Genomic DNA, 105,026 nt, shown 5'->3' on the forward strand with positions numbered 1-105,026 from the left:
TCTGGGTAGCTACGCTGTGGCGGCGTTTTATTTCTTTTAGTTTTCGGAGTCCACTGACAAGTTTCAGTGAGTGGAGGGAGTGATTATTTGGCTCTATTATTTGGTATTTCCCCTGTCCCTTTCTATTGCTCGGCGGTTTTGTGGTTACCCCTCGGGGTTAACTTTTAGATCCCCTCGGTCCGCAATTGCGTCCCACCCTCCGCAACCGTGACACCTGATGTTTAATGTGCAGTACCTGTAAGAGGTAACATTAGCTATCTCTGTGCAACATGTGAACTTAATGCAAGCTTCCGATCAGGAGAGATGGCTTGAATTAGAAAAAATGTGTAATCACCAAATGTAAGATGACCTGCAATGTTTGACCATACCCATGGAAATTCATAATGGTGAGTTTTGGGCATGGCCAGCAGGGTGCACATGCCAGTGGTTATTCCTTTGCAATGGCTGTTGCCTCTGTTTGCTAAAAGCAAAAAAAGTTTGAAGTTTCTGCAAGACGTGCTGAGAGTCGGCCACATGCAGCAGCGAGCACTGTTTTCTTTTTTTCACAGTACAGCATATATTTGTGGGCGTGTCCAGAATACCGTACAAAATGCACACTTTGTTCATATTTCTGGTAGTCCCTGACAAAAGACACATGTACAAAAAGTTATAAGCTCCTCTAATTTATATTGTAGGATATAGAGAGGATTGTGAAAAATTCATGGTAAAATAAGCCTGTTTATAGATGGCAAACTTTAGGGGGTGTGGCCAGTAAAGCAGAGGTGGTAAAGCTTATTCCTTCACAATTCTGAAGCCTCTCTATCGAAAGTTTATGCCTGAGGTATTTAGAAAGTTCTGTGATGTATGCTGCAGGAGTCTTGTATTTTTAGAAAAGATAGAAAAACCATACCTTGAAGCATGCTTAAAAGCAAATGATGTACACTGAGGGGTGTGGCTTGAAGACTGTGGAAGATACCAATGAATGCTTTCCAATTAAAGTTGGCCCATATATCTAGTTTAAGCATGCAAAAACAGAAAAGCCTGACAAGTTCACTGGCAAACCTATGGAAAAACATTTAATTTGTTGCAGTTGAGCAAAGTGGCAATATATAAATTCACAACAGATTAAGAAGGTACGAAAAATTAATTTGGCACAAACAATTATAATAATAATAGCTCTCATTCCTATTTTATTTTTACTTAGCATTTCTCATTTTTAGTTTTATCTAATGTGAAAAAAGGCATAAACTCATTCATTTCTTGTAGCACAAAGAAAATATTTTGTTCACAGTTGAATTAAACTGCAAAAATTGCCCATTCTGTTAATCTGTAGCTCTTTACATACAGTAAGAATTCTGTGTACTAAGTTAGTGTTATATTTTGGAGTAGCTGTGTGCAGGCTACGTGATTTCAACAAAGAATCATTTTTATTCAACTTTGAATCTGCATTCTCTGTATCTTTACTGCATTCAGGACATAAAACCTTTGAAGAAAAAAACAAAAACAGTACAAATGTCATGTATTGAAGTTCCACTCAGTTTTAAAAAAATGTGTTGGATTTCCTCAAATTTCACAATTAAACTACACATTGAAATACCACTTCCACATTTGCAAAATCTGGATTTCCTGGGACTGAAAATATTACACCCTAGTTCTTACCCTTAGTAAAATAGCATTAAATTGCATCTGTTTAGCTTACAGTTTGTATGTTAAGCACACTGTAACTCCATGCTGAGTTGGCCTCATGTATAGTCACAGGAGGCAGTATAACAAGCATTATTTGCTCATCTTGATTTTGCCGCTTGGTATTATAATGTTCTGAATTGGTATGCACCTATAAGTGGTTTTATTTTCCCATTGCATTCCACCAGTCCCTACAGAAAACATATACTTCCTGTAAAAGCGTGGATGGGCTGGTTCAGTGGAGCAAAAGTCAGGATTATCAGACCCATGGTGTAGCACAGAGAAAAGGAAACAGATGTAATCCCACTCTCATGCCCCTCCTTCCCTTGCTCCGAAAGTATTTCTTCTTTAGAGTGAGGAAGACTGCTGTCGTTGTGTGTTTGAACACAATACTGAGGCATAATTATTACTTTAAAACATTCAACTCTGTATAAATATGTGAAAATGTAAACTATGTAGGGTTAGAGTTTATCCATAATTAAGCAGTGTGTTAAATTTACAAAATAACTAAATATAACACATTAAATAATTCCAGTAATTTGGGTGTGGTTGACTGTGCTTTTGAGATGCAATAACAGGGTAATGTAGGTTACTGTCAGAAATGACTTTTTGGCCAACACACAATAGGATTTAGTATCCTCCTGTGATGGGAGGGTTTAATTCAGCTGAGATTGCACCACCACTCACTAGTAACCCCTTGTCGATCAGTGCTTCTTGGGAAGGGTGGGTGGAAGCGAGTGGAGAGGAGGTGGGGGGTTAGATAACCGTAGTGGACTGTAGGGATGCATGAGATAGCAATAGTGGTGACACCAATGATTATGGAGGCAACACGTCCATTTTTATTATAATTTTCCCCTTTGCTAGATGCCCCCCCTCCCCCCCATGTGGATGGTACCCAAGATGACTGCCCTTCTTGCCTATGCCTAGAACCAATCCAGCGATTGGGCCTTCCAATTTTGGGAAAGAAGGGGGAAAGCATAGAATTAAAAAAGAAATGGCCCCTTGCTGGCTTTTTGAAAGAAGCATTCACTTCCGTGGGAAAGTCTTCCATTCAAACAGTCTATCTGTCCTCGAAAGACTGTCTTTCAGGCCATTGCTTATTCTTCCTCTTTTTGGTTTAGATGGTGCAGGGGTGCATACAGAGAGACAAGCTGGCATTTCTGCTCATTTAGAACTTTCATGGTATGAGTTGAGCTGCTTACACTGGGTCAAAAATGTGTGAGAAAGTTTTGAAAGTTCTGAATGTTTTTCGGATGTGATTATGTCAAGGAGTCGTGCAAGAGCTTTAGGAGAGGTGTTGAGCATGTTGTTTTATTTTATGTATAAATACTAGCTCATTAAATTGCTCATATTTACAGCACAGTTCCACCCAATAATGGACCGAGATCCATTCACCAAGATCCATTTGTCAACGGAACAACAATAAGCACTGAAATGTGGTGACATTTTTTGGCTGGACCGCAACAGCAGGGTCCACCCGACAAATGTGAATGTCTGTGGCTGACTGACTGACTGAGTGAGTGATAAAGTTACACCGCACATGTCTGTGATGTCGGCCATTTCGGTCCAGCCACATATTAGGTTTTAACCTGGTTTAGTTTTAGCTACCATTTAAACTGACTATGATGGGAAGATATCTAAATGAAGAAGAATAAACTAGGAGTTTAAATTGATTCGAGAAACGCATGAAAGAAGCTCATTGTAAGTCGTTTGGTACTACCCCTATAAACAGATTTTCTTTTCTTTTGTGAGAAATAAAGTTAGCCAGCTAACCGAATTTAACAACAAACATGTTATCGCCTTTATTGAGATCACACATTGTTAGATTTCAGGTAAAAGTAGAATGGGTAATTTACAGACTTTTTGTCCCGCGAACGTTTGTTTATCTTTTTTCCCATTGTGACTGATTCATTTTCGTGGCTTGCTAGCAAACTCTGCTCCGACTGCTACTGATGGGTGTGAAGCCAGGGTTACATAAAGTTAACGTTAGTCTATAGGTCCCAAAGTACCGTTTAATTATTGCGAAATATTTCGAACTCAAATTTTGTGTTTTCTAAAGTTTTCTTTTGTGTTTTCTTGGCTAGGTGGTGTAGTTAGTTGTCTGATGCTATTGTTAAGAGGGCAAGCGGTCTAATTTACTGTTGAGATTAGCCCTGTTTAATTTAGCAGACGTTAACCTAATAGTTACAAGCTTTGCTGTTTGCTTTGTATTAGTCATGATTTAGCTGTGTACTTAAACCCGAAGTTAGTCTACAATAGATGAGTTTATGAATTAAGTTGGCAAGAATTCCGCAATCTGCTTTACTCGAGTGTATAGATTGGATGGCTGATCTATTTATTTATGTAGACTATTTATTATATTGGAAAAGTATTTGCACTGAACTTTTTTTTTTTGCCTGGACCGCAACAGCGGGCCCCGCAAACGCGAATGTCTGTGATGAAGTTACACCATTGGTCAGCCGGTCCAGCCACATACTAGGATTTGACCTGGTCTTGTTTCCAAATATTTGATATGAAATTTCAGCAGATTGGAATGGGTCCATTTCTGAAAGTGACAATAATTTCATGCACACAAAAATTTAGTTTTCCTCACATTATATGTGTTTGTTGTTGTTACAACTTGTCACAACAAAGTTGAAGTGGGCAGGTGTGAAACTTGAATATAACTATTTAAAATGAATACTTATTTTGCACCAAACAGAATTGCTGAGCTGATCCATAAAATGGCACATTTATTTTTTCTTTTACAGATGAGGATGTCTGCTTGAAGACCAAGACAATTGTCAAGACACTGCAGCAGAGGCCATTTTCACAATCCCATGGAAAAGAGGACAGCGCAGACATTTTTGTCCATCTCAGCTCAAGAGATTGGGTGTGGAGACACAGATGTGCAATGACCTCACTCGCATAGAATTCAGGGCCATGCTGGAAGTACAGTATATCTTGGCAGGGGCTATGTGACCTTTGACATCTTTCTTTGCTGTGTCTAATTCATTCTGCTGAGTTTGGGCTTACTCCCAGAATCTCTATTCTTTGGAGAGAAACAGCAACACATTGTTTCTTTAAAACGTGATATCCTGTGAAATCTTACTAATGAGACAGTAACATTAGTCATAGATAATGATGTTTGATATGAATTCTGTCACATTTTTACAAGTGAACTTAAATTAAAAACAGACGACAAAACATTTGGGTTGGTTGGGTGTGGCACATTTTGTTGAGCACTTTATAGAGACTTTGTCATTGTGCAGTTTTTATTTATAACACTTCCTTCTTTGTTGGGGTATGTTTTTGGTTGTTGTTCTGCATACATTGTGTATGGAAGTTTGTAGAGGCCATGCAATGTGTGTCATGCAGTTATTTTTTTGGTTCCATCATCCCAAAGATTGTTTTCTTATGATCATGAAATAACCTCTGACATCTGGATGCTTTGTGTGACGAACTGGGGACAGCATACGCTACAGTGAGCTCCATAATGTTTGGGACAACATTCATCAGTTCATGTGTGGTCACAGTGCACATTCTCAGCTTTTATATTTAAACAATTTAAACAGCTTTTATTTGTATTTTATCAATTTGGTTACACCATGTAGAAATGACAGCACTTTTTTATAAATTGTACCCTTTTTATACATACATAAAATAATGTTTGGGACATATTAATGTCACATAAATAAAAATAGTCATGTTTAGTACTTTGTTGCATATATTTGCAAGCAATAACTGCTTGAAGTCATAGCCATCCATAGACATCACCAGGTGCTAAATATCTTCTCTGGAGATGCTCTGCCAGCCCTGTATTACAGCCATCTTCAGCTCCTGCTTGTTTCGAGAACTAGTTTTCTCTTCAGCATATGAAACACATTCCAATTGGATTCAGATCAGGTGAATGACTTAGCCAGTGAAGAATTTTCCACTTTTTGGCTTTGAAAAACTCCTTTGTTGCTTTAGCAGTTTGTTGGGGATCGTTGTATTGATGTAGGATTAAAAGCCCTCCAATGAGTTTGGAGGCATTTGCTTGAACTTGAGCAGGTGAGTTGCTTCTGTATGCTTCAGAATGAATTCTGCTGCTGATGGGGGGGGGGGGGGGGGGGGTTGTTTTGGATCTTGGGCAGTTCCTTTTGGCCTCCACAATCTTCTGTTGCCATCCCTCTGATTCATATGAATATTGGCCTCATTTGTCCACAAGACTTTTTTCCACAACTCTGCAGGCAGTTTTAGGTACATCTTAGCAAACTGTAACTACATCTTGCAGTGCAGCCTCTGTAGTATGATTGGTGAAGTCTTCTGTTGATAGTAGTCACTGACACATCCACACTTGCCTCCAGAAGAGTGTTTGTGGGTTTTTCTTCATTATGCTGAGAATGCTTTGGTCATCAACTGTAGAGGTCTTCCTTAGCTTACCAGGCCCTTTGCAATTACTGAGCTCACTAGTGCTCCCTTTCTTCTTACTGATGCTCAGTTGATTTTAATAAGCCAAAAGTTTGTTCATATGTCTCTGACTGTTTTTGTCTTATTTGTCAGTCTCATAATGGGTTCTTTGACTTTCACTGGTACACTCTGGTCCTTATGCTGACAAAAGGCTGATTGCCTTTTAACAGGCTCAAAAGGCAATCAAAAGCTTGGAAGGCAAGACAAGATAATGAAACCTCTAATACCTGCACTAAGGAAGCATAGTTATCTAATCAGAAAAAGTCTGTGAAGCCATTTGTCCCAAACAATAACGTGCCCTGAAATGGGGGGACTGTATAAAAATTGCTTGAGTACAGAGCCAAATCAAGACAAAGATGTGTATTTTGTCTCAAATATCATGGAGCTCATTGTATAATCTTACATAAAATGTATACCTATACCGCAACTAAGCTATATCTCTGTGATACTGAAATTCATATGAGTAGTATCTTTACTGTTTTTTTATTTCATTTTACTGAGGTTGAAGTTCAAATGCAATATTGTGGGTCCCACGTAATTTCACACCTAATATATATTAAAGGTGAAAATAGGTAAAACATTCAGTTTGTTAAAATTAAAATACATATACAACAACAATGGTTATCGCAACCAACTCACTTACTAGGAGACCTCCACTGGACCTGCCATGTGAGCTGGGTGGCAATTGTTCACTGCCCCATCTTTGACTCTCTTCTGGCGTGAGAGTGCTGCGTGGGATCCATTGGCTTTTCAAGTGGGCCTCCTCCTTCAGTGGTGCTTCATTAATTAGCCCATGACTCTTCCAGAGGGCTCAAGTTTTCCCAACGTCCCGACACCACTCCCGGATCACATCTCAGTCTCTGCCGCCGCTCATATCTCTTTAATGTGATGCATCCTCCACTTCCTCGCCAACCAACCAGCTTCTTCCTCATGTTACCGATGATGCTGAGTAGCCTCAGTGGTCTCCACAGTGACTGTGCTGCGAGGCCCCTGCAACCAACCACCAGGATCTCCAGCCCCTTTCCTGGCTTTCACACACAAGGGGCTCATGCAACTACTTAGTCCTTTCCTCTCATGGTATAGTCAGCTCGATGAGCACCACCTGCCTAGTGCTTATTGACCCCAGGATGATGTCTGGCCTGAGGCTACACAGGAAATCTGACCCATTTTTTAAGATCTGCTTGCAGCTCCTTCTACAGTGGTGAGGATCCCTTTATCTCTGAACTTATCCAAGCTGGCCTTCATGTCCTTCCATTATCGTCAAAAGTGGTCTGCATATCTTTCCTATGATTAGTCCTACCATACCTGAAGTTCCCTTTGGGAAAAGTTAAGTTCTATTCTATTCTATCTTATAGGAAAAGGGCAATTGTGACTGCAACTGGAGAGTCCCGGTCAATTGTGATAGGTTCCCTGTTTTAGGTACATGTATTACTATATATATATTAGACTGTATGTAGTGTATTGTGTTTCCCTCTCTGCCATCACTGTGTCTGTAGTTTGTATGCCTGTATGTCTAGCACCTCTGTAGTGTGTCTCCGTATAACACCTCTAGTGTCTGCGGCAAGGAGGTCACATTCCTATGCTAAATGGCTGCGAGGGTCCACAGGAAGGGACAAGACCATTTGTCTCCGGTCCGCCACTTAACTCAACCTTTTGATGTGTATGAAGGAAAACTGTATATCTAGACACCACACAGTGTGATGGGCAGAGATTCTCTCAGCGCTGCGCCCGAGTGTGCTGGGTCTGTCTCTCCCTTGCGCATTGAATTAAACCACAAATCCTCTGAGGAAACTTTGTCAGCATGTTCTTCATCGTCCTGCATTTGACTCCACGAATAAGGGCAAAATATCCTAACAGTTTTGGCGACCACGAAGGGACAGGAAATATCTTCCACTTGAAACAACGAGAATCAACAAGAAGGTGAGTATCTTTTATTAAACACAACTTACCACCTTCATTAGGCGTTGATTTTCCTTGGTGCAATTGGGAAGTGACTCCTGTTCTGTATTTTAAGAAATAGTTACGTGGACGGGACTTTGATGTAACAACTGATAATGAGTTTGTCTTTTAATGTTGACGTCATTTTAATGTGGTAGTGCTAGCAGTATTAACAGAGTACGCGGGAGCGTCAATCTGTTCAGTAACGTCTGCGTGCTGAAGTAGAGCACGGCAGCGTTCCGGACCACGTCGGGTCCTCGACGCTGAGTAACGCGTCAGTTTAGTAACGTGTGTCATATTGGACAGAAGGACACGTTCCGAGCCACGTCGGGCTCACGGGCGAAATAGCGCCCACTTTCCTTAGTAACGTCTGCGTGCTGGGTGAAGTCACGTAACGTTCCGGACCACGTCGGGTCCACTACGCCAAGAAGAGCGTCTGTTTAGTAACGTGTGTCGGTATTTGGCAGAAGGACACGTTTCGAGCCACGTCGGGCTCACGGGCGAAGTAGCGTCCACCTTCCTTAAAACAGTAACGTGTGTCGGTATTTGGCAGAAGGACACGTTTCGAGCCACGTCGGGCTCACGGGCGAAGTAGCGTCCACCTTCCTTAAAACGGTAACGTGTGTCGGTATTTGGCAGAAGGACACGTTTCGAGCCACGTCGGGCTCACGGGCGAAGTAGCGTCCACCTTCCTTAAAACAGTAACGTGTGTCGGTATTTGGCAAAAGGACACGTTTCGAGCCACGTCGGGCTCACGGGCGAAGTAGCGTCCACCTTCCTTAAAACAGTAACGTGTGATATTTCCTGTGTGTGTCGTTTTGGGTCAGAACACATCAGACGAGGGAGCGTCTGTGTAATAATTTGTTGGACAAGTTTTGGTGTTGCTGATTGCTGTTAGTAGCCTAAGTGTTTCGGAGTAACACTGCGAATTGTGAAAAAACTTGGGCTGCGTGCCAAAGTGTGTGCAAGAAGAGAACCTTGGTTGTTTACCAATGCGAGTGAATGCGAGAAAGTGCACTCAATGTTGTTTTGTTCGGAGCTCCATCAGTGTTGTCATGTCTACAGAATAACGTATTGTTGTGTTAGGCCTACGTGATATGTTTGTTATATGTGTACACAATATAGTATATATAACCCATATAATATAAGAGTAAAAGCGCATATTTTCCTTTCGTGTAGTTAATACTTTCGGCTCATGATAGCTAATCCGCGTAATTCTGAAGGGCTACCAACTACGGGAATGATGACGGAGAAAGAGGTTTTATGCGGGGATCTAATGGCAGCGGCATTAAAAGCTATGGTTAAAAGATATGGGAAAGCAATTAGAACTAACCCCCCATTCCCTAGCAAAAATGATTCCGGGGTAATTTCAAAGAAGGCATTGAACGTATGGTGGTCCCAACAGAAAAATAATAAACAGAAAGGTAAATATGCAGCAATGTGCGTAGTGATGGCATATAAAAGCGCAGCACACAAACTCAAACAATATGAGGGAGAGCTGGAGCGCTGTCGTAGCGAAATAGACGAGCTGCAAAGGTGTCGTAGCGAACTAGACAGCAAAAACAAACTGTTAGCTAAGGTACAGGAGGATTTGTACAAGGCTCCCCCATATTCACAGGTTATGGATGATATATCTGTAGAGCCTAGTGCCCCAATGGCCCCCATAGCAGTAGACTCGATTCCGAATCCGGATCGGAGTGAGGGACAGCCAAGTATTATAACACAAATCAAACATACACCACTAAGTCAGTCTGATTTGCGTAGCATGGTTCGGGAATTACCCGATCTCAAAAGAGATGACCCGAACATGGCGTTTTGGGAGAAAATAGCACAGTACATGACGGTGGGGGGATTACATGCTTTCGACGTTTATGTGTTAACAAAGGCAAAATGTCCAAGTGCTGTATGGAGCGAGTTAGGGGAATTTAATAACTCTGCATGGGCATCTGTCCGCTTCACATCCACGCTTGAGATGGAAGAAGCAGTGGAAAAGTTCAGGAAGACCGCTTATAAAGCTCTAGGTACAGGTTCCAATCTGTATTCATTATATCTTACCCGCCAACAACGCGAAGATGAACCTTTTGATAGGTATATTGACGAGAAATACAGTTTGTACTCCACATATGGTAATGCAGGTGACAATCCAAGTAAAGATAACCCCGATTTCCTGATGAATGTACTCGAGGGAAGTGTAGCTTTATACCGAGACACAGCGGGTAAGGCTGGTTTTCGACCGAAGGATTGTAGCGACTTAATTTCGTGGGCTGCATGTTTAAATAAATACCATAGTGGTGTAAACAAGGGGGGCGCAAGATCAGGTCTGAGGTCACATTCTCACAATAAAGCACCCCTCCACATGGCTCCGGTACAGGAGATAGCTCCTTGCAGCAACTGTGGGAGATCAGGGCATAGCCAGGCGGACTGTCACAGAGGGAGAAGGACCCAATGTAAGATCTGTCACAAATATGGACACGTTGCCCAGGCATGCAGATCTGGGAATAACCAGTCAGAACGAGGTAGCCAGCTCCAAGACATGTCAAAAGACGAACTCGTTAGATTAATTAAATCGCTTGAAACCTCAGAATAGGATACGTCGGCCCCCATTGCATCAGGTGTTGAGGTTTCGTTCTAATAGCATAAGGACGTGGACACCATAAGTCCCTAAATATTCTTAATTTATGAGCCCAAGATAAGGGAGTAACAGTAAATAAATAAATAAATAAATAAATAAAAATGGTTATGAGCCCAAGATAAGGGAGTAACAGTAAATAAATAAATAAATAAATAAATAAATAAGGTAGCACACATATGATTGACCCCTAGTGGCACATCCTAACACCATCCTTTCCACAGTTTCTCATGTAAAATACACGCTGAGCAATGTTGGCTTCAAGCTGACACTGAGGTAATGGATCGTTTTTACTTCTCAAAGTAGCATCTTGCATGAGACCTTTGTTAATTACTCAGGATTTTAAAATGGTGTGTGACTTTTGAACTTGTAGGAGACTCCTGACTAGTGCAGTAGCCCCCAATACAAAATGGGGGACTGGTACAAGAAAATAACATTGGTTAAAAAAAAAAAAAAAAAAAAACAACAACTAACTAATCAATTCCAACTAACTAATCATTTGTTCTCCATTTTAGGATGAGACTGGGTGACGCAGCCACCAGCCGTGCTCCTCTCCATGAAAGCGGGACTGAGTAATTAACACTGAGTAATTAACATTTGCTTTCACCCTTTGAAATTCCTACAGGTTGACCCATGAGGACTCCTGGTGGTTAGTGTATTGGTGGGAAATTGCACGTAATGGGTGACCGTTTAGGTAAATATTGCAGGCTTTTGTCCTAAGTGTGTTTCACAGGATCACAGAACTGGACTTGACCCGGCTGAGGACAAAGAAATGCCTGGTTGAACCTGGAGACAAGGTCCTGGTGAAAAACATAATCGGCAAAATTTGGTCTGGACCACACAGGCTCACGATTCCATCAGCTGTTTCCAGTGACTGGAACTCCGGTGTGGTTCCACTACATTACATTACATTACAGGCATTTCCGCATTCAATAGTTAAGGAAATACAAGGGTGAGACCCAACATGGGGCACAATAATCCCCGTCTACCCTTATAGCCCCTGGGGGCTATCTCTCTTTCCGTGTCTCCAATCAGACACGTTTCCAGGACAAGAATGTGCACCAACCTTGCAAGCTGCAGTTGGATTTGGGATGACTTCACAGCGACATCTTCATCATTATGTTGTCATGTTGGATATTTTTGTCATTATATTGTAATGTTGTATATAGTCTGAGAGTGTGGGTTGATACAGGAATAGGTTGGGAGGAGGCAATTAAAATATTGGAAAAGTTTTATATTAATTAGGATAAAAAGGTTGCAGGACTGGAGGAAGATGGTTGTCCCACTCGGAAGGCCATGTACGGATATGCCCTTCAGCTAAGAGGTGAGGTACATGCAGCCCTCCAGAGAAGCCTGGCACATGCCCTAAATTGTATAAAGCCTGGCACATGCCCTAAAATGTATAGTGGACCTAAATTTTGAATTCCTCTGAAAGAGAGCCTCTGCCTGCCCGAGTGGCTGTATTAATCAGACACTCTCACATAATCATTCATCACTGGTGTAAAATGCTTCAGGTTAGGTTAGGTTTTCTGTGTAACAAAATTATATATATTAGATATAATTAGGAAACATAAGGATATCGCATGATGGGAGGGAGCCACTGGGTCCACAGCAAATGCCATTTTTTGGTTATAAAATAAATGTTAATAATTGGGATTGGGCTAATACCTGTTAGCAACAGGCACAATATTGGTGACAAAAGGAGGACTACTTTCTAACCAAACTACTGCCTAACACTTCCAACTGCACTAATCCAACTGACACTCCTACCACTATCAGCTCTATTCTGGTCACTCCTGATGTCACCACTAACATCTCTGTCCTAGCACTTGATAGCTGGGTGTAGAACCCTAACACCACAATGCAGATAAAAGGTAACAACTGTGACCCAATGGCTTAAAAATAGTAATTACTGTCCCTTGGGGTGGGGTTGTTTGTATGTATTGTATGGGTCATTTTTTCCAATGTGTGTGGGTATTCAACATTTTTACCCTTTTCCTGGTAATTGCCATGTATCGTAAATTAAAGACAGTTCTACAGAATGTATGGCATGCAGACATGTTAGAGAACATGAATTATTCTGTAATTGTGAGAAATTGATTTTCTCACCAGAACTGTACACAGGCCAACCCGAGGAGGATGGGTCCCCCCTGCTGAGCCTTGGTTCCTCCCAAGGTTTCTCCCCTTTACTCTAGGGGAGTTTTTCCTTGCCACTGTTGCCATGTGCTTGCTCACTGGGGGTAAAGGCCTGAATAGGTTATGGGGAATATGGCATTTAGCACCATATTCCCAAATACAAAATGGGGGACTGATAGGTTCCCTGTTTTAGGTACATGTATTACTATATATATATTAGACTGTATGTAGTGTATTGTGTTTCCCTCTCTGCCATCACTGTGTCTGTAGTTTGTATGCCTGTATGTCTAGCACCTCTGTAGTGTGTCTCCGTATAACACCTCTAGTGTCTGCGGCAAGGAGGTCACATTCCTATGCTAAATGGCTGCGAGGGTCCACAGGAAGGGACAAGACCATTTGTCTCCGGTCCGCCACTTAACTCAACCTTTTGATGTGTATGAAGGAAAACTGTATATCTAGACACCACACAGTGTGATGGGCAGAGATTCTCTCAGCGCTGCGCCCGAGTGTGCTGGGTCTGTCTCTCCCTTGCGCATTGAATTAAACCACAAATCCTCTGAGGAAACTTTGTCAGCATGTTCTTCATCGTCCTGCATTTGACTCCACGAATAAGGGCAAAATATCCTAACAATTGACATGTAATTTTACGTCACATGTTTATTTCATTTTTTATTAAATGAAAATTAAACGGTATGCAATTTGCAACATGTACTACTATCTGCCAACAAATATGGCAAATATATGGCATTAAAATTTACAAAATACTCTGTGTAAAATAAATACACAGTACTGAGCTACATTTTCATTCTTAGATATATGAAAAATATAAAACTTTAATAATGTTTAGTAACCATAATTATGTCATGAAATAATTAAATAAAATAACACTTTAATATAACAGAAAATTATTAAAATATTTCTGAAAGGAATACATCACAAATATTCACACACTTGTTTTCAGTACTTTATACACCCTGCAAAGACAATACCACTAAATTGTGTTTTGAGATTGGTGAACACATTTGGAGAAATCTTTGATCATTCCTCCATACAGATCCTTTGATCAGCACTTTTGAACAGCTTGCCCTCTTCAGTACAACTCACAAATTTAGGATCAGCTTGAGGTTTTGAGTTATCCATTGCAAAACACTACCTTTGTGGTCATTTAACCATGTATTTGCTGATGTCAAGGTATGCTTGGAACCAGTGTCTTGCTGAAACATTCATTTGAACTTCAAGCTTCCCCCAGAAGGAACCAAGTTTTTGTCCAAAACGACATGGTATTAGCTTTAGCAAGAGCCGCATGACAGTGAGATGCAAAACGTAACGTGTTATTGTAGATGTGTTCATTCATTCATTCATTTTGGGATTTTATTTCAAAGAAGTATTTGGGGTGTGAAAAATTTGTTTGACATATCTTTCTTGAGGAAACTAAATGAATAAAGCTCCACCATCATATTATAATGACAAAATTCATTTTCCCATTTGTTTGATCATAAAATATAGCTCATTACCTGTATTGTCCATCTTATACAGCTCATTTTTATCTTTTTCTGTATTTTCAGTTTTACCAAAAATACATAAATGCCAAGAACATCGGAGAGATAATGTTCAAGTTGAACCCTTTCAAGACACCTCCCATCATTTGCTGGTACCACGCAATCATCATTAGCACACTGAATGATCATGCAGAGTAAATCAGCATAAGATGTAAGAGTAATTCAGTGAACACACATGAGAAGTATCAAAACAAGACATCAACACTAGAAACATAAATTGGCTTCCAGTGAAATCGAACAGCTCAGAGAGTCTCTGATATATGCAACACATTACATAAATATTTTTTAGCAGTGTCCATGTTGACATAGTTTGGACTGCATTTTCCATGTGCCTGGTGGATAATAGTTCTCCTGGAACATCATCAAGAGGTGCTGTCCCAGATGTAGACAACCCAGCAATGTACAACCCCGCCCCTCACCTCCACTCCCACCAAACCCCAGTCAGGAAGTCTGTTCCCTCAGCCCCAACATTCCACCAACAGATGTTTGACAGAGCAAATATTTTCACAGCTGGGAGAAGAGGAATTGCATGAACATAACGTAATACAAATATTAAAAAAGCTCAATGTATAGCTCCCTCATTAAAATCTGCTAAATTGTATGCTGTGCATGTGGCTTTGTGTTGAATGTTCTGCTTTTCCTATTCTTTCCCATTGACCTGTCTCCTTGGAACATCTTCAGTAAGAGTTCATATTCACCTCTTCAATGCACATTGCTAGACCACAGATCATACCAGAAATGCAGAAATTATCTACAGTATAATAATTCACACAGACTTCTTGTTGAAAGATTTAAATTCAACCCCATTGGATATGATTTGCCAAAAAATAAGCATCTAATTAATAATGAAAAATCAGGGATGCATTTAACAAACATAGAGGTCTATGCATGAAATCTCCTGTTTTGAATTGACATTTGTAAATCATGTATAGACGGCAGGCCTTTTGAGGCTCTTTGGACCAACACGAAAGGAAAATATTGCTTCTGCAAAAGGTCTCTTTCCCATCTTTTGCCTCCTCACTTAGATATGGTTACCATGGAGACAGAGACCCAGAGACAGCAGAGATGATGCATAAACTTCATTCTTTCTTTAAAGGAAAAAAAGACAACAAAATATGTTATTGTTTAAAAAACAAAATCCTCACAGAGGTAAAAATAAAAACAAAAACAAATTGTCTTCTTTATTTCATAGTTTCACGCCCACATGGTTCTGTTGAATGGTCGACCGAACCGAAGCAAGTGATGCTCAGGCAGGATTCTTTCTCTATCTCTCTCTCTCTCTCTCTAGATCTCTTGCCTATCTCTCTGTCTCTCTGTCTCTCTCTCTCTCTATCATCCAGTCAGAGAGCTCCAAGGATTGCTTTTTGGTAAGCTCAATATGTTCACAGCTCCGTCTACCCACACAGCTGCCATGGCAACCACAGACCCTCTCTGGCTTGTGCTTTGATAACCAGTCTTAACATGACAGGCCCTCACAATAAATTAATAATTCTATGTATTAATTAGACCACAACAATGACATGAACATTTACAGTGGATAGCAACAACCTTGTTTTTTTATGCCTGGCCTAAATGATTTTCAGTGCATATAATGTTATGCAGATGCAATAGATTTACAGTCACAGATGGCTCAGGATATGTCACTTGGATGCAAACAGGAGCTAAGGTCAAAAGAGGTTACACCAAATTTGTTTACTTCTGCAGCTGGAAAATACTTACATTACTATGTCTGTTTTTGCAATCACTCCATGAAAAAGATGTGTATGCTCTAGAAAAAAAAGAGAGAATTACAACAGATGAGACTTGAAGCAATTAATCTGTTTAGTCCCAGTGAAAGCTATGGATTTAAGGGGATACTTATGGGTCTTTTAAAAACTAATAAGGAATTGAAGGTGGACTGTGGAAACTGTTTCAAGTTGTCTGTGTTGGTCAGGGAAGGGGAATTATTGTATTTCGCACAGACATCCTTCATATACATAATATTAAAAGCAAGAAATGAGTAATTTTCTAGTGTTTTCTCTTAAATCCTGCAACACTAAACTCAGCATGACAAAATATTCACTGCAGGCTACAGGAAAACACAGTGGATGAGACATAAACCTTAAAAGTTATAGACTGACTGGTTAACTGAACAGGTATGGAGCTGAAATTATAATTGCATAAGTTATGTTTTATTTTAAGTGCAGTTTTATCATTATTGAAAAAATATGGATGTGAAATTAAAGAATGACACTTTTCATTGATAAGAAACAGTATATCGGAGGTAGGTCTTCGCATTATTGTGCTTAATAATGTGATGTGCAAACTCAACAGAGTCTAATATGAAGGGAGGAGGAGGGGGTGCAACAACTTCAAACATTGTACATATGACACCAAAGCTAGGTGGTCATTGAAAAATAAATGTATTGTTTTGTAAGCTGCCGTCAAAAAAATGTATGCATGCAAACTTTTCCCCAAAATTTCCGGGAGCTAAGTCACTGTTCACTCTCAATAATTTTCAAAGGTGCCTCAAGATGTCTTCACAGGGGCCCTCTGTTACGCTAAACTTCTGCTTTACGTGCTTGCTCTCTAGGTAAGATGAATTATTGGCGCTAAATAGTTGATAATTTGAACTCTGTAGTTACCCCACTAATCTAGTCTAATGGACTCCCAAATTTTTCATAATGGCTTGTTTTCCAAAGAAGGTGGGTTCTCGAAGGACACACATGCTAATCAGCAGAATTGGCAGGGAGGACCTGCAATACCATTCAGTGTGATGATCTTGATAATGTGGAATGATGATCACAATCTTGTGGAATTTTTGGTAGAAGGAAGACCTCATGGACGGAAAAATCTTTGAAAGGTTAAATTTGATTGAAACTGTCATTTTTTCATTAGCAGTGTCTAAATTAGTGCTATGTTTGCCATGCTTCATGACATAGATTTCCCAGTTTGTGTGTGTGTGTGTGTGTGTGTGTGTGTGTTTGTGTATCCGTGTGTGTATGTGTGCGTGCATGTTCATGTGTGTGTGTTTCTGCATGTGTATGTTTGTGTATGTGTTAGCTATGATGCTGGAGGAGAAAAGCAACTTGATGAACTTCAAAGATAAATGGGAAACTGATTGGGGGGTAAAAAGCAGACACCTCTCTCCAGGGCAGTCTGTATTGATTATTATTGAATACAGTGAGATTTTCACTATAGAAGAGGCACAAAAGAAGCTTTTCCCAAGGATGTAATTAATTAACCACAGCATGAATGTTAGATAGGGTAACTGTCTATAATTTCAACAAAGCTTTCTCAGGCAGAAATTTTCAACAGAATATTTCTAGGGCAGGCCCTGTGACGCAAATGAGCCTTCCTGACAACATCCACCCCACCACCTCCACACACACACAAATAAAGTGACTGTCATCAAGAAAAAGCCTGAACAGTCTAAAAAGCCTTTTGTCACAGTTGCTCTTTGCATTGCTATGGAAACCTTGCCAAAAGGCTGTCTTTTTACCGTAAGTGGCTGTGCTTTCATTTTCTAGGGTAATCCACTGAAATAGTAGTATGAGCAATGAAGACATCACAATACCTTCCCCATCTTTTCATAGTAGGAAAATTAAGCTCAGGAAAAGGTCAAACTGTTATGCAGCGGATAAAAGCATTCAATTAGGTACAGTCACTCTCGGGGATGTTTAAAATCATCTCAGAAGGGGTGCCCAAAATTCTGAGCCCATGAAAGGCTTTTTTGAAGAAAAAATCCAAAATGGCCCAAAAAGCAATACGATTCCCAAAAGGTGACATTCCTCTTAAATCTCTTACATGCAGAGAAAAATATGTTCATTTTAACATTCAGATTTATGGACAGTAGACATATATGAAACAATATTCGCAGAATTGCCTATTAAAATATTTTAAAATACTTTTTACACTGTTTAAAAAACAAGAAATTGGCCAAAAAAAGATAATTTTGAATAGGGTGACCTGTTAAATATTCAGGGGCACTATTCCTGCTTCCAAGGCGAAAACAGTCCTGACGTATTATTTTCTGTACAAGAGTACATTCCATTGTGCGACTCAAGTGCCATGGAGCACTTTCATTGTATCAACTGGTCTTTCAGCGTTTCTCCTCTTTGCATCGATTCTTGATTTGGAGTGCTTTTGCCTTTATCTATGTGTCTTTGTTTCTGAAGCACATAAGAAAGCATCGATAGGTAACAAAGACCTTGGATACATTCCAACCACTTATTTTTTTACCTCCTTGCTCACTTTCCTTGCCTCCTTTCCTTGTATGGATGGTCAAAGAAATATGAAAAATTGACATCTGGAATCACACGTTGTCAATATGGGTGCATTCCAATCACTTATTTTAGTCATCCTTTGTCTCTGAGGTCCTTGACTGACCCGGAAATCAACTGAGGTGCACCATCTCAGAACATTTAACCATAAGGTTAAATCCTCCTTCAAGGAGCTAGAGGGCTCCCAAAGAATTCTTGAGCAAGAAAGCATGAGTGGATCCTGTAATTGGTGTGGCTTCAAACTGAAGCTTGAAAGAGCAAGGACGCTCCTTTTTCATGTTTCCTTCCAGCAAGGAGATAAAATAAGCCAATGGAATGAACCAACTTTGACAATGCGTGATTGCAGAGGTCAATTTTGAATATTTTTTTTACCAGTTTGGCCTTCTATACTAAAAAAGGAGACAAGAAAAGGACACAAATAGATTTGCTCGTGCATATGATTTAAGCATGTGAGCAAAGAATATATTAAAATATAAAAGATTTTTGTTATAGTTCCTTAGAATTCTCAGAATTAAGTGTACAATGACAGAGTGACAGAATGACACAGCTGGCTAATATGCATGGGTCATGGCTTGACCCAGGATTATTTTTGAATGCATGTGTGACCTCACATAGCATTGCAAATCACCTGCATGTTGATGGAGTGGGGTCCCTTATGGGTCACATAATAAGAGCGTTCTCTGCTGAGGCACTCAGTTGCATATGCATGGAATTAATGTCACGGAGAACCCCAGGGAATCGCCATGAACTTCTGTTTAACACGTTCTTGGCTGGCAGGTGGCATGGGGAAATGAATGCACTCATTGGCCTGTCAGTCTTTATGTACAGTAACTGCACTTATGGCTGAACTTACTTTTATGTTAGGGTGGGATATAGCTCCAATTGAACTTAGAGGATTCTGGAACGGCCCATTCGCAAAACATGTAGCACAGCCACGACTCTCCCTGTTACTCTAACAGTAACAGGGAGTGCGTAGTGACAGCAGGCATTTGTCTCCACCTAATTTGGCAGGAGGTTGACGAAAGTTTGTTACAGCCCGTCAGGATAAGCGCAACTTACAGCGGCATTTTCCTTCGCTGAGGGATAGGTATGGGGTCTTTGGCCGATGGACCCTCTCCTCCGCCATCTCCCAGTACTTCAGGTCCCATCAGGTACTTCATGTGCCTGTCAAAATCAAGAATATATGAGCAAATGCACCAGCATTTAACAACGGAAAAGCTTAACGAGTGACGTTTTGTTCAATTTTCAACTTTAAATTTTTGCTGGATCTTGGCAGATACACTCAACCAGACAAACCTGTTTAAATACTGATGTGCATTTCCATGATTGATCAAATATTAACTTGTCATTTTTACGATTGTCTAATTCGGATCAATATTATGACTAACCATTGTGACATGTTGTATGGTGTGTTGTTTAATATACACAATAATAATCTTTCAGACTGTAATCTCGATATTTTGTATGCATGTATGTGCACATCTCTGTATGCAACAGACAGGAGGATGTACACACACTGTGCACTGACCTATGTAGGCACATTTCTATACCCTTAAAATAACAACAGCGACGTGACTTAAAGGAGTACCATGGTGATTTTCACACTTTCTCGGTTTTATGTGCTATTTGCACAAGAGGCATTGAAGAAACACAATGAGCAAGTATTAAATATGTCCGTTCTGTATTTTTTGAGAAATATGCGTTTTAAATTCATCGTCCTATTTTCAACCGGTTGAGAAAGTTGTCATTTTGCTACGTCACGAATACAGTAACCACTCCCATTTCCACGCCCCGTAAAGAAATCTGACAGGACACACCGTCCTGCTGTTCAGACAATGCAAATATTTGACTAACGTTAGGTTCACTTATATTAGAGTGCCTTTAGATTATTTCTGGTTATATTCATTTAGCTAGCTAGCTAACGTTAGCTAGCTAGGAGGTTTGCTTTCATAAGGCAATGTTATCGATAACGTTAGCTTGCTAGTTTGCTTTTATGAGGACGTTATAGTTGTGCTTTTATCTTAACTTGGCTAGGTAGATAGCAAAAATTATAATTGGATATAAGTCAACGTCCTTACCATAGCTATCTATCGATACTTGATATACTACTAAGCTAGCTAGCTTGTGAAAATTCAGTCTCCCAAAGAGAAAGCGTATCATGGGGGTAGCTATGGTAACGGGGCACGGTCTGTCAATCATAGCTAACTGACGGTTCTCATTACCACGCCCAGACGGTTCAGGTGAATTTTTGTAGTGGGAAATTTAGGCTTAGAAAAATACGTTTTAAAGTACATTGAAATGACTGAAGAATAAAAAAATTATGCACATTTGTTTTGTTGTTGCCTGAAGACAACTGGGAAGTGTCACGTTCAACCACCATGGTACTCCTTTAAGACCAGGTTTTTGTTGGTCTTAGCGCAAACGCTTTCAGCTGCAGCAAAATAGCATATGCACCAACAATGCGCCTGGCCATGCCTCATGTAAAAACCAACCCAGATGAGTGCAAGTTCATTTGCCGTTTAAACAATGCGGGTGCTAGATGGAAAAATGACAACTATGTCAGTGTTAATCCAACGAAGACACTTGCACTTGGGTTACAATAGCTTAGCGCTGAGTGCAAGATGCATTGCATAATGTTTTGACCTAATTAGTATACACATATAAATTAGCATATACCTACACTTAATGGTAATTCATGCTAAATGAATTGAACATCTCAATGTTCATGTGATTCAGCTCCATCTGAAAATATTGCTAAATTTGTGGCTAGTTGCTTTTGTAAATAAAATTTCCAGAGAGGCTAGCAAAAGGCCCGAGGTGGCACTACTGTATGAATTGGGGCTTCAAGAGCACTATTGTAAAAACGGTCAAAATCATGCTATTTGCTGTACCAGGCAGTAATACTGTATATACATATTATCTGTATAATATTATAATTATAATTAACTGAATTTCTAATAAAATAAATCATTAGACTATTTGCAGTAGGCCAACCAGTAATATCAATATAACATAAGTTTGCATAGCTATATTCAATCAACAAGTCAATCGATCACCAATTAGACAGCCAATTTTGAATTTGTTCAATAATTTCATTCTTGTTTACAATGTTTTTGGGAACCCTTTCAATGGTGTATCAGGATCACCCAAGGGACAGGTATGGCAGATTTTATGCTTTTTTGAGGTCATTTAAGTGCCTTTTAGGCCAATCGGTAACCAATTAGGTGACCATTTTGAATTTGTTGAGTAACTTACATTCGTTTTAAATTTTAAGTTTTTGGGAACCCGTTCTAGAATGTCTTAGGATCCCCCAAGGGACATCTGTACTGATGTGGTGACTGGTACTCCAGGAACAGACTCAGGAACCTCATGGATGAGGCGGCCATGACCGGTTCAATAAGTGACATTTATTGACCACAGAGAGAGAGAGAGAGCTTCTCATAGGAAGTCCAAGAAAACTCTTGAGAACTGTCTGATACATCCATTTTTTATTGGCAACATTTCAGAATCCCCACACGTTGGGTATGCCCATAGAATGTGTCCACCAATTACTTTGCACCTCTGTAATCTTAAAACACAACTTTCTGCTGATTTCCTCATCTGGCCTTGAAGTGGCTGTGCCTGTCTGCACAATTGGTCATAGGACAGAGAGAAAAGAATGATAGCAAAAACCAGGTCATGTCTCCTTCAGCCACCAGACCAGAGGTCAGGTCAGTCTAAGGCTACCAGATGAGCAGAATACACAGGGGAATGCATAGGATTACATATTGATGTACCTGTTTACCACTCCGGGCATCTACAAAGCATTCCCTAGGCTGACATCGGCATACCTCTCTCCTCCTAGGAATACTCAGCCTGCTGCAGCTGTGAGTCCCCCACTTCTACCGGTAGGCCTAACCCATCCTTTCAGTATGAGAGTGAGCCCCAACTGTGCCACATCAGGTACCATTTCTCATGCTGCCGCATAACTCTTTTTTCACTTAATTCTCCCTACCATTAACAGATCCTTCAGTTTTGCTTGCTCAATTTTAAATGTGATTAAACTCTCTATCAAATTGTGGTCATAAAAAAATCTTTCCTTGCAAAAATAGAGGCCAACACATCTACTCCATTCAGTGACCTTTTAATTTGAAGAATTAATGCTGACTAAAATCAGCATTTCAGATATAATTGAGTTAGAGATTCATATGTGATATGCATTGCTCTTTTAGCCCTGAAATCAGGAAAATCTAATGAGGTAATCACACTTTGTGTGTTCTGAAATCTGTCAAAAAAAATTAATTACTACAGCACACGTTGCTGGGGGAGGTACTGGATCAGCACCTTTTTATGTTGATTGAAAATGCTTCAGAAACAGATTTGTTCTTAATATGTAGGCTAAGTGCGCAGCACATCTTTTAGCACTGTCTCTGTGACTCAGTTTGCTTTGCTGGAATTGCTTGCCTGATATCTTGTAGTGTATCTCCTCAGCTCATTTCAGTGTTAAGATCACCGGTCTTTATTCTGCATTTCAATGCTGTAAAGGGGCACAGTATTTCAGTGGGGCGCAGTATAACAACATCGGAGAACGTTTCCCACTGTTGATTTGCACATTTATATGTGGTAAAATGGTCGCTCAGTTATACATCATCTTTTCTTCTGGCACTGTGACATTATGTTTGAGGGTCACGTGTGATTAGTGGCAACCAATCACCTCTCACTAGGAATAGGAGGGAACAAAATTGGGTAGGTGTGTATATATATATGTGTATGATTTATATGCTGCTCTTGTTACAGAGCAACAGGTTGCCATGGCAACCATGTCCTCCACCAACTGTTTCTTTGGCAGCAGGTGACCTTTACTACAGAAGAAATTGTAAGAAGCTTTTATTAAGGATTAAGATAAATACAAAGCAAAAGCAATCTTTTGATGGTACACGTAAAGACAGATGACCCAATACCTCTGTAATACTGCAATCCTTCCATAAACTTCCATACGACACTCACTACAGGCTGTACTATGTAAATACGCAATAAAAAAATAAAAAAATCTGTATTATCTAGAACATGCAACCTAGGCATGGTTTGATTTATCTGAAAGTCTAAAATATGTGATTTATGAAATTTGAATAAAAAATAATTCTTAAAAGGGACATTTTTTCCATTTTGCTGAAAATCCTCAAGGAATCCTTTGTGGGCCACCAGGGGTGTCTGGACCTCGGTTTTTGGACGCCCAGCTATAGTGGGCAGAGTTAAGGTATCATACTGTAAGTGAGGCATTTGTGGGGGCTAGCACAGACACGTATATGCACATCAACCCTTGTTTTTTTTTTTTACATTTTTTTGCACATCCTAGACAGCCAGCGAGTCGGCAGTGCCAACTTTGGGCCAAAATCGGCGCAGATCCAGGCCAGAGTTGCTGGAAATCTGGGAATAATATGTGTTTTCTTTTTGCAAACAAGAGGGAGGGCCCATGCAACAGGATGCAGAAATCAATAAAACAGAGATTGCCTCAAAGCCTTTTTTCCACATTAGAAAATCTGTGATCAACACTGCCATCTGGATGGCCAGCTGAGGAATTACACTGTGGTGGAACTGTGGGACAAACTGTGCTATTATTTTGCCACTTCAGCTTTTCCAGTTCTCCACACTTCGCTAGGTGCACTTGGGTACTTACACACTTGTAAGTTTATATATAGTGTGCAAGTATGTATTAAGTGCCCAAGTGCACAAGGATTTTTAAAACAATTGGGACACAGTTTATTATGTGGTCCCTACTTCAATTAATTTATTGTAGTCACACTGCTATTAATAGAATAGCTGTGCAATGCTTGATGTGGGTTTGCTAACTACAGATAATACAGATACAGATTAACCCAAACTTACTATTGACATTAACAATACCATCATTAAGCTGCCATATGAACGAAATATAAAGTTATAACACTTGCTTCTTTGCAAGCGTCTTAGGTTTTTTTGGCGGCATTTTTCTCCAATAAACACACAAGCCAGAAACTTTGTGACAGGGGTCAAAAATAATCGTCACCAATGTGGTGCTTTGTGGGTCTGTGCACTGTGGAGCACAGAGCGTACATAAGAACTGGAGAGGGTAGAGTTAGGATTATGGTTAGGACCCAGGCAGCGAAGCCTAGCAAGTAATGGGCCTCTACTGCACTTGTTGAGGGCAAAAGAGCTTTCTGCCTATTGAATTCAATGTGCAAACCCAAGGTGATTCAACAAGCAAAATTCATTATGTGTAGCATGTCATTCAGACTTGCTTCAAGGCCACAGAAAGGATCTAGTCTGTTACATCTCATAAATTGTCGATTCAGCATTCAACACACAGCAATGTCCATATAGAAATGGTGTTGTTGAGAACGGTGTGGAAGAACTTGACTGGCTTGCGCAGAGCCCCGACTTCAACCCCATCCAACACCTTTGGGATCATTTGGAAAGCCAACTGCGAGTCAAAGCTAATCGCCCAATCATGCCCACCCTCACTAATGCTCTTCTGGCTGAATGGAAGCAATGGGGTCCAATGTGAAAACATGGATTCCAAAATTCCTGGTGGTGTACTGAAAGAATTTGTCAAGAATTGTGTCTTTTCTCCAAATAATCCAAATCAGAAAAATCTAATCTATTGTCAATTTAGCACCCTCTAGTGGTGAATGTCCTGTCTCTTCACTCAGCCCTTTTTCTCCCCAGTTTGTAATCAATATTTATGCCTCTCAATTTATCATTGTGCCACCGGCACCAACATTCTGGGGGCACTATAGCTGCCCTCCTCTGATTCATTTATCTGCAAACCAGGGACTATTCTTACCCTACAAGCCACACGGTACTCTAGAAGCTAGCTGCAATTGGAAGAGAGGTGTATCTGGCTGATAATAACAGGTAGATACCATGCATTTTGTGAGCAAGAACTAATTTATTGGTAACCACAGTACCGGTAGTTTGTGGATATCTTGCATTTTGTGAACAAGAACTAATTTATTGGTAACCACAAGATGGCTGTGAATTCACAATGAATGCCTGCACTGGAGTAAATATAAAGTAAAGATTGAGTCATATGACAAACTGCAAAATTGTGCCTTCGTATTTCTAACAATATTACCACCTTATAATCCATTTGGAATTATCTGTCATCTATTTGGCCTTTACTGTCAGTGGCACTTTCAATTGCGTTCAACATGCCAACAAGGCTTTAGCCAAAAAATTAGCTTTAGTTTATAGTTAAGGCTAGGAATCCTATTTTCATATTTTCTAGGTTATTTTTTTTTAAAAGGTATGTTTCATCACTGCATCTTGCAAAATGTATGAAGGTATGCTGTACTGATTCCTAAAAGATGTGAACAAATAATGAACAGCAATAATGCTTTAGAGTGAGGGGGGATGCATGTAAGCCATTTTCTCCCAGAATGGTCACCACACTTTAGATGGATGAATTATTGAACCAATTGTACATAAACAGTGGGAGCACATTGTTGCATATTTTCTTCACAATGAATGAAAATCCAGGCAACATCGAACAATCACTTGTGTGTAAAACTACATATCTGTTTATAGTAGGGGAGTTAGCAAGAACAGTTTGTGTGTGAAGAAAAGAGGAAAAGGTACAACAAACAAAAAGCAAAAATAATCACTTGTGTTTTTAATTACCAGAATTTATAATTATATTACTGGTTTGAAAAATCTCTGATTAAAATTTTCTGTACTGAAAAACAGAGTAGTTATACAAAGTCTAATTTTGAAAAAACAATTAATTGTAAATCACTATTTATTTATATGCAAATTCCTTATATAGAAGAATTTAGCCTTCTCAAGAAAATGGGCTATGGAGCCTCAAGCTCAGCTAAAATAGTTGTCGTTCGCAGTCCTTTTTCAGCGCCATTCCTCTTTTGTTCCCATACATCTTTCTCAGCAGTCCTACACTTTTCAGGTGTGACTGTTTTTTTTTTTTGTTTTTGTTTTTTGAATTATTTTTTGAATTATTATTTTTTTTTGTCAGAATCTAAATGATTATGTAAATCCCCATGTAGGTTTGTTTGCCACCGGCTCATACACGCCGGAGAAAGTTCCTCATTCAATTCGACTACACTGAAAACATTGTAATTTGTTTTCTTAATTCCTCAGAGAATTTATACTTTCGTTCTGACATTGTGCCTTTTCTTTAGTGGCGAGTGTCTAAGGAGTTTACAAAGTCGAATAAGTGACTGTTTACTGGTTTGCCCTCGCTGGCCACACAGCGTGCTGTCCTTTAGATTCTTACTTGCACAGTTGCATAGCAACAATGTGTCTTACCCATACTGAATTGTAGTTCAAGCACACTGGGAATTGTAGTTTATCGATTGAAAAAGAATGAGCAATGTGAAATCCCAAACAATTTTACACATTTAACTTCAGGAAGAATTTCGGGCTATGGTAGCCCTTCATTTGTGTTAATCTGTGAATTTACTTATTTACTTAATTCAGTCTCCAGAGAAGTCTTCACTGGCTGTGTTTATGCTGGTTTGTAGAAGCAACTGAAGAAAAGATCTTGCTTCATTGGCTTTGAAGATCTTGGCAGTAAACTTTCAGTCGTACCCTAATGCACTTCAGTATGGGATGTGAGGGTATGTATTAAATCTTTTCATCTGTGTAATAGCAGTGCTGTTGCTGCCTTTCATTCTTTTGTAGTTCCTTGTTGGTGTACTCAGGCTCAAAATGAAATGATAGAAACTACCTTTTTAAAAATCATAGGTTAGATTACATTCATTTTGAAAGTCATCAAATGTTTCAGCAGCAAAGTTATCTTGTTTGAATCCCTTTTCCCATTGGCAAAGAGCAGGGGAATGTGCCTGAAAACAAAAATTGAAATTTCCCTCCTGTTCCATACTTTAAGAAATATCTGTTGTAGATTTTTTCAAGAAGAGGTGGATATTAATGTCTCAAATGTTTCTATTTTTTGAAAGTACTAATTACAGTAGACAGACCAGTTAAACATCAAAATTATTTGGATGCAACAAACAAATTATGTTGATGTTGTAAATACAAGAGTTACTGAGTTAGATATTCTGTGAAAAAAACAAACAACCTAAAACCTTCTCAATGCAACCGAGTAGGCTACTTGAAGTGAGATTTAATTTGTTTCTAGACATCATTTAGATCAATTTTACAGCTGCAATGGTGAAATCTTTTAAGCTCTGGAAAAAACATGTAGACAGTAAAAGACACGGTGGGCTCTATTTTCGCAGTCAAGTCACAATGATCAATCTCTATAGCAGGATCTCAGGGTGGTGGTAGATTAAACCAAGTCTTACTCCGTAATAAGTTTCCGTAATAACGTGACTAGACTGTAGTGTGCCTGCAGTGCAGTGCAGTTGTTGTAAAAGAAGTTGAGTTAAAAACAATAAATTACCTGTGGTGAATGTTTGGTTTCATTTTAGACAATCAAATCTGCTGTCTTCTTTCCCATTAATACCTGCATCAAGGCCATAGTTATCTGCAATTTCTTCACGTCTGATATACTTGTCAGGGACAGAGTTGCCATATGTGCATTTGTGGCACCTCAAATAATGGGAATAGTGAATAATGGGTAAATAAAGAGCAATAAGGGTAAATAATGGTGTCAAGATAACCTGTGAAAAAGATGTAAGGAAGATGTGGACTTAGCTGGATATAAGTGTTAAGTACTGATTTATTACAATTGAATACACTGGATTTATTGTCAGCTTTCCACCATTCAACCATCACAGTCAGTCTGTGGAGGGGGTTCAGAGGGGAAGCTCCCAAACACGGGGCACAGTTTGACCATCCTCATCACTGTGTTTATTACATGAGGTCTTTCATTTTTAATAGGAAATTACCAATAATATTTATCTCTCACACTATCCTTGAAAACTTAATTTATTCTTTCTAGTTCATGGCAAAACTGGTTATTACTGTATTTTACAGAGGTAGGACAAGGGAAAGTGCTAAAAAGTGATTTTTCTCCTGAATTCTTCTTGCTCATACTTCCAACCACAATAGCACCATAAATGGCAGTGCTACCTGTTTTTAATCTAAAAAGATGGGGTTTTTTTCCACAGCAGGTTTTGAATTTTACTTTATGAGTCAATGCATATCAGGTTGACATGAAGCGTGGGCCAGGATTCCATCATCTGCTGAAAATTATATGGCAAAAAATGAATAATCTACTGCCTGGAATATTGTGCACAGAGCACTACACCTGTATAGTGGAACAAGGTGTCAGGAAGAAGCTGGACAGGGTCTCCAGGTCTTCTAGAGTCTCCAAGTCTCTAGTACACTTAGTGGGCAATAGAGTATCATAATATGAAATTTGTAAGAAATGGTAATAGTGACATTAAATTCAAAAGTGGAGAATTGAGAAAAAAGGGATGCAATATAAAAGGTCCTTGACAGGGAAATAAGCAGACTGGTGCCCCCACCAGTGACTGACTGACTGGCTGACTGCAGGGGCGTGAGAAAGACATAGGCTGAGGAGAGGGCAGCTGGAGTGGGTGTATCTGGTGTGATTCACTGCCAAAAAGTGGAGGGAGAGCAAGTAGGCCTGGACTGAGATGAAGTCTCTTCTTCTCTACTGCTGACTGGCAGTTCCTGGAGACATCTTGCATCATCAATATATGCAACAGGTTGGGGAGGTCATGGTTATGAGGTGCTGCACCCCACCTTCTACCCATGGAGGAAGGACAAGGATAGGATGATAACTCACATTGTGAGATGTGATGTGTCTACTGTTGATTAAAATTAGGAGATAAGAATATAGGAGAAGATGACAACAAATGAAAGATGAAAAAAATATCAATGTAACTCATGATGACAGGGATGAGAAGGAAGTTAAATAGATAAAAAAATAAGATTAGATCAAATAAAAAGAGACTCTGGGCTGCATAATGTTGCCTTCCTTGGTGCACTCCCAGAGGTAGACTTTTCGCTTTTTGAGCAAGTCTACATCTGGTGAGGCTTGGAATGTGAAGCTTATAACGCCTGCCGATAAACTGTCATTAACTACCCAGTGTTTTTAAATATGCCTACTGCTTCATCTACATGCTACTGCATCTAAAATGCACACAGATATAATCCCTGCCAGAAAACTGCATACACCACCTGAAGAAAGCTTATAATCTGATTTTAAAGAACCACTCAAATATTCCACCCTGTGCGGAAGCTAAAATGCACATGGACAGTCTTGTTTTGCTTCGAAATTCAAAATCAACTACTCACAAACAATCAAAACACAGTGGCTTAGACTAACGCAGAAGAATGGCTACCTCAAAACACAGTAAAACACAAAACAGAGCAGGTACCGAACAGAAACATAAAATAGATTTGCAAACTTTTTCTTTATTTTTTTCCACAAATTGTATTCCCTCCCAGGAAACTGCACACACAGTTCTAAGACATCTTCTATCTTCTCTGTCCAGTCACTTGGCTCTGCTATTACCTGAAGAAATCAAGGACTTCATTAGCACGTAGAGGACTGAGCTACCTTACAACAGCTCCATCTCGTCTGCTCAGACAATAGCCTAAACTTCAACACACACCATTAGATTTAACTAAGGGTGTCTTTGCACTATGAAATTATCTCTGGTGGAATATTTGTGGTTTTTTTTTGTGGTTTTCTGCTATTTCCTGTCTTAAAGTGTCTGCAATAAAAAAAGCCATTGTTTACTCTGTGTTCAGTGCAGTACACAGCTGCTCAACACTGCTAAAACTGATGGACAACCAAGCTAATGTACCTCATTATTTCTTTGGGTCATGTGACCCGGCAATGCACAAGGAGAATGGGGCCCCTCCAGCTCTCTCATAATAGCAAATTGCCCCCAGAAAAGTTAGGATCCTAGTAAAGAACTCCATGAGCTGAAGTTAGGCACTACTGTACTGTTGAAGCTCGTGGAAATGCAGGCTGATACTCCTCATAACACCAGCTGTGATGCAAGAAAGATGTTAAAAGTCTGTAATGTCAAAAAACAAATTTCGATATTTGCATACTTTGACTTTAAAACACACCAAAAACAGAATTTATGGCTTTGAATATGAGCCATATTCAGCAACAACTTAAATATGTAACATTCAGTGCTAAAAGTTTATAGTTGCCACTGAGTGTATAAAATTGTTAAAACAACAAGAGAAACATCTTTAAAAAGTGGTTTTGGTGCCTGCTTTGGTTTCAGTGGTACTTATTTTAATTCAATTTTTGGATTTGTGAACTCCTTTTATATTCTGGATCTTTAAATAGGACAAATTTTGCAATCCAGCTATATGAGTCATATCTGTATATGTACAGTCCTGAGTAGGTTATTTTACTGCTTCACAATAGAGAATCATAAAGAATATTGTACGGCTTATGGAAAATAAGGCTCATACTCTCCATTGATTTATTTTATGACAAAATGCAGGAAAGGCAGAAATACACTACTCCGTGCTTCAGTTACCTACTTTTAGTCCTCAATATTGTGCTATCTTGGTTGCATATGATGTGCTTATAAGGAGAGGGGAGTGTGGGTGTAGAGCATTAACCACTCATCAGGGGGGCACTTGTCTCATGTCTCATGAGGGAGGGATGATGTAGCAAAGGCTTCAGATTCATATATTACTCTTCCAAGGAGAAGAACACCAAGGCTGTGACGGAGATGAATGGCTGCAACATGGTCATCAAGGCCTCTGTACATGGAGAGGAGCTTAACAGCAAACTCTGCAATCAGGATGGCACAGCCATCTACTTCTGAAAATTCTCCTAACTGCTCGGTATTCCAAAAATATCATTGTGTAGAAGCAGGCTGTCCTACAGTTATAATTTTGCATTCTAATTTGGGGAGATGAATACGTTTTTTTGAAAAGTGGCAGGGTTTGCATTTGTTTCACAATGGGATTGGCTTTCACTTTAATTCCTGTACACATATAATACACAATACATATTTTTACTATGAATCTTTAAGTAAGAATAGTGTATTGACTCTGTGTTATATTAACACAGCCTTCTGGGTCTTATCAGTTTTCACCCCGTCAGGGTACCTGGTTAGGTTGATTTACTTTTTCTCCGTCGTTAATAGTGTTCTGTGATGTAGCAAGACAATAAGACCTGGAGCAGGGCCTTAAATAATCCACTAGGGCCAACCAATGAGTTTGATGGGAAAGACCACAGTTGTATACAGAGGTTTAAGAAGCTGTCAAGAGCACAAGATAAAACTCAACTCCTGGACCAAACAGTGTGTCCTTCAAGGAGTACAAGTTATGCCCAAAACTGCAACACTGGGTCTGGAGCATCCTGAAGGTCATCTGACAGAAGAGCAACAGTAAAGATCCACAGGGGGTGTATGTACTGTCCACGGAGAACTAGTATGTATAGAACAGCTAGTCGGTACATCTCTGTTGTAGCTTTAATTGATACATTTGTTGGAAAGGCCTGGGGAGTGGGGATAGTGCATGCTGTTCCACTTAGTCACAAACGAATGAAGTTCCACCCCTCTGGTGCGCAAGACCTTCAGCAGTGCCGCAAAACAGCCCCAGGTCACCATGCTGCAGTAAGCCCATACACCAAATTTTAATTTAAGCCTTGACATATGACATTACAAGGCACCTACAATTAAAATAAGAGGTCAAGTTAAACCCTAGGAAGTGTCATGCACCGAAAGGCCTGTTGTTTGTTTCAGCCCATCTGAGATTTGTGCTACCCGTGCATCACTAGTTCTGACTGCAGAATCCTGCTGGGGAACAGAGATTTTGCTCAGTAAGTACTGTCTGTCTATTGAGCCATTCTTATTTTCAGTGTAGTATTCCCTTGAGACCTGGCCGAAAAAAGTATTTTTATTTACATAATAGAAGTGTCTCAGATGAAAAATACATGCTGCTGTGAAAATATTTTCAAAAATATTATTCATTTCATTTTCATGGAATGTCCTTTGTAGAGCAGGTTTCAGCATCATAGAATGCATGGTCCTAGAGATTAAGATCAGAGATTCATGTCATTTACAGGGGACAAAAAATGAATTATTGGATCTCAGAAGGATGTCGCTTCTTTCTGCAGAAATGCAAAAATGAACACTTGCATTTACAGGGGGCACATGGAGTATTCCTATAACTTTGTAGAAGCTGCAGGTACTGAACGTTTTCATGAAAAGATCATTCACTCCCATATGGTGTCATCTTTAAAATTTCCCATAAAAAGCATGCCAACAAGACAAAGGCTCACCAGGTGCCTTGCCACCCTCCTGAGGTCCCCCAGGAAGTTCAAGAACTGTTGGTTAGGGAAGTGTTGGTCATATCGAAGGATCGGAAAGAGGTCGCTTGTGTTTGTCTCCACCAGTCAGCCTCTCTGTTCTCTAATTTGAAAAGAAATTCTGTGATAACACCATAGGTCAACAAGAGCCACAGCAGAGCCACTGTTGGTCCTATTTTACTGACAGCAAACTTAACCACCCCCAGGTCTCCCTCCTCAGGTAAGAATAAAACATCAACATATACTATATCTACGTGACAGGCATGATCCTCACTAGCTGTGATTGTGTAGCATTAAAGGTGCCTTAAGTAAAAACTATAGAAGACATAACCTGCCCTTATAGAAGATGCATTTTTAATTATTCTAATCAATAGCTTCCCAAATATTAAGTTTAAATAACACACATAAAACATGCATTTGTCATTCTACAAGAAGTAATAGGAAAATGCTTCTTATTCAATAGAAAAACTGATGATAATTAATCTTACGCTTAATTCAAATTTCAATTGTGCAAATGCATGCATCTAAGTGAATGAGCTCTGGTGTGCTTTTTTCATTTTCAACAGTGTGAACATTTTGAATGGCACTGTGAGTGAAAAATGCTCCAAGACCCCATTGTTCTGAACAGAGATGTATAAAGCACAATTGCTGGTTTCTACATTGACTTCCCTTGGCTATTATCAAGCTGCTAGCACGCATTTATTTAACCCAATTATATATAATCACATTTACATTACTGAAAATATTCAGAGTTGGTATAATTTTTGACAGGTAATAAAAAGTCTAATGCTCTATCCTTTATGTGTGAGTAGTCCACTTCAACAGAATGATATAGTATGGGGGTGCTGGAGCCTGTCTCAGCGTACTTTGGGCGAGAGGCAGGAATGCACACCGGACAGGCTGCCAATCCATCGCAGGGCACACACACCATTCACTCATGCACTCAATCCTACAGGCAATTTACAGCCTACCTGCATGTCTTTGGATTGTGTGAGGAAACCCGGAGTACCCAGAGGAAACCCACACAGACCCAGGTTGGATTTGAACCCAGAACTATCGCTGTGAGGCGACAGTGCTACCCACTGACTAAATTACATTGTTGTAAGTCATTCATGGTTTGAAGAATTAGTTGTCTTGTTCCACAACATGGCATGAATCATGACCTCATACTGTGGTTTGAAAGTCAGGCAGAATTCACAAAAAACTATAATAAACTAGAACAAGTTAAAAAAAAAAAAAAAACTTAAAAAAAATACATTTAATTAAGGCACAGAGAAGCTCAAACTACTTTTCTTGGTGAACATTTTAACTGCTTGTCACATTGCATAATACAATGCAGTAAGTCCAAAGTGATAAAAGTCAATGGAAATAAACATAGCTTATTTTGTTCCTGATTGAGAATTGAATAATCAACTGAAATTATTTCTGCAATTAACTGGATGATTGCATGATATGTTGTTGGAAATAGACGCTTCATTGATCCCTTGGTGGTAAACTGAAATACATGAAAAATAATGAGCACACAACACAAAAGGGAGGTTTTAAGACAAATTTTTAATAACAGCAATTAAATAAAAAACAACCAAAGAAACTTGCACCAGTCAGAAAATCACCATTTTGTTCTGAGGACACATTCTAAATAACTGAATCAAGGTATGCAAATCTAGGAATAATAAGAGTTCAGTTGTTGGCGCTCAAATAGTCTACACCAGTCCCTTAGAGTTTAGACTGCAAGGGGTAATCTGACTCTTGCCAGGCTCTCATTGTGAAAAGAAATTTGTGCATAATCAACCTCTCTGGTTAAATAAATGTTATAAGGTTTTTCATTGTATTCGTTTGTATTTACTTGTCCTTCATAAATTATTATTTACATTACTAACAAAATTCCAAGACTTACCTTTCAAAATTCATTGGCTGTTATAGTGCCACCGCATAGCCAACTTGTGCCACATATTGTTCCAAAATCCCAACAATCACTACTTGCCTGCAAAGCATTGTACATTTGCATGGTATGCCTACTGTCTAGAAGTCATAGCAGTTCATAAGGATTATTATTACAGAAACAATAGGTTGGCTGCTTTGCCACCCCTGGCGCCATCAACACTGCAGATACGTGGGTGGATGGATTCTGTAAAACAGCCTCGGGTTACCTGATTTAAAGCGTAGACAAAAGATTTCCAATTTCCCGCAATACATAGCTTTGCAGATTGTAAAAATAGGCGATATTGAATACCAAGCGCACATTAGACGCATAAATAGCGCACTTATTGCTCCAGAGTCCTGTCGTAAATGCGTAATTTAGCCATAGTCTGACAATGGATGCTTCTGCTGCCCGCTTTCATCGCACATGAATCGTAATGAATATTACGAGGCTACCACACTCGTAATAGAAGCATAGGTGTGTACACATGTACAAAAAAACAGAACACATATCACTATACCTGGTTATAGGCTACATCGAAGACACCACCTAACATGTTTACAAATCATTCACCGACATTCGATGACAAAAATGCAGTCAATCCATTGGAGTACATTAAATCGGTATTGTCCCTGATTGGCTGCGGATATTGTCTATTACATCTCTGGTCCTCGTTGCTTTCGTAGTGGTCCGCAGCGTCTACGCCATCATCTGTTACGCTTAGCGGCAGGGGCTAGAGAGGAGTACCCCTACAATATTGATACTCTGTATCGCTGAAATATTCAACAAGACATAAATATTATCGATGCATTCGTCTGTACATCAAAATACATAATGTATTAGAAGGCTCCGATTCAGGTAAGGAAGGTTTTTTTCACTAATGCATGGGTACAGCGCTGCATCTCGGTTTATTAGGACTATATTTTTTATATTATTGAATTAGCTTGCTATTTTGTTAATTTAATTTGGATTTCGTTCCAAGTCAGTATAAGAGAGGGCGTGCATTTCAGTGAAATTTCAGTGTCTATTTTCCACAACTAATAACAGATTTGTAGACAAACATGTGCCGTGAAATGAAGTAAAAAGCGTGGCTAGCTAGTTAGCCAGCGGCTATCCCGAGGACGCTGCGGGGTGATCCACTGCTGTGATTTTAAAACACGGGCTTATTGCGGTTGTGGTTTAATGAATCGTAGATCAATACAAACGCATTGACTGTTAGACTAGTTTGTTATTACCCACCCGCCTTTCAATCTAGAAAGGTTTAGTCGAAATTTGTAGTCTACCTATTCATTCGCAGACGAATCAATGTGCTTCGTCGGCAAATGCAGCAATCCACGACTACCAGGATTCCAGTTCAGCTAGCCCATTAAGCAAAAACCATTAAATTGATTCGTCGCTGTAGTCCCAGTAACCTTGCCAACAACGAATTAATTCATGTAAGGAAAGTCACGTTCTTGTATATTTTTCTATTGTAACTCCTGATTTCCACGCGTTCTGTTTTGCTTTGTCTCCGACATGGTTAATTCAAGACAGCATTGTTAGTATTGTAACAAGCTGCAAGTCCGCTGCAGTTTGAAAATAGAATTTGGTTTTGACTCTGCTGTCGTCTCGAATTCATACAATGCAGTGTACTTTGTTCAAAAACGGAGCTATTAGTTTGTAAAAAGGCAATCCTGCGCACCTCACCCCCCCCCCCCCCCAAAAAAAAAAAAAAACAAGAGAGAACTGAAAAAACGAAAACGATTACACACTTTCAACTGTAAATTGACTCCAGAGTACAGAACATAGGTTAACAAGTTCCAAATTGGAACGCAAATTGTAGCCTCATCTGCACAAAAAGTGTAAAACTGGATGTGAGTTATGGGGGTTAAGTGAGGCGACCTTTACGAAAACTATAAATATAAATATATAGGTCTACGCCTAATGAAAGGCCTATCCAAATTGTTAACTTAAACGTTTACCAGTTTCCTGAAATGTGGCCCAGTTTTTCCTCTCAGTTCTGCAAATTTTAAGATTGTATAAGTTGACACCCACCTCATAACGTTTATTTTTCAGAAAAGACTGCATTCATATTCATTTAATACAACATATTTGTAAGAAACATTATCTCATGGTGTGGTTTTATTTTTTCTTTATCTTTTGAGATGGGTTATGTTCTCTACTGAAACATGCTTTTCAAGTTAGAAACATGCTTTTCAATGCTTCTGTTTCTGTGTGAAACATTGGATGATCCAGAGAAGTATCTGTTTTAGTTTATGATTAAACACATTGTATCCATTTGCTGACAAGCAAGCATAATCTGTTTTGAGTACGGTCCTCTTCATGTGGCCCCTGTTAGAAGACCATTGATATATTTATTTTGTGCCTGCTTGAATTAAAATGTACACAAACCTGACAAGTCATACTCAAAAAGTAGGGGGAAGAAATGGCACATTGTTTTACCAAACAATATAAGAAAGATAATGTTAAATATGCAATGTATGTAGTGTTCATGTATATTTAGTATTCATATAGGCTACTTTAATTGATACTTTTATTCATATACAGTGAGCTCCAGAATGTTTGGAGCATACATATTTTTTGCTTGATTTGGCTCTGTACTCAATTTTAGATTTCTAATCCAACAAGTTTCAGCTTTTATTAATGTGAAGTTCTATACAGTTTGGTTTCACCATATAGAAAATACAGCACGTTTTATACATAGTCCCTTCATTTCAAGGCACCACAATGTTTGGAACAAATGGCTTTACATGTGTTATTGATTAGTTATATGTATTCAGATGCTTCCTTAGTGCAGGCATAAGAGGGCATTTAGTATCTAGTCGTGATTCTAGGTTTTTGATTGTCTTTGGAGTCTGCTATGTTTGTCAACATGAGGACGAGTTGTGCCAGTGAAAGTCAAGGAAGCCATTTTGAGGCTGAAAAATAATGAAAAACAGAGACAGGCCAAACATTAGGCTTATCAAAATCAACTGTTTGGAACATCATTAAGAAGAAAGAGAGCACTAGTGAGCTCAGTAATCGCAAAGGGCCTGGTAGGCCAAGGACGACCTCTGCAACTGATGACTGAAGAATTCTCACCGTAATGAAGAAAAGCCGCCAAATACCAGTCCGACAGATCTGAAATGTGTTTCAGGAGGCAGGCAGTGACTACTATCCGCAGAAGACTTCACAAACAGAACTACAGAGGCTAAACTGCAAGATTTAAACCATGAGTTTCCCACAAAAACAATATGGCCAGGTTACAGTTTGCTAAGAAGTACCTAAAAGAGCCTGCAGAGTTCTGGATGGGGGATGCTATGGTTTGGACATGTATGGCTGCCACAGGTATGGCTGGTCATTTGTCTTCATTGATGATGTTACTGCTGACAACAGCAACACAACTAATTCTCAGTGTCCACTCAAGTTCAAGCAAATGCCTCCAAACTTATTGGATGCTGCTTCATCCTACAGCAAGACAATGATCTTAGACATACTGCTAAAGCAACATAGGAGTTTTTAAGGTGATAAACTGGAAAATAATTGGCTGGCCTAGTCATTCACCTGTTCTGAATCCAATTGAACATGCACTTCATATGCTGAAGAGAAAACTTAATGTCTTAAACATTATGATGCCCTAAAATGGGGGGCTACGTATAAAAATTCTGTAATTTCTACATGGTGATGCCAAAGAATATAAATGAAAAAAAACCTTTAAATGAAAGCTGAGAATGTGTACTTTACCCACATGTGAATTGTTTGATAACAAATATAATACCGTGGAGTACAGAGCCAAATCAAGAAAAAAAATGAGTATAAATCACTGATAATCAGAGTAATAATTACAGCAACATGAATACATATGAAAAAGTTTGCATATTTAATGTTCTGAGTGAGAGAGAATAGAGAATTTACCTGTTTAGATGATACATGCAGAAACAATGTGTGTAATGCCACATTAATATTGTTATGGAACTTGGGGAGATCAGGTACTGAATTAATTGGATGGCTGCTAAAAGTGGTTGCTAAAAAATGTCACACAAGCACAAATCAGAAGAAACCAGCAAGCAGGCTTTCTTTGTTTTCTTCATACCATGAATCATCAGGGTGTGCTCTAAAAAAAACTAGGTTACATCCAGATTGTGACATAGTGTATCTGGAAAAAAACTGCTTGAGGAGAGCAGATCCAGTTCTCTTCACATAAGCCCATATCTGTGAGAGGTTTGCACCATAGGAGGATGGAAAGACAAGAGTGCCAACATGCCTGCCGTTTTTCCTCATGGTGCATGAGAAAGCATTTCTTCGGCATCAAGGTAGACCTGGCTCTACAGAAACACAACCAGTGAATGAGTAGAGGGAGCCTATTTCTGTATGGAGCGTGATGAAAGTGGCCTCTGAAAAGATCTTGTTGAATCTATTGTCTTTGATGTACCTGTTTCAGCTCTCAGTTTTTGATTTGCAACTGTTTCGGAGCAGCTAACGCGACTGATTAGTGTGCATCTCCCCCCGTACCAGTATCTGAGGGCATAACATACTTTTCCGTTTTTTTAAAGGATTTGTTCTTTTAGCTACATCTCCTTATGTAGAGTATTTCTGAGCAATGAGCTCCACAGAGAAAATTTCACAAAAAAACATTTGAATGGTGTAACCATTATCTTCTTGTTCCTGAGAGGAAAGGATCCCTTTGTAAATAAAACATGGAAAAACATCAGAGTACAATGAAATATAGTATGAATTGCAAAGTTTCATTTGAACATTATGAGATTAGCCAGGCATGTGTTTGTAGCAAGTGTCAACCGAGCATGTAGTAGGCTACATTATTTCAGACTCCCACATGTTGATTTTATGTACAATTTATCGATTTTATTTGAAACGCCAAATCATGGTTTGTTCACCATTCGATCACTGCAATAAAGATATCCCAAAAGCAAGTGCAAAATCAACAGTTATATTTTACTTTTTTGACCTCACTTTCTTCTGTTTAGTCCTTGGATTTTATTATTTATTTATTTATTTTGTTGGTTTTTGGGAGATTAGCAGTTATTGTTGTTTTGCATTTAGCTAATTTTGTGATTTAAATAAAACCTCAACCCAAGAAAAGTGGCAATTGATTTGGCCATCTTGGCCAGCCATGGCCATGGCCAGCTACGACATGTGTCTTCCCACTAAGCATAGGTCACTGTTACATTACATACTGCCTTAGAGAAGCTATTATGAAGGTGGACCAGCATTGGTCATTATAAAGGTGGATCAGCATCATGCATTGCATGAATTCTGTGAAAGTTGTATCATTTTCCCCCTGTATTACAAGGGGGGAAATACAGTAGACCTCACACATACAAGAGCTCACTGTCTTTTTTCCCACTGTCACAGTTTCCACTGGTTTTGATGATTGCCCAATATTGGCAGTGTAACTGAAAAAGGAGAACTGTTCCAAAGCTTGTCTACCATACTTACATATGCCAGAGGCTTGTTTTTGGGAATGATAGCTCTGTTCTCAAGTTTAATTTAACACATAAATAATTTAAAGCTTTAAATTTGTTTTTAAGATTTTAAGAATAATTATCCATTTCAACAAGTGTCTCCTTGGCTATGGCAAATGCAATATCTATCAAAAGCAGTTCTAAGCCAGTCTTACAAGTACATGGCATGCCTGTAAACAGGCACTTTTCCTTCAGTTTATTCTCAAGTGGAACAGCCTTAAGTGACTTTTTAACTTATTATATTAGTTTTGACAGGACTGTGTTATACAATATTCCAGCCTTCCCCCATGGACTCAAAATGTTCATGGTGTCTGAAGGTGGTTACTTAATTGGATGGAAAATGAGAAAAATAAGTGTTCACCTTTTTGGCTTGGCTATGCACTGGAATCCTCAGTTAAACTATTGTGTCGCCTTGCAGTTCTACTACAGCCTAGAACTGCTCAATGATAATACATATTCAGGGTTTACAACTTCCTACCAATTGTCATTTAAAGGCGCAGGGATTTGTATCCAAGTTGCTTTTGTTATATGCCAAAAGCTTAAACGAGAGAGGAAATAAAGAACACATATTGGTAATTCTGGGGTAAAATGGGTCCTTCTCAGTCTTGACCTCAGATCTTTCTAATATTTGACACCCATGGTATAACCTTGGAGTAATGATCATTGATATACTTTTGAGAGAGAGAAAAAAACAATTGTAATTCAGAAAATCTTGGACAAAGTGTCAATTTTCGCTCCACTTTTGGTCTACCCACCTCTACTTTGAGACTCTACTTATATTGAAAATTATAAATAATAAAAACAATAGCTTAATCTCACTGGGATTGAGGGGTACTTTGCAAGGATTCATCTCAAACATTGAGCTACTTTTTTGTGTATACTGAATGGATCAGAGAAAAAAAATCTTTGCTTATGCCCAGCCATTTCTAAATTTATCTGCACTATGTCCAACTTAAAGATGAAGCTCAGGTGTTCTGTTTTATAGGAATTTAAAGTCTTTAGCATTTTTTTCCCGCAGTTTTCTTATTGGACAAGCAATGTGTGTTACTTGTTGCAAAAAACTTCAAGACCAGCAGCCAAAAACACAAGAATCCAATGAAGAAGTGCCAGAAGAATAGTTATATAATGTGGAGCAAGGTGATTCTCGCCATATTTTGTACCCTATACATTTTGGAAGTATTTCAATCCAAGTTAGACAGATTGCAAAACTGTATGTGTAAGTGCAATGACTCAACATTATAAGGACGTTGAAAATTTGCATAGACTTTGAATATTTGATATGACAGTTGAGAGGGTTGATGGGTAGGAGCTAACATTAGTGTCCTGTTAGGCTGGTACCAAATTTTTATTGAGTCTTCACAGTAGTAATGAACGGAAGGGTCTATCTTCACCTTTTATGGAAAAGTTTCAAGTGTGAATGTATCACACAAGAAGAATTTCATTTTATCTCACATCTCAATTTCAATGTGAGATTTAAAAAAAAAAAATCAGTATGACATTTCAAATGTGAAGGATCTACACTTTTCAGTCAAAGTTAGGTAAATGATATACAGCAAATATAATTTTTCATACATTTATCAATCACACCAGCTCAGTTTTTATATAATTAATCTCAAAGTATGTAGAAGTGGAAACATGGGTACAGTTTTTGGTCGGACATGCCACACCCACTGCAGGTCATTGTCACCTTTAAGAGATCTTTTTATGAATGTGTGCCTAAGGGCCCAACCGGATATCTTTCCTGGCATTTCCTTTACTGCACAGAATATTAGAATATTTGATAGCAAGTTCAGTCCATCTTGGCTAGTCATTTGCCTACTCACTAGAGAGAATCCAGTGTGAACTTACACATTTCGTAGTTTCTGCCTCTATTACGTGACCTGACTCACTGTTCCACACCTTCACATCTCTCTGTATAAAAAATAATTTCTGATATCAGTGCCAAAATTATCTAACTAAAGTCCCTTCTGTGCCCCTCAGAGCCAGCCTTATTTGTGCCTTTTTTAACAGAAGATAGTGACTCAGTTGAAACAGGAACTGTGCAAAATACCTGCCGGATATTATCGCACGAGGCGTATTAACTGTGTCACTTAACAATAGATTTCCTAACTTTTTTCACCTGAACACCATGTACATTTGAAATCTCCCCCCAAAATATCCCTCTTAGTGTGATTGAACTGTCGGGAGAACAAAATGCGATGGGTCCTTCAACCGTGATGTACGTACCGCATAATTAAATGAAATGCTTTCTCACAGATGAATGAAAGTTTAACGCTTAGCTCAGCTTGAATCTGAAAGGATGCAAAATGTGCTATTTGGGGTCTTCTGCTGACACAGGGAACCAGGAAGAGAAGCCTAATTCCTTCTCAAACAGTGCCTCCAAAAGTACAGTAAGCATTTTATAAGCGTCTGAAAATAAGCCCAGATCTCAAAACTCCTGCCTGATCCCCTGACAAAATCCATAATGCCACTGTAGCTTGCTTATGTGTCTGTATCTTTGTAGTATAACTTTATGAAGGTGTTGCACCCTATTGATTTAACAAAATTTGCACATTTACTTTTATCTAGGGTTACCTGCTGGAAAATATGTATTATTCGTGGAGGGGTGGGGGTTAACCTGCACATGACAAACAGCATGCCAAAGATCACTGGCTTGGCTGGTGTGATGGCTGATTAACTACTTAGCTAGCCAGGTATTTTAATAAATAATGCACAGTCCCGGTCCAGTGATTTATGCAAATACTGTAAACATTACCCCTATATTGATACTATTATATTGTAGCTGGTTAATCCTCCTGAACTGTTGCAAAGGGTTTTAATAGCCCAACTATTGGCACAGACAATATGTCCTCTTGAAAATACCCTATAGAAAATATCCAGTTTCTCAATTTATATCAGCAATGTCATCCCACACAGCTGACGTATGATCAGCATGGCAGATCTGAGATAAAGAACACTAACGCAACTTCTATATTGGCAAAACGGAATACTGATTCTAGCTCTGTTCTTGGTGCAGTTCCTTCTTGTTCTCTGTAACGTTAGTCACTATGTTGTTTAATAACCACCAGATGTTGAGTTTTATTTTTGAGCAGTAAATCATATTTGATCACTTATTATCAAACTTATTATTATTATTATTTTATTTTATTTTTTCCCCCTCAAGTTTAGTCTTGATGTCGCAAGAATACAGTCCTGGCACACCGTCTGTGGGACAGCCTGATATCATTGTTTCTGCGTGACAGCTTGCGTGTGCATTTAAGGTTTAGACTTGGTAGGCATATATAATATATTCAATTTGCGAGCTAATGCAAATGTTTTTGTTAGTGTTATAGTCATGTGCCTTGTAAGGTACTGGTAAGTCTATGTTTAAAATTCTGTGAACACATGGGAATCATGTAGCAACTCATAATATAATAACTGTTATAATCTGCCTATAATGTAATAATGTTGAGCTCATTACAATAACTTTCTGCTCGTAATGTAGAGCACAAGTGGCCAATCCTTGCCCTGGACAGTCATGAGGTTGACTAACGTTTTGCATGTAATGTAATAAGTTATTACAATATACATTTTTTTTTTAAAACTATTACGTCGTGCTCAACATTTTTATTACTTTATAGGCAGATTCCATTATGTGCAGTTTTTACATTAGGATTTGCAACAGATCCCTACTCAGGGAAGGAATTGAAGTTACTACATTTTACATAAAATCATTACTTGAACTATGCAGTTAAAACATTTTCCAACTACAATGGAATTAGACATTTTTCCATAAATTGGAAAACCAGGACATCCTCAGTAACTGCATGCTCTCAGGGCACAGTGATTGTCATTTCGTTGTGAGAAGAGGTCCTGTGATTTATTCATGAAATGTTTCCCCTAGCTAAGATTTTGTGGATGTCGTGTCGATGCTTTGAGGTAAACAAACTGTGTGTTCGTGTGGTGTTCCTCTGAAGAAAGTCATTCATATTTAATCTCACAAATCTGTTGGCTGTGTTTAGTGTCACGCATTATGTTGCTTTGATACTGTGCTATTCCAGTGGAACCTTAGCAGTGATGTATCACAAACCACTGACAGTGCTTGAGTCTTCCCATTTTGCAGCTTTGTTCATTGAATGTTTTTGTTGACGTCGCTGTTATTGATGGGTCCTTGCCTTTGTGATGTCATCTGCTGCACAGGACAACAAAGTAAACAAACACAGAATTAGTGTATTTTTGTCTGATAACAATTAGTTTGCTGTGCTACTTTTAATTTTCAACAGAATCTTCATTATTTATATTCCAGTTCTTCCTTTTAAGCTCGACGTACCAACTACTCAACCATGAACTTCCTACTCCTATTGTGCTGCTTGCACTTTGCTAAAGCTTTAAGCAGTCGTCTCAGTTGAATTAACATTAGTGTAACCGACTTTTCAGGGTCAATTCACTGGTCAACAAAGTGGTCTATAACAGAGACCAGGGATCCCCAGTTCTGATTCTGCAGAGCCAGTGTTTCAGCTGGTTGCCAATTTCAAGGTATGAAAAAAACCATCGGGCCCTGTGGCTCTCTCCGGAACTAGGGCTGGGAACCTCTGACGGGGCTAATTCATGGTTGCCAGAAGGTCAACACACCCTTTTCTCAGAATGCCCAATGGATCCAACACCAGTATCTTTTTTTGTAAATGACAGGATATGAATGCGGTTATTTATTTTTAGAATGAAATATGACCACGTGCATATCCTGGTCCAAGACCCTGAGTCATTGTACTTGAAAGTAGACTGACCAATTTGATTAAGCTCTAGATATAGAATACGCATGGTAGGCAGTTAGAAGTGGTAAATAAATATCCAATAGGCTCATCCCCTCTGCCCTGTTTTCCTTCCACACTTAGAGGGCACAAATAGGTTTGCTTATGCACGGAGTCTTGTGTGGGAAGTTTGCTTCCATGAAAGCCACTGCTGCAGGCTGACAGGGGAGGTGTCCACACACCCTTTCAGTGGGATACAGTGGGCCCTGAAGCTCAACCCAGCTGATGCATGCCCCCTCACTGACATTAGCGCACGAGGAGGAAATATTGGCTAGAAAACCTCAGCAGCAAAAACACAAGCAGTTATTGGAGCGAATCACAGGAAGGAGTCAATGGCAGGCAGGCTGCTGGAGACAGCCGGGGGTTACACAAAACTACTCCTGCAGTCTCTGGTGTATCAGCTCTTTCTCTTCAACAGAGGGAAATCTGTATTCGGTATTTCTGGTTAGTTAAGATCCCTATCACTTTTATATTCTTGTGTGTTATTATGTAAATATAATGCGTTGTGGAGGTGTGGGGGTTATTGTTACAGCAAACTGCAGCTTCTGTAATGTTCTACATAACAGTAGTAAATTAAGATTGGGGTCAAAAGTCTTACACGTTATAGCTACCTAAGACTGTTAGTGCTGATGTATTGCGTACCCCGCAGCTCCTGTCCTTTTTCTGAACTAATGATTGTGGATGAACCAGAACCTAGTTGGTGGTCCATGGCTAGACCAAAATCTCCTGGGAACCTTGGCGAAGTGTGTGATGGTGGAACATGGGCTGGAAAGTTTGGAAATGTTTTTTTTTATTTGTTATTTATTTATGTGTGGAGAACATACAGAGAGTGACTGACAGAAATGGAAGATTCAAGTGTAACATCAGCGTTGCAGGGAACTAGTTATTTACAAAAACAAGCTGTTGCACTGACAAAATGCCTTCTAACCTCAGAGATCACAAGCTGTAAAATTTATAAAGAAAATACCATTTCCTAAGTATTCTCTTGTATATGTATTCAACAAGTTCAGTTGCTGCTGAGTTTACTGAAAAACATAGTTTGTTTTACTCAAATAAGGCGGCCTAGTTATTTTGTTCTGGATTTCGGCTTTTCCCCAAAGACTCACTTGGCCCCTCTGCAAACCTGCAATTAAAGCAGTGCTTCTTCCCAAAATACCATACAGGGCATGTATTATGTACTCACAAAAGATGCAGAATGTTTTTGTTTTTTTTGCTTTGGTCATGTGTTAACAGTTGAATGGGTAATATTTTTGATTTTTGTGGCTTGTATTGCAAATGGTAAAATTATCATTGTTATTATAAGCTACTGCAGTTGTGATTTATTATGGAAGGGTTTTGCACATGGATTTGACACCCCCTATGGAGCCAGGACTGGCAGTTTTTTGAGTCCCTGTTGGCCACCATTTATTCAACCAGCCCTGCTAGAACAAATTAAATGGATGTGTCCTTTCCTGAGTATGTTGTGAATGTGCAGGGAGAATATGAGTTCTTTCTCCTCATAAATAAAAACTTATTTTGGGAAATTCAGGTGCTGTTGAAATTCACTCTTACTCATGTCTTTACAGTATGTGGTTTAACAATTTCAGAATAAATCTTGAAAGTCTTTTTAAAAAAGCTCAGATAAATTACAATTGTCATAATTAGTCACGTGATTGGTTGCCAGCGGCTGACTAAAATCATGTGTGTGATTGGAGAAAACGTTTCTGACCAACATCATTTTTTGACAACCTTGTGTGAAAAAATGGGCGATTTTCTGAGACGACTGTCTGCCTATCAATAGTCAGTCCTACATGTAATTCCTATTAGCCTTTAGAGAGGGTGCATGTTCCTGTTTTTAATCTTTGGCAGGAATTTCCTCCTATCGTCCCATTTTGAATTGCTATTCCACCTGCTCATGGAGCTCTGCAGCCTTGTTATATCCTCCATAGTGACAGCCTCTCTATGTTCATTCTTGATTGTTGGAGATATTATCTACAGTACCTGTATGCTTGATCGACCCTTATTCTGGATCTCTGTATTATGCATATTGTTTACTCATACCAGTTATTCATCTAGCTGCAAACCTACAAGGTTCAGTTGAGGTTAATTACCATGCTCTACAGTACCTCCAGCCAGGATTCAAACCTGTAATCCCTAACCACTGCTTCACCACACATTCTTACCAGAAAATTCAGGGGGCAGTCCATCTGTTGCTCACAGTCTTTCTGTCCATTTTAGTGACATGCTTACAAGTCCAACTTGGTTTTGAAGAAGCTCATAAAATGTCGTCTCCTCTCTTCACCGTCTCACATATGGAATAGCCGTCGTCTCTCAAAAGAACAACTGACTGATGAGTTTCTAGAGAAAGCTGTTTCTTTTTGTTTACCCAATAGCTGTTTCTTTTTTTTTTTTTACCCAAAATTGAAGTATAGCAGTGTACTAGATACTGTAGCAATCGAAAAAGAAAGGTATCTTTAGCTTAATTAAACAGCACAAATGTTTTCAGCTGCGCTTAATATAATTTGAGTCTCTGGTACCAAATTAGCACATTTGCATGAGTGTTTAAGTATAAGGTAACACAGGTGTCAATACACTGGAGTAATGGCTGCAGAAAATGGGACTTTGCAATCAAAGACTGAATAAAAAAAGAAAAACAGTTATTTCAAACAGTTATAGTAATTTGTAACATTATCAATTTCTTGGCTGTATTTTTGAATCAAATTAATGCTACCTTGGTGAATAAAAGTATATGTTTCTTTCAAAAATTTCTCTGTGATTCCAAACTTTTGAACGGTCAGTGTATGTATGCTAAATGTTTTCTTGTTACCATGGTGCTATGCCAAATCCATGCATAACAAGTCAAATTAATCCGGAACAAGACAGTTTGGATCAGCCTGTTGGGCATTACACAGCTATGGCACATTTAATTGGATTAGATAGACTGTTCATTTAAGCGAACATCTGTGATTTTCCGTTGACTAAATGATTTGGCTCTGGAGTATTGTAGATAAAATCATCATTTTTTTGTAAATTATCTCTTTTCCCCCACCCCTCGTAATTCAGTGTGACAACCAGAAACCCAGTAGGCCCTCGATAAAACTTTGTTCTTTTCAAATATGGAGGCACCACTGTGAACTTGTAGTCTTCCTATTCATTTGAGTACAGAACTCAAGGCTTTATTCCCTCTGAGGAGTGAGACACTGGCGTTATGATGGAATGGCAATTACAGGTAACACTTAGTGGGCAGGGCAAATCACCTCACATCATAAATAATAATTGTTGAGGATGATGGACATGTACACAAGCCAATAATGAAAGATAATGAAATCTTACATCAAACAGTAGCAATACAACTTCAAAGAAAAGGTAGAGGGAAAGGAAACGTTGCCTCCTACTAGAAAGAAGACACAGGAGAGAGAAAGAGAAAAAAGAAATGGGCGAGACAATAGATTTTTGCTTCCAGACAAAAGGAGGAGAGCATTAGAGATAAACACAGTTAATAAGGACTATATTACCCACAGCCAGAAGGAAAGAGGGAGATTGGAGGAGAGATTGAATGCAGTTGGGAGGAGAGAAAAGAATCACTGAGAGGGTTAGAAAGTGAAGACAAATCCCGCCAAATAATAATGAAAAATGGATACTAGCTCCTTTTAAAGTAATTGATTAAAACCATCAATTAACTAAATGGTAATAGAAGTATATGCATATCTTGGAAGTAACATTTTTTTTTTTTAATTGCAGCTGAAGCAGTAAAAAAATGCATCATCATAGACAATGCATAAGAAGTACCTTTTTCAAATCGTGCTGCTCGGATTGTCTCAAAATTCACAAATAAATACAAACGCCAGGCAATGCACAAATGTGAACCAGCTACATTTATTTGTGGATCGGCTACATTTATTCACGGATCAGTTGGATTTATTTGTGGATCAGCTGCAATTATTTATGAATCTGCTGCATTTATTTGTGGATCAGATGCAATTATTTGTGAATCTGCTGCATTTATTTGTGGATCAATTTAATTTATTTGTTGATCAGCTGCATTCATTTGTGGATCAGTTACATTTATTCATTTATTTTTGAGACTATAATACTCCCATACTAAGTTGATCAAAATAGAAAAAAATCACTGTACAGGCTGTCACAACTCGGCCGAAGTTGGTTTGTAAAGAGCAGGATAATTTGAGCAGTTGTATCAGATTGTTTTGAATGCATAGTACTTATCCATCAATCAAGAATAGGGGCGGAGATGGGGCGTTGACTTGCTTACGCACAAGCAGGTTCTTCCGTACTTCTGCATCACTGATGTCGGCTGTGCTCCAGGCAAAACAAGGATTGTCACCTTTGGGTGTCAGTGCATGGCTCTTTTTCCACAAAATGCGATGGCAGGGCTTAATTAGATTTTGGTTTTTTTAACAGTAGGACTAACATGATGTATCACATTGGGACCGATACTCTGCTTTAGAACTAAAACGTGATTTTGTGTATTTTTTACCCCTTTAAGTGTACAGAAACATCTTAGCATCTTATGTCCTCAAATCCAACCAACTGCCTCAGAACTCATTGGACAGCACTTCACCTTGCAGGAGGATAATGACTCCAAACATGCTGCTAAAGAAACCCAGGAGTTTTTTTTGTGGCCAAAAAATTGAATGCTCTTGACTGGCCAAGTCAATCACCCTTTATGAATTCAACTGAAAATTTACCAAATTGAAAATTGAACATTGAACAAAGCCATAAACAAATGTGTGTCGTGTGTTCATGGTTTTGATTTGGCCATCTCTTAAAAGTTATAGATATCTCTCCTTTTTTTAATGCATCTGCCCACTAAACCTTTTGTGTAATTTTAAGACCAAAAAAGACGTCATAAATGCTGGCTGTATTATCACCGTCCTCAAATTACATTAAATGCAACTGCTGTGGTAATCTGTTCTGGCACATTATACTGACCGCATCTGTTTGCATTTATCAAACACATGTAGGCCTGTTTCTCTGATGTGTCTGTTTGCAGTTGGATTTCTGTTCAGAATGAGAGACCAGGGGCTGTATGTTTAACGTAATTTTGATAATCATGTTAAAGAGCTTTTAAGACTAGAATATTTATAGCTACATTCAGATATACATAATAATACATAGTTATAGTACATTAGAGCATGTTATAAACCTGCTCAAAGTAACTTTCAGCAATAAATCAGCAATTCTTAAGTGTGACTCATTAGTAGTAGTAGTAGGAATAGTAGTAGGAGTAGGAGCAGTAGTTTTATTTAAGTAACTGCACTGTCTAAGAAGAATAGACCATCTTTCATAAAAGGTACTATTCTGGCTTCTTTAAAAAAAGATAGCATGTCTCTTCAGTTCTTGACAAGAGTTCTTTAAGTGCTAAAGAATATTTCAGTATAGCTCTCAGTCTACTGTGAGTAAAAGCAGTTTCCACAGTTCTTTTTTTTTCACGTAAGGGTAGGTTTTCTCTTTGTGAAGCTTTATGCATACGGCCTCAGAACTACGTGTCAATTTGAGTGAGGCTTGCTTTTCACCTGCAGAACAGAAATTTGGAGCACTTTCTAGAACATTCAGATGTCACAATGACTAGCAGGTTTTTTCTCACCAGTTATTCTCCTCTCAGGTTTAGACTTTGTCCTTCTTGCTGGCTTTCTCGTGGACCTGAATGAACTGGTGTTATGTGTCATGCCTTTTTGACTGTTTGATGTGTGTTGTGAGGATGAGACAGCATAAACACACTGTCGTCATGCAGCTACACATGCAGCCTTCTTTCCCTGTCTCCTCGCCAGTGAGTCACTCCCTCAAATGTTTACTCCGCTCCAGCAAAATTAGAGCTCCAACACTTGTGAGCTGCTGAGTGAGAGGCACAATGAATGTGGGAAGAGCTGACTGTCGCTTTCAAGGAACTGCTCCCCAGGGCTAACCTAGCAGGCTAACCCAGCACCACCTTACAGCTCCAACTCAACCACCCAGGTAACAAAGTCAGGCACCGTAGTGGAGAGGCGCAGGGTGCAGGTCTCAGTTGGGCGTACGTAATATATTGTGTAAGTTAGCGGTGCTTCTTAACTCTCTGTTACCATTAACTCACTTAAAAGTTTCAGAAAGCGCATCGCGGAAATGGACACTGCCAAAAGATCTCCTCACCCTCTGAATCCCGTTCTCCTCTGACTCATTTTACAGAGGATCACACTGCCTCCGCCCCTCTCACTCGCATTGTCCTCACGTTGCCTCAAGATAGGAGACACCCAGACGGCCTCGCGCATGTGCGAACACGCACAGGACAGGGGGTTCCTGTAGGAGTCGTCTATGGGATGTTCTCTGCAAGGTGACACCTGGACATTCCTGTCTGGTCACCTGTGGCCTGTGCTAAAGGAAATGAGATGAAAGCAGCGCACATCTGTCAGGGGTTACCCGTACAACTTGACTTTGTTTTTTGGCGATTCTGTCATAAAAATGAGGACATGGGTCGAAATTCTGGCGGTATATCATTACTTGGGGGAAGATGATGAGAAGAACATAGAAACCTCCAGGTTCAAATCCAGGGCATGGTGCTGTTTTTGGCCCGTTGACTGAGGTATTACTCTTACTAATCCAATTTGACCTCAGTTGCATCAGAACATGTCCAGCTGTGAATTTGACAGTATGCAAAATCGCATGCAAGATTGTCTGCCAAGAGAATGAGTAAGGCAGCACGCTGCATGTCCTTTGACGAACCCTCCTCCCATCTTGTCCTCGTTCCCAAATCTGGTCCTGAGAGTTGCAGTCCTCAGCTTTGACCTGACAAATTTAAATGGGAAATACCTCTCTCGATAACGAGGGCTGCAGCAGTGAATGTCGTGTTAAGTACACATTTATTTTTAATTTGTAGTGTATCTTCAATAGGTTTCGTCTGCACCATGAATGATTAACAGCTGTCATAAGTAGGTCACCCATGCAAGTGTCTGCCCTGTCTTTTTTTCTGTTTTTTTGTTCTTTTTTTGCTTATTTTGTGGTAGAAAGCAGAACAAAGCACAGCAATGACTGTTTTTGAAATGGTGCCTCGAAAATTATCATGAAAACTGCATGCTTTCGGGGATTTTAGTTCTGCTTTGTAGATTTTCGTTGTCTTGTTTTGTTGTCTTTTGAGGGTGGAATTGTCCCCTGCTGTTGGTTTGCAGAAGAACAGTAAGAACACTAATTACTGGTTCCAGCTGCTCGTCTTTCTTTGTTCACAAATAGCAGACAATCGGGCTTTTTCTTGTGATTTGGTTGAAGGCTGCGTCGAGTCCTTTCATTGACTCCTACTAGGGCTGGGCGATATACCGCAATGATAATTATTGAATTGCCACCACGTGTATTACCGTTTTTTTCATCATTAAAAAAAAAAAAAAAAAAAAAATATATATATATATATATATATATATATATATATATATATATATATATATACCTGAAGCGGTAGTAAACAACCAAACTAAAGAGGCTGCGTGAAATTCTTATGTAGAGGGGAAAAAAAAGAATCCACTGTTAAGACTGCCAATCAGCACGAAGGTCGTACAGGTCATGTGATGTGTTTTTCTCAATCACATTGAAGCTGCAAGGTTTTAACGCTGATTGGTTACGTTTTTTCCGGAAGTGTTTCACGCAGCCTCTGAAGCATGGTTGTTTATTGACTGCATCCGATTAGTGACTGCATCCAATTCAATTAAAGAGAAAAAGATTAAAAGAAAGGCAATACACCACATTGTTGCAGTATATTGCCCAGTCCTATCGAGTACACTCATTCAGGGTTTCCCCCAGAAAAGTTGTTAGGCCCAGTGGCAAGTAGCCTATCTTTTGACAGGGCCCAGCGGCCGGGCGCGGGCCGGCAGCCAAGTGTCGTTTTTGATGGGGGCCCGGCGCGGGCCAGCGACAGACTGATGGCAGCATTGAGGTAGGGCCCTATAGTTTCTATGGTAACAGAATCGCGGAATTGAGAATTTTAAAAAGCTAATAACACAGATTCTATAGGGCCCTACATTAAGTCAGTGCTAAAAGCTGACTGGAGATTTGAAAATATGACTACGTAATGTGAATGTTGTTATAAATTAGTCATTTATTCAACACACATTTTAAAAAATCAACAACTATTTACAGCATAGCAGAGTCTTTCAAAGAATCTACCAACAATGTACAGTCTTGGAATGCTGTGGTTTCAGGAACAACAAAAGAAATTTAATTTAATTTAATTTAAATAAATAATATCAAAGGTTTTGCACTATACAAAAAACTTTAAAAAAGTCCTGATTAGCTACTCATTCTTACAGCCTGGGAATGCTGGGCACATTTCAACAACAACAAAAGAAATTAAATTAAAATAAATAATATCAAGGTTTTTGCACTCTACAAGTCCTGATTGGCTATTGAATCTTACAACAAGCATTGGAATGCTGGGCACATTTAAAAAACTGTCTAAGGTTTTTTGGCTTTTACAGTAGGCTACCTTTCCTCCTTGACATTATCCCTAAATGGCACAAAATAAGTATCTGTGTTACTGACTGTTAGCTGGCTAGCTAGCTAAGTTAGCTACATGACCACGTTGTCAGAAGATTTTGCCGAACTGTGAAAATTGGCTGACTTGTTTACATTTTGGACAGATGTGGCTCCTCAGTAAATCAATCGTTGTTTCCGTCGCAGCACTTTAGACACAAGCAATATCGAAAAAATACAGAAATTTCTTCTTATCGTGAAGAGTGCCTGACCCTTAACCGTAGCGTTTTTTCCCTAAAGATGGTATTTCTAGATATAGCCTAATTTTGCCGCTGTGTTAACACATTTTTACGGTTGCCGGTCAGGCAATCTTCACCATAAGAAGAAATTTTAGGATTTTTACGATATTACTTGTGTCGAAAGTGCTGTAATGGAAACAACGATGGATTTACTATGTAGACACATCTGTCCAAAATGTAAACAAGTCAGGCCGTTTTCACGGTTGGGAAAAATTTTATAACAACGTTGTCGTGCACATCAGTGTCATCAAGCTAACGTTCTTAATAAACAAGTGAAGTTGTTATTTCGATGCCAATGAATAAGTCATGTAATGTTACAATATATCGAACGTTACATTCATGCTACTATTTTAACGTTACCTACACACTGCTTAAGTTAATATAAAAAGAATGTACTTACTGACGAGATGAAGTGATAATGTAGTTTGTAACAAGGTTAGTTAGCCTACTAAATAAGAAATGGTGGCTTGCTAGGTAACGTTAGCTTGTGTTAGTTGGAAGCGTCAAGTGTTGAACGTCACTCTATGCACAATGAGGGTAAAGAACACTGATCTCAGACCTGCTTTCCTACAGTGCGTTCACGTTTTAACCAACAGATGTCGCTAGTGAGCTTTTGAACCGAGCTGTCCCACTGTAACTGTAGTTAAAAAACATCTTAAAAATACATTTAAAAAAATAATAAAAGATTCCCCGATGCTTAGGCCCGGCGGGGTGTCAACTTAGGCCCGGCAGGCCGCCGGGCTTGCAATACACTGGCGGAAACCCTGTCATTGTAGAGGTGCAGTGTAGTGTGCTTGTTACTACTTGTTACTTTAATTTATTCCGTGTATAACTTGCAAGAAGGAAAAGAATATGCTACAAGCTTGTCTTCCTGAATCCTGTAATTATGATGTGCAAGAACAGCAAAGTGAGTGGTTGTTTCTGTGCAGGGTGTCTGGCTAACTGCTATACCGTTTCACTGGTGTATTTTTGTCATGAGTGCTTAGTAGAAAGACTGAAAGAGAATGAGGGGAGGACCTAGAGCTGTTAAACCAACAATTACAGTGAGAAGATTGTAGACTGGTGTATTTTTGTGTTTTGTTTTGGTTTTGATGGGAATTTCTTGTAAATGGTGGTCTTTCATGATATCTGGTGGCAGAGCATGTGGCCATCGCATTGTGGGGCGTCACTCTGTTCAGAATTCTCATCTCTGTGCATTTTCACTGATCTTCATGAATTGTCATCTTACTTTTATGGTGGCCACGGGGAAAGCTTTCCAGAAGGGGGCGACCGTCCGCAAATCCAGCACGGCTCCCTGGGAAACGAGCGTCGTCTCCACGGCTCTCACTGTTTCCATGACGCGCGTCTTTCCGTCCCCCTGTCCCTCACCTGCTCGCTTTCTCCAGCTAAATGATCAAGGGAAGAGACGAATGTCCGCAAATCAGCCACCCGAAACGTTTTTTGCTCCAAGTGTGGGGGGTCATCCATTTGTCATATTGTTCGGTGGATTTAATGGAAACCATAGGCAGGTATCCATCTGTTATATTATTCTGTGGATTTAAAGGACTCCATGAACAGGTATCCAGTTCTTATATTCTTCTGGGGAAAGGACACCACAGATCTCTTCCTTTTTTTGTAGGCAAAATATTTTTTGAGGAAGAAATTATTTCAGCCAATTTTTGGAGAGAAATGAAAGTGAAGAATGTCTCTATTGTTAAAGCATCTTAAGAAACCACCATGTTCTAGCTGTAAGCCTTCATCAGGGTGATGCGAGAAAGACGGGACACAATGTTTTGTCTTCACAGTTTGTTCTTGTCGCAGAATTGTGATGCGGCAGAATATTCCATCCATTTTAAAATGCCCCCGTAAACAATAATAGCTAATCCTGTCAGATTGGCAGGGCACAGAACAGTATGTGCCTCCTCCAAAGCACCGGTAGCCAAGAAGACCATGCCTCACTCCGAAGGCAATCGGTTGACCACTTGAGTGATAAGCTGGGGAAAATCCTGCCAGCTGTGCCCTACTGTAGCAGTGCTACAGTCAGTTATGCTGACCGCAGTCAGCAAAGCTACAATAAGAATTTCAGTCTGTGGGGCACGTCTCAAGAGCAACTGCTTTACAGAGCATGCCACCCTATTGGCCAAAAATGGTAAGTGGTTTGTTTTCCAGGTAGGATTTAACATGCAGAGATTCTATAGTAACCCCAGGAAAAGAGGCTAGTCAGACTCACCCAAAAGATACAAGTAATTGGCCTCTACAAGTTACTTGTTAATAGTACTTGTTTATAGGTGTGACGTCTATTGGTGGTAGGTAGGGGTATTAAATAAACAGTGCTTTACTGTATGAAAAACAAACAACTAATGGTGCAGGCATTTAACGTCAATTTTTTATTAAAAAATAAATGTATCATCAGAAATACTGTACCTACACTCCCCATAATGATGCCCTCATGTCAGAGACTTTGTAAATATACAGCTAGTAATTTTCTTATATCAAGTAATCTGTAATGTATTAGAGCAGGCAGGAGTAAAACAGAGGTGGGGTTTGGTGATACCAACTTTTGTTAAAAACTTTTGACTTTTGTTGTGTGGGAATAACTGAAGTTCTACTAGTTCCCCTCAAGTCCCCCCCTCTGTCGAATAAGACAGAGAAGATCCATTGCAGTTTTCTTTCTCATATTATTCAGTTCACTTTAATTGACTTGATGCAACCAGACCAATTAAAGTGGAAAGTTTTGTAGTTTAAGGGTGCCTAATTTTCTATGCATACTTTTAATCATTGCATGTTTTTACTGAGTGTGTCAGGCAGGAAGCTTGGGGAGGTGGTCAGTCACAAGATCATTTAAGAGATTCGGGGCTTATCCTGAAGGTGCGGGCGGCCATTGTCTAAAGTGTACAAGGTCATCTTGCGTCAGGCTGTTGATAATCAGAGAAAGGGGCTTTCCTATTTTCATGATTTTTTTTTTTTCTATAGTTGATGATGAATTGAGTGGGTGGGGGGTGGTCATCGGGGGTGAAATTCCTTCCCCTCTGCATGGGCCTCGGATAACTGTTCCCTAATCTTCTTGAGAAACGTTTGACAAGCTCCTTCCAGTGCCAAGAAGTGCGCGGAAGAAAAGGGCCTGTTTCCGAGTGCCAGAAGTCTGCCATCCCCTAGATCTGCCCTCAACTCCCCCTTCAGAATCAGAGTCAAAATAGTCCTTCATTCTGTCTGTCGGTGCTGCTTTCAGTCCATTTACTTCAGCAGATACTCAGCCCTTGGTTAGGAAGTTTTGCAAAACGGAAATTAGGGTTAGGTACAAGTCAGCTGTTTGTCATGTGGAATTCGGTCTCCGATATTCATCATCTTTTCTGTTAACAACACTCATTTCCGTGACCTATGCTAATAGTACCAGTGCATCAATTCTGAAAGAAAATGGCCAGTTCCTGTGTACACAATTGCCTTTTTGTGAATATACATATTAAAAAACTTTTTTGACACCAAAGTAAATGGGCAGTATGATCTTATTTTTCAGGGTAATCCTCTGTAGTAACTGTGTATTGAAATGCATGTATGAGTAGCTTACTTGTTTTTTTTGTTGTATGGTGTATACCTCTCTGCCCCCTGCAAAGCAACCAGTGCCATTAGATAGTATTTTATTTGAAGGTGTAGTAGGCTAATATCGGGGTTGTCTCTTTATCTGCCAATAATAGCTTAAAACAAATTTATGGGTTTGAGCGTAATGCTAAGATTATGGCCGATATGATAAATAAACATACACTTGCCAGAGCAGCCATGTACTTGATGCACCTATGGTGTGGGTGAAGCAAAAAGCCCAAAATGTAGCCATAGTCATCTAAACCTCTTTAGACAAGCCACACTCGCAAGTGAAGCTATAGAGAGAATGTTGGTCTCCAGGTCTCTGCTTAATAATAAAGTAAAGAAGAGATATTTTGTTAAATAACTAAAATTTGTTACATTTTTTTTATGTCTTTCCTCATCTACTTCTTCCATGAATGTGGATACTTGGCTGCATTTTGCATTTGTTCTGTAATGTAAAGCAGGGGAGGCATTGGCATCAGCATCAGCCAGTATGACCAGACAAATATCAGTAATTGATATCGGCATCAGACTTTCCATATCACGCAACCCTAGTAGTTTATGAATGCATTTATTTGGGAGGGATCCCTGAAGATGATTCAGTGAAAATGAATCCTATTATGAATAGGCTATATGTGAGCAGCATAAATCCATAGTCTTGACCTAATTGTTACCTTTCCTCGTTATGATTGCATCATTTTTCCCTCTCTCCCCTCTGTCTCACAGCATGTATTTGTTTTCCTCTCTCTCCTTCTCTCCCTGCAGAGATAGATAATGGGCTGTGTACAATGTAAGGACAAAGAGGTAGCGAAACTCACGGACGACAGAGACACCAGCATCGCCCAGAACTCAGGGTACCGCTATGGGGCTGACCCGACCCCGCAGCACTACCCCAGCTTCGGGGTCACCGCCATCCCCAATTTCAACAACTTCCACGCGCCGGTCAGCCAGGGGGTGGCCGTCTTCGGCGGGGTGAACTCGTCCTCCCGCACCGGGACCCTGAGGTCTCGCGGCGGAACGGGTAAGGGTCGCGACCTTTATGGCCTTCCAACCCCGCGTCCCCAAATTGGCCCATCCCCGCCCCCTGTCCACGTTGGACTGAGGGACAGGAGGCCCATGTCTGCCGGTGGGTGGGGGGAGAAGGGGGGTTGGCGCTTTGTTTAGGAAGAGAGGGGGCACTGGGTCCAGGAAATCCTCCCTGCTTTATTGAGGCGCTGAAAGGAAATCGCTGATCGCACCACACTTCCATGACAACCAGTTGAGATCTTTGTTATTTTGTTCCCACTCACCATCAGTGTCTAAAATTGCATACAGTGCTATTCTCTAAAAAGTACATTAAATAATAATAGTAATAATAATAATAATAATAATAATACACTCAGTTACAATTATACTCGATCATCTTAAATTTAAAGAATAGTGCCTTCATAAATGCTTTGTCATGTCCAAGTAGAAGCTAGGACTAACTTTTAGAACTTTTAGGAAATCTTTTACAAAATTTCCTTTGTCTACCTTTGAAACCTGCCAACTTTGGTTGAATAAACTTGCCAAAGGTAGTTGCTATCTCTGAAATGTCTCATTTTGTCATGAAATGTCTGTGTTGAAGAGGAAGTGGGACTGTCAGGTTGGAAAATGGAGGGATTGTTGCTGAATGTATTGTGTAAGTTGCTCAACAACATTGATGGGAAACTAAAGTAAAACAAAAAAAGCTGATCACAAAATATTTCTGATTAATAAAAGGCATGATCCCCAGGAAATGAGTGGAAGAGCACAGGAAGTTCATTCACATATTGTCTTTACCTCATAGGTATTTTGCTTAGCATGCTTAATACTATTTATTTTCTAGTTCATTGTTTAAGGAGCATAGATATCTTGGCTACATGAATAGCACTAGAACCTTACTGTGGCATTTGGTCAGCCAGAGAGGCGGTTTGGTCTCAGCTGCGCCGGCTGGTGGAAAGAGCACACACACCTGGGTTGCATTAGCTAATCAGCCTTGGTGCTTAAAGGTGTGCTGCCCTCCACAGTTCGGGGGCCGGGAGGAACAAGTCAGGTGAAAATCTGGCCAGCGAGGAACTGAAAAGTTGACGCTCTGTTTTGCTTTCTTTTGTCTTTGTTATTTTAGTTTGTTGTTTTAGTTAATTGGTTTTGCCTGGAACCCGTGTATGGAGTCAATATAGTGCCAAAAGTATTGTCCGCGTAGGGAAAAAAATTGCACGCGTAGGAAAACAAAATCGCACGCGTAAAAAAAAAATAGCATGCGTAAAAAAAAAATTGTAGGCGTAGATGTGGAAATGTTTCTCGTGATCAAAAAATATTAAATCAAACACATTTTTCTGAATTGTAAACGAAAAAGTTATGTTCACAAATGTAGAAAATAAAATTGCAATTGTTTTTTCTCACTCATGTTTACGATGTAATTTTTTACGAGTACAATTTAATTTTTTACGATTACGTTTCTGTTTTTCTCGCACTTGGCATGATTTTCCTACGTGTGTTTTTTTTCCCTACGTGGACAATACTTTTGGCACTAAATTGGGGGGGGGGGTGAAGGTGAAGATGGTGTTTATTTTATTTTGTATTTGTGTGGGTGCGCTCTCTCTCTCCACATTTGGCAACCAACGGTGTTCCCCGGCACTGCCGCATCTCCATTGCCAGGGGTGTCATGCTGGAGTGTGACACTTACATCGCAAGCTTACAAGCTATCAGCGGTACAAAGTTCGACATCTTTTCAGTAAATTGAATATTTGTGGTTAGTGTTCTGTAAATGTTTCTGCATGGCCAAGCGAACGCCTTTCTCGGGTTTCATCTCCCTGTAACACCACAGTGAAAGTGAAAGGTGAGTCTTCTTTGGCCCTCCGCTGTGAGCTTTTTGAATACTGACTCATGCCCCTGGTCTGCTTCCGACAGGCGTGACTCTGTTTGTGGCTCTGTACGATTATGAAGCTCGGACAGAGGATGACCTCAGCTTCAGGAAAGGGGAGAAGTTTCAGATTCTCAACAGCACGTAAGTGTGAAAATACGCGGATGAAAAAATATTCTAGTAAAATTCTGTATCAACTGCATGACTTTTGTCTGTTTAATGTACATTTTGACACTTTTAAAGACAACAAATCCAGAACCCCCAGAACTTCAGTGTTTTGTAGTCCCGTGTCTCTCCTTCAACCGCTTTGCCATTTCTGGAGAATGGGCAGGGGTAGGGGGGTGCTATGATTTTGGAGCAACACCTGTCTGGATGACAGCTGTGACCTTATAATTTATTCATTTATTTTTTTGTTATTTCTTGGGTCTGATTGTTGCCTCAACTGATTGCCCATGTATCATTGCATACCAGTGACCACCTTTGCTCAGTTGTGCACCCACAGTTCATCATTACCCAACCGTGCATGAAGTGTATTCCTCTGACGGCAGTGACTGCATCACAAAGCAGGCTAATGTCGTGCTTTAGAGCATGTACCTTTCTGTAATATCCGGGCAGAGAATGTTGCAGCAGTGAGACAGGTTAACAGATAGAATTTGACGGTGTGAAATAAAAATAAAAAAAATTCAAAGTATGACATTGGTAAAGGGAAAAAAACACAAAAACATTCTAGAGAGGGCTAAGCCCAAGCTGTTGTTCCTGGCATCCAAGAGCCTTCAACATCTGTTCCTGCTGTGACACAGGTCAAGATGAGTGTGCCCCCCCCCCTAGTGGACACATGAAACACTGCAGGCCATCTGTGCTCCCCATTTCCTTGTCCTCCATCCTGCCTATGTTATGATTTTTGCACTGAGCCTATAGGTATATATTCCACCTAACAGTAGCGTGTTGCTGTTAAAGTGGGACAGCACATTTGAGCTTTTTTGGTTTCACAGTCTAGTTCATTTGCAGGTTTTTAATTAATATGTGATATTAATTTTGAACTTTTTCATTGATTTATCATTTGTTTAATTCTGATTGGAGTCGATACAGTTTAGTCAACTCAGTAAATTTAAATTTAAGTCAGTTAAATTTATAAATACCTATAATGTTTTTGAGAATTGAAATTGAAGTCTTGTCTATGAATTAACAATGCAAAATGGAGATTTTAATTGTTATTTATGAAATACATTTGACATGATAGTTCAGTTATAGTTCAGTTCACAATTGTGAGCAGCATCAAGGACAATGTGGAAAATAAGGGTCACTGGAATATTGTTGTTGTCTGCTCAGTCATATTTTTGCCCCAAGCTCAATGTGATTTGCGGCCTCTGGAATAAGGTGTGAGGGAGTCCACTCCCGGCCCCTAAGGAGAAGTCGGTTGCTGCCAGGATATCTGGTGATTTTGATGCTGTATATGGTCCTGCGTTTTGTACCAAATTTATATGAAAGACTTGAGGCTCCTAGCATGTGTTTGTAAGGATCTGCTAATACACTTACTGTATGAGCATCAAGTGCCCTGATCGTACACCAGGCTGTTTCCCTGGGACGTCACTCAAGGGCTTGACTGTTTGTGTCACATGTAGTATATAATGGTATGGACATTGCTGCCAGGTGCAGGACAAAGTAGAGTTTTATTCATAAACGAATAACGAAATAACGAATGGTTTTTTCATTTTCCGATTTTGGATTATCAATTGAATATGAAAAGAACAAATGATACATGGATTCATCTCAGTACTGTATATTTGAAGACAAAGAATGGAGTGACACTCTCTTTCTCTCTGTTTATCTACAGTGAAGGGGATTGGTGGGAGGCTCGCTCTCTCACTACAGGTGGTACTGGCTACATTCCCAGTAACTACGTGGCTCCAGTCGACTCCATACAGGCTGAGGAGTGAGTGCATTTTATAACCATTCCTGCATCTACCAATACAGACAAACACCACACTACTTCTGATAATTCTTGACCAGGGTACTTAACCTGAACCTGCTTCTGTAAGCATCCTCCTGTATAAATGGAAAATATTACAACATAGTGTGTGTGTCACTGTGATTAATCTGGCTGAGGAAGTACTTACACAAGTCATTTAAGAGGGCATTACAGTCACATGATCCAGAATTTACTTAAACAGCGCTACTAGACTTGATTTTGGATGCTGTTTCAGAGGCTTGGTCCACATCAGGTGCCACCCAGTCCACTGCTGCTTTTGTCTAGGCACCCTCTGTGCCAGTGCATGCTGGGAAGAGGCTTGCTCTCACTTTGGGGGCCGTGTCCCTTTGTTCCCACCTCCACAGCTGGTACTTTGGTAAACTCGGCCGAAAGGACGCGGAGAGACAGCTGCTCTCCAGTGGAAACCCGCGGGGTACCTTCCTTATCCGGGAAAGTGAAACCACCAAAGGTGACTACCCCTGATATGACCCCTGAAACTGAGCAATGACAAAACTGTCCAGACGATTTGAAGATCAGTGATTAGCACTGCACATGCTCTCATGCCCAGTATTATTTTTAGTCTCGTAAATTCTTAGGGTATTGTTGCCAGTTCATGATTTCACAAGAGATTTCAAGAATTTTTCAAACATTTTCCTGATCATTAATAGCTAATTATTTTGCTAATATACATAACTAATATGGACTAATATCATTATCAGGCCTAACAACAGATTATGGATATGCTGGAATTATTTATTTTCAAAAAAGACGTCACACTTCTTTACACCCCTACACACAAAATCTTTTAGTGTTAATTTAACTGGGTGAACTGAGTCCAGACGGGACTCTATTAGAGTCGATTTAGCAGTGAACATTTCGGTTTGCAATAAATAAATTTGTGTTAACATGCTACCCTCATCCATGTGTGTGCAGTTCATGTCAACTTTTTTTTCAGGCAGCATTGAATTGATGTGCTCTTATTAACCATTTTTTTAAATGTATAAGAAGTAGGGGATCACACCTCCAAAATTATTTATTTTCCAATTCTGTCAGGGGCCTTCTCATTGTCTATACGAGATTGGGATGACATTAAAGGAGACCACGTGAAGCATTACAAAATCCGCAAGCTGGACAGTGGAGGGTATTACATCACCACCAGAGCCCAGTTTGAGACACTGCAACAGCTCGTCCAGCATTACTCAGGTAAGATTGAATTTTTTATTATTATTAATTATTATTATTATTATTGTTATTATTATTATTATTATTATTTATTTTACTATATTTTTCTGTCATTCTCTCTCACTCTCTCAATCTTTCTTTTCTTCTTCCATGCTGTTTCTTTTCCTCTCCCTCTCTCCATCCTGCCCCTACAGAGAGGGCCGCGGGGCTGTGCTGCCGCCTGGTGGTGCCCTGTCACAAGGGCATGCCTCGCCTGGCCGACCTGTCAGTCAAAACCAAAGACGTGTGGGAGATCCCGCGGGAGTCACTGCAGCTCATCAAGCGCCTGGGGAACGGCCAGTTTGGGGAGGTCTGGATGGGTAAGCACCGCCTTGCCACATTAAATGAGGGCTTCCCAAAACTGGGAGCTGCAGGGGGATCATGTTGGGTCATGAGGTATAGATGCGAAAAATAACCAATTGTACATATATGTAATAATGATAGTAATGAACAAAATTACTTCTATATTGGCGTTCACACATGCAAAATTGCATCGGGAGGTTATATTAAATATAATTTGCTGCATGTTGTATACTTCCCATAGATGTTCACATGAGTCAGATTAAACACTACACTAGACCATTAGAAACAGCATGCATGCAGCTGCATTGACACATGATAAATAACACTTTAACTCCATATTCAGGCATATCATTGGGAGATGGTTTGGGTACAGCCTTGGTCTTTTTTCTGACCTGGCACATTACTGTAGCCAAAATTAATGCCAGGATATATTTTATCCATGTGGGGAAGGTTCTACAATATGCGATTCATTAAATTTCAAGTTTACAAATGCTACGTGAGTTTAAATGAGGTTACCCAAAAAAAAAAAAAAAAACTGAAATTTCTGGTTGAGGTGCCTTAGGATGTGGTATCGCCGGAGCTGCTAACCCCAGATCCTACTTGCCCTTGGCAGGGACGTGGAACGGGACCACCAAGGTGGCGGTGAAGACGCTGAAGCCGGGCACCATGTCGCCTGAATCCTTCTTAGAGGAGGCCCAGATCATGAAGAAGCTCCGGCACGACAAGCTGGTGCAGCTGTACGCCGTGGTGTCCGAGGAGCCCATCTACATCGTCACTGAGTACATGAGCAAAGGTCAGAGGTCACGGCTTCAAGCCTCCAGGGAAACAAGCTGAATTAATTTGGCTTGGCTTAGCTCATATATTTGCCCTGCCTATTTGTCACAGGGGGCATGCACTTTAACCACCATGACCCTTTGATCTTAACTTTAAGTAATATGAGTTAACCATAAAGTGTTCTTGAGGAATAGAAAAGAGTAAAACTATGACACTGTGTTTATTGATATGGGTCACATTTTACAGAATATTCTTATGTGCCTGATTTTGCATCTGCAGAATGTGTACAGTAGGTCATAACATTTAGTACCTGGTCCTTTCACAGGAAGTTTGCTGGATTTTCTAAAGGATGGTGAAGGACGGACACTGAAGCTACCCAACCTGGTTGACATGGCGGCACAGGTAGGTTGTATAACTGCCTCTATTTTTGGTCCACTGCTTTTGGAGCAGCCGTCAATTTTCAAGTTCCCAATTGTTTTTCGCTATTTGGGTTCCTTCAATTTTTAGGCGCCCCATAGAACTTCTTGAGTTCCCTCTGCTTGAGGACCCTTCAGTTTTCAGGTCCCCTCTTTCTGGGCTTCCTTTGATTTTGAATCTGCTTGCATCCCCAGCTGTTTGAGCTCCCCTGTGCTTTCAGGTGGCCGCAGGCATGGCGTACATCGAGAGGATGAACTACATCCACAGGGACCTCCGATCTGCCAACATCCTGGTGGGCGACAGCCTTGTGTGCAAGATTGCTGACTTCGGCCTGGCCAGGCTGATCGAGGACAACGAGTACACAGCCCGACAGGGTAAGAGGAGGATCGCCTCTCATGCAGACGGAAGGGTTCAGCTTCTGTGTGAACATGTGCGGTATTTTTCAACCACATGGAAGTGGCAAGGCCTTGCTGCTGATTGGCTGATTGTCTTATCAACACTCAGTAGATACCAGTCGTGAGGTTTTTTACCCAGAAGTATTTCATGTGGCCTCTGAATTTTGGTTGATAGCCGATGTGCTGCATGGCAGCAATTATTTTGATTACGCTTAAATCTGTGATGTATTATTTGTATTATACAGCCCTAGTCATGACCCATTGGTGAATCATGGTGGAAATAACCAATATGTTTTCAGTAGTGTTTCAGGGGATTGGTGAGAGTCTTCCAAGATCCTTTGTCCTGTCCTTTGGCTTATGGACTGCCCTCTTAAATTCAATCCAAATTCAAAGTAGCAGTAAATGCAAAACAACCCCATTCCATAATTTCAACATAGGTGTGACGTTCTATTCAACAAACAAATTCAAGAAACCTTTTAATGCCAACACATTATCAATGTATGCACCTAAAAAGTTCAATTCCAAAATTCCTACTGGCTTTTAAAGTTAAGTTACACAGCTTAGTTAACTTATGCATTTATTGCATAGCTGGCAAAAAGTTTGCAGTGAAAAGACATCAGAGCAAGTGGGTCTTGCTTGAGTGTTTCAGTGGAAGTGACGGTGGTGGACTTTCAGAATCTAGATGGGCGATTCAGCAAAAAATATTTGAACCTAAAGCAGACAAGACTGTTATGCTTTTAACTTGAAAGCTTTTTCTGATAAGAGTAACAGCTGATGCCCAATGACAGTGTGAAAGAGCGATGTGCCTGAGAAACGTGATTCATAATTGAACTGCAATTATTGGTTCATTGGATTTAAATGTAGAGGACCCTTTGTTAATAAGCAAGTGCACAAAGGCCAGTCAGATAGGGAACCGACAAAACTGGCTGTATTGGTAGTTAAGTCTTGAAGGTTACTACAGCCACAATCCAGGACAGCTACAGTACTGGTCATGGTGCCACAGGAAAAACCCAGCCATCGTCTTCCTTCATCGCAGCCCACTGTGACTGTGCAGCTGTAACTTTTTGAGCAAACCTTTGGTACTAGGAGTCCTGGACAGGCTCCTTTCTTAACTCTGACTCTTTCTTCTGGGGCTGCTTTTAGGCGCAAAGTTCCCCATCAAGTGGACCGCGCCTGAAGCTGCACTGTACGGAAAGTTCACCATCAAATCGGACGTGTGGTCGTTCGGGATCCTGCTGACAGAGCTGGTGACCAAGGGGAGGGTACCATATCCAGGTGAGAGACCTGGGTCAGGGCAGAGGAACTCAGGCCTGGGAGACAGTTTAATGGTTGAGTGGTAGTTTTGTGCAGTGATTCACTGGTTAGGAGGTATCTCTTCGCTTGTTTATGATGTTGTCTATGATCAATGTCAATTGTGGTGCAATTGTTTGTTTATGTTCTATATCAGGGGTGTCAAACGAGATTCCTAGGGGGCCGCATTGTTTTTGTGGTTTCCTTTGCAATCAGCTGCTAATTAAGTCCTTGAGAACAAGTTGTGTGGATTCTTTAGCCAATTCAAGTGACTTAAATGAACCAGCGGTGCCAAGAGCACCTGAAAAACCAGCAGACACTGCAGCCCTGAAGGACTGGAGTTTGACACCTGTGTTTTATACAGTACAGTTCTGACCCTCTTTCTTTCCTTTTTCCCTGTTACTATTTTGTCTGTGCGTGCATGCATATGTGTGCGTGTGTGTTTATGTGTGTGCGTGCTGGCATGTGCGTATTTGGTTGTATTTTGTATGTATGTGTTTGTGGGTCGGTGTCCATGTTTGTTTGCATTTGTGTGCGTGCATGTGTGTGTGTGTGTGCGCACGCACATGCTTCTGTCTGTCATTCCCCATGTCTCAGGGATGAATAACCGGGAGGTGCTGGAGCAGGTGGAGCGGGGATACAGGATGCCCTGCCCTCAGGACTGTCCCAGCTCTCTGCACGAGCTCATGCTACAGTGCTGGAAGAAGGACCCTGAGGAACGGCCCACCTTTGAGTATCTGCAGGCCTTCCTGGAGGACTACTTCACCGCCACAGAGCCACAGTACCAGCCTGGGGACAACCTCTAAATGCAATGCAGATCGGCCTACTGTATGTAGGGCTGTTACCATAACAGTGTACAGACTATACTCCAGTACAAACTTCCCTATGCAGGGCTGTTACCACAGCAACAAATGTACTGCCCCCCCCCTTTCCCTCGAATACAAACTGCCCTATATAGGGCTGTCACCACGGCAGCACACAGACTGCCCTCCCAGTGCATACTGCTCTACACACGGTTGTCACTGTGGCAACACACAGACTGCCAGCTGGATGTGTCCCGAACTTTCAAGTATTTCCACTTGCTCAAGGCTCATACTTAAGTCAGAAGGCATTTTGGTGTTACTGGTCTTTGTGGGTTGGGGTGGGGAAAGGGTGTATTCAAATTAAATGAATAACGATATGATATTGTTAAGCCTGTATTTATTGTAAATATGAATTGCTTGTTTACTTCTCCCCTGTTTTATTTGTTTCCTTATGATGTTTTTCCTATTCATGTAATGTGAGGATTTTTTCCCCCCTGAGGACAATAACGGTAACAATGATAATGATAACAGTGGTAATCCCCAAAATAAATGAATTAAACCGGATCAACCCCTCAAGGTTTATAATGTTGATTCTGTGTTTTTTTTTCTCCAGGAAACGCAATGGTTTTCATTACAGTGGGAACATGGGTTATTTTACCTGACTTGTCAAGCCCAGTGATACTTCAACAAAGAAAAACAGAGAGGGAACCAGAGGGAGCCCTGTTTATAAAGGGAAAGACAACCCCACTGCCCCTTATTCCCACCAGTACCCCTTTCCACACATGAAACCTTACCCAAAAATCATTTAACAACTTTAACATGTGTGACTAAGAGACTCAGAATTATGGAAAAGTTTCTATAGCAGTTTGCAGGCTCAAGACCTAACAGATATGTTCTGCATGCAAAACGACTTGCTTCCTAAAGATGTATATTCAGCAACATTGTTTATTACTCCTGAAAAAAAAACCCAAAGTGAACTGAGCAGGAAGCCAACCCAAAATAAGTTACACACATTAGCTCTTTTAGAGTATTTAAAGTCCACTTTTTCAGACAATTACTAGTACCTTCACCTGTAAATGTTATGGACATGGTAAAATAGCAGATAGCCATTGATTGTGTGAGCAAGAGCTAGCATAGCTGGACAGGTTAGTATGACAATGTTGTGTATTACATGTGTGAAAGCAGGTAGTGTGTGGGTTGCCTGTCCTCACTCAGGGCACTGTCAGCAGTAAAATGCAGACATAATCATTCTCCATCTTTGAGACTGGTTTTGCTCCACCAGTTCCACAGGCCTGCTAGCAAGGAAAAATAAAAATATTTATTTATTTATTTATTCATTCATTTGTTTGTTTTTTCCTTTGATCTGGCTAGGTACTGCACAGTGTCACATTTCTAATCAAACAATTCAATGTGGTTAAAGTGCACATTCACAATTTTTATTTTAGGGTATTTATGTATATTTTTGTTTCACTATTAGGAAATTACAACACTTTTTAGACATGGTCCCCACATTGGGCACCATAATGTTTGGGACGTATTAATGTTACATTAATGTAGTCATGTTTAGTCACCTATTGGCATGGAATGACCAGGTGCTGAGTATCTTCTCTGGTGGTACTCTGCCAGGCCTGTACTGCAGCCATCTTGTTTGTCTCGGTGGCTAGTTTTATCTTCAGCATATGAAACACATCTTCAGTTGGATTCAGTTTGGATGAATGACTTAGCCAGTCAAGAATTTTTCAGTTTTTCAGCGTCCAAAATACTGTCCAAATACTTATGGACTGCTGGAGTGGTGCGTGGCAAACAGCGCTCAGAAAATGGTGAACAGGCACATGCTTTCCTGGGCACTGGACGAAGAATACCTCATAATGCATAGTCATGGTAGAAAGCCAAGCTCTATAAAACACATGTAACTTCTGTTTCCCTTCACATAACCCATGTCTGGGCCTGTAACTGTTGCAGGAGGAGCCCTATCAGTTTTCTCTGTGTTAGTCAAAATTTACTTTCCCGTGGTCTTGCTTTTTTGGTGTAATGCCAGATAAACATATGATACAGGAAAATTAGGATTGGATATATTCAACATATTTTTCATGTTTCGATGCAAACAGATTTGTTTAATAATGCCGACTACTGAACTAGCGAAACTTAATGAACGAAAAGATGGCAATGATTTACTTTAGAGCCAAGTTCATGTTGATGGAATACTTACGGATTAAGGAGTACTGTTGCTACTTGTTGGTTGTTTCCTATAGACAGGTGTGAATTCAGGGCAGGCAAAATGGTACGTTTTGATGCTTAATATGTATGAATATGTATCTGTCTGTATCTGCATATGTACATATACACACTTGTAATATGACAACGTGTAAATACGTCACTAATCATAATTAAAAATTTGCTGTTATTAATTATTATTACATTGTCTTGCAGGTGCAATTATGTCAGCACTTCTGTTGACTATAAACGCCATTTGACAATGTCTCGAAGATGTGACCTGTGTATAATATAGCTGTTCCCTGGTGAAGTCATAGCTTCCAGGCTAATGTTGTTGTATATTTACAAGTAATGCATGTTGAATTTTATATGAACAGCTGGAAGTGTTTAAATTACACAAAAGTATCTCTCACGATGAACGATGGGTATAAATGTAAATTTACCATAATTCAAACTGGAATGATGGAAAATTGCATTAAGTATTACTGCAATGGCACAGTAGTTATTTAAGGAAAAAGGTATTTATTGCATTTAATGGACATACCTTCCAGTGAAACATATACAACTATTCCCAATGTGTCTCATGTTCCTTCTTCATTCTGTCTTAGTTCTATTTTTCGTCCCACCCAGTTGACCATGGTTATGGTCAAGTTTTAAAAATGTATGTTTAACTTGAAGATATATTGTCTTTTATTTAATTCAGTTTCTGTTATTCTCAATTAATTGGCTGCCATAATTTCCCCTCCAATTTTTGTTTGAACATGGAACATTTTGAGTCAGTCAGTGACAAATAAATATTTTACAACTCCAATTTTCCATTTCACGTCTTCCCACAAAATGCAAGCGCGGCACGTGCCTTGCACTTACGCAGCAAGGGCACATACACAACACCCTTAACAATAACTGACTGTCTACTGCTACGCTAATGCTGGGCGAGCTAGTGCGTGCTAGCGCTTTTTAGTTTGCTAAACATGACTCATTGGTGTCAGGTTAGGAAAGGGGAGTTGTTCCCAGGAGCCATTACAGGTGTGTCTACTGTGCAGGAGAGCAGCTTGCCTTGTACAGGTTGTACAGGAGGTAGGGAATGGAAGGATAAAACCATCTCCACATTGACTTCAGCAGGTAACCTTTCTTGCTTTATAAACAGCAGTGTTGGTGGGGGTAAGACATGAAAGGATTAGGGATCACATTACAGAAATTTCTGCATTGTTACATCCGTATACTCTGTGATGTGACTGTAAAGGTCTTTATGGAGGAAACTCTGATTTCTATAGCCGAAGTAAATTACACAAACTGTCATTTGCTTGGCAGGCACCAAAATGTAGATGATTATGTCAATTTGGCCTATGTCTGATCATGCTCTCACTCTGAGTTTTACATCAATAGTTCTACCTCAATTATAAGTGTCTTTAAATTACGTTACCCTCAGTAGTTACCATTAGTTTTCAATGATATACCTTGGCTGATTTGTTGGATTACTTATATTAGTTCTGGTTCACTTGAAATTTTTATTATATCCTCACATGACTCTAATGCCTGATGAAATTATGATTATTATATTTTTTTCTATTTTGGATTGATGACCTTAAAACATGTTAAGTTGTCCTTTTTGTTTAATTTCATTTTTTTTAGTTTTGGTTGATTCATCACAAGTATTTTCTGTTAGACCTCATGGTGAAGTAGGCTTGAAATGAATTTCAGATCATTTCATCCCACCTTTAGGTCACAAAACCATGTTACACTTGCAAGCTCTGCTATTTTGGGGCTAATTTCCCACTCAGTGATTAAAAATACAAATTTATGTTTTTGACTCTGCTTGTGGAAGAAGTGTGCAATGTGAGCATGAAATAAAATAAAATGAGAATAGGTTCTGCCCTTGTTTTATTTCCCCTCCGATTGTTCTACTGCCCTTGTTTTATGGGCTGTTACATAGGCCTAGGCCTATATACACAGATTGAAGTGCAGTGTTTTGTCGCATATATCAATGTCCCATATTATATAAATAGCTTAAAGACTACAATTGATAAGATATTGACACATTGTAAATAGTTTTTTTCAATCAGAAAGTCATTCCACAAAGGAAGGAAAAGTAATACTGTAATTACTGAGCTAAAAACAGACTCGACGGAAGCCCTGAAAGGCAAAGTGAAAGGTCGGCCAAAAATTTGCGTTAAAATTCACTCAGAAAACCATACTAGATAACAAGGACAGATCCCTGCTTAAATTATGTATGATTTGATTTATTTCAAATGAAAACAATTCCCTATATCAGATAAATGACTTCTGGAACAGATTTTTACTTACCTTGCTCAAAAACATTTTTCTTTTTTCAAGAAATATTTCCGACATTGGTCATCGAATTGCTCCGTTCTTTTGGTACGCGATAGAGGACTGAATGGCTTGTCTGCAAACCGGAAACGGCTACTGTAGTAGCCGTATACAAAAAGTTATTCACTGTGTTACATTTATAAAGCGTTACATTCATAGCGACTATCTCCCACACCTTATCAGAATTAAAATCAGAAAATTTCTGAGTTTATTTACTTATTCGTTGACTCTTTTGTTTAATTCTAGTTTTTAGTGAGCACCCACAAATCTCCTAAAAATGGTATTCTGTAGGGAAATGCACCTATCCTTATTTTGTTTTCGACATACAGGCTATTGTGTCTTGGTAAGCAGACTGGTAATTGTAATGTGTTGTTGTTGCTGTTGTTGTTATTGCTGTTATTTAAAGATGCATATATTGGATTACGGATTTACATTTTTGATTCTTTTTTTTTCAAATCTCATGAAATAAGATCCCAATATTAATAAATAAATAATATAAAATAATATATCAATACTTTCACTTGTCAACAGCCCTGCATACTATAACAATTCCCATCATTCGCGTATTGTCTGCTATTAACTAATTGATTTAGTGAGGTAAGATGTGTTTATTTCGGTCACTACAACTGTTGACAGCTCGTTGTCGGCTGTATCGTTGCTGTTTAACTTCTCATGAGCTTTATGGCATTCCCCAAGTAGCCTACTACGGAAGAAATCCTTCAGAGCCTACGGCGTATGTGATTGGTAGTTTAGATTTGGCTCACCCCTCTGTATTTGCATATACTGAACTAGAGAATTCCCTGCTTTGCATGTACCTTTTCCCAATGAAAAAAAAATGCAGCATTATTTCCTCGTTTGCAATTCCGGGCAAGTTTCCTTGTAGGCGGAGTGCCAGTCGCGGTAACCGCCAGAAGGTATCTAAAAAGTACTTTCCTCTTTATGTCTAGGCTACGTACAGTCTTTTTTAAAATAGTAGAATTGAATTTAAGTACCCTTTGCCCTGTCAATAAACAAACCATTTGGCACTTGAATCAGGTACTCGACAACGGTAAGTCATTATGTTTCGCTGACCTCTCAGGGCAAGAAAACCACGTTCGACCTGCGGAATCGGACTGTATTTGTGAGGTTATACTGTTGTTTCAGGGCCGGTGCTATTTCTATTTTACCTGTGAAACTATTCATTAATACAATTATAAATAGCCTACATCTCTGAAATTACGCTGGTAGAGCAATACAAGTAGCCTAAAATAAATGAAAAAACATGAAATTAAATTGGGACTCTTAACGAAGTTAAAATGTGTAGCCTGTTACTTGTGAATAAATCCATGTATAAATGTACGTTTGAAGAGTGGCATGGTGTTTGCGTTCCAGTTATGCGCAGTAAATTCGGACTTTCCCACACAATGTACGGTTATTCGGAGTATGTGGATACTGGAGACAAATGACTCTCGTTTCGAGCCGTTTTTTATTAAACGCGTTTCAGCAAATCAAAAGTTCCTGTGGGTCACCCTTTCTGTGTTGTAGGCTAGCCTCCGTGTATCCATACCTGTGCAACTCTACGAACAATATTTTAGAATGTGTTCTCAAACTGTTTAAAGGGGATTGTTTTGTAGTCGCCTAGTCGCTCATCTGTTTTTTGTTTGTTTATTTGTTTGTTTTTGTTGTAGTATAAGAAACCTGGGTCGCCCGCGGCGAGAATAATGAAACGCTTCACTGGTAAGATCCCTTCAGGGAAACATGCCATAGCATACCTAATGTCTAAAACAAATATTGTTTTTTTGTTCTATTAGAAAAAGCCAAAATAGACCAAAAGTTATGACTTTCTGACAAATGGCTTTGTTCAAATAAGCCTGCAAACCAAACAAAATATTTAGTTAAATTTGTTTAGTACACTTCAATTAAAAATGGATAAATTATGGAGAAACATGATCGAGAAGTAAGAGATCTGGGAGCTTAGCTTCAATGTGTTATAAATGTTGAAGTGCAGTAAAAATAAAATAAACAGCGTTGTTAGGCTGCTTGAACATAGCTGTTTAGAGAACAGTTTAATTGGAATTTTCAGTACAATACTGCTTTCAGTTGGAAATAAACTGGTGGAAAACACAAATATGTTTTTTCATGTGTAGTATTCTGTTTTTTATGAAATGTCACCAAATGCATGTTTTCTTCTTCATTTTATTTTAAGGCTTCCGTTCTATTCCAGTAGAGGTCGATGAGTCAATGAATGTGTTGGACCTGGTCTTAAAGTTGAAGCAGGAGGAACACTCAGCTTGGGGCCTGAACGAGCATGGCGGGGTTTACAGTAGTCGGCCCGATCCCGGAGCTATGACAGAAAACCAATTCCAACTGATGGATTACCCGCAGCCTCCCTGTGACAGACACAGTTATGAGAGGAGCGCTTACGGTGGGGCAGATTGGTGGATGAGCCCTAACGCAAACTGTTGTCCAGTCACCGCGGCACCCGGCTCACAGCATCGGGAGTGGACTGTGGGAAGTTTGCCCCTTGACGCGTCACAGCTGTCCTGCGGCCCTCTAGAAGCCAGGCTCCGCCCAGTCAACAGCAACCTCCGGCCCATGCCTGGAAAAGCAGCGGGTCCTGAGGATGACGCCAAAAGCTGTGCACCTGGGGAGACGGACGGCCAACCCAGGCAGGGCAGGTCAGAGAGCCTCCCCAGTAAGGACACGGGGTACGAGTCTCAGGATGTGTTGGAAGCTCCGCTGCCACTGAGGTCTGACATTGGCTGCATGATGGGGCCCCGGGACCGCTACGGCAACAGATCAGGCTGTGGCCCCCCCATGGCAGGTCCCAGTGAGTGAAAATGATTCTTTTATTATTTATACTTATAGAAAAAGCACCTGTCAGGGTGACTTGCACATTCAAACTGATTGCAGATGTATATTCTGGTCTCTCTCTAACTCTCTCTCCCCCTCTCTCTCTCTCTCTCTCTCTCTATATATATATATATATATATATATATATATATATATATATATATGTGTATATATATATATATATATATATATATGTATATATAATAAAACCAGAAATATCAGTGTTTTCCACAGGTTGAGAATTTATTTGTGCCAGTCGACTTTATTTAATTTAATTATGCTTACAGTCTCCCCCACCCAAACCCAAAAAAATGAGAGAACACCGTTTAATATCCATGAATGATAAATAAGCATTCACTTATTTTAGATTAGCTTGACCCTCTTTTTCTCATTCACAGACATTCGTCCCTTGAACTGTGGGTGCCTTCACCCTCAACACTGCCTTGATCTTCCAAGAGGTGCCATGGATTCTAGAATGTTTTTGCATCATCAGCCTTTTGGCCACAGCCCCCACCTGTGTAATCGCCCTTTGCAATAGGCAGAAGTCAGACAGCAGGGAGGGCCTGAAAGCAGGTAAACAAAACTCTTCTGGGAATTATTTTATGGGTTTCCTCACTTTGTATCTTACTCCCACCTTGTGTTTTATTTAAATGGCTGATTATATAAGGTTTCACAAGAGAGTACAATAAAATGTATTTAGATTGTCTTCAAATAAATAGACAAAGCAGGCTCATTATTTTGCATAGACTTAAAAATGGGTAACGTCAGTCCATTGTGTCTTAAAAGTTTCCTAGTTATTCACAGGTAATGTTACCCTGTTAAAATATGTTGAATGGCTGGTCTTTATAATTTATGTCAGACAAAGAGCACAGTGTGTTAGGATCATTATCCACTACTTTACTGGAATACTTCACATGAGCAGCAGCTTGCACTGGCCTGGTGCTATGTTCACCAAACTTATTCACACCCTTGATAGATTAGCAAAGACGACTTTATAGCGTAAACAAGACAGGTCGCCAAGTATTACAGTACTAGTGCAGTTTATGTACCTTAATCAAAACAAAGCTGCATTAGAGGCAACTCCTGCACACTGGATCTCCTGCCAATATGACCTTAAACTGAGAATTAGTATTAGAAAAATACAAATGATTGGATTTATTTGGCCTTCTTCAAGGATTTTCTATAGTCTTGCCCTAATGCAAGTCCAATTTGCACCTACAGTGAAAAGAAGAATTGTATTTATTAACTTGTATTTTGCTTAATACATTTTGACCATGGCAAACAACGTAATTCAGGGAAACTACCCTGAAAAGCAGAATTCAATTTTCGTTGATTCAATACATTTTTCAGATTAACTTTGAGGTGCGCTCTAAAGCCACTTTCACATGACAAGAATCAAGCTATGTGTTCAGCGCCAAGTAAGGCAGTGACTACACAAGAAGAATCGAGTGCTGGCAAGTGGTTGAAACTTGACGTCATCCATCCAGGAAAGCCATTGGTTTGGGAAACTGTAACAAGCGGTGATAGAAGTAGGTTGTCTGCCATATTGTGAATGCAAAAATCCTGTACAATGCTGGACGTGCTTCGAAAGGTCAGCTTCCAGCAAGTTTAAAGTTGCCCAGGGACGTGGAGGACCTCCTGCTCAGACTACTCTGGGAGGAGAGGTACATCCTGCCACCCCTGGGCAAGGAGCTAACCCTCAGCATCTCCCCCATGTGACCAATGAAGGCCCTGGTATCTGTCCTGACGGAGCACCTCCAAACCCTCTCTGCTCATCCTGTTGCCATTGTACCAAGTAGCAACATCCCCCACAAATCTTGTAACTGTGGAAGCAACATTACATGACTATCATATGAAAACACATGATCATCTGTCCCACTGCAACAAACGGCTCTGTGGTATCAACACGCGTGTCCAGTTACCATGGGTTAAACCTCAAAAATATGACGTTTTTAAAAATGGGAAAGCAAAACCTTTGTCAGTTCTGTTTAATGTGAAACAGAATATCGTGTGAAAGTATCAAAAAATATGTTCGCTCAGGGACATGTGGGACCCACTGCATTTCTTTTCAGGCTCAATGAACCATCAGCAGCAATTAATTTCACCTAGCATACATGCTGGAAATGGTTTTTAGCGGATGAAGGTTTGGAACATTCAATTGTGCACATTAAAGGCTAATTGTTTGTGACAGAGCTGGACAGACCTCAGGAGACAGTATTTGATTATACTGGTATAAAGAAAAAGGTTCAAAAATGGGGTTAATTAATCATTTTATAGCAGTTTTTTTCTGAGGGAATTTATCACACAATGGCTTAACATCTTTATAGAAGAAATTAATTTTTTCATTATATACATGCTATCACCCAAAATTTACTACAGAATGAAATTTACCTTACTCTGATACAAACCTGGTGTGTACTTCTGCCCTTCTCACCAGCTTGACTTTACACTGCCAATGATTCTCAGGTTGACGTCCTATATAGTGTATTCACTGAATAATGGGTTAACTATGTACAGGTATGTGACTGAGGAGCAGATTAAATGTATGCCATATTGTCAATAATGTACTGTCATTATAAACTGTGTGACTGTATTTGTGCACACTTGCCTGCGTGTATCGGTATGTGCATGTGTATAACTACTCCTGTAGCCTGCCACTGATCTACTTAAACCGATACCAAGCCAGGGAAAATAAAGTTATTACTGTGCATCGACTCCTCAAAACTTCTGACTGTGTTTATCAGAAACCATGAAATGGTGATTACAAGCCAACATGGTTGTATAGCAAAAATAAACACAATGAAAATACTTAAATTGTAAACACAGGAAGATTTTAACCATGTTGGTTCAAAGCATTGGTGGTCTAAGCTTCCCAACAAATGATAAAGATCTGCAATGGTCTTTAATCATTAATTAGATTCACCACAAGGGGACACCATTTAGCTGACTTCTATCAGCAGATCTGAGGTGTTTTTTTTTTTCAGTCATTCCCCACCACTACCTTGGTGTGAATGGGCCCATTAGTTAAACCCTGTAGTAGTGTTGACAACCTCACTTATTGATTACTGAAAAGCATTCCCTCTAGCTCTTGTGTGTATACAGGTTTGTGTTCAAGTTGAGGGTACTCTCCTGCATTTAATTGAGAAATCAATTCAGACTTGGTCTATTTACAGCCGATTAGACGGTTATCCCCTCATTGCAAATTGGCAAAACAAACTTTTCTGCCATTGGATGTAATCAAACAGGACCCCCGTTTGAGTGGGGCAAAGTATTTAGCTGCAATGAAGCCACAGTGTGTGTACATTCTACAAAACTAAACAGGTCTGCATTGGAGTCCTCTCCTCTGAATAATAAGTGTAAACCAGATTATGGTGTTTTCAGTGTGGGCATGGCCTTTCACTCAAGGTTTTGACAGCCTAAGTGAGAATATTTAGATACTGGTTTTATCTGTATTAAAGTGTAATCACAAATTCACAAGAGTAATAAATCATTGTTTAATTGGACTGACTTAAGACCACTGGTGGAGTCAATTCAAATAATGTATACACAAAATTTTATACCTTGCAATTTGCATTTTAAATTAAGGAGACCAACTTGGACTACACACAAAGCACTTTGCAAAAATTGGAATATATTTTTACCATTTACATAACCATTTGTTCTAAAGTAGTCCCACAGGGATATATCAAAATTTGCAACCTGTCATTCTGTTTATTTAAAGGTGAAGTCTGCTCAAAAATCCAAATTTGATTTTATCATATGTTTCAAGGATATACAAAACAGCTAGATTATTGGACCTAATGAGTCCTTGAACTTGTCACCATGCGTAAAGCAAACCAATATACTCGCTAGGTTGTCCACATTGTCCAAGATGTGTTTAAGTGGTCAGAGAACTATTACTGGGCGAGCGTCGTCTCCATGGCTCTCACTGTTCCCATGACGCACGTCTTTCTGTTCCCCTGTCCCCCAGCTGCTCCCTTTCTGCTCGAAGAGACGAATATCCGCAAATCAGCCACCCGGAACGTTGTTTGCTCCAAGTGTGGGGGGTCATCCATTTGTCATATTGTTCGGTGGATTTAATGGAAACCATAGGCAGGTATCCATCTGTTATATTATTCTGTGGATTTAAATAACTCCATGAACAGGTATCCAATTCTTATATTTTTCTGGGGAAAGGACACCACAGATCTTTTCCTTTTTTTGTAGGCAAAATATTTTTTGAGGAAGAAATTACTTCAGCCACTTTTTGGAGAGAAATGAAAATGAAGAATGTCTTTATTGTTAAAGCATCTTAAAAAACCACCATGTTCTAGCTGTAAGCCTTCATCAGGGTGGTGCGAGAAAGACAGGACACAACGTTTTGTCTTCACAGTTTGTTCTTGTCGCGTCGTAGAATTGTGATGCGGCAGAATATTCCACCCATTTTGAAATGAACAGTATGTGCATCCTCCAAAGCACCGGTAGCCAAGAAGACCAGGCTTCACTCAGAAGGCACTCAGTTGACCACTTGAGTGATAAGCTGGGGAAAATTCTGCCAGCTGTGCCCTACTGTAGCAGTGCTACAGTCAGTTATGCTGACCACAGTCAGCAAAGGCACAATAAGAATTTCAGTCTGTGGGGCACGTCTCCACAAGAAGAGCAACTGCTTTACAGAACATGCCACCCTATTGGCCAAAATTATCAGTGTTTTGTTTTCCTGGTAGGATTTAACATGTAGCCAGAAAGGATTCTGAAGTAACCCCAGGAAAAGAGGCTAGTCACCCAGTTACTTGTTAATAGTATTTGTTCATAGTTATAAATCTGGTGGTGGTTAGGGGCATTCAATTAACGGTGCTTTACTGTATGAAAAACAAATGACTAATTGCGCAGACATTTAACATTTTTTTTATTAAAAAATAAATGTATCATCATCAGAAATACTGTACCTACACTCCCCATAAAGATGCCCTCATGTCAGAGACTTTGTAAATATACAGCTGGTAATTTTCTTATATCAAGTAATCTGTAATGTATTAGAGCAGGCAGGAGTAAACCAGAGGTGGGGTTTGGTGATACCAACTATTCTTAAAAACTTTTGACTTTTGTTGTGTGGGAATTACTGAAGTTTTACTAGTTCCCCTCAAGTCCCCCCCTCTGTCGAATAAGACCAAGAAGATCCATTGTAGTTTTCTTTCTCATATTATTCAGTGCACTTTAATTGATGTGATTTTCTATGCCTGATTTTCTATGCAAACTTTTAACCATTGCATGTTTTCCTTACTGAGTGTGTCAGGCAGGAAGCTAGGGGAAGTGGTCAGTCACAAAATCATTAAAGAGATTCGGGGCTTATCCTGAAGGTGCGGGCGGCCATTGTCTAAAGCGTATAAGGTCATCTTGCGTCAGGCTGTTGATAATCAGAGAAAGGGGCTTTCCTATTTTCATGATTTTTTTTCTATAGTTGATGATGAATTGAGTGGGTGGGGGGTGGTCATCGGGGGTGAAATTCCTTCCCCTCTGCATGGGCCTCGGATGACTGTTTCCTAATATTCTCGAGAAACGTTTGACAAGCTCCTTCCAGTGCTAAGAAGTGCGCGGAAGAAAAGGGCCTGTTTCCGAGTGCCAGAAGTCTGCCATCCCCTAGATCTGCCCTTAACTCCCCGTTCAGAATCAGAGTCAAAATAGTCCTTCGTTCTGTCTGTCGGTGCTGCTTGCAGTCCATTTACTTGACCAGATACTCAGCTCTTGGTTAGGATGTTGTGCAAAACGGAAATTAGGGTTAGGTACAAGTCAACTGTTTGTCATGTGGAATTCGGTCTCCGATATTCATCATCTTTTCTGTTAACAACACTCATTTCCGTGACCTATGCTAACAGTACCGGTGCATCAACGCTGGAAGAAAATGGTCTGTTCCTCTTTACACAGGGAGTATGTATCTACAATTGCCTTTTTTGCGAATATACATTTTCAAAAACTTTTTTTGACACCAAAGTAAATGGGCAGTATGATCTTAATTTTCAGGGTAATCCTCTGTAGTAACTGTGTATTGACATGCATGTATGAGTAGCTTGTTTTTTTTGTATGGTGTATACCTCTCTGCCGCCTGCAAAGCAACCAGTGCCATTAGATAGTATTTTATTTGAATGTGTAGTAGGCTAATATCGGGGTTGTCTCTTTATTGGCCAATAATAGCTTAAAACAAATTTATGGGTTTGAGCTTAATGCTAAGATTATGGCCGATATGATAAATAAACATACACTTGCCAGAGCAGCCATGTACTTGATGCACCTATGGTGTAGGTGAAGCAAAAAGCCCAAAATGTAGCCATAGTCATCTAAACCTCTTTAGACAAGCCACACTCGCAAGTGAAGCTATAGAGAGAATGTTGGTCTCCAGGTCTCTGCTTAATAATAAAGTAAAGAAGAGATATTTTGTTAAATAACTAAAATTTGTTACATTTTTTTATGTCTTTCCTCATCTACTTCTTCCATGAATGTGGATACTTGGCTGCAGTTTGCATTTGTTCTGTAATGTAAAGCAGGGGAGGCATTGGCATCAGCATCAGCCAGTATGACCAGACAAATATCAGTAATTGATATCGGCATCAGACTTTCCATAACACGCACCGCTAGGAGTTTATGAATACATTTATTTGGGAGGGATCCCTGAAGATGATTCAGTGAAAATGAATCCTATTATGAGTATATGTGAGCAGCATAAATCCATAAAGTCTCGACCTAATTGGTACCTCTGCTTGTTATGATTGCATAATTTCTCTCACAGCATGTATTTGTTTACCCCTCTCTCCTTCTCTCCCTGCAGAGATAGATAATGGGCTGTGTACAATGTAAGGACAAAGAGGTAGCGAAACTCACGGACGACAGAGACACCAGCATCGCCCAGAACTCAGGGTACCGCTATGGGGCTGACCCGACCCCGCAGCACTACCCCAGCTTCGGGGTCACCGCCATCCCCAATTTCAACAACTTCCACGCGCCGGTCAGCCAGGGGGTGGCCGTCTTCGGCGGGGTGAACTCGTCCTCCCGCACCGGGACCCTGAGGTCTCGCGGCGGAACGGGTAAGGGTCGCGACCCTTATGGCCTTCCAACCCCGCGTCCCCAAATTGGCCCATCCCCGCCCCCTGTCCACGTTGGACTGAGGGACACGTTGGACTGAGGGACTGGCACTTTGTTTAGGAAGAGAGGGGGCACTGGGTCCAGGAAATCCTCCCTGCTTTATTGAGGCACTGAAAGGAAATCGCTGATCGCACCACACTTCCATGCCAACCAGTTGAGATCTTTGTTATTTCGTTCCCTCTCACCATCAGTGTCTAAAATAGCATACAGTGCTATTCTCTAAAAAGTACATTAAATAATAGTAATAATAAAAATAATACACTCAGTTACAATTTTACTTGATCATCTTAAATGTAATGTAAGTGTAATGTAAAAGAATAGTGACTTCATATCATATCCAAGTAGAAGTTAGGACTAACTTTTAGGACTTTAAAAATCTTTTACAAAATTTCCTGAAGTGTCCTCTGAAGTGTCTCATTTTGTCATGAAATGTCTGTGTTGAAGTGGAAGTGGCAAATGGAGGAATGTTGCTGAATGTATTGCTTAAGTTGTTCAATTACATCTATGGGAAACTGAAGTAAAACAAAAAAATCTGATCACAAAATATTTCTAATTAATAAAAGGCATGATCCCCAGGGAATGATTGGAAGAGCACAGGAAGTTCATGCAGAGCACAGGAAGTTTTTTACATAGCATTTTACATTGTATCCATTTATACAGCTGGATATATACTGAAGCAATGCAGGTTAAGTACCTTGCTCAAGGGTACAACGGCAGTGTCCTTACCCGGGAATCGAACCTGCGAACCTGCGACCTTTCGGTTACAAGCCCAGTTCCTTACCCACTGTGCTACACTCCCACCCCACATATTTTGTTTACCTATTAGGTATTTTCTAGTTCATTGTTTAAGGAGTATAGATACCTTGGCTACATGAACAGCACTAGAGCCTTACTGTGGCATTAGGTCGGAGAGGTGGATTGGTCTCGGCCCACTGGTGGAGAGAGCTCACGCACCTGGGTTGCGTTAGCTAATCAGCCCTGGTGCTTACAGGTGTGCTGCTCTCCACAGTTCGGGGCTGAGAGTGGGAGGTGACACCGAGAATGCATTATGATTTCCGTTTCAGTTTTGTTTCTTTGAACACAAGAAGTGAAACACGACTGAATAGTGGGAGGAGCCCACTATATATTCAATTTACTGAAAAGATGATGAACAGTTGACAACCTGGCCAGCTACAAGCAAGGAACTAAAAAGTTGACGCTCTGTTTTGCTTTACTTTGTCTTTGTTATTTTAGTTTGTTGTTTTAGTTAATTGGTTTTTAAAAATAATAAATAATAAAAATAATACACTCAGTTACAATTTTACTTGATCATCTTAAATGTAATGTAAGTGTAATGTAAAAGAATAGTGACTTCATATCATATCCAAGTAGAAGTTAGGACTAACTTTTAGGACTTTAAAAATCTTTTACAAAATTTCCTGAAGTGTCCTCTGAAGTGTCTCATTTTGTCATGAAATGTCTGTGTTGAAGTGGAAGTGGCAAATGGAGGAATGTTGCTGAATGTATTGCTTAAGTTGTTCAATTACATCTATGGGAAACTGAAGTAAAACAAAAAAATCTGATCACAAAATATTTCTAATTAATAAAAGGCATGATCCCCAGGGAATGATTGGAAGAGCACAGGAAGTTCATGCACATATTACATTACATTACAGGCATTTAGCAGACGCTCTTATCCAGAGCGACTTACACAATTTTTTTTTTTTTTTTTTTTTTTTTTTACATAGCATTTTACATTGTATCCATTTATACAGCTGGATATATACTGAAGCAATGCAGGTTAAGTACCTTGCTCAAGGGTACAACGGCAGTGTCCTTACCCGGGAATCGAACCTGTGAACCTGCGACCTTTCGGTTACAAGCCCAGTTCCTTACCCACTGTGCTACACTCCCACCCCACATATTTTGTTTACCTATTAGGTATTTTCTAGTTCATTGTTTAAGGAGTATAGATACCTTGGCTACATGAACAGCACTAGAGCCTTACTGTGGCATTAGGTCGGAGAGGTGGATTGGTCTCGGCCCACTGGTGGAGAGAGCTCACGCACCTGGGTTGCGTTAGCTAATCAGCCCTGGTGCTTACAGGTGTGCTGCTCTCCACAGTTCGGGGCTGAGAGTGGGAGGTGACACCGAGAATGCATTATGATTTCCGTTTCAGTTTTGTTTCTTTGAACACAAGAAGTGAAACACGACTGAATAGTGGGAGGAGCCCACTATATATTCAATTTACTGAAAAGATGATGAACAGTTGACAACCTGGCCAGCTACAAGCAAGGAACTAAAAAGTTGACGCTCTGTTTTGCTTTACTTTGTCTTTGTTATTTTAGTTTGTTGTTTTAGTTAATTGGTTTTTCCCAGAACCCGTGGGGGGGAAAGGGTGAAGATGGCATTTATTTTATTTTGTGTTTGTGTGGGTGCGCTGTCTCTCTCTGCATTCGGCAACCAACAGTGTTCCCCGGCACTGCCGCATCTATATGCCAGGAGTGTCATGCTGGATTGTGACACTTACATTGCAAGCTTACAAGCTATCTGCGGTACGAAGTTCATCATCTTTTCAGTAAATTGAATATTTGTGGTTAGTGTTCTGTAAATGTTTCTGAAGCGAACGCCTTCCTTGGGTTTCATCTCCCTGTAACATGACAGTGAAAGTGAAAGGTGAGTCTTCTTTGTCCCTCTGCTGTGAGCTTTTTGAGTGCTGACTCATGCCCCTGGTCTGCTTCCGACAGGCGTGACTCTGTTTGTGGCTCTGTACGATTATGAAGCTCGGACAGAGAATGACCTCAGCTTCAGGAAAGGGGAGAAGTTTCAGATTCTCAACAGCGCGTAAGTATGAAAATATGCGGATGAAAAAATATTTTAGTCAAATTCTGTATCAACTGCATGACTTTTGTCTGTTTAATGTACATTTTGACACTTTTAAAGATAACAAATCCAGAACCCCCGGAACGTGAGTGTTTTGTAGTCCCATGTCTATACTTCAACCGCTTTGCCATTTCTGGAAATTGGGCAGGGGTAGGGGGGTGCTATGATTTTGGAGCAACACCTGTCTGGATGACAACTGTGACCTGATAATTTATTCATTTATTTTTTTGTTTTTTCTTGGGCCTGATTGTTGCCTCAACTGATTGTCCATGTATCATTGCATACCAGTGACCACCTTTGCTCAGTTGGGCACCCACAGTTCATCATTGCCCACCCTGTGCATGAAGTGTATTCCTCTGACGGCAGTGACTGCATCGCACACCAGGCTAACTTCAGCATGACATGCTTTAGAGCATGTACTTAAGTTATCTGTAGTATCCTGGCACAGAATGTAGCAGCAGTGATACAGGCCAACAGATACAATTTGAAAGTGTGAAATAAAAAAATAAGAAATCTAAGTATGAAATTGGGAAAGGGAAAGAGGACACAAAAACATTCTAGAGAGGGGTAAGCCCAAGCTGTTGTTCCTGGCATCCAAGAGCCTTCAACATCTGTTCCTGCTCTGACACAGGTCAAGATGAGTGTGCCCCCCCTAATGGACACATAAAACACTGCAGGCCATCTGTGCTCCCCATTTCCTTGTCCTCCATCCTGCCTATGTTATGATTTTTGCACTGAGCCTATAGGTATATATTCCACCTAACAGTAGCGTGTTGCTGTTAAAGTGGGACAGCACATTTGAGCTTTTTTGATTTCACAGTCTAGTTCATTTGCAGGTTTTTAATTAATACGTGATATTAATTTTGAACTTTTTCATTGATGTATCATTTGTTTAATTCTGATTGGAGTCGATACACTTTAGTCAATTCAGTAAATCTGAATTTAAGTCATTTAAATTTATAAATACCTATAATGTTTTTGAGAATTGAAATTGAAGTCTTGTCTATGAATTAACAATGCAAAATGGAGATTTTAATTGTTATTTATGAAATATATTTGACGTGATAGTTCAGTTATAGTTCAGTTCACAATTGTTAGCAACATCAAGGACAATGTGGAAAATAAGGGTAACTGGAATATTGTTGTTGTCTGCTCAGTCATATCTTTGGCCCAAGCTCAATGTGATTTGCGGCCTCTGGAATAAGGTGTGAGGGAGTCCGCTCCCGGTCCCTAAGGAGAAGTCGGTTGCTGCCAGGATATCTGCTGATTTTGATGCTGTATATGGTCCTGCGTTTTGTACCAAATTTATATGAAAGACTTGAGGCTCCTAGCGTGTGTTTGTAAGGATCTGCTAATACACTTACTGTATGAGCATCAAGTGCCCTGATCGTACACCAGGCTGTTTCCCTGGAACGTCACTCAAGGGCTTGACTGTTTGTGTCACATGTAGTATATAATGGTATGGACATTGCTGCCAGGTGCAGGACAAAGTAGAGTTTTATTCATAAACGAATAACGAAATAACTAATGGTTTTTTCATTTTCCGATTTTGGATTATCAATTGAATATGAAAAGAACAAATGATACATGGATTCATCTCAATACTGTATATTTCAAGACAAAGCATGGAGTGACACACTCTCTCTCTCTCTGTTTATCTACAGTGAAGGGGATTGGTGGGAGGCTCTCTCTCTCACTACAGGTGGTACTGGCTACATTCCCAGTAACTACGTGGCTCCAGCCGACTCCATACAGTCTCTCTCTGCATTCGGCAACCAACAGTGTTCCCTGGCACTGCCGCATCTATATGCCAGGAATGGCATGCTGGATTGTGACACTTACATTGCAAGCTTACAAGCTATCTGCGGTACAAAGTTCAACATCTTTTCAGTAAATTGAATATTTGTGGTTAGTGTTCTGTAAATGTTTCTGAAGCGAACGCTTTCCTTGGGTTTCATCTCCCTGTAACATGACAGTGAAAGTGAAAGGTGAGTCTTCTTTGTCCCTCTGCTGTGAGCTTTTTGAGTGCTGACTCATGCCCCTGGTCTGCTTCCGACAGGCGTGACTCTGTTTGTGGCTCTGTACGATTATGAAGCTCGGACAGAGGATGACCTCAGCTTCAGGAAAGGGGAGAAGTTTCAGATTCTCAACAGCGCGTAAGTATGAAAATATGCGGATGAAAAAATATTTTAGTCAAATTCTGTATCAACTGCATGACTTTTGTCTGTTTAATGTACATTTTGACACTTTTAAAGATAACAAATCCAGAACCCCCGGAACGTGAGTGTTTTGTAGTCCCATGTCTCTACTTCAACTGCTTTGCCATTTCTGGAAAATGGGCAGGGGTAGGGGGGTGCTATGATTTTGGAGCAGCACCTGTCTGGATGACAGCTGTGACCTGATAATTTATTCATTTATTTTTTTGTTTTTTCTTGGGCCTGATTGTTGCCTCAACTGATTGTCCATATATCATTGCATACCAGTGACCACCTTTGCTCAGTTGGGCACCCACAGTTCATCATTGCCCACCCTGTGCATGAAGTGTATTCCTCTGACGGCAGTGATTGCATCGCACACCAGGCTAACTCCAGCGTGACATGCTTTAGAGCATGTACTTAAGTTATCTGTAGTATCCTGGCACAGAATGTAGCAGCAGTGATACAGGCCAACAGATACAATTTGAAAGTGTGAAATAAAAAAATAAGAAATCTAAGTATGAAATTGGAAAAGGGAAAAAGAACACAAAAACATTCTAGAGAGGGGTAAGCCCAAGCTGTTGTTCCTGGCATCTAAGAGCCTTCAACATCTGTTCCTGCTCTGACACAGGTCAAGATGAGTGTGCCCCCCTAATGGACACATAAAACACTGCAGGCCATCTGTGCTCCCCATTTCCTTGTCCTCCATCCTGCCTATGTTATGATTTTTGCACTGAGCCTACAGGTATATATTCCACCTAACAGTAGCGTGTTGCTGTTAAAGTGGGACAGCACATTAGAGCTTTTTTGGTTTCACAGTCTAGTTCATTTGCAGGTTTTTAATTAATACGTGATATTAATTTTGAACTTTTTCATTGATTTATCATTTAATTCTGATTTGAGTCGATACACTTTAGTCAATTCAGTAAATCTAAATTTTAGTCAGTTAAATTTATAAATATTTATAACGTTTTTGAGAATTGAAATTAAAGTCTTGTCTATGAATTAACAATGCAAAATGGAGATTTTAATTGTTATTTATGAAATATATTTGATGTGATAGTTCAGTTATAGTTCAGTTCACAATTGTGAGAAACATCAAGGACAATGTGGAAAATAAGGGTCACTGGAATATTGTTGTTGTCTGCTCAGTCATATTTTTGCCCCAAGCTCAATGTGATTTGCGGCCTCTGGAATAAGGTGTGAGGGAGTCCACTCCCGGCCCCTAAGGAGAAGTCGGTTGCTGCCAGGATATCTGCTGATTTTGATGCTGTATATGGTCCTGCGTTTTGTACTAAATTTATATGAAAGACTTGAGGCCCCTAGCATGTGTTTGTAAGGATTTGCTAATACACTTACTGTATGAGCATCAAGTGCCCTGATCGTACACCAGGCTGTTTCCCTGGGACGTCACTCAAGGGCTTGACTGTTTGTGTCACATGTAGTATATAATGGTATGGACATTGCTGCCAGGTGCAGGACAAAGTAGAGTGTTATTCATAAACGAATAACGAAATAACAAATCGTTTTTTCATTTTCCGATTTTGGATTATCAATTGAATATGAAAAGAACAAATGATACATGGATTCATCTCAATACTGTATATTTGAAGACAAAGCATTGAGTGACACACTCTCTCTCTCTCTCTGTTTATCTACAGTGAAGGGGATTGGTGGGAGGCTCGCTCTCTCACTACAGGTGGTACTGGCTACATTCCCTGTAACTACGTGGCTCCAGTCGACTCCATACTGTCTCTCTCTGCATTCGGCAACCAACAGTGTTCCCCGGCACTGCCGCATCTATATGCCAGGAATTTCATGCTGAATTGTGACACTTACATCGCAAGCTTACAAGCTATCTGCGGTACAAAGTTCAACATCTTTTCAGTAAATTGAATATTTGTGGTTAGTGTTCTGTAAATGTTTCTGAAGCGAACGCTTTCCTTGGGTTTCATCTCCCTGTAACATGACAGTGAAAGTGAAAGGTGAGTCTTCTTTGTCCCTCTGCTGTGAGCTTTTTGAGTGCTGACTCATGCCCCTGGTCTGCTTCCGACAGGCGTGACTCTGTTTGTGGCTCTGTACGATTATGAAGCTCGGACAGAGGATGACCTCAGCTTCAGGAAAGGGGAGAAGTTTCAGATTCTCAACAGCGCGTAAGTATGAAAATATGCGGATGAAAAAATATTTTAGTCAAATTCTGTATCAACTGCATGACTTTTGTCTGTTTAATGTACATTTTGACACTTTTAAAGATAACAAATCCAGAACCCCCGGAACGTGAGTGTTTTGTAGTCCCATGTCTCTACTTCAACTGCTTTGCCATTTCTGGAAAATGGGCAGGGGTAGGGGGGTGCTATGATTTTGGAGCAACACCTGTCTGGATGACAGCTGTGACCTGATAATTTATTCATTTATTTTTTTGTTTTTTCTTGGGCCTGATTGTTGCCTCAACTGATTGTCCATGTATCATTGCATACCAGTGACCACCTTTGCTCAGTTGGGCACCCACAGTTCATCATTGCCCACCCTGTGCATGAAGTGTATTCCTCTGACGGCAGTGACTGCATCGCACACCAGGCTAACTTCAGCGTGACATGCTTTAGAGCATGTACTTAAGTTATCTGTAGTATCCTGGCACAGAATGTAGCAGCAGTGATACAGGCCAACAGATACAATTTGAAAGTGTGAAATAAAAAAATAAGAAATCTAAGTATGAAATTGGGAAAGGGAAAAAGAACACAAAAACATTCTAGAGAGGGGTAAGCCCAAGCTGTTGTTCCTGGCATCTAAGAGCCTTCAACATCTGTTCCTGCTCTGACACAGGTCAAGATGAGTGTGCCCCCCTAATGGACACATAAAACACTGCAGGCCATCTGTGCTCCCCATTTCCTTGTCCTCCATCCTGCCTATGTTATGATTTTTGCACTGAGCCTACAGGTATATATTCCACCTAACAGTAGCGTATTGCTGTTAAAGTGGGACAGCACATTTGAGCTTTTTTGGTTTCACAGTCTAGTTCATTTGCAGGTTTTTAATTAATACGTGATATTAATTTTGAACTTTTTCATTGATTTATCATTTAATTCTGATTTGAGTCGATACACTTTAGTCAATTCAGTAAATCTAAATTTTAGTCAGTTAAATTTATAAATACTTTTAACGTTTTTGAGAATTGAAATTGAAGTCTTGTCTATGAATTAACAATGCAAAATGGAGATTTTAATTGTTATTTATGAAATATATTTGAAGTGATAGTTCAGTTATAGTTCAGTTCACAATTTTGAGCAACATCAAGGACAATGTGGAAAATAAGGGTCACTGGAATAATGTTGTTGTCTGCTCAGTCATATTTTTGCCCCAAGCTCAATGTGATTTGCGGCCTCTGGAATAAGGTGTGAGGGAGTCCGCTCCCGGTCCCTAAGGAGAAGTCGGTTGCTGCCAGGATATCTGCTGATTTTGATGCTGTATATGGTCCTGCGTTTTGTACCAAATTTATATGAAAGACTTGAGGCCCCTAGCATTTGTTTGTAAGGATCTGCTAATACACTTACTGTATGAGCATCAAGTGCCCTGATCGTACACCAGGCTGTTTCCCTGGGACGTCACTCAAGGGCTTGACTGTTTGTGTCACATGTAGTATATAATGGTATGGACATTGCTGCCAGGTGCAGGACAAAGAGTTTTATTCATAAACGAATAACGAAATAACGAATCGTTTTTTTTCATTTTCCGATTTTGGATTATCAATTGAATATGAAAAGAGCAAATGATACACGGATTCATCTCAATACTGTATATTTCAAGACAAAGCATTGAGTGACACACTCTCTCTCTCTCTCTCTGTTTATCTACAGTGAAGGGGATTGGTGGGAGGCTTGCTCTCTCACTACAGGTGGTACTGGCTACATTCCCAGTAACTACGTGGCTCCAGTCGACTCCATACAGTCTCTCTCTGCATTCGGCAACCAACAGTGTTCCCCGGCACTGCCGCATCTATATGCCAGGAATGTCATGCTGGATTGTGACACTTACATTGCAAGCTTACAAGCTATCTGCGGTACAAAGTTCAACATCTTTTCAGTAAATTGAATATTTGTGGTTAGTGTTCTCTAAATGTTTCTGAAGCGAACGCCTTCCTTGGGTTTCATCTCCCTGTAACATGACAGTGAAAGTGAAAGGTGAGTCTTCTTTGTCCCTCTGCTGTGAGATTTTTGAGTGCTGACTCATGCCCCTGGTCTGCTTCCGACAGGCATGACTCTGTTTGTGGCTCTGTACGATTATGAAGCTCGGACAGAGGATGACCTCAGCTTCAGGAAAGGGGAGAAGTTTCAGATTCTCAACAGCGCGTAAGTATGAAAATATGCAGATGAAAAAATATTTTAGTCAAATTCTGTATCAACTGCATGACTTTTGTCTGTTTAATGTACATTTTGACACTTTTAAAGATAACAAATCCAGAACCCCCGGAACGTGAGTGTTTTGTAGTCCCATGTCTCTACTTAAACTGGTTTGCCATTTCTTGAAAATGGGCAGGGGTAGGGGGGTTCTATGATTTTGGAGCAACACATGTCTGAATGACAGCTGTGACCTGATAATTTATTCATTTAATTTTTTTGTTTTTTCTTGGGCCTGATTGTTGCCTCAACTGATTGTCCATGTATCATTGCATACCAGTGACCACCTTTGCTCAGTTGGGCACCCACAGGTCATAATTGCCCACCCTGTGCATGAAGTGTATTCCTCTGACGGCAGTGACTGCATCGCACACCAGGCTAACTTCAGCGTGACATGCTTTAGAGCATGTACTTAAGTTATCTGTAGTATCCTGGCACAGAATGTAGCAGCAGTGATACAGGCCAACAGATACAATTTGAAAGTGTGAAATAAAAAAATAAGAAATCTAAGTATGAAATTGGGAAAGGGAAAAAGAACACAAAAACATTCTAGAGAGGGGTAAGCCCAAGCTGTTGTTCCTGGCATCCAAGAGCCTTCAACATCTGTTCCTGCTCTGACACAGGTCAAGATGAGTGTGCCCCCCCTAATGGACGCATAAAACACTGCAGGCCATCTGTGCTCCCCATTTCCTTGTCCTCCATCCTGCCTATGTTATGATTTTTGCACTGAGCCTACAGGTATATATTCCACCTAACAGTAGCGTGTTGCTGTTAAAGTGGGACAGCACATTAGAGCTTTTTTGGTTCCACAGTCTAGTACATTTGAAGGTTTTTAATTAATACGTGATATTAATTTTGAAATTTTTCATTGATTTATCATTTGTTTAATTCTGATTGGAGTCGATACACTTTAGTCAATTCAGTAAATCTAAATTTAAGTCAGTTAGGGTCACTGGAATATTGTTGTTGTCTGCTCAGTCATATTTTTGGTCCAAGCTTAATGTGATTTGCGGCCTCTGGAATAAGGTGTGAGGGTGTCCACTCCCGGTCCCTAAGGAGAAGTCGGTTGCTGCCAGGATATCTGGTGATTTTGATGCTGTATATGGTTCTGCGTTTTGTATCAAATTTATATGAAAGACTTGAGGCTCCTAGCGTGTGTTTGTAAGGATCTGCTAATGCACTTACTGTATGAGCATCAAGTGCCCTGATCGTACACCAGGCTGTTTCCCTGGGACGTCACTCAAGGGCTTGACTGTTTGTGTCACATGTAGTATATAATGGTATGGACATTGCTGCCAGGTGCAGGACAAAGTAGAGTTTTATTCATAAACGAATAACGAAATAACGAATCTTTTTTTCATTTTCCGATTTTGGATTATCAATTGAATATGAAAAGAACAAATGATACATGGATTCATCTCAATACTGTATATTTGAAGACAAAGAATGGAGTGACACTCTCTCTCTCTCTCTATTTATCTACAGTGAAGGGGATTGGTGGGAGGCTCGCTCTCTCACTACAGGTGGTACTGGCTACATTCCCAGTAACTATGTGGCTTCAGTCGACTCCATACAGGCTGAGGAGTGAGTGCATTTTATAACCATTCCTGCATCTACCAATACAGACAAACACCACACTACTTCTGATAATTCTTGACCAGGGCACTTAACCTGGACCTGCTTCTGTAAGCATCCTCCTGTATAAATGGAAAATATTACAACATAGTGTGTGTGTCACTGTGATTAATCTGGCTGAGGAAGTACTTACACAAGTCATTTAAGAGGGCATTACAGTTACATGATCCAGAATTTACTTAAACAGCGCTACGTAGACTTGATTTTTGGATGCTGTTTCAGTGGCTTGGTCCACATCAGGTGCTGCCCAGTCCACTGCTGCTTTTGTCTAGGCCCCCTCTGTGCCAGTGCATGCTGGGAAGAGGCTTGCTCTCACTTTGGGGGCCGTGTCTCTTTGTTCCCGCCTCCACAGCTGGTACTTTGGTAAACTCGGCCGAACGGACGCGGAGAGACAGCTGCTCTCCAGTGGAAACCCGCGGGGTACCTTCCTTATCCGGGAAAGTGAAACCACCAAAGGTGACTACCCCTGATATGACCCCTGAAACTGAGCAATGACAAAACTGTCCAGACGATTTGAAGATCAGTGATTAGCACTGCACATGCTCTCATGCCCAGTATTATTTTTAGTCTCGTAAATTCTTAGGGTATTGTTGCCAGTTCACGATTTCACAAGAGATTTCAAGAATTTTTCAGACTTTTTCCTGATCATTAATAGCTAATTATTTTGCTAATATACTTAACTAATATGGACTAATATCATTATCGGACCTAACAACAGATGATGGATATGCTGGAATTACTTATTTTCAAAAAAGATGTCACACTTCTTTACACCCCTACACACAAAATCTTTTAGTGTTAATTTAACTGGGTGAACTGAGTCCAGACGGGACTCTATTAGAGTCGATTTAGCAGTGAACATTTCGGTTTGCAATAAATAAATTTGTGTTAACATGCTACCCTCATCCAGGTGTGTGCAGTTCATGTCAACTTTTTTTTCAGGCAGCACTATATTGATGTGCTCTTATTAACCATTTTTTTAAATGTATAAGAAGTCGGAGGATCACACCTCCAAAATGATTTCTTTTCCAATTCTGTCAGGGGCCTTCTCATTGTCCATACGAGATTGGGATGACATTAAAGGAGACCACGTGAAGCATTACATAATCCACAAGCTGGACAGTGGAGGGTATTACATCGCCACCAGAGTCCAGTTTGAGACACTGCAACAGCTCGTCCAGCATTACTCAGGTAAGATTGAAATTATTATTATTATTATTATTATTATTATTATTATTATTATTATTATTATTATTGTTTATTTTACTATATTTTTTCTGTCATTCTCTCTCACTCTCTCAATCTTTCTTTTCTTCCATGCTGTTTCTTTTCCTCTCCCTCGCTCCATCCTGCCCCTACAGAGAGGGCCGCGGGGCTGTGCTGTCGCCTGGTGGCCCCCTGCCACAAGGGCATGCCTCGCCTGGCCGACCTGTCAGTCAAAACCAAAGACATGTGGGAGATCCCGCGGGAGTCGCTGCAGTTCATCGAGTACCTGGGGAGCGGCCAGTCTGGGGAGGTCTGGATGGGTAAGCTCCTCCTTGCCACATTAAAGGAGGGCTTCCCAAAACTGGGAAGCCCCAAAGCTGCAAGGGGGTGTCAAGCCGGGTCGTGAGGTACACATGAGAAAAATAACCAATTGTACATATATGTAATAACGATATTAATGAACTAAATTACTTTTATACAATATGCTTTATATTGACGTTCACACATGCAAAATTGCATCGGGAGGTTGTATTAAATATAATTTGCTGCATGTTGTATACTTCCCATAGATGTTCACGAGTCAGATTAAACACTACACTAGACCATTAGCTACGGCATACATGCAGCTGCATTAACACTTTCACTCCATATTCAGGCATATCATTGGATGTATGTTTAGATGGTTTGAGGTACAGAAAGCCTTGGTCATATGTGAAAATTACATTTTTACAACTATGCAAACGTTTATAATAATAGCATTTATTTAACTCCCTGGAAGTAAACCAGGAATTTGCATGTTGCCTTCACATGTGGAGGCTGAGCTAGAACTGCAACTTATGGGATCTGTTTCTTTATCATTTTGATGTTTCTTGAAACAAATAAATATATAATAATAATAAAAAAAATAACCATTCTTGAAAAATAAAGTTAATTCTTGGAAATTTAGCTCACCTGCATGTTGTTCCAGTTCTATGCATATCAGTAGAGCATTATAAGACTGATAAACTGATTTAGTCAGTATTATGAAACCCTGAAAATTTTGTCAATTGAAGGTACGAAACACACACCAATCATAGGCCCTTTACAAATTGGATCTATACATTCTTAGCATATCTGACCTGGCACTTTACATGGATGTACATCATTCTGGGAAGACAGTTCAGTTTAATCTGTTAAGAAAACTGTAGCCAGAAAGAATGCCAGGATGTATTTTATCAATTTGAGGAAAGTTTTACAATACACGATTCATTGAATTTAAAGTTTACAAAGCCTATGAGGTTACCTTGATTAACAAAAAAATAAAAGAAGGAAAATTCTGAGGTGTGGGTGCCTCAAGCGTTAGGATGTGGTATCGCCGGAGCTGCTAACCCCAGATCCTGCTTGCCCTTGGCAGGGACGTGGAACGGGATCACCACGGTGGCGGTGAAGATGCTGAAGCCGGGCACCATGTCGCCTGAATCCTTCTTAGAGGAGGCCCAGATCATGAAGAAGCTCCGGCACGACAAGCTGGTGCAGCTGTACGCCGTGGTGCCCAAGGAGCCAATCAACATCGTCACTGAGTACATGAGCAAAGGTCAGAGGTCACGGCTTCAAGCCTCCAGGGAAACAGAAGCTGAACTAATTTGGCCAGAGTTAGCTCAGAAATTTGCCCTGCCTTTTCGTCACAGGGGGCATGCACCCTAACCACCATGACCGTTTGATCTTAACTTAAGTAATGTGAGCATGCTCTGAAAATGTCAGATATTTATTTTTTTCATTTGTGACTGACAATCTTGTAATGATATTTTTCAGCATAATTTAGAGTAAAAATGTATTGACTGAAACTGAGTTATCGGTAAAGTGTTCTAGAGGAATAGAAAAGAGTAAAACTGTGACATAGTGTTTATTGGCATCAGTCAGATTTTACAGAATATTCTTATGTGCCTGATTCTGCATCTGTAGGATATGCACAATAGGTCATAACAATTAGTACCCGCTCCTTTCACAGGAAGTTTGCTGGATTTTCTAAAGAATGGTGAAGGACGGACACTGAAGCTACCCAACCTGGTTGACATCGCGGCACAGGTAGGTTGTATAACTGCCTCTGGTTTAGGTCCACTGCTTTTGGAGCAGCCTTCAATTTTCAAGTTCCCCATTGATTTTCACTATTTTTAAGGGACCCGAATAACTTCTTGAGTTCCCTCTGCTTGAGGACCCTTCAGTTTTCAGGTCCCCTCTTTCTGGGCTTCCTTTGATTTTGAATCTGCTTGCATCCCCAACTGTTTGAGCTCCCCTGTGCTTTCAGGTGGCCGCAGGCATGGCGTACATCGAGAGGATGAACTACATCCACAGGGACCTCCGATCTGCCAACATCCTGGTGGGCGACAGCCTTGTGTGCAAGATTGCTGACTTCGGCCTGGCCAGGCTGATCGAGGACAATGAGTACACAGCCCGACAAGGTAAGAGGAGGATCGCCTCTCATACAGACGGAAGGGTTCAGCTTCTGTGTGAACATGTGCGATATTTTTCAATCACATGGAAGTGGCAAGGCCTTGCTGCTGATTGGCTGTCTTATCAACACTCAATAGATACCAGTCGTGAGGTTTTTTCCCCAGAAGTATTTCATGTGGCCTCTGAATTTTGGTTGATAGCCGATGTGCTGCATGGCAGCAATTATTTTGATTACGCTTAAATCTGTGATGTGTTATTTGTATTATACAGCCCTAGTCATGACCCATTGGTGAATCATGGTGGAAATAACCAATATGTTTTCAGTAGTGTTTCAGGGGATTGGTGAGAGTCTTCCAAGATTCTTTGGCGTGTCCTTTGGCTTATGGACTGCCCTCTTAAATTCAATCCAAATTCAAAGTAGCACTAAATGCAAAACAACCCCATTCCATAATTTCAACATAGGTGTGACGTTCTATTCAACATAAGAAACCTTTTAATGCCAACACATTATCAATGTATGCACCTAAAAAGTTCAATTCCAAAATGCCTACTGGCTTTAAAGTTAAGTTACACAGCTTAGCTAACTTATGCATTTATTGCATAGCTGGCAAAGAAGTTTGCAGTGAAAAGACATCAGAGCAAGTGGGTCTTGCTTGAGCGTTTCAGTGGAAGTGACTGTGGTGGGCTTTCAGAATCTAGATGGGCGATTCAGCAAAAAAATTTGAACCTAAAGCAGACAAGACTGTTATGCTTTTAACTTGAAAGCTTTTTCTGATAAGAGTAACAGCTGATGCCCAATGACAGAGTGAAAGAGCGACGTGCCTGAGAAACGTGATTCATAATTGAACCGCAATTATTGGTTCGTTGGATTTAAATGTAGAGGACCCTTTTTTAATAAGCAAGTGCACAAAGGCCAGTCAGATAGGGAACCGACAAAACTGGCTGTATTGGTAGTTAAGTCTTGAAGTTTACTACAGCCACAATGCAGGACAGCTACAGCACTGGTCATGGTGCCACAGGAAAAACCCAGCCATCGTCTTCCTTCATTCCAGCCCACTGTGACTGTGCAGCTGTAACTTTTTGAGCAAACCTTTGGTACTAGGAGTCCTGGACAGGCTCCTTTCTTAACTCTGACTCTTTCTTCTGGGGCTGCTTTTAGGCGAAAAGATCCCCATCAAGTGGACCGCGCCTGAAGCTGCACTGTACGGAAAGTTCACCATCAAATCGGATGTGTGGTCGTTCGGGATCCTGCTGACAGAGCTGGTGACCAAGGGGAGGGAACCATATCCAGGTGAGAGGCATGGTCAGGGCTGAGGAAGTCAGGCCTGGGAGACAGTTTAATGATTGAGAGATAGTTTTGCACAATGCTTAACTGGTTAAGAGGTATCTCTTTGCTTGTTTATAATGTTGTCTATGATCAATGTCAATTGTGGTGCAATTGCTTGTTTATGTTCTATATCAGGGCTGTCAAACGAGATTTCCAGGGGGCCGCATTGTTTTTGTGGTTTCCTTTCCAATCAGCTGCTAATTAAGTCCTTGAGAACAAGTTGTGTGGATTCTTTAGCCAATTCAAGTGACTTAAATGAACCACCGGTGCCAAGAGCACCTGAAAAACCAGCAGACACTGCAGCCCTACAGGACTGGAGTTTGACACCTGTGTTCTATACAGTACAGTTCTGACCTTCTTTCTATCCTTTTTCTCTGTTACTGTTTTGTCTGTGCATGCATGCATATGTGTGTGTGTGTGTGTGTGTGTGCATGCTGGCATGTACATATTTGGTTGTATTTTGTATGTATGTGTTTGTGGGTCGGTGTCCATGTTTGTTTGCATTTGTGTGTGTGCGTGTGTGTGCGTGCACATGCTTCTGTCTGTCATTCCCCATGTCTCAGGGATGAATAAACAGGAGGTGCTGGAGCAGGTGGAGCGGGGATACAGGATGCCCTGCCCTCAAGACTGTCCCAGCTCTCTGCACGAGCTCATGCTAAAGTGCTGGAAGAAGGAACCTGAGGAACGGCCCACCTTTGAGTATCTGCAGGCCTTCCTGGAGGACTACCTCACCACAGAGCCACAGTACCAGCCTGGGGACAACCTCTAAATGAAATGCATTTAGTCAGAAGGCATTTTGGTGTTACTGGTCTTTGTGGGTTGGGGTGGGGAAAGGGTGTATTCAAATTAAATGAATAATGATATGATATTGTTAAGCCTGTATTTATTGTAATTATGAATTGCTTGTTTACTTCTCCCCTTTTTTATTTGTTTCCTTATGATGTTTTTCCTATTCATGTAATGTGAGGATTTTTTTTCCCCCCTGAGGACAATAACGGTAACAATGATAATGATAGCAGTGGTAATCCCCAAAATAAATGAATTAAACCGGATCAACCCCTCAAGGTTTATAATGTTGATTCTGTGTTTTTTTTCTTCGGGGAACGCAATGGTTTTCATTACAGTGGGAACATGGGTTATTTTACCTGACTCGTCAAGCCCAGTGATACTTCAACAAAGAAAAACAGAGAGGGAACCAGGGGGAGCCCTGTTTATAAAGGGAAAGACAACCCCACTGCCCCTTAGTGCCACCAGTACCCCTTTCCACACATGAAAGCTTACCCAAAAATCATTTAACAACTTTAACAAGTGTGACTAAGAGACTCAGAATTATGGAAAAGTTTCTATAGCAGTTTGCAGGCTCAAGACCTAACAGATATGTTCTGCATGGAAAATGACTTGCTTCCTAAATATGTACATTCAGCAACATTGTTCATTACTCCTGAAAAAAAAAAAAAAGTAAACTGAACAGGAAGCCAACCCAAAATAAGTTCAACTTACTAGTTACACACATCATTAGCTCTTTTAGAGTATTTAAAGTCCACTTTTTCAGACAATTACTAGTACCTTCACGTGTAAATGTTATGGACATGGTAAAATAGCAGATAGCCGTTGGCTGTGTGAGCAAGAGCTAGCATAGCTGGACAGGTTAGTGTGACAATGTTGCGTATTACATGTGTGAAAGCAGGTAGTGTGTGGGTTGCCTGTCTTCACTCAGGGCACTGTCAGCAGTAAAATGCAGACATAATCATTCTCCATCTTTGAGACTGGTTTTGCTCCACCAGTTCCACAGGCCTGCTAGCAAGGCAAAATAAAAATATTTATTTATTCATTAATTTGTTTGTTTGTTTTTTCCTTTGAAAAAGCATTTGTTAACTCAATTCTGCCAAAGTTTCCAAAATTTACTCATGGGACTCCAAATACAGGTTTTGCTTATTTGCATTTCCTTTTTAAAACTTTTTTTCTTCAAAGGCAGATATTTGGTTTTAGTAACCAGATTTTAGTAATCAAATTTTTCAATAAGTGGGACTCTAGTGTGTTCAGATCTGCCAATCGGTTAATCACCCAGTCACATATACAGTGAGCTCCATTATATTTGGGACAAACATAATTTTTTCTTGATCTGGCTAGGTACTCCACAATGTCACATTTATAATCAAACAATTCAATGTGGTTAAAGTGCACATTCCCAATTTTTATTTTAGGGTATTTATGTATATTTTTGTTTCACTATTAGGAAATTACAACACTTTTTAGACATGGTCCCCACATTGGGCACCATAATGTTTGGGACATATTAATGTTACATTAATGAACGTAGTCATGTTTAGTCACATATTGGCATGGAATGACCAGGTGCTGAGTATCTTCTCTGGTGGTACTCTGCCAGGCCTGTACTGCAGCCATCTTGTTTGTCTAGGTGGCTAGTTTTATCTTCAGCATATGAAACACATCTTCAGTTGGATTCAGTTTGGATGAATGACTTAGCCAGTCAAGAATTTTTCAGTTTTTCAGCGTCCAAAATACTGTCCAAATACTTATGGACTGCTGGAGTGGTGCGTGGCAAACAGCGCTCAGAAAATGGTGAACAGGCACATGCTTTCCTGGGCACTGGACGAAGAATACCTCATAATGCATAGTCATGGTAGAAAGCCAAGCTCTACAAAACACATGTAACTTCTGTTTCCCTTCACATAACCCATGTCTGGGCCTGTAACTGTTGCAGGAGGAGCCCTATCAGTTTTCTCTGTGTTAGTCAAAATTTACTTTCCCATGGTCTTGCTTTTTTGGTGTAATGCCAGATAAACATATGATAAAGGAAAATTAGGATTGGATATATTCAACATATTTTTCATGTTTCGATGCAAACAGATTTGTTTAATAATGCCGACTACTGAACTAGCGAAACTTAATGAACGAAAAGATGGCAATGATTTACTTTAGAGCCAAGTTCATGTTGATGGAATACTTGCGGATTAAGGAGTACTGTTGCTACTTGTTGGTTGTTTCCTATAGACAGGTGTGAATTCAGGGCAGGCAAAATGGTAAGTTTTGATGCTTAATATGTATGAATATGTATCTGTCTGTATCTGCATATGTACATATACACACTTGTAATATGACAACGTGTAAATACGTCACTAATCATCATGTTCCTTCTTCATTCTGTCTTAGTTCTATTTTTCATCCCACCCAGTTGACCATGGTTATGGTCAAGTTTTAAAAATGTATGTTTAACTTGAAGATATATTGTCTTTTGTTTAATTCAGTTTTTGTTATTCTCAATTAATTGGCTGCCATAATTTCCCCTCCAATTTTTGTTTGAACATGGAACATTTTGAGTCAGTCAGTGACAAATAAATATTTTACAACTCCAATTTTCCATTTCACGTCTTCCCACAAAATGCAAGCGCGGCACGTGCCTTGCACTTACGCAGCAAGGGCACATACACAACACCCTTAACAATAACTGACTGTCTACTGCTACGCTAATGCTGGGCGAGCTAGTGCGTGCTAGCGCTTTTTAGTTTGCTAAACATGACTCATTGGTGTCACGTTAGGAAAGGGGAGTTGTTCCCAGGAGCCATTACAGGTGTGTCTACTGTGCAGGAGAGCAGCTTGCCTTGTACAGGTTGTACAGGAGGTAGGGAATGGAAGGATAAAACCATCTCCACATTGACTTCAGCAGGTAACCTTTCTTGCTTTATAAACAGCAGTGTTGGTGGGGGTAAGACATGAAAGGATTAGGGATCACATTACAGAAATTTCTGCATTGTTACATCTGTATACTCTGTGATGTGACTGTAAAGGTCTTTATGGAGGAAACTCTGATTTCTATAGCCGAAGTAAATTACACAAACTGTCATTTGCTTGGCAGGCACCAAAATGTAGATGATTATGTCAATTTGGCCTATGTCTGATCATGCTCTCACTCTGAGTTTTACATCAATAGTTCTACCTCAATTATAAGTGTCTTTAAATTACGTTACCCTCAGTAGTTACCATTAGTTTTCAATGATATACCTTGGCTGATTTGTTGGATTACTTATATTAGTTCTGGTTCACTTGAAATTTTTATTATATCCTCACATGACTCTAATGCCTGATGAAATTATGATTATTATATTTTTTCTATTTTGGATTGATGACCTTAAAACATGTTAAGTTGTCCTTTTTGTTTAATTTCATTTTTTTTAGTTTTGGTTGATTCATCACAAGTATTTTCTGTTAGACCTCATGGTGAAGTAGGCTTGAAATGAATTTCAGATCATTTCATCCCACCTTTAGGTCACGAAACCATGTTACACTTGCAAGCTCTGCTATTTTGGGGCTAATTTCCCACTCAGTGATTAAAAATACAAATTTATGTTTATGTTATGTGTGCAATGTGAGCATGAAATAAAATAAAATGAGAATAGGTTCCGCCCTTGTTTTATTTCCCCTCCGATTGTTCTACTGCCCTTGTTTTATGGGCTGTTACATAGGCCTAGGCCTATATACACAGATTGAAGTGCAGTGTTTTGTCCCATATATCAATGTCCCATATTATATAAATAGCTTAAAGACTACAATTGATAAGATATTGACACATTGTAAATAGTTTTTTTCAATCAGAAAGTCATCCCACAAAGGAAGGAAAAGTAATACTGTAATTACTGAGCTAAAAACAGACTCGACGGAAGCCCTGAAAGGGAAAGTGAAAGGTCGGCCAAAAATTTGCGTTAAAATTCACTCAGAAAACCATACTAGATAACAAGGACAGATCCCTGCTTAAATTATGTATGATTTGATTTATTTTAAATGAAAACAATTCCCTATATCAGATAAATGACTTCTGGAACAGATTTTTACTTACCTTGCTCAAAAACATTTTTCTTTTTTCAAGAAATATTTCCGACATTGGTCATCGAATTGCTCCGTTCTTTTGGTACGCGATAGAGGACTGAATGGCTTGTCTGCAAACCGGAAACGGCTACTGTAGTAGCCGTATACAAAAAGTTATTCACTGTGTTACATTTATAAAGCGTTACATTCATAGCGACTATCTCCCACACCTTATCAGAATTAAAATCAGAACATTTCTGAGTTTATTTACTTATTCGTTGACTCTTTTGTTTAATTCTAGTTTTTAGTGAGCACCCACAAATCTCCTAAAAATGGTATTCTGTAGGGAAATGCACCTATCCTTATTTTGTTTTCGACATACAGGCTATTGTGTCTTGGTAAGCAGACTGGTAATTGTAATGTGTTGTTGTTGCTGTTGTTGTTATTGCTGTTATTTAAGGATGCATATATTGGATTACGGATTTACATTTTTGATTCTTTTTTTTTCAAATCTCATGAAATAAGATATTAATAAATAAATAATATAAAATAATATATCAATACTTTCACTTGTCAACAGCCCTGCATACTATAACAATTCCCATCATTCGCGTATTGCCTGCTATTAACTAATTGATTTAGTGAGGTAAGATGTGTTTATTTCGGCCATTACGGTCACTACAACTGTTGACAGCTCGTTGTCGGCTGTATCGTTGCTGTTTAACTTCTCATGAGCTTTATGGCATTGCCCAAGTAGCCTACTACGGAAGAAATCCTTCAGAGCCTACGGCGTATGTGATTGGTAGTTTAGATTTGGCTCACCCCTCTGTATTTGCATATACTGAACTAGAGAATTCCCTGCTTTGCATGTACCTTTTCCCAATGAAAAAAAAATGCAGCATTATTTCCTCGTTTGCAATTCCGGGCAAGTTTCCTTGTAGGCGGAGTGCCAGTCGCGGTAACCGCCAGAAGGTATCTAAAAAGTACTTTCCTCTTTATGTCTAGGCTACGTACAGTCTTTTTTAAAATAGTAGAATTGAATTTAAATACCCTTTGCCCTGTCAATAAACAAACTATTTGGCACTTGAATCAGGTACTCGACAACGGTAAGTCATTATGTTTCGCTGACCTCTCAGGGCAAGAAAACCACGTTCGACCTGCGGAATCGGACTGTATTTGTGAGGTTATACTGTTGTTTCAGGGCCGGTGCTATTTCTATTTTACCTGTGAAACTATTCATTAATACAATTATAAATACATCTCTGAAATTACGCTGGTAGAGCAATACAAGTAGCCTAAAATAAATGAAAAAACATGAAATTAAATTGGGACTCTTAACGAAGTTCAAATGTGTAGCCTGTTACTTGTGAATAAATCCATGTATAAATGTACGTTTGAAGAGTGGCATGGTGTTTGCGTCCCAGTTATGCGCAGTAAATTCGGACTTTCCCACACAATGTACGGTTATTCGGAGTATGTGGATACTGGAGACAAATGACTCTCGTTTCGAGCCGTTTTTTATTAAACGCGTTTCAGCAAATCAAAAGTTCCTGTGGGTCACCCTTTCTGTGTTGTAGGCTAGCCTCCGTGTATCCATACCTGTGCAACTCTACGAACAATATTTTAGAATGTGTTCTCAAACTGTTTAAAGGGGATTGTTTTGTAGTCGCCTAGTCGCTCATCTGTTTTTTGTTTGTTTGTTTGTTTGTTTGTTTGTTTTTGTTGTAGTATAAGAAACCTGGGTCGCCCGCGGCGAGAATAATGAAACGCTTCACTGGTAAGATCCCTTCAGGGAAACATGCCATAGCATACCTAATGTCTAAAACAAATATTGTTTTTTTGTTCTATTAGAAAAAGCCAAAATAGACCAAAAGTTATGACTTTCTGACAAATGGCTTTGTTCAAATAAGCCTGCAAACCAAACAAAATATTTAGTTAAATTTGTTTAGTACACTTCAATTAAAAATGGATAAATTATGGAGAAACATGATCGAGAAGTAAGAGATCTGGGAGCTTAGCTTCAATGTGTTATAAATGTTGAAGTGCAGTAAAAATAAAATAAACAGCGTTGTTAGGCTGCTTGAACATAGCTGTTTAGAGAACAGTTTAATTGGAATTTTCAGTACAATACTGCTTTCAGTTGGAAATAAACTGGTGGAAAACACAAATATGTTTTTTCATGTGTAGTATTCTGTTTTTTTATGAAATGTCACCAAATGCATGTTTTCTTCTTCATTTTATTTTAAGGCTTCCGTTCTATTCCAGTAGAGGTCGATGAGTCAATGAATGTGTTGGACCTGGTCTTAAAGTTGAAGCAGGAGGAGCACTCAGCTTGGGGCCTGAACGAGCCTGGCGGGGTTTAC

The 105,026-nt window shown here is 39.9% G+C and overlaps 1 protein-coding gene across 13 annotated transcripts; it reads left to right on the top strand.

Annotated features, from left to right (window-relative positions):
- The first annotated feature begins 35,403 nt into the window (after positions 1 to 35,403).
- Positions 35,404 to 98,916, top strand: LOC118233373 (tyrosine-protein kinase Fyn-like). 13 transcript variants are annotated; one of them, XM_035429079.1, is made up of 22 exons: positions 72,688 to 72,893; positions 73,513 to 73,561; positions 74,031 to 74,654; positions 75,076 to 75,250; positions 78,648 to 78,769; positions 81,477 to 81,732; positions 84,517 to 84,613; positions 86,317 to 86,519; positions 86,712 to 86,808; positions 88,509 to 88,711; positions 88,904 to 89,000; positions 90,702 to 90,904; positions 91,097 to 91,193; positions 92,727 to 92,825; positions 93,229 to 93,332; positions 93,918 to 94,067; positions 94,238 to 94,402; positions 95,476 to 95,655; positions 96,070 to 96,146; positions 96,367 to 96,520; positions 97,660 to 97,803; positions 98,403 to 98,916. In XM_035429079.1, exons 6-22 carry the CDS (start codon positions 81,486 to 81,488, stop codon positions 98,606 to 98,608), a joined length of 2,523 nt encoding a protein of 840 aa, XP_035284970.1. In that variant the 5' UTR covers positions 72,688 to 72,893; positions 73,513 to 73,561; positions 74,031 to 74,654; positions 75,076 to 75,250; positions 78,648 to 78,769; positions 81,477 to 81,485; the 3' UTR covers positions 98,609 to 98,916. The 13 variants fall into 13 exon arrangements, with proteins under 13 accessions (XP_035284930.1, XP_035284988.1, XP_035285031.1 ...); XM_035429069.1 differs by lacking the exons at positions 72,688 to 72,893; positions 78,648 to 78,769 and adding an exon at positions 70,621 to 70,639; XM_035429060.1 differs by lacking the exon at positions 78,648 to 78,769 and having other exon boundaries at positions 72,676 to 72,759.
- Positions 98,917 to 105,026: the final 6,110 nt, after the last annotated feature.

The sequence above is a fragment of the Anguilla anguilla genome, chromosome 1 (assembly GCF_013347855.1).
Source record: "Anguilla anguilla isolate fAngAng1 chromosome 1, fAngAng1.pri, whole genome shotgun sequence".
Classification (NCBI taxonomy): Eukaryota; Metazoa; Chordata; class Actinopteri; order Anguilliformes; family Anguillidae; genus Anguilla; species Anguilla anguilla.

Bases quoted from the DNA above. Each gene is read 5' to 3' on its own strand.
- LOC118233373 (XM_035429039.1), top strand. From the start codon at position 58,043: ATGGGCTGTGTACAATGTAAGGACAAAGAGGTAGCGAAACTCACGGAC. The intron at 86,520-86,711 runs GTACAAAGTTCA...TGCTTCCGACAG, and splicing joins AAGCTTACAAGCTATCTGCG to GCGTGACTCTGTTTGTGGCT. The intron at 89,001-90,701 runs GTAAGTATGAAA...GTTTATCTACAG, and splicing joins TTTCAGATTCTCAACAGCGC to TGAAGGGGATTGGTGGGAGG.